Consider the following 144,179-nt stretch of genomic DNA (forward strand, 5'->3'; position numbering starts at 1 on the left):
ATTTAAAAATTTTCTAGTGACCGATCACATCTAAATTTTTCAATTTGGCCAACTAAAAAATGTAGATGTGATCAGTCACTAGAAAATTTAGAATTGGAGAAATGTTTTACAGTGAAACTGTGTGGTTGGTCCAATTAAATATTTTAAATTGTAGTAACAATTGTTTATTTCTCACTGTCCCAAAAGACAAAAATGACTAAAAACATAAATATATTAAGCAAAATACAGAAACAGACAACAGGGTTGACATTTTATCACATTACTTTATTAACAAGTAAATTCCAACACAGGATATTTGGGTGAAAATACCTTATTTTCAATAAGGAAAAACTCTGAATACATTCAAGAAATCTTCTGCATAACAGGATGTCTTGTTGTGGTGAAGAAAACGCGGCACTGCAAGCTAAAAACCTGCAAATAAAAATAAAAACTAACATTAATGACAAAGCTCCCCTGCATCAAATCTGGCAAGAGACAGAACAGAAGTTTCTTCATTATATAATGAGGATGAGACGAATGAATGGACATCAGAAAATCACGAGCTTGACGTGTTTGATATTAAAAGGCAATAACTTAAGCCCTGAAAGAGGCCGACGCCAAACGCACCGTGTTCAACAGTCGCATGCCGCACATATCACACAAATGACTTTATTTCCTTATTACCTATTGTTTTAGACATATAAGACATGAGGAAAATAAAACTATTGGCTACAGGCTACCATTGGATAATTATGTGGTAAACGAGAACACACTCATGAAACCAATGAATGCATGAACTCGTGATTTTACAAAATGTCTTTTCAAACTTCATACCCGGTCATAAAGCAGAACTCTGGAGAATAATTTCAGTGCTAAATACTCACCAACGTCTTTGTGAGATGAATATCTCTCTATTCTCTTGGGAATGTCTTTTTCGGTCTTCAGCACCTGCTGGCTCCCGCGTCTCCGCATTTGAAATCTCCACAGGAACGGTTTTCTTCAAGTGCATTTTGCGCATGCGTATACCGTTTTTCGGACGTAGGACTTGTTCAGCCAACATGGATTTTTCACTTCAACTTCATAGATTGACTGAGCAGAATTAAATATGTTCGGTGAATATACAATTTTAATTTTGAGTGAAGACCTTAAGCTATGATTAGTACAATGCATCTTTTTGCATGGCGATAATTATTTGGAAGTCATTTATTGGGCCAATATGTAATGATCAATTTACACAATTTTTCCCCCCAATTTTTTTTTACAGTGCTGGGAGGACACTAACAAACTAAATAACTTACTAACTAACTAAATTAATTAATAAATAACTACAAATCTCATCCCAACTGTAAAATATGTTTGGAAGTCCATTATGGTTTGGGGAGAATAAGCCATTTTCTAGGAGGCCATCTTGACCTCCAATTGAAGCTCAACAGATTCTGGGTGATGTGATAGGACAACAATCCAAAGAAAAAGAGTAAATTGCCAACAACATAATGGCTTCATCAAAAGAAAATATGCCTTTTGGGGTGGTCCAGTCATGACCTCTACCTGACTGAGATGCTTTGGCATGACCTCTGTGGTGAGGGGGGCGTGGTTTAGCGAGGTCTGTGACGGGAGAGAGAGTCAGAGGACAAGCGGCACGTAAGTGAATCAAGTGCAAATGATTGACACCTGTCTCTTGTTGCAGTAATTGGCGTGGAGAGACAGGTTAAAAGCCACGCAGGAAATGAGGACTGGGGAGAGAGAGGCTGGAGACGGACACACACACACACACACACACACACACACACACACGCTGGGAGCTCGGACAGGGAAGGAGGACGTGCAGAGAGGAACTGCCAAAGTGAAACCGTTGATACATGAGAAATCCAAGTTTGTTTTGAGTTGTGCGATGTGCACCTTGTTCTGTGACCTGAGTTAAAGAGAATAAAACCTGTTCCGAGTTTCCAGTCAGCCGACCCCTTGTCTTCTTCCTTCCCCATTCTACGAACTTTGCTACATTGGTGCCGAAACCCGGGAGGGAAGAAGACCAGAGCCGGCGCCATGCCAACACCGTCAGCAACGCCATTTGCGGACATCATCCAGGGGGACTGCACAAGGAACAACATCCGTCGATCCGGGAGGAGCAGGAGCGACGCTTCCAGGCGCTCTTCCTGGCCCAGCAGCAGGACCGCGAGCTGTTCCGGAGCTGTCTCGACCGGGAGGTTCCAGCCGGGGATTCAACATCCGCCCCGGCCAAAGCCACCCACATGCAGCTCACGAAGATGGGGCCACAAGACGAGCCGGAAGCCTTCCTCGATTTGTTCGAGTGGTCCGCGGAGGCATGTGGGTGGCCGCGACTGGACTGGCCGGAACGCCTCATCCCGCTGCTTTCCAGTGAGGTGCAGAGAGCGGCCCAACAACTTCCAGTCCAGAACCTCCTGGTCTATGATGACCTGCGACAGGCCACCCTCCAACGGGTCGTCGTGCTCTCCCCCGAGCATCATCGTCAGCGGTTTTGGTCGCTGACGCTAGGGGAGAATACCCGGCCCTTCGTGATGGCCCAGCAGCTCCGGGACGCCTGCCGCCGATGGCTGATGGCTGACTAGTCGACTGTCGACCAGATCGTGTATCGGGTGGCACTGGAGCAGTTTATTGCGCGGTTGCCAAGGAAAACCGCGCAATGGGTCCAGTGCCACAGGCCGGCGTCGCTGGACAAAGCCATCAAGCTGGCGGAGGACCAAATAGTGGCGTGTCCAGGGGTCGGCGAACCCCTGCCGGCAGCTTCTCTCTCACTCCCCTGTCCCTCTTCTTCTCCCTCTCCCCATAGGCCTGTTCCGGCTCCCCGTACGAGGAGAGGGTTCCAGTCCCGTGGTCCGGCTCGAGGAAGGTCCGGGGGATTCCCGGACGGAGCCTCAGGCTCTCGAGTGCCATCTAGGGGCGCGTAGCCCCTCGAGTTCCCTCCAGCCTCCGGTCCCATTTCCCCTCTCTCTCCACGCCAATTCCTTGGTTCACTTCCTGCCACTGGGGCGGCGGGGAAGTCTGGGCCGGCCTGTTGGCGCTGCGGGGATCCGGGTCACTTTATAGATCGTGTCCCGTGATGGAGGTGGGGACGCTGATCCGGGTCCCCGACGCGCCCCAGGCTGCCCCCGATCGAGCCGGGCTGTACCAAATACCAGTGAGTATTCAGGAGGGTACCTATCCGGCTTTGGTGGATTCAGGTTGTAACCAGAGCTCTATCCATCAAAGCCTGATACAATCGTTGGCATTGGATAAGAGCCGCATGGTTAAGGTACGGTGTGTGCACGGGGATGTGGTGAATTATCCGCTAGTGACGGTTATAATTCAATTCCGGGGACAAAAGCATAGAGTGGAGGTGGCACCTCCAACATCCGCTGATTTTGGGGACCAATTGGCCAGCATTTGGTAGTTTATTGGGGTATTTATGTGCGGATGTCTCTTGGGACAAAAGAGGGTGGGGAGAGAGAGTGGCTGTGCAGGTGGGAGAATCTGAGCCGGGACCATCAGGTACTGTTGCAGAGGAACGGAGTGGTGTGGAGAGGCTGATCCTCACTGACCGCAATGATTTTCCTCTGGAACAGTCCCAGGATGAGTCGCTCAAAAATGCATTTGCACAGGTCCGGTCGATCGACGGACAGGTTCTCCACCCTGATCAGCCGCTCTCATATCCTTATTTTGCCATATTAAAAGACAGGTTGTATCGAGAGACCCAGGACACTCAGTCAAAGCAGGATACAACCCAGTTGTTAGTTCCGAAAAGCCGTCGGGAAATGCTTTTCCAGGCGGCTCATTCCAATCCTATGGCCGGTCATTTGGGTCAGGCGGCCACACTGAATCGCCTAATGGTCCAGTTCTTTTGGCCGTGCATTCACGAGAACTTGCGCAGGTGGTGCGCGGCTTGTCATAAATGTCAGCTGGAAAACCCGCGTCCTTCCCAAAAGTGCCATCGCGCCCTCTACCGCTGATGCAGGTCCCCTTCGAGAGAATTGGCATGGACCTCATTGGACCATTAGAGCGATCTGCACAAGGGCATCATTTTGCATTGTTCCTGGTCGACTATGCAACACGATACCCCGAAGCAATTGCCCTCCGTAGCATTTCAGCAAAGAGTGTTGCGGAGGCATTGTTTCGTTTAATCTCCCGAGTGGGGATCCCAAAAGAGATCCTCACTGATCAAGGCACCGTGTTTATGTCACGCACGTTACACAAACTTTACGAATGATTGGGCATTAAATCGGTCCGCACCAGCGTCTATCACCCACAGACGGATTGATTGGTGGAACGATTTAATCGCACGTTGAAAACAATGATCCGAAAGTTCGTGCAGGAAGACGCCAAAAATTGGGATAAATGGTTAGAACCCCTATTGTTCGCTGTACGTGAGGTCCCGCAAGCCTCCACCGGGTTTTCCCCGTTCGAGCTTCTCTATGGACATCAGCTCCTGAGGGTGTTGGACGTTCTCAGAGAAGCTTGGGAGGACGGACATTTGCAAGCCAAAAATGAAATTCAGTATGTCATGGACCTGAGAACAAAACTCCACACATTGGGGCGGCTATCCATGGAGAATTTGTTACAGGCTGTTTGACCTGTAGACCTGAAACTGTGAATTTAAACCGGGAGATAAAGTGCTTGTATTACTCCCAACGTCTAGCTCGAAATTGCTCGCCAAGTGGCAAGGGCCCTTTGTGGTCACACTGTGAATAGGGGATCTCGATTATGAGGTGATTCGATCGGATAGGAGCGGGACACATCAGATATACCACCTTAACCTACTTAAAAAATGGAGTCTCGGCGGAGTCAGTGATGCTGGCAACGGCAGTGAGCGGGGGGGAGGATCTCGGGCCAGAGGTGAACACAAAACGTACATCTCTCGCTCTGGCACCAGGGGGAGACCATCTCTCGCCATTGCAGCTCACTGACATAGCCCAGTTGCAGGAAGTTTTTGCGGATGTGTTTTCGCCCGTACCCGGTCGAACGAACCTCATTCCGCACCATATCGAGACGGAGCCTGGTGTGGTAGTTCGCAATCGGCCATATAGATTACCGGAACACAAGAGAAAAGTGGTTCAGGAAGAATTAGACGCAATGCTAGAGATGGGAGTGATAGAAGAATCCTACAGTGACTGGGCCAGCCCAATAGTTTTAGTTCCTAAAACGGAGGGCTCGGTCCGATTCTGTGTGGATTATCGCAAGGTGAACGCCGTGTCGAAATTCAACTCATATCCAATGCCAAGGGTTAATGAGTTGCTCGATCGGCTAGGCACGGCTCGTTTTTATTCAACGCTGGATTTAACGAAGGGATATTGGCAGATCCACTTAACGCCTTTATCCAAAGAAAAAACAGCCTTTACGATGCCGTTTGGATTACACCAATTTGTTACACTTCCCTTCGGGTTGTTTGGGGCTCCGGCCACGTTTCAGCGTCTCATGGACAAAATTCTTCGGCCGCTTGCTGCATATGCCGCTGCATACTTGGATGACATCATCATCTATAGTATAGTTCTGAGATCGCTGAGACTGGCCGGGCTGACGGCCAACCCGAAGAAGTGTGTGCTTGGGCGTGTGGAGGTCAGGTATCTGGGTTTCCACTTGGGTTATGGGCAGGTGCGTCCTCAAATTGACAAAACAGCAGCAGTTGCAACCTGCCCGAGACCCAAGACCAAAAAGGAGGTGAGGCAGTTCCTTGGGCTAGCGGGATATTACAGAAGGTTTGTTCCTAATTATTCGGACCTCACTAGCCCACTGACTGACCTCACTAAAAAGGAAGCGCCAGACCCGGTCCAGTGGTCAGAGCTGTGCCAGCAGGCTTTTACTCAGGTGAAGGCTACTCTATGTGGCGGGCCGCTCTTACAATCACCTGATTTTTCTCTCCCTTTTATGTTGCAGACTGACGCGTCGGACAGGGGGCTGGGGGCGGTCCTGACCCAGGAGAGGGAGAGGGAAGAGTGGCCGGTGCTGTACATCAGTCGTAAGCTCTCTAAGAGAGAGAGACGATGTACAGCACCATTGAAAATGAGTGTTTGGCAATCCGGTGGGCCGTTCTTGCTCTCCGTTACTATCTCCTGGGGAGGGAGTTTACCCTCTATTCGGACCACGCCCTCTGCAGTGGCTTCACCGCATGAAGGATACCAACGCGCGTATCACCCGTTGGTATCTAGCATTACAGCCATTTAAGTTCAAGGTGGTCCACAGGCCGGGGGCGCAGATGGTTGTGGCTGACTTCCTTTCCAGAAATGGGGGGGGGGGGGGGGGGGGGGGCTGCAGGCCGGATGGCTCCACGGCCTGAGTGGGTCGGTGGGGGTATGTGGCGAGGGGGGCGTGGTTTAGCGAGGTCTGTGACGGGAGAGAGAGTCAGAGGACGAGCGGCACGTAAGTGAATCAAGTGCAAATGATTGACACCTGGCTCTTGTTACAGTAATTGGCGTGGAAAGACAGGTTAAAGCCACGCAGGAAATGAGGACTGGGGGGAGAGAGGCTGGAGACGCACACACACACACACACACACACGCTGGGAGCTCGGACAGGGAAGGAGGACGTGCAGAGAGGAACTGCCAAAGTGAAACCGTTGATACATGAGAAATCCAAGTTTGTTTTGAGTTGTGCGATGTGCACCTTGTTCTGTGACCTGAGTTAAAGAGAATAAAACCTGTTCCGAGTTTCCAGTCAGCCGACCCCTTGTCTTCTTCCTTCCCCATTCTACGAACTTTGCTACAACCTCAACTAGACATCCCAAGAATCAGCAGAAATGCCCAGAACATTTGGTCAACTTATAAATGAGAGGAGTATTAATTGTTTTGAAGGGATATTTCACCCAAAAATGAAAATTCTATCATCATTTGATCTCATGTTGTTACAAACCTTGTTCTACTGCGGAATACAAAAAAATATCCCTTCAACTGCTAGAGGTTTGTAAAATAATAATAACAAAAAAATAAATAAACAAAATTTGTATATCAGTAATATGGTGGACATTCACTTATAATAATGCCAGGTCACTCAATGGTAAAAATTAAGCAAAGTTTTGTTCCAAACCGAGAGCTTTAATCTCTGCAGAGACCAAAGTGAGCTCTAAAACACAGAGTATTTATTCAGTAAAAACATACACTTATCACTGAACAAAGACTTTCAAAATTGATTGGATAAACAATTAACATATTATCATATGGCCTCCTACTTTCGTTTACCATACATCTTCATGCTTCCAGCTCATCTTCAGCCACCTTGGTCTTCCTCAACATACCATATTATGATGGTCGTAAATCTTTTTTAATTGGAAACATTGTATCTGACTCCCTAGGCTCTTCAAAGGAATACTGACCTTGACTACAGAAAGTATTGTTCAATAGTTATTTTTCATAGAATTTGGCTACAGAAAGTGGATTACACTTGAAACATGCAAGAGGCAGAGAAAGAAAACAACATACAATAATTTTCTCAAAATATTGATCAATGTATAGATGTAAAAACAAAAAGTATATAAAATATACAAAAAGCTAGAGCTTGAACATGAACAACATACTGTAAATGATTAACACATCCTTCCTCATTTCTAAACATCCTTCCTTCAGGGACAAACTGCAGACTGTTCTCAGAACTGAGTTCTCATTCAAAACCAAAACCGAATGTATCATTTAGTCAAAAGGTTTATATAGGTAACCTCAGAACCTCATGCAAAATGAACAACATTAATCATGTATAAGAAGTGGTAGTGATTGAATAATACACATAAGAAAATAATATCTCCCTTACTGTATCAGTGGCTGATTTGATTGCATTTTACTTTGTGATTTCACTGGAATGATGCACGTTTGGATAACAGATGACAAATGCAGGGCCAGATTAACCATATTGGCATTTGGGAACCATGGGCCGTATGAAGATTTTCAAACACGGGTGAGCTGACCATTGTGTTCAGGGGAATTGTAATAGCTGTTGGAGTGTGCTATATCTGACTGTCCATAACCAGCCAACCTTGTCCTCTTGAGCTGGACTGAGTTCCAAGGAAAGTGAACATGTTGGTTAATTAAAGGGATAGTTCACCCCAAAATGAAAATTACCTCTTGATTTACTCTCCCTCAAGCCATCCTATGACATTCTTCTTTCAGACGAATACAATCGGAGTTATATAAAAAAAAAATGTCCAGGCTCTTCCAAGCATTATAATGGCAGCCCAAAAGTTGAAGCCCAAAAAAGTGCATCCATCCATTATAAAAGTAATCAACATGGCTGCAGGGGGTTAGTAAAGGCTTTCTGAAGCGAATCGATGGGTTTTTGTATGAAAAATATCCATATTTAATACGTTATCATGTAAAATATCTAGCTTCCGGCGGATCGCCTTCCGTATTCAACTTACGGAAAAAAAAAACATAACTGCAGTTACGATGACGTCTGGCTACTTAAGCGTTCTGAACTGCGTGAGGCATTACACTTTCTGCGTAAGTTGAATACGGAAGGCGGTCCACCGGAAGCTAGATGTTTTACTTTATAAAGTGCATGTTAAATATGGATATTTTTCTTATAAAAACCCATCAATTCACTTCAGAAGGCCTTTATTTAGCCCCCCGGAGCTGTGAGGATTATAATGGATGGATGCACTCTTTTGGGCTTCAAATTTTGGGCAGCCATTATAAAGCCAGGACATTTTAAAAAATATATATAACTCTGATTGTATTCGTCTGAAAGAATAATGTCATACACCTATGGCTTAAGGGTGAGTAAATCATGGGTTAATTACAATTTTTGGGTGAACTATCCCTTTAAGTGTTCATCCCCATTCATCCTAATGATCACTCAAGCTGTTTTAAAATACTTTCTATACAAATAAATGAGACAAATAATTATCTTATTTTATATTTGACTTTCACCTCATATTCAGCTCCTCCACAAATCAATGCTCATCTTTTTATTTAATTTTTCTTAACTCTGTGTTGTCTTATTATTTTCCCTCTCTCTCCTTTGCTTAGTTCAGAATCTCAAGCAGAATGTAGGTCAGCAGTCGGTGCCAAGTTACCAATTAGAAACAGCTGTGTTTTTTTTTTTTTGAGGAGTGAGCGGAGGTCAGCGATTTCTGCTTTCTGTCTCATTCTTCTTGTTGTTTCTCTCAGGCTTCTTTTCCCTTTCTCATTTCCCAGTCTAAAAAATAAGGTGTTACCCTTTTCACTGATCAATGATAAAGATGATAACACCTCAGCTCAATATTTATATTCTTTCTTCCCTAAAGGAATATGTTGTTAAAAGGAATTGGCCAGTTCAGCCTAAATTGAATAATCTGTCATTAGGCTCTTATGTTCAACCTCATGACATTTCAAAACTGTATGATTTTATTTTATTTATTTTTTTCCCTGAGGAACACAAAAGACTAAATTTAATGAGGTACTGGTAGCTCTTTTAATCTCTTTATTCACTAAAACCATATAGCTCGCCTTGGCAGAAATTCAACCATTATTGTGAGATTGATCTTTGTAATGAAGCAGTTGATATGGTTCACAAAACCATAACCATGATTATTTCATAAAAAAAAACATGAGAGTGAGCAAATAATGACAATTTTCAGTTTTCGGTGAACTGTTTATTTAATAATTAATGAATAAATAATTCAGTTAACTTGTATTCCTCCTGTTGACTCATTTTAAAAGCCTTACACATTTTAAGTAAATTAATTAAATATATTTAATGACTTGCCAATTTAACCATTTGCTTTGATAACGGTTGTTTTGCAAACGTTCATAAAGTGTCATGTTCCTGCAAAAACAAAACAAACAAAAAAACCTTGTGATAGCCATAATTTTAAAGCAAAGGTTTTTGTGATATTTAGCTGTCATGGAATTACATTATAGCTGTTACTATTGTTTTGTTGCTATTATTGCAAATAATTAAAAACAAAATATTTGTTCTAAAATTTTTTGTAAGATTACATGTTAAATATACACAAAATATAAATATTTTTTCTAACACTTACAAAATCCTATGTTATAGCCTGCTTTGAACCTCAGGAAAGTAGCCACTTTGAAAGAAAAAGTACACTGATGACCATTTCACAGTCGACCGCACCCTTGGCGTCATTATCAGCCAACTTTGATGGTTTCATTTAATGAAAAATATAAGCTAATTTACATCTTATTTTTAAACCTGAATCAGCGAGTTGCACTAACACTTTAATGTGATAGTGCCTCAGTAAACGACCAGAAACTTGAATTTCAAAAACATTTCCTTTCGCCGAGTTCTTCCAGAGACAACTTTGTCACTGCCAGCATAGTTCAGTAAACGAGGTTCTAAGAAAACACGCCCAGTATTTCCTTTGGCCATTCAGCAACTAGAATAGGGTACGTCAGACCAATGAGAGGTTTAGGGGTTGAGTCACACGTACTGTTGCTAGGGCATGGCTTCAACCTTGTTACTATCACTGACTAACCAATCATATGACATTTCGCAATGTGTCAACATCTTTGCTGTGAACTTCTCTCTTTGAAGTCTTTGATTGGATACAAATGTTTTTAAGTTCCGCCTTTCCTACTTTTCTTATATCTGATTGGTCGAAGAAGCCATCAATCGATCTCCAGATTTTAGTTTACGTGCAGTCTGCATTAATTTTTGTCGAGAGTCTCTACGACTCGGAATTGAACTGTTCATATCGAGCGTCATCACTTTTTTTTGTTTATTTGTTTTGTTTTTGTTTCCTCCATTTGTTTTAAATTAGTTGTTAAACAGTGTTAATACGTTTTTTTGTTTTTATTTCTGTAAATACACCAGGATGGAACTTAATTCTCTTCTACTTCTTCTTGAGGCAGCAGAGTATTTGGAAAGAAGAGACAGAGGTAACGTAACGTTATATATTGATGTCTGTGTGGTCAAATAAAAACATTCTTCGTATTTGCAATATTTCGTTGTTGGGGTCTAATGCCACTTATTAACCTGCCGGTTGATCAAGTGTAGATAATTCAAGCTCAAAAGGACGATGGCATCTTGGTACTGTGAGTTACTAAAGTCTATAAATATTCAGTTAGAGTTACCGTGATGAGATGACTTAAATGTGTCATTCATCCCAGCCTCTTAAAATGTTGATTCGTTTTCATTTTCCGTCAAATATAACCTGGGGATGGGGTGTTTGCTTTACAGTAAGTTGATAGAAGCACAATTCGTTATTTTTTACGGCTTGACATGAAAACATATTAAATGTCTAACTTCCTAACCGTCTCATTTTTGTTCACTGAATCACACAAGTCTGTATTTAATGCTGGTTTTGTTTACTTTCTCACTAGAAGCTGAACACGGTTATGCGTCTGTTTTGCCGTACGATAGCGACTTTTCCAGAAAGAAAACTAAATCTTCCCCCATTTCAAGAAAAAACCACAACAATAGGTAAATAAAATACAAGTACAGTGCTATATTGATGGATGGATATATTGTTTATTCTACATGTAATCGCCATTTTTGTTGATGGGCTTGGCTGTGTATAAACATTGCCACGCGTACAGCGTCAACTTTCTGCTGCTGCTGCTGCTGCTTTCCCTTTTCCACCGCTGTCATCTCCCTTCTGCTCAATATATTTCATTAACAAAAACTTTTTGTTGTTTAAACTCGACTGCCAATGCACATGTGTTTGTCAGCTTAAAACTTGTACATTCTTAAAATTGTAATACATGTTTCAACACTAAAGTTTGCACGCTTTAAATTGGTCAACCGTTTTTTGATCATACATTCTTGCACACTGAAAACAAACAGTAACTTCAGAAGTAATGTTTTGCTCACAAGTTGCTATTTTATTTACTTTATCAAATATGAGCATTAATGTGACGCATGCATATGTCATAGACAGTGTGCTTATAGTAGTGTAGTTTAGGTGTGGTTAAACTCTCACTGTTGGGTGTGGTGTGAATAGACTCGAGTCAGCTGCTGGAGAGCTTTGACCCCTGGATCTGTTTTGCTGCATTAGCCCCCTTTCCTTGCAAAGTCAAAGCAAAACAGCAGGAGCCTAGTGTGCTGCCCTTCCCCCACATATGCATAGAAAGCACTGAAATGGGGGAAATCTATGAAATTTGGGATTTCCAGGGAATTTAAGATTTTTATTTTTTAAACTTTTTACCAAAACTTACTTATACTTTTCTAATTGATTCCCAATTCCCCATATTACAAAAACATCTGATGAAAGTGTGGACTTTCAGTAGTATAATATTAAAGCCCACCCCCAACACCATGTATTCTGCACTAGCCTTGTGCCTGTATTATTAGTCACACGGATGTTTTTATAAAGAACATAGCTTATAGCATCTTTTGCTTTGCTGCTAGATACTTGTCATTTGCATTAATTTCCTTATGCATACTCAGGGACACCTCCATAATAAGGGAGAGGTGAAATCGTTATTTTTGCAGTGACAGTCCCACATGATGATGCTAGTGGTGCAGAGAGTGCACACTGCAGCTTCGACATGCAACACACAACTGATGCCATGACCCATATACTGTATTTTGTTTCTATCTTGCATTCGGTATAATCTCTGTCTGGTTTGTTTTGTTTGGAGAAAATGTAATTGTCCTATGGTACACCCCAGCATTCATACCCTGGACTAAAATAGCAATGCGTTGTAGTGTGCTGAATTTCCTCTGCGTCATTGAGTGCATGCTTGTTTTGACGCTTTACTTACAGTGATATTGGCCTAATAGACACAGTAAGGAAATGCAAAATGATAGTGTTTTGTCTATAATATAGAATTCAGAGCATAAGGGCATGCCGTTTGTGAAGGGGCCAGGAAGCATCAAGAGCATAACTCATTCATTCATTTCATAGATTCATTTAAACTCAAAATGTGTTGCATTACCTTTTTTTGGGTGCAATGGTAATTTATTGAATATTTATACAAGGGCATTTTTGTTCTTTCACAATAAACAAAATCTTGACCAACTGACAAACGAGTGAAAATGTGTGCTAAGACAGACACCGACAAATGCAGCTCTTTGATGCTCTTTTGGACCAACATTACATAAAGAACATCAGCACTTTTCCATGCCACTTTATTTTGCCACAGTAGATCGTAACATCATTACTCTATCATTAGAAAAGCATCCTATGGCAGTTGTTCAGAGCTACAGAGTTCTCAATTTCTGCCCCTTTTTTATATGCTTTGGTAAAGAGTCAGTGTACTGTTTTTTGTGGTTGTAAAAAGTCATTGTTTTTATTACTAATTTAATAATTTATTCCTTTATTACTATCAATAGTCAATAAAATACTATCAATAATATACAGTTAAACCGAAAATTATTCAGACACCAGACTTCATTTACAGTTTATGTATGTAAGTGAGGATGGCAAAATAAAGTAAACTGTGACATATTAACCCCAAAAGAATTTCATACAGTGGACTACCATTAACCAATTGATAAAAAACTATAGCGAATATATGGTGATAATGCGAGAAAATGTTGAAGGTGACTGAATACATTTTGGTTTTGACTGTATATATATAATATATTAATCCGAAATCAATTATGTTTCTATTTATTTCCTGATCAGGTCATCACACAATGAGCTGGAAAAACACAGGTAAGATTATATCCGATATCCTACAATTCATATGAACTGTTATTTAAGAAATGCCTTTAAAGAGGGCTTTAAGAGTTTTTATATAAAGGAAAATATGTGTGGGTTATAATTGTGGATATAATAATGGTTTTACATCTTAAAAGCCAGTGTCTTGTAGTGATGAGCAGGGTTTTAAATTAACATTCACTTATTCACCAAATGTCATTGATAATCAACCATGATCAACTTAATATCCAATTTGGCAGGTTATAGTTCATGAATTATGTTTGTTTCATTACGTAGGAGCCAACCTTTAGCATTTTTATTGAGATGCTGCTGCTGCTGCTGCTGCTGCTGCTGCTAAACCCACTGCATTCAGTGTGAAATATTTGCTGTCAATATACTGACTCAAAGGGCATGGGAACAGTATCATCATAAAATTATATGGGTATAATTTTGTTATCACATGATATTTTGGGCCATGATTTTCACTATCATTATCGAACGCCTTGGGAATAAGAACGGGATGGCTTTTTTGAATGTAAGTTAGTGGAATAGAGGCTTTTCTACTTTTTTGAGGAAACAACTGATCACTTTATAAATTGACATCCTGTCTACTAATCTTCAGCGTGTTTGCCATTAAACATTCATTTTGGAGTGATCTGTACTTGAGTTTAAAACACGTTTTCCTGCATTGCCCTTCAAGGGTGCAAAAACGCTGTTTAAAATTTCACCCCACAATTCGATGATTCAGATTTCGATTTTATAATAAATATATTTAAATCTAAGCTGTGACTTTGAAAGTCTACTTTCTTTGTTTTAGTTAATTCTAGTAAGTATTTTTGTTTTGGGTAAAAGAAGTTCTGACCGGTTGGTAAAAAAAAAGTTGATTTCAAACCCTGAAGATGAGGTGATAGGGTTTGCTAAATAAGAGTTAAAATAAACGAATTGCAATGTGACACAATTTTGTGCTGTTTGTGTTCGTGCCAGTGATCGGGTGTGTTTGTGTGAGAATTGTGTCCCTTGTGCTGATGGCTTGGAGTTTGCCAGTCACATGCTTAAGTTTGAGGAATTGATTACTGCTGCTCAGTGAGAAATATGTTCAGTCATGTCCTTCCTCAGAATAGAGCTTCTGAACCTTTTGACAACACTGGTAGAGTTCTAGTAGGCTAGAGAGAGAAAAAACAGGAAAACCATATAGACAGGTTTATGACATTTTTAAAGGGACTTATATAGAAATACAAAGGAGAATAACATTCCAATGTCATGCAACTTCCTGTTACTGTATCTCTGTGTAGGGGGATCAAATTTTGAGTTTACGCTGTAAAAGGTAATGATTAAGCAAAAAGGTGCCAGAGGCCATGATATATTGTGAATATAGTCATGGCTAGAGATTGTTGTTCGATTTATAATGTGCAGCCTTATTGATTTAATAATACGATTATTTGGGAACACTTTATTTGACAGTGTGTCCTTAAATCAAAATGTGATTTTTGTATATGTATACTGTATGTGTCTGTATCATGACATATGTCATTTTAGCACAGCTGAATTGGCTGACACTTTATCTATTTAATTGTATTGGCTAAATTGAGGTTCCTTTCTGTGATGTGCTCGGTTTGATTTGCAAGCATTTGAAACTTCAATGGCAACAGTGGCATTTGCCCTTTCACTTGCTGTTTGAACGCACCTTTGTGCACAATAGAAATGCTTGTTATATTTTTGAGCATCTTGAACCTTTTAATTTGACAGACTTTTCTACTTATAAGTTAACTTAACCTTCCACAACACTTTTAAGTTACACATTAGTAATTTGAAAATGTATTAGTAACAAAATAGTTAACATTATTAAAGGGATAGTTCACCCAAAAATTAAAATTACCCCATGATTTACTCACCCTTAAGCCATAGGTGTATATTCTTCTTTCTGATGAATACAGCAGAGTTATATTAATGCATATCCTGGCTCTTCAAAGCATTTTAATGGCAGTGAATGGCAACCCAAAATTTTAAGCCCAAAAAAGTGCATCCATCCATTATAAAATTATATGTGGATTTTTTTCTTGCACAAATGCATCGATTCGCTTCAGAATGCCCCCGGAGCCATATGGATTTTTTTTTATAATGGATGGATGCACTTTTTTTGGGCTTCAAATTTTGGGCTGCCATTCACTGCTATTATAAAGCTTGGAAGAGCCAGGACATATTTTAATATAACTCAGATTGTATTCGTCTGAAAGAAGAATCATATACACCTAGGATGGCTTGAAGGTGAATTAATTATGGGAACATTTTAAATTTTGGGGTGAACTATCCGTTTAATGATTTTGTTTTCCTACACTTTAAGACAACTTGCCCAGTCTCCAGTCTTATCTTTAGTCCTCGCCTCGGTACCCATCTCCCAGAATGTCTTAGATGTCTCCTTAGCACATAAAAAAAGGGTGATGAGTAGGGGTGTAACGATTCATCTACTACATCGATGTATCGATTTATTTTCCTACGATCTAACTACATCGATCTGTGCTCGGCAAGTTGGCCTTCCGGACGACATATATCGATCTAACATCGTTTTAAAAGGTAATCAATCGATTGTATCGATCATAGGAAATAACGCATTGGATTTAAGCACGTCAGACTTTAAATGGATGTTTTTTCTTAGCACTTTTAATGATAAAGGCGTTAAACGTTACTCGATTCAGTCTGCCTATCTGTGACATCATCGCAACGCACCAGCAGCAGCGCTAAGAAAACAAAACATAGCATGGCGTATGGCAGAGGAGAAGCCAACCAGCGAGAAATTATCAAGCCACCAGGAGAAAGAGCTAAGTTAGTAACGTGTTACCTGTACTTTCAACCCTTGCTAAATGTTACCTGTGCATTCCTGGGACCAGTGTGCCAGCAGAGCGAGTTTTTAGTACTGCTGGCAACATAGTGAACGCACAGAGAAGTGTTCTGCGGTCAGATCATGTTGATATTTTTGAAAAAGAAATATGTAGAGTCATTGAAGAGTAGTTGGTTACATTTTATCTTTTGTTAAATATTGTTTGTTTATTAAACTGAGAGTAGTAGCAGGTTCAGCCAGTTTATTCAAACTGAAGAAATGTTGGTTGCACTTTATTTTTGATATTAATATTGTATTTGTATTATTTTAATGTTGAAAAACAACAGCAAAAGTAACAGGTACACCTACTATTAATTAAACCTGAAGAGAAGTTAGTTGCACTTTATTTTCGATATTAATATTGTAATATTATTATGTTGGATAACAAAAGCAGAAGTAGCAGGTTAACCTACTGTTGAAATGTTGGTTGCACTTACTGTGCTTTTATTGAAAATGTATTGAATATTGAAAATGAGAGCAGAAAAGGTTAACTTCCTGTTAATTCAACCTAAACTGTTGGTTGCACTTTATTCAAATAAAATTTGAATGCATTTGCCATTAATTGTTGTTTACTTGTTTGTTTATATCCATAATTAATTGATACCTGATTCCCTTACAAGAAACAACAGGAATCTAGGAAACTTCACCTGCACTGACCAGTATCCAGATATTTATTTCAGTCACACAATTTTTGGTTAAAAAGTTACTGAATCGATTTCAGGTCACTGAATCGTTTCGGATCGTATCGTTCTAAATGAACCAAAATCGTCCTTGAATCGTATCGACAACCTCAAATCGTGATACGAATCGAATCGTTGTTAAAACGAATCGTTACACCCCTAGTGATGAGTTGAATCAGGTGTTTTCATTAGTGAGGCATCTAAAACATTCTGTAGGTTTGTCTCCAGGACTGGAGTTGAGAAACACTGCCTTTAGAGTTATTATTATCCTCGATTATATCATCTCTCAGAATATCTGAAGGCAAACAAGGTCAGGGTTTTCGCTAATATCCGAGCCACTATTAGTAATAAACATAAACCAGACTTCCTCCTTTCAGTTTGAACAGTTTTTTCATGACAGAAATTGTTGAGGCTGTTTAGCTGTGATATCTACCTTATTAACATTTTAAAGTAAAAAAAAAAAATCTGTATAATACATATAGGCCACAAAACCTGTGTGGCCTTCGCTGTGTTTTTCCAGTGACTTATCCAGTTGATCCACTCTTCAATATACAATTTTCAAATTCTAGCCTCTGGAGAAAGCTGTAGTGTGCACGTATCGTCTCTCTATGGTGACTTATGTGAAACTCGTCCAAAACTATAAGCAGGCTTTGACCAGGATTCAGTGCTGCACAGATAATTAGTTGATGCTTCACATTTCAGATGGGAAATGCATCTAGTGCTTGTTATTAAAGGTGTCATGAACTGGCTTTTAAAAAAAATGTTTTACTGTTGTCTGAGGTCAACTTATGACGTTTGTGTGGTTTTTACATTCAAAAACATCATAATGAATAAGTAATAGGCTATTTTCTGCCTTGGTTTTGAGGCTTTCTGAAAAACACTTGGATTTGATGGGCGTGCCGCACTGAACACTTGGAAGTAAACGCCCACGGCTAGGATTGGATAAGATTTGCATATTTAATGAGCTTCAGCTACCGTCTGTCCCAGGAATCGTCTGGGGGAAATGCTCAGAGGACTTGCAAAATATCAAACAAACACAATTAAATCACACACACGCGGACACACACACACTCACTCACGCGGACACACACACACACACACACACACACACACACACACACACACACACACACACTCACTCACACGGACACACACACACTCACTCACTCACGTGGACACACACACACACACTCACTCACGCGGACACACACACACACACACTCACTCACGCGGACACACACACACACACACACTCACACATTCGCGCGGACACACACACACACTCACTCGCGCGGACACACACACACACTCACACATTCGCGAGGACACACACACACACACTCACTCACTCGCACGGACACACACACACACTCACTCGCGTGGACACACACTCACTCACTCGGGTCGCGTGGACACACACTCGCGCGGACGCGGAGACACACACACACACACTCGCGCCTGGCCCATAACGCTACAAGTCTGATCACGCTTTCAAGTCCCGTAATCAATAGATTTCAAACATTCTGTAATGTTATGCAAAACTAATACGTATAAAAAGAAAACATGTTTTAGCCGACTCACATAAGTGTGTTCAGAAGGAAGCTTATGCAGGGACGATCCTTAGCTCACGAGTCGGTGGGAGGGGCTACAGAAGCGTATTTATCTGTAGAGGCGGCGTCTAGGTCCTATTACGTAAGAGATCCACATATTCTGAGAGCTCTTGTTTTCTGGGCCTGGTGTCATAAAAGCTTTTCTTTGACTAACAAGGAAGTTTTCAGCTCTGAAACTTACAGGATATTCTTATAATACCATGACCTTTTATATATCAAAAGCTCAAGGGAAAGTTTATTTCTCAGTTCATCACCCCATTAAAGCTAGAGATGCACTGGTCGACCGGCCATGAAGCGGAACCAGGCAGTTTTTGCTCCAAACACACAATCAACAAGCGGTCGATTTTGTTTTGTGCAGGTCTGTCTTATGTAGCATAATTTCACAAATCTAAAGTTCTGTTTTTTTCTTTAAATATTGAAATTATACAATCTAATTTAAATAAAAAACAACTGCTCATACTAAATGTGTGTAGCATCTTTGTTTTGATTATGATGATCTAATTCAGTAGGTGCCTCTAATTTCAAATGCCACTAATATTTTTGTTTAAAGGGATAGTTCACCCAAAATTTTTAATTCTGTCATAATTTACTCACCCTTATGTTGTTCTAAACCTGTATGAGTTTCTTCCTCCTGTTGAACACAAAATAATATATTTTGAAGAGTGTTCTCAACCACATAGTTGACGGTAACCATTGACTTCCTAGTATTTTTTTTTCCTCCTATGGAAGTCAATGGCTATCTTCAACTGTGGGGATGTATTTTATAATATACTACATGTATTAATTTATCACTTGTTTTTATTAACATGTTTAGATTTTATAAAATTACTCTGCACCATATATTTTTTCAATAATTACTTTTTGCTGCTGAATTATATCTCCATTTAGTTTTTTTTGTTTTTTTGTCATAGCTTATGATTATATAGTTTTATTAATTTGTTGTTTTTCTGTATAGTGTGTATTTAGTGGATTCTAGTGGATTTCAGTTAACAAATAAAAAAAAGTGACCATTAGTTCATACTGTATATGAATGATGCATGTTATGGCCTTTTTTGTCATTGGCCAGTCTGTTGTGATTTATTTCAGTTACTTACTGAGTTGATTAAATTACTTTAATATTTAAAGGTGGTAACTGTAATCTTACATCAAAAAATTATCACTTACAAAGGATTAAATTCATCACAATTAATGAATGAAGCACACAAAAAAATGCATGATAAAGCCCTAAAACAGACAATTAATCGTCAAAGCCCTTAAAACTAACAATTAATCAGCATAACTGCCATAGGTTAAAAACCTTCAAAAAAATATAAAAAATAACATTAATGACCTGCATCACATATGCAAATGACAGAACAGAAGTCACGTTACAATTATATAAATGACGACGAGACTTGTGCCAGTCAATGTAGATTTAGCTTTATCTTTTATTTCACGTTATGTAAATATATACAGCTTTCCAGGACCGCTTAAAGTTACTGACACGAGCAGTAAAAATGTGAATGGATGAATAAGAAAATCTGGACGTGTTTGATATTAAAAGGCAATACGCCCCGAAAGAGGCTGACACCAACTGCAATCTAACAGCATGTGTTCAGCGGTCGCATGGCGGTCAAATATTGCGCTGCAAACATCAATAACAGCTTTAAGTTGTCAATGTTTTGTCAGTTTTCAAGAGGTCTGACCTCTTGTAAAGGTCCCTTTTTAGGTACTAAATCGTCATCGGAGGCTGACATGCTGCTCTTACTCTCAGACAAGTGTTGTTGTTGTGCGTGCCAGGGAGCGTAAATGCGGCATACGTCATTGTGGTATATCGGTATAACTTCAGAGTCTGGGATTCTTTATTACGGCATGTCACGCTTTCATGTCGGAAACATGAAAGTAGCCTAAACAAAAAAATGGGTTTATTGTTCACAAAATAATTAATTAATTAATCTGAATTCAAAATTATGAAAAATTTAAATTTTCTATACATGGTATCAAAACCAAATGTTTGTTACATAAAGCAAACCATGAAAATCAATTGATTAACTTTACACTTGTGTATCAGCTGTTCCGTACATCACACCTTTAAATGATTGAATGTAAAGCGTGTCAAGGTAAAATAACTGCAAAATCATTCATTATACACTAAAGACTTGCTTTCTGCTCATTGATCTCTGTAGGTTTATAGATATATGATATTATCTGTATTATAGATCAGTGTATTTGCAGTGTTTCCATGAGAAATGCCAACATCACAATTCAGCAACTCGTGTATTATCTATAGTTCAGAGTTTCTCACACGTAAATATGACTTTGTTCCATCTTTCATGTGCTTGAAACTCCTAATTGACCTATCGTTAAGCCCCTCCCCTCGAACGCAGATGAGCCAATGGCAGTTGAGTATAAGTTGCATTGGGGACCGGAACTCGGACATCTTTAAGTTTCAGCGCCATAGAGAAACATTGGAAAATCCGAAGCTCTCATCGGTTTGATGGTGTTTATGCTACAAAAATGGTAAAACGATGTGTCTGGGGTACTGTTTTTGTATATATTTTTGATATTTCAGTTTAGATATGTTTAATGCCAACATTATCTGTCTTACTAAGGAGGTACTCCTATTTTGATGGGTATTATAGTCTACGGGTAGTGAAAGGGAGAGCTCGCAGTTTATCAGAGTTGTTTTCAGATAACGTTACAAAGTTTGCAGTTTATTAGCTCCCCCGAAAAGGCATAAGGTCTGTATATGTTTGTTTACTGTTAGTTGTATGAGTGTTTTTGTATAATTTGCTTTGTATGTTAATGATAATGCAACGGAGAGAGAGTTTGTGAACGAGACATTAATGCGCACTTCTTATGCTTTGTTTGTTCAGCTCTTATAGTGATTTTTTTTGGACGCCATAAACCATCAGTAAAGTTTGGCCATCATTCGGGCGGGGTACGCTTGCGCTACATTCTGTGTCCAAAAACATCTTGGGATAAGGTTTTCACACTGACAGCTGTCATAGTAAGACAGTTACTGTATCAACTGTATGTACTGTTTGTTTGTCCGAGTTAGCAACAGTAACTAAGGGGGGCGGGGCTTACCGATAGGTCAATTACGAGAAATCCAACTTTAGGGGCACTTTAGTGCAGACCACTTGTAAGTGAATAAGGGCTGGCCGTTATGGCAAAAGATATGATCATGATATTTTTTCCACATTGATCGATACCGATATTTATCACAATATATAATTTGATAATGCTGCCAGCTTGAAGAGTATCCTGACAATGACTGAAGCCTAGAGAAACCAGAGGGTTCAGTAATTAAAAATAGAATAACATATTTCATATTGTAACTTTTAACTGTGCAAACATGCCTTTTCTGCTTTAAAACAATAGAAGTTAGGTTGCCTTGCAAACATCTCAAATATTTTAAGAGGTATAACCTATACAAAAATAAAGCATTGTAAAGCAGTCATTATGCTACATACATATACATTATGCTCTGTGTTGTTGCTGGGATGGTATCTTTTCATGTGATGGAAAAAGGTGTGTTGTGTTTCCCGTCTTGGTTGCAACCAACCAACCACATATTTTGCAGACCGTCTGGGCCAGTTCACACCGAATGCGTTTTTTGCATTCCACTATTTCCATTGTTTCTGTATGTAAACATGCTCTAGATAGATGTGTTTGACGATTGTGCTCACGTCTTTTGTACTGTCTTGTGCATGACACTGTGTTTTAAAAGCAGTTCATCTTTTAAAAAATGTATCTCAAGAGCTTGCATTATTTTTTAACGCAAAAAAACCCCAAACATAGTCTGTGCTTTGTCACTTCTAAGAAACCCAAACCACTTTTTTTTCAACAATTTCCTCAACGCAAGTTCACTTTTGCATTTGTTCTCTCGCCCGCAGTTAGTGCAAACCAAGCCTGTAGTGCTCCAGTCAGAAATTGAAGCTTTCGCGCCTCGATCGCCCCCCGGTGGCCGGTCCCAGTATAGCTCCTAAACCCCGCCTCTCCATGTATTTGAATGGGCGCGAGACACACTAAACAATTTAATTACACTTCAAATAATTGTTTCCTAAAGATAGTTTCTGTCATTTTAGGCAGTTTTTATTACAATAATTTCATTTAAAGTGTTCATTTTTTAAATAAGTTTAGTTTTAGTGAGTTATTTGATGATAAAAACGGGGGGTGTGATGTCATGATTGACAGCTGAGATTGACGGCTTCTCTGAGTGAACTAACGGACTTTTTTCTGGATTTTTGGGAGGAGATTGGAGCTTTAGCTTTAATTTCTACACTTCCATAACTGTTTATTTCACACCAACATAATTAATTGTTCTGCATCTGTGAGAGTGTGGGCGGGCTTTTGATAATCGCGCCTCTACTTCCTGTTCTCTACTGCGCAACTCCAGTCCCGAGATCGCTACTGCGCAGACTCGGTCCCAAGATGTCAGCGCTGTGAGCGGGCCTATGAAAGCTTCAACTTTGGTCAGCGGAAGTCAATGAAGTCGCGTCGTCCATATTTTTTTACGGTCTATGGTGCAAACTAACTGGCTGTTGTCGTGTTTATTTCTGTTAAGTGATAGACTGGTAGGGTAATCAATATTAAGTAAAAATGTTCAAAGCTTGTCATTGTTATCAGCATACATTTTATCGCAATCTCGATATGATAGTACTTCTCCCAGCCCTAGAGTGAATAGCCAAAAACATCTTAACTTTCCATAATTTATGGGACAACGCTTCCCACCATTGATGGAATTTTCCGGCTTTCGGTGTTTTTGCTGTTAAAGGAACACGCCGACTATTCTCTCATTCCTGCGTATTAATCATGGAACTTTGCTGCCGTACCATGGGTGCAGCGGCGCAATAATATTACTTACTTCCGTCAACATAACCAACGTGCAACCTGCTTGCACAGAGAGCGTGATGGGGACTATTTTCAGGCGCTGTGTAATATCATTGCGCCGCTGCACCCTTGGTACGGCAGCAAAGTTCCATGATTACTACGCCGGAATAACGAGAATAGTTCCTAGCCATATCGGTCTAGAAAATCGTAACTTTTAATTTTCCATCTGTCTTAGTACATGACATAACTATACACAATTACGCATCAAAACATGCCAATAGGAAAATCCTGGCGTTATTTTGTCACTTATTGAACAGTAGTCTAGCAGGAGCTGTTTACCTCCGGTCTTTGTGCTAAGCAAGGCTAGCGGTGGGTGCGTCAGACAGAGTTGTGGCACGCACGGAGGTGAGAATGGTATGTATGGACTTATCTAACTCTGGGGGATATGGTGAATAAGCTAAAGTCCCAAAAAGTCAGCGTGTTCCTTTAAGGTCCTTTCACACTGGACGCAATGTTGGTGCTCAAATAATTAGCGCGATTGTTTTATTTTATGATCAGCTGTTTGTGTAATGAGTGCATCCGCACCGAACGTTAATGTGCTGTGGCGAAGAAAAACGACGTTTGTTTTTTTTCCGCTTCTATGTCGTTTTTTTATTTTTTATTTACACATACAAGGAAACAAAGGTCACGAAATGTCCAGTTGATTTCACTAGCTATTCAATCAACATTAAACTTTTCCAGGTATCGCATTTCTCACGAGATTACAGCTATAGTTGTAGTTACAGATGCAGCTGTGTTTGCCCACTGTAGGCTACAGACAACGATAACATAACCTTTTGAGTTAAAACTCGTAGATTTTTTTCTAAACCTTGTGTCCACGACTATGGAAAGTGAATGTGTTTCCGTCAGTACATCTGTGGCACTTAAATGTTTACATTGTGATTCAACTGGAAACATAGCTGGAAACATAGCTGCTCCAAATTGACTAGTTCCTGAAGTTTGTGGTTTGTCTTGTCAGATGCGGTGCTACTGTCTCTGGAGGAGCTCCTCAAATTGTCCCACGGACATTCGAAAGTAAGTGCGGAACCGGCCATGATAAAGTTTTAGCTCCTGTACAAGATTATCATACTCCCTTTCAGACTCTCTGTTCTTTAAGACTGGGGGTACCCAAAACCTTCTTTTGGGTCTTTTAAAGAAAATGAATAGCTCGTCTTCACTGGATGATGAAATGTCCATATTTTCTCAGCTGTTTTCGTGAATGTTTTGGAATGTTGGAGCTCTGAAACATCACATATGTCGCAAATTTGCTATGCGGCTGATGTGAATGGTTTTGACGCAAACTATTCGCACGCAAAATATTAGCTTTTTCGCTTCGCTTTTTTGTTACGCGTCCGGTGTGAAAGGGCCTTTTTACGGTAGGGGGCACTATTATGAAACATCTGAAAGAGTACAGAATCTTTGGATCAAAACACAGGAGCAGAAACGAGCAATAAAAGCATTGCACATTGCAATAAAAGCATTGCACATTGTAGCACATTGTAGTGTGTGTGTGGGGGGCTTTTTGTTTAAAAAGTTGCCTTTTTATGAAACTTATAATGAAATTCTTTCATGAAACTCTGGCTATCACCAAGCTCAGTCTTTTAAGATTGAACATTAGTCTGGGGAGTCTGCTCTGTATTTTCTACTGCACAAGAGGCGTGATCAACGGGCATAGTTCAAATGACTCTGTACGCAATTGAATATTCCTTCAACCAATCAGACCAACGATCCGGGTGACGGACTTTGCAGAGCGGTCGGTAGTAAGGCAAACACATCCTTCTTTTGTAGGAATTGTTCCAGGGCAAATTTCTGTTCCGTTTTTCAAAGAAAACTTGCCTTTTGAAATCTTTTAAAACACCAGCGACAGCTGCATCAACGGGTTGCTGCGCTTCTGTGGCCGCCATGTTGAATGTAAACAAAAAGCTGCTTGCCGTCACTTCTCTGTCGTGATCGTGTTAAACCCGCCAAGTGGACAAGCCAGTTTGTGATTGGTCCCCGCAGATTTGTAACAGAAGCAGGATATAAAAATGTACAGGTTTCCAGCCTGAGCTGCAGGGCGAAATCAAATCGCCGGCAGATCGGGCTGGGTTTACCCAGTCTAAAACTTACCCACATTCAAGTGTTGATAAAACAAAGAATGCATGAAGCTAGAATAAAACGTTATCAAAAATGCTGGCGTTGGCTAGCAACTTTTTTTTTAAAATGTTGGCGGGGAGGAGTTAATACCAGACTGTTCATTTGATGTGTATAATAATAGATAGGAAGTAACATGAGGGGAGAGAGGGTAGTACGTTTGGAAAAAGACCCAAACTCGAACTCAAGTTGCCCGAATATCTGCCCACAAGGCTATGGTTCAGACGGCAGTACCTTTCATATGTGAATTACCCCAAATATATGTCAGTATTAACAAAGAGATGGTGGGACAAACACAAAATATGTGGTTTGAAATCATATTGGTTTAAATTGAAGTAGGGATGCACCGATACCATTTTTTCAGAACCGATCCGATCTTTAAAATTCTGAGTATCGGCCGATACCAATCCGTTACCAATGCAGTTTTGTTTAAAGCTACACTGTGTGATATTTTCCCCCATCTAGCGGTTAAAAGGTATATGACCATCCAGTGAATTTAGTTTCTCTTCCTCTCAATTCCGATTTCGTTTTAACTCCTATTTAGTCCAAGATTAATATGGCTTCCAGTTCGACCTCGTCCACATTCGACACGGTGCCACCGAGTGTTAAAACGCGAAAGGTGAAGCTGGAATTCACGGGTATGTCCCTCTTTCTAGAAATAGGGCCTATACTAAGAAATTAAAATACATTTATTTTAAATGTATAACGCAGCTTTTAGTCGCAGCACGCCGCTTCCTCCGCATTGAAAAGTTCAACTTGAAAACACAAAGGGAAGATATATCGATGCGTAGGGTATCTATCTATGCAATGTTTTATTGAGGCGTTTCTTTTAAGCATTTAACACTTCAGTTACCGTGTGTGAAGAACAACACAATCTCTAGTCCAGTGTTGTGATCTAACAGACACCCGTTAGAAAGTAATGTTAACACGATTTACAGCATTAAACTCCAGCAAGATAAAGTCAAGTTATGCGAAACCATAGAGCATTTTCTACAGATCAAGCATAATAACAGGAGCATTGAATCATCTTGGAGAGAGTTTCATCGTGTTGACTGTCGTAACCGAACGCGATCGCTCACAGGAGGGAAGCATTCACGTGAACTTGAATTTAAAGGGGTGGTAAACCACGATTTCACTTCTCTAACTTTAGCTAGTGTGTAATGTTGCTGTCTGAGCATAAACAACATCTGCAAAGTTACAACGTTCAAAGTTTAAAGCAAAGGGAGATATTTGCTTTTAAAGAAATCAATTTCTAAGGACTACAGCAAACGGCCAGTAGGGACTACAGACATTCCTCCAGGGTTGCTGACATCACCAGCCCCAATATTTACATAAACCCCTCCTCCGAGAATATTAAATAAGGGGGGGGCAAGGCCATTTTGTATCGCTGCTTCCCCGCAGCTCCGTTGTTGTGGTATAGTTGGTAGGCTGGATTGTTGTTGCCGCAATGCCGACGACACGCTGTTATTTTCATCCGGGTTGCAGGTCCACTTTGTTCAGCCTTCCTAGGGACGGGGGTGCGTTGCAGTGCGTTTAACATACAACATGTTATATGCATGTGTGTATGAGACAGAGGGGAACATGGTCGCATTTGCAGCAGATATATGCTGCCCATCATAAATCAAAGCACGAGACAGACAGGGGTCGGAGGAGAAGACCGGAAAATGTGACACAATATTCGTCTGTATTTGCAATACACGAGCGCGGCTCCCGCTACACATTTCATGGAGAAAAGCTTCCACAATCTTCACGAGTTCAATGCAGGATTCGCACACGGGCTTGTCCTGAAAGACGGATTTAAAAACAGAAGCTGTTTACGGGCCACAACCTGTAAGTATGATTTATTTTTCGTCAATGTGTTTTCCTGTAATGGTTCGTATTGTTAATTGTACGTTGTAGCAAGGAAGTACACAGATGACAACGCTCATTCATACTTAACGTTATCCGACAAACACCTAATGTTACAAACTTTTTTTAAAAATCTCAACAGCGAACTTGGCATTAGTGTAAATTATTCTTTGATTAGAGCTTTTATGTATTATTTATCTACGGGAATGCTAAACATGGTTCTGTGTTTTATTTGGCTACTATAGTAAAGCCAATGTTTAGTGTTCGTTTTGTGTTAATAGTTTGTGCGACAGATATTTGGCTATAATCGTTCTAAAAATACAAAAGTAACGGTGCCATTCAGTAGCGATCACTATAGATCCGCAGTCTTTACTCTTGAGGACTGAACAGGTTCTGCTCGATCATCTTCACAAAAATTGTCTGGGTCTGATTCGGGCTCAGATTGGTATGGTTTTATTGACGCCATTGTTTCTAATACTACCCAAAGCACAGTCTACCGGTAAAGGTAAGGGGCGTGACGTTTCCGACAAACGTGCACTAGGCGGTTAGCGAATCACAACACACTGGGCCAGCTAACCAATCAGAGCCCATCGCGTATTTTTGAGGGACTGGCTTCATACAACACGGAAACCATCAGACCGTTTTTACAAGGAGGGACAGAGCAGTGTAGAATAAAGATAAAATATATGAAAAATAAGGCAATTTTTTTAAAACGAAGCATGAACACATGTTACAGTGCACCCCACAAACACAATCAAGCCTTCAAAAGAATGTGTTTTACCACCCCTTTAATGATTAAATATTCATCTGTACCTCACATTAAACTATGGAATGGCTTCAGAACACTTAATATAGTACACGAAGCGTTGATGATGCTTTATAATGTTTTGTGTGCATTTTGTGGGGCACTGGGGCTTAACAATAAGACAGAATATTATATGCACAGTATCGGATTTGGATCGGTCCTTTCTGATCGATACCCGATCCGGCAAATAATGGCGGATCGGAGCCGATACCGATACTAAGTGCATCCCTAAATTGAAGAGGACCGTCTATTAGAGCACACTAAAACTATCAAGGGTCTTGGTGTGTCTGAGGAACCTGGTTTCAGATCTGCTTAAATTATTTCTTAGATCTTTGATTTATCCAGCCACATTTGTGTTTATTTCTGAAATAATGTGTAAGACATCACCTGTGCAGAGCAATCAATTTAATATGTGATTTGAAGAGTGTTGCTTGCTTAATCAGTAACTTAGGGGTGCCAATGGAGTGAATGCTAGCCTAGAAATCTAGACGCACCCTAGCGGCAGAAAATTTATTTTGCCGCGAGTGTAGTCTAGCAACTCTCGGTAGACCTCAGAGCTGGAAAAACCAAACTCTGGTCAGGCCAATCACAGCGTGTGTAGAGTCGGTGGGCGGGCTTAACATGATGACGGAGCGGAGTTGCGGAGATTCTGCGTGCTACAGGTAAACAAAGAAGCTGACGACCAGCGTCTTTCAAAATGGTTTTGGCCGCTACTCTGGAAGACTTGGAGTTAAGCTTTTCTTTGAGCAAAGAACGGCACTTAAGTCATTCGTAAGAAAGGAAGATGTATTCAGAGTTTAATCTGTCAACTAACGTTAGCTCTGCCTCGGTTGGTTGTGGCGCTATCCAATTGCGTGCAGAGGGCATTTGACAGACAACTGTTTATCCCGCTCCTCGGATTGAGCCCTGTCAATGGTGAGTTTCCAGACCAAACATCTTGATGTGGGTCTGGCTTGTCAGGCTAAGTGAATGCATGATAATTTTCTAATTTTAGTTTTTTTTAGTTGCGTTTGCTAAGGCAACATCACTGCTTGGCTGGCACAGTAAAAGGGGACCATAGATGCTAAAATATATTTTTAGTAAGCATTTGATTTTGTTATGTGTTTGTGGTTGAAAAATCGAGTTTTCAGTTTGGACGTGTTTTTTCTTGCTTTGGAAAACTCCACTGATGCTGTGCTGCTGATGTCATGAGTGAAGACACATGTACACATGACACAAGACACATTCTTGCTCTGTCTGTTACACAGAGCAGAGATGGAAGGCACCCTCCACACTATTACTTCATGTCTGCTCCTTCCTTTTTTTCTGCCTCCTTCATTTTTAGAGTTGCTTCACTCTTCTGACTCATCAGGAGCTTTAGGTATAAAAGGAGGTACAATGGCTTGGTCTGAAATGTTATTAGTTTAGTAAAAGTCATTAGTTTAGCGACAATTTGTCAGTGGAAGTTAGTGTTAGTGTATCAAAAATATATTGATATGTATTGATACTGAAATATCTGAAACGATTCCAATACTCCTTTTCTGCAGTATCGATACACCGATACCAGCTGCTCATTCTCACTCTCTTCTCTCTGACGGCAAATTGTCATTTTGACACACACCCCTCTCACTCGTCTCATTAGCTCTTGTTGAATAGTGTTGGTGTTACAGGTCCTGAATTTTGGCATGGGGGTTGCGGGTATTGTGCATAATTTACTCATTCCTGCATGTTAAGTGCTCACACCAAAATCACCCCACAGTGGTTCCTCTCAAACAGCTCGCAAGTACCGAATATAATTAGTGTTCCTGGCTTATTGCGCTTAAACAGTCACGCACACAAAAGTATGTCAAAATGCCCGGTTTGGCAAGTATTCGGATAAACAGTCAGTTTTGGAATGTAAATAGTTAAGAAAGAAACACATGTTGTGTAACTGTAACAGTATATTGGATCCATGCATAAGCTCTTAAAGTGACAGCAGCCTAATAAACCTGCTGCTGTCTGTCATGTTAGTCAGAGAACAAAATACAAAGAGAAAGTCATTTTTTGCTCTTGACTAAATAACTTTTGTAACTTTAATTGTAAGCTTTAATGAGTATTTAATTTTACAATTAAAACTATCCAGTGTTATTTTACTTGATTACTTTAATTTCTGTAGTATTTCTTACACAAATACTACTATTAAACCCTCCTTAATGTCTTTTTATTCTATTGTATTTATTTGTGCTATTGTTTGCTTTTTTATTCTTATTTTACTAATGTTTGTTTACTTGTCTTTTTTGTAAATTCAAAGTTTCAAATAAAGCCTTCCTATTGCAACAAAATTACCCATATTATCAAAAAAATAAATAAATAGATAATACAAAAATCTATAGCAGAATATATGGCAGTTTTCTCTGTGGTATCTAATATAGATATTTTTCAAGCTATCATATCAAAGTTAGAAATTCCAGTAATCGTGGCAACTCTAGTGGAAGTCTCATTTAAATATATAGTGACATATAAAATATAATATCAAAAAGGGAATTACCATTTAAGTTTCATTACCATTCCATGATTTCAAATTAGTATTTATATAGATCTGCTTCAACGAGAGATCATAGTATTGTGCTACAGATCACATTCTATCAGTTGGAGTTCCCCCGTCCCAACATACTGGACAATGTGACATACATTCACATCATGTTAAGCACCGTAGTGGTAGGGTTGGGCGTATTTTAAATCTAAGCCTAAATCTAAACTATTCAATCTTTTAAAATAAATTGCTGGATGGTGGAACATCCTGGCCCATCCCTAGTCAGTAGCCTGCATTTAAAGAGTATCTCTATGCTGGAATGGTCAGCAAAGATCTGTGTTGACACAATAATCCAGTTCACTGAAGATGTGCCTGAACCTGCAAATTTACTGTAGGCATTTGAAATGGAATTCGTGCTGTGCCTGTACTTCATGGGTGGTTACCCAGCATCATTTTCAGATCTGCAGGTGGAACTTTTCTGAGCAGCTCACTTTGTACGGTTGTACAGTAATTGCAATTGATTTGTATTTGTCTATTTTCAGTCATGTAAAAGTGCCTTCATTTGTTATTGTTTTGAAGGAATTTAACCTGACATTCAACAACGACCTGAATGACTGCACATCTTCACGCACATGTAATCATGCGCATGGCTGGAAGGCAGTGAGACAAACCAGGCTGCTCTGTGAACACTGAAATACAGTTCATGAACACTGAAATACAGCTCACATATGCTACAGTTTACAGTGTCAAAGTCAGCAAAGGTGGAGGTTGTTTGTGGTGAATGCTGAGAGAAGGATGTAAAAGCCAGCCACAATTGTAAATTCTAATGGACAGATACACCAAAAGCAAAGCATTTATGTCCAGTTTTAGCAATACTAATCAATGTAATTTCATAAATGGCATCTATTTTACACATTTTCTTTTGGATTGTACACAATAACATCAAGTTGTGACAAAATATTTAAGAATTGTAAATAATATTACAAAATATATGAAAAATATTTAATGATTACAAATATATAATATTTATTCCTTACCTTGTCCCTTACTACAAATTACACTGTCTTCACTGTGGGCTTTAAATCTCCATGTTCTGGAAAGCTACTTTGGGACATTATGTATTGTGAAAGGTGCAATACGAATAAAACTGACTTGACTTGTGCTGTTTAACCCAGAAATCGGATCACTGCACTTTCAGTGAGATCAAGCTTTCAAACCGTATTGGATATCAGGGTTGAAACCTTATCGGATATTTCAGTTAGAAAGGTACATGTATTTGCATGCAAAGTCGCACCATTATTAATTGAAATTATATATGTGCACTATTGCTGTGAAAAACAAAAAAGCTCAAGATACAGTGCCCTGTTAGTTTAGCTCATGCTCCTCATTCACAGAGTATGCAAATAGCCTCTGTGTTAGCAGGCACACTATATTTTATAGTTTACTCCCCGGGCTTTCTTTAACTGCTGTTGAGATGTTGTTCTGATCAGTACAGCAGTGTGATTGCAAAAGAGACTTGACTTCGTAGCAGTTCGTGCAGAAAACAAGAAGTCTTATAAATAAATATTATTTTGTTACATTTTACATTTTAGCTTTCACATACACACATTTATTGTGGACTTGATTGCTTTTTATTCCACAAACATTGTAAGGCTTCAGCTCTTTGTTATAAGCCCACTTTAATGAAGATAATGAAGAGGAGCAGCAAAGTAAAAAATAAGTATAAGTGGAACTTTATTACGTGTGCATTTGTCAAGTAAATTGTAGAGTCATTCATCACGTTTCTCCGGTTGGGTTATGTAAAGCCACAGAAATACATTTCCATCCACTTCCATTTCACATCACTCACATTTGTAAACAAGTAATGCTTTAGTAATGTTTCTCTCTCTCTCTCTCTCTCTCTCTCTCTCTCTCTCTCTCTCTCTCTCGCTCTCTCTCTCTTCCTTTTGAGAGGTGTAAAAGGGCTGGCCTTGCTGAACACATTGCAGTCAATAGCCTCTTTCTCCAAAGAGGGTCACTTCCTCCAGATTAGAGCCCCAGTCTGCCTCTGTCAACTCATTCTGCTGGGCTCTATCAAAGTCTATTTGAGGCAATTCAGTTTATTCAGCAATCATCTTGATAACTCCTTCTACAGCTATATTTTATATACTTTAAGTGGAAAAGACACAAGTATGTGAGTAATGTCAAAATCATAGATAAATTAAAGACAGAGAACAGTATTTCCTTTTTCTTTGCACACAAAAAGGCAATGTCTTAATTGAGAATTCTGATATAGAGTACAACACCACTAAGACTTCTCACTGTTTGTACATTTATCTTGATATGGCATGAATTTACTTTTCATGTATCCCAACAAATATTAGTTTCAACCATTGGTCTGCTTTATTACATTTTTTGGTTTGGTGTGAATAGACCTTTAAAGGTGAACTATGTAAGATTTTTGCAGTAAAATATCCAAAAACCACTAGGCCAGTGTTATATATTTTGTTCAGTTGAGTACTTAGAATATCCCAAATGTTTCCAACTATTTGTAAATCGTGAGAAATTGCTATTTTAACCAAGGAACCTGGACGTGTGAGCTATGCGTTTGAGGGAGTCGCCTGTCGATTGCGTCATATCTGTGTTACTCTCGGTTTCCGGTTTTATTTAGCAGAAACGCTGGACTCTCACTGCAGTGTGAACAAGTGTCATAGCAGCCGCTGAGCGAACGTCATAACTTCCTTTTCAACACACTCAGATATATCTAATACGATAAACAGAGTTGCGTTACCTCATACTCATGACAGGAAAAGAGAAAGTGGCGCCGTAATATGCCATAATAACAGTCCCGTTCTTCAATCGCTCCTGCGGCCTTGCTCAGCTCCACAACACTCGGTCCTGCTCTGCTTCATAGTACAGTAATGTTAATAATCGCATCCATGACCATGGTTTCTGCCCGAGTCCTATCCTGACTCTTTTCCACCGGCTGTGAGGTGAAGACCACATGTCCCAAGATTCTGCGCTCAAACATGGCGTCATCAAACTACGCCTTTGTTTTGAACAGGCGACCTCTAGTGGATGGAAAAGTTACATAGTGTAGCTTTAAGGCCCTGAAATGCTAATGGCAAAGTTCTTTTTCTTTCTCATATCTGAGTCATACGTGAGCAGCCGTATATTGTTATCGAACATCCAACACCACCCACACTGCTGAGAGCGACAGTTAGATGTAAATATGTGCTGCACGCTTTCCTCTCAATAACAAAATAAAGCATTATTTAAAGCATAGGAAAAGCATCTCATAGCAATGTGGATATGTTTGTTTACTCAAGCTCTACAATTTGGCACTCTAATAGTGTCATGTCAGATTTCTTTATATAGCACTTTATACAATAGATTGATTAAAATCGAGCAACTTTACCGTATTAAACATGAAAAACACTGTCCGTGTCTCATTTCATCAGAAGTACAACTTCATTTTCTACTACAAAGCTGCTCTCCAGTGTGTTCATGTTATCACTCTCGGATGTCTGATCTCCACGGATTGAACAGAAGACATGAAGTGGAAAAGATGAAAGAAGGCAGAGCCTCAGCGCACACATACCTATATTAAGTAATCGCCACGGATGGTAGTACAAAGGTGTTTACCAGCCAGAGCAAATTTTTCCTGAAAGTTCGCTTTGGCAAGCTGTTTCAAACTCCCAAAATGAACTCGAAATGATGTCACATCAGTTCGTTCTTCGATTTAGCTTGAAGTATATCGGGCCTTTAGACTGAACATTTTGTCCCACTCAATACTGACAGGTCTTCTGTCAACATAAATCCACACATAGGTTAAACAATACATTTCAGTGGTATTACATGACATGTCTTAGTATCTGTGGAGCCCCGTGGAGTCTTTTTGCAGAGTCTTGGTTAATTTATATTTAAATTAATTACAGAAACAGTCCACTTGTATAAAGTTGCAATTTCAATCTAGTTCCTCGGTCATCCCTGCATGCATTCAAACCTGCAACCTTTGTGTTAGCAGCCCAAAGCAGCATCCTGAATCAGTCTCTAAGTTCTAAATTTATCTCTAATTTATCGCTAATACTCCTATTCAACCTGTTCTTTATTTGTTGCAGACGTGCCAAACTGCGATTGTACCTGGAGCAGTTGAAACAGCTTGTGCCTTTGGGTCCTGATAGCACCCGTCACACCACACTGAGCCTGCTCAAACGTGCCAGAATGCACATCAAGGTACAAACAAATCAGCATCTTTCTGACAATATCTTTGTTTACACAACAGTTAAGAGGTTAGAGCAGCTTAAAGCAGTGACAGTCAGAGGGGAAGTTAATCAGGAACTGTCTACAGGAAGTTCATGTCACTCTCCATGTTGTAACTCAGATGACCCACAGTTCCTAACACGGTTAAAATTATTCTTAAAATCATAGTCTTAGTCATAGTCAAATTAAATCCCCAAATCAGAGCATTTCTCTTGAATGGATACATTTTTTGCCTGGTTTTACCTGGTGGAAATCTGCCCAATCTGGCTGCAGCAGCCTCCCTAAGGTCCTAGTGCCTGCCCAGGAAGTTGTATTTATTCATAGGGGAGCTGTAGGTCTACTTGTTAGGCTAATCAAATTAAATGTAAAATACACAAACAAGATATAGTTACTTCTGTTAGTCAATAAAGCAAACAGTAATTGTGTAAATGTCATAAATGTCATAAAATCATGAATCTGATTTGATTTAATGGTCAGAAGCTATAGCCTACATGATAAATAAAACATTTATAAATACAGTTTATTAATCTGTAATATATTTTTCTCAAACAGATGATGAAAATAACTTGAATCCAAGGAGCTCTAAAAGAATTGTAGAATTTTTATCTGAGGCTAAAGGCGGCATCCTTCAACTGAAGTCACGCCACCTGCGCTTCATGTGTTGATGACTCCATTGCTGTAGACCATCTACATTTAGGTTACAACTGTATCTGTCTGAAAAAAGATTTTATTGTTGTTATTTTCAAAGCTTTCAATGTACTCGATTTTTTGCTCATATGCGACTCGGATCTGTTTTTTTTTATAACGGGCCACTTCCATGTATGGTTCTAAATCAGAGACAGGTCTGATGTTGTGCAATGCAACCTCAGTCTGAACCGTCATATCGGAATTCAACTTTTACGCCACTCTAGATCAACATTCGTCACAATTCAGCGCTGATGGGAGTCAATCCAAAGATTGTGAATATGGTAGACAGCAGTGAAGTTAGTCAGTGGAGGGATGGTGAGCTTTTATACTTAAGTATTGTGGTGACAGCTCTATACAAGCAAAACGTAACAAAACTTTTTTGCTTTCCTCATCCTTATCCTTGTCTGTGTACTCCTTATCGGCTGTGCACAGATTTGCTGGCTTCCGCGGCACATCACTTGTAAATGTAGATTTCAGTGAGCTCCGTGTTTACTTCCATATAATTCCGTGCTGAGTGCTGTTTTTATTACTGTTATTTTGCTCATGCGGGCCAGTTCAGGATCATGAGCTGTTCAGACTCGAATCTGGTAATGGCCACATTTAAAAATAATGTGAACAGCCAAATAAAAAAATACAAACAAATCGGATCTGAGCAATAAATCAAAATTGAGCACTAAGGCTTGCATTGTGAGCATAGCCTAACTGAAATAAAATAAATATTCATTCATAATACCTACACAGGAAAGACTTGGTGTTATTTCCATACAAAGAAAAAAATGATATGTGTATATGTATATTGGCTATCAGCCAGAATTTTTTTTGAAAAATATTGGCAAAAATTCAATAATGTGCATCCATATCTTTGTGGTAATACATAATGTTTTTTGTTGTTGTTTTTATAGAAAAACTTGAACACAAATTGTAATTATTGGAATTACTATTAGGAAATGCACTGTTTTAGCTTGAGAGATGTTTTTGAGTTTTACCAGTTTTCATAATGTAGAGAGTGTGTTAATGTATATGAAAATATTTTAAATCAGGAAAATAGATGAGTAATTGAGTAGAATAAACCGTGCATGTTAGTTGACCGTGTCTTGATTTGTGCTTATAGGTGAACGTGCAATAATTATAATGAAATGTAAAAAGAAATTTCTCAAATAAAATCATGATCAGTTTTGAGACTTTTACTCAGCTAAAACTTGACCAAACAAAAAACAGGATACTGTAGGTTGACTAAATATATGTATAAAAAAAAAAATACAAAAAACATTGATAGGACTAAGACATGTATCATGTATATACATGCAGGGGGAAAATGATGCATTCGTGAATGAATAACCTTTTTTTTTTTTTTTTACTTTAAATATACTCAAATATTTAAAAAAATAATTATTAGGTCGTCTACAGGCACATGTTTTCTAGGTGTAAGAAAACTTGTGACATATTTAGTGTCAATTGAAATGTTTTTACATTTTCTAAGATTTCGATTTTATCATATGTCACTAACTCATTTAAATTTGCCTCATGAAAAAGGGTGTAAGCCTCAGTGGAATAAAATGTGTTCAACAATCTGTCACTGTGGAACAGAGACAAGACTAAGACAGTGTCTCTGTTAACCTTTTGTTTCTTTCCTGTTTGTTACAGTATTTCAGCTTACGCCTTCTGGTTTCCTGTTAGCACCATAGACCTGTCTTTCTGTTAATGTGATTGCTTCGCTTTATTAGCTCACAAAAATGGTGGATTTCTTGCACTGTGAATGCTCAAGCTGACTGTAGATGATACATGTCATGTCATGCAGTGTGGTGTTTCTGTGCTCTGTGGTTTGATCAGTGGAAACATATGCTCTGCAGAAGCTGGAGGAACAGGACAGGAAGGCTCTAAACATGAAGGAGCAACTGCAGAGAGAACATCGCTACCTCAAACGGCGTCTGGAGCAGCTCTCTGTACAGGGCTTAGAGCGCATTCGCACTGACAGCATGGGCTCCACCATCTCCACTGACTCTGAGCAAGGTACAGCACAGTTGAAATATCCTGATGTATGCTGAAATACATGATGTATGTGGAAATACATCCAATGAAACCTTTAAAAACAAAATTAAGTTCTACACTTGCAGCAATTACACATACTGTTACACATGCTACACATATTGTGTATGTCCTATGTACTACACAGGCTGTTTGACCATAGTTGATTCCAGAAAATGTTACCTATATTAATCTACATACAGTAAAGTCCAGACTTTTTATTTTAATTTTAACATTTTCATTACAAATTATACTATTAGCATTACAATTTAAGTGCAAAGCTGAATGAAAAAAAAAAATCAGAAAGCCTTTGAATATTTTAATGTTCTTGCGCTAATATATATATATATATATATATATATATATATATATATATATATATATATATATATATATATATATATATATATATATATATATATATATATATATATATATATATATATATATATATATATATATATATATATATATATATTAGGGGTGTAACGGTACACAAAACGGTTCGGTACGTACCTCGGTTTTGAAGTCACTGTTCGGTACAGCAGTTTTACAAAATTGCTTTTTATTTATTTTTATTAAACAGTGGTTTAGTAGAAAAAAAGTGTCTGTCCTTAAATGAATTAAATTATAACTAAAAGTTTATTGAAGATATTGCTGTAAACTATATAGGGAGCCCTTACTTGCACATTAATATTACACAGAGCCCAAACTATTAGCCTAAATTCAGTTGCTATTTATTTTTAGGTATAATAATCAACACCCAAATAACATTGTACGCAAACATGTAAACTTCACATAAGGCAGTTTTTGCAATAACTTAATCGTTTTTTCTCCAATTCGTTGTTGAAATATAATCATTTATAGGCTACACAGTGTCTGTCATTTTCATGACAGGTTTATTTCATACATTAAATAATCAAGACATCCCTAACAGGTTATGTAGAATATAATGAATATATATAGACTAATATAGTGCATATATTTAGGGAAAGAGTTGATTTCTCTAGTCAATACATTTTGTGGACACTGAATGACTGCCTGAGGTAAATGGGATGCTATGACATTGTTTAGTTTACAAGCAGTTATATTGAGGTCTTTCCGCCGTTGAAACACTGATTGAGCGATTATACCACATATGATACCTGACAGTAAGTTGTAATGTATCCTCAACATACCTTCAGATGTTCATTCATGTTTACTCTTTAGGAAGAGATGATCGATCGCGTTCACAGATGATCGCGCTCACGCGCGGTCGCTTGAATTGTGATCAGTGATCACGCACGCCACTTTAAAGAGCGTCAAAACGGCAGTTTTATTTTGTGATAAAATAAGCTGAATACTTAATATGTTCGTGTGGGAACTCGGATTGAAGTGTGTTCCGCGCTTAAAACAAGCCGACTGTTAACTGTTAAAGATTGTATTCGGAAACCGTTCGGTACATGCATGCACCAAACCGAAAGCCCTGTAACGAAACAGTTGGATACGAATACGTGTACCGTTACACCCCTAATATATATATATAATATATATATATATATATTATTGTCTGTGGTAATCGACAGAATCTTATATTTGCCACCCAAAGACATTAGGTTTAATATAACACAGAATATTCCTTTATTCTTGGGATCATTGATTCATGTGTAAAAATCACTGTTAATGAGATTATATTTTTATGTGTTCACAGAAGTGGACATTGACATAGAGGGAATGGAGTTCATGCCAGGTGAGGGTGATAGTGTGGACAGTGTTAGCGATGGTGAGGACCACTACAGCCTGCAGAGCAGCTCCAGTGATGGAGGCCACCATTCACATTCCCACAGATTACAGGCTCACATCTGTTAGACCGTGTCAGACTACAACAGTGTGTCACCTCCATACCCATCAGCCACTCCCGGCTGGCAGGAAACACCTGGCTGATTTCCATTCCTCAGAAAACTTTCTCCCCTCTCAACCCTTGCAACACTTTATATACCCCCTCCCCCGAACCCCACAAATATACACAGACAAGCAATATGTGGTTTTAGTAAGAACTTGTGGTGTGGTAATGCAGTTTTAACTTGTCTGTTCTGCTGCTGTGTGAAACTGTGGCTCTGTTTCAAAACCTAGTAACTGTCTTGCTGTCTATCATCTACATAGGCAGTCCTGTCATCTAAGGCAGTATCCTACCTAAAAGTGATCACAATTATAAAGGCTCGCTTATGTGCATCACTTAAATAGCACGTCTCAAATAGTCGTGTAGTGTATTCCAGCCTTACAAATTAAATTTCACAAGACAGTATGATTTTGCGTTATACATTTTGGCTGTTTTAAGTCACATGACACAGATCAGATATTGTTGCAAACGTGTAAACACAATAATCCACGCAAGATCCATTTTTTGTATCGGTTCTTAGCCCCTTCCAAATGTGGTTTTAATCATATATGTCCGATTCCCATTGGAATTCCAAGCCCGCTCACACAAAAACTTGCAACTTCTTTTATTGAGTGAAAAACTCAAATAAATGAGAGATTGTACATACACAGGAACACCGAATCTTGTTTTGATCCGCTGCCCTGTGAATTTTATCAATAAAACATCTTCACTACTGAAAGCTACGTTATATTTTTCAGCAACAAGGTGATAACATTGCTGTTTTTGAAGCAATTAAACTCGCAGCTTCATTGTGTAAACAAGACGCAAGTAAATCACATGTACAATCTCTTTATCTAATTCATTCAAATAACCTACCGCACTACTTTCTTTATAACGATCTGTAGATATAAGTTACAAGTCGTTACAAGTCCTGTCTTAAGTGATTGTAAACAAGATGGACTAAAAATTGGAAATTATCAAAAGATCACATCTGTGCATTAAGCATTGCAATGTAAATGCAGCTGTTCCAAAAAGTTGGAAGTTTGACTAAAATACCTACAAATGTTGTCTAGCTAGGCAGCTTGCTAGTTTTAGGAATAGAGCTTGCTTGTGTGCCAGTTAATTTTGCATAATGGGCTTGAAAATCATTCTTGTGTTTCTTGAAACTGCAAGTCATAGCATTAGACACATTAATAGGAAAAAAAACATGCAGTTAAATTGACGATGAAGTTCATTAATTGGTTACTTTTTTGTGAAATAAGAAAGAATTTTAATATCTGATTAAATATGATTATTTATGTAATTAATTTAAGCACTCAGTTACGATAGGAACAAAGAAATGGGGCTGTCCAAATGCATCACTAGTAGTCTTGCTAATACTTTAAATAGTAAATGATGTAGCAATAAACTTGAAAAGCTACAGCTTTCTAATGCAGTGAAATGATTCTGGACCAAGCCTGAAAGACTTGAGAAGATGAGTCGTTTTATTCAACATTTCACCCGTTTTGTTTAGAGTGTGTTTGCGTGTGTGTACCTGTACGTACCTGTACATCTATCTTTGGGAGGACCAGTTTAAGACCTGCGGAGTGAGGACAAAGAGAGTAAAGTGAGAACATTTTGTCCGGTCCTCACTTTCTGAGACCCTTTTAAATGCCTGTTTGAGGGTCAAGACCTGGTTTTAGGGATAAGGTTATAATAAGGTTAAGAGTTAGGTTAGGCACTTAGTTATGATAGGTAGGGTTAGGACAAAGAGATAGAGATTGCATTGGGCCAATGAATGTCCTCATAAAGATAGATGTACAAGAATGTGTGTGTGTGTGTGTGTGTGTGTGTGTGTGTGTGTGTGTGTGGCCGTGGCCAGCAATCAAACTGACAAGTCAAAACTGCATGACTGTACATGTGAAGGTGTAGGGATGGGAAAAGCTCTTTGCCGAGGTGTTGGTACTATCAGAAAATTAGATTGATGCTTTTAGTCCCATGTCTTTCCCTTTAATTTACTTGCAATAATTTTTGATGCCTTTATTCTTCAGCAGTATACAGTATATGCAGTGCAGTGTGCAATATTCCATATAAAAAAGAAAGTTCTCTGTGCTGGGAATTTCAACTCTTCAGACAGTCCCAGTCTTATAACTGGCTAGACCAAAATAAATGGGAAAAATAAGCAAATGTACATTTGAAAAAAGAAGCCAAAAAAAAAAAAAAAAGATTTCTGGTGACAAGTATAGTTTATATTTTCTGTAGTAGCTTTTGTATCATATTTCCCTAAATAGTCCTTGATTAAAAGACAAATAGAAGAGTGTGTATATATATATATATATATATATATATATATATATATATATATATATATATATATATATATATATATATATATATATATATATATATATATATATATATATATATATATATATATATATGACAGAACATGAGGCCAGGATAATGTTTGTCCCTTATCTCCAATTGTCATGCTGTGCCTTAACTGGTCGTATCCCTTTTCCTCCTCTCCCCCGTCTCCTTGACACATCCCTCCAGCCCTGCCCAGAACCACAACTTTCCAGCCACCCCGCAGCTTCCATCCTCAGAATAGACTCTTCTTTGGCCTTTGGCACAAAGTGACGAGGAACATTGGTTAGTCACCTCTGACCTCCATTTTTTAATTCTCCAAAAACATGCTATCCATTCTGCCGTGCAACATCCATATCAGCGACACTGGTCAGCTCCTCTGTGGCAGCTCGTCTAACCCCATTGAAAAGCATTTTCTAGTCAACTCTGCCCTTGAGGCTCTTTTAATTTTTTAATTGTTTTATTTTTTCATTTTATAATAGCTGTCCTTTATTGTCCTTATGCCTAAGGTGTGTTTTGTTTATTTCAAACAATGAAGTGGAAGACCTTGGGAGAAGAGCATTGGAATCAATCCTTAATGGCAGCTCGAGTCCTCCACAACCTCTCCCAATGGTAGTTCCTGTTTTAGTGTTAAAGTGTGCTGAAAGTGATTGTAGTATTTGATCCTCTGCCCATAAGAGCAAAGATACAGCAATTTTATTATTTTGTTTGTAAAGGGGTGGAGACTGGGTGTATTGGTAAGCAGCACTGTTTCAATACTATGGTGCATATTGTGACCAACCCATTGAGTTTTTTTTTTTTAATTCTTAATATTATTTTTATTTTATCTCTCCATTCTCTTGCAAACACTGAAAGGAGGGAGTATGTTTTTATTTTATTTCATTTAATTTGTATCCTCTTTTTTAATCTTTTTTTTTCATTGAAGAGTTTACATTTATGTCATGGATATGCCTGACTGTTGTAGCAAAACTATTCTTTTTTTCAATGTGTTCCAGTATGTTGATCAAGTGAATTGTTTAAAAAAAAACTCTTGCACAGAACCTCCCATTAACATGATGTGATCGAGAGTTCAGAGAATTGTGCATGAGATTTTTTCAAATCTTTGAGATTGTAGCTTTCATTGGCATTATCTAAGAATCACGTCACATGCCAAATATGTGAAATCAAGCTAAAGTCAGCTTCCAATGTGGTGGAAGAAATACTTGTGACAGAAACAGGGCTATTCAGGGGCTGCAGGGTTTTTGAAAGCTTTAAAACACTAAAATGAGTGTATGTCAGTAGACAGGTACACTTATAATTGTGAAAGGAGCCAGGTGTCTAAGGATCTTATGATCTGGTGTTCTATCAAAAAAAACAAGGCACAAATTATGGCAGGTTGTGATGATACTTTGTGTTTGTTAGGCCTTGCAGATTGAGCTTTCTGCAGAGCTTACTTAAAGTCTGTGTGGCAGGAAAGCTAGATGGCATGGAGACATGAGTCTGGGAGTCAAGGCTAAGAACTGACCAGAATGACCAAGAAGAAAACATATAGCTATATAAAATTCCTTTTACCTTTGTTATACACATAAAAGCACTAGAAGAAAGAAAAACCTTCCTTAAAAAAAAGATTCCTGCCATATAGATTCTATTAGACATAGACTTATTTTTCTAACCCCTCCCTATTTTGGGAGGCATCAGGTGTAATATCAGATTTATATCTTTATATGACTATAGGGTTGTGACCCATATTTTCTGCTCACTTTTCCTCTCCCCTGCTTTTATTTGTTTTGTGTTCATGGAGCGGTTTGTTGACAGGTCAGCATTGTGGCGTAGATCGCAGAACGCTTGCGTTTTAGCATGAGAAAAACTTGCAGAAAGACTGCAAAGGGAGGGTTCTGTGCCAGAGACCTGTGAACAGAATCCTTTTAGAAAACAAGTAATATGCAGTCAGATATTGTATAATATTGTAAAGGTGATTTTTTTTCTCTTTGTGTGTGTGTCTGTGTGTATGTACACATATTTACCTGGTGCTGGCTATGTTTGAGCCCACACTCTTAAGGTATTATGTATTCTTGTATTGTAATATAAATAATTAAAATTTTTTATACATAGTGGGTCTACATTATTTGCAACAGTCGTGAAAATATAGGTTTGTAGTGTAGATCATAGTTTTTAGTCCTCATGCTCTGTGGGGATTGACTGTAGCTACTGTCTTTTTTTGTATTTGGGTTAACGACATTTTAGGAACTAAACATAGGGGGGGAAATGGTACAGGGGAGTGGGATATATATATATATATATACACACTCACCTAAAGGATTATTAGGAACACCATGCTAATACTGTGTTTGACCCCCTTTCGCCTTCAGGACTGCCTTAATTCTACGTGGCATTGATTCAACAAGGTGCTGAAAGCATTCTTTAGAAGTGTTGGCCCATAATGACAGGATAGCATCTTGCAGTTGATGGAGATTTGTGGGATGCACATCCATGGCACGAAGCTCCCGTTCCACCACAATCCCAAAGATGCTCTATTGGGTTGAGATCTGGTGACTGTGGGGGCCATTTTAGTGCAGTGAACTCATTGTCATGTTCAAGAAACCAATTTGAAATGATTCGAGCTTTGTGACATGGTGCATTATCCTGCTGGAAGTAGCCATCAGAGGATGGGTTTATGGTGGTCATAAAGGGATGGACATGGTCAAAAACAATGCTCAGGTAGGCCGTGGCATTTAAACGATGCCCAATTGGTACTAAGGGGCCTAAAGTGTGCCAAGAAAACATCCCCCACACCATTACACCACCACCACCAGCATGCACAGTGGTAACAAGTTATGATGGATCCATGTTCTCATTCTGTTTACGCCAAATACTGACTCTACCATCTGAATGTCTCAACAGAAATCGAGACTCATCAGACCAGGCAACATTTTTCCAGTCTTAAACTGTCCAATTTTGGTGAGCTTGTGCAAATTGTAGCCTCTTTTTCCTATTTGTAGTGGAGATGAGTGGTACCCGGTGGGGTCTTCTGCTGTTGTAGCCCATCCGCCTCAAGGTTGTGCGTGTTGTGGCTTCACAAATGCTTTGCTGCATACCTCAGTTGTAACGAGTGGTTATTTCAGTCAAAGTTGCTCTTCTATCAGCTTGAATCAGTCGGCCCATTCTCCTCTGACCTCTAGCATCAACAAGGCATTTTCGCCCACAGGACTGCCGCATACTGGATGTTTTCCCCTTTTCACACCATTCTTTGTAAACCCTAGAAATGGTTGGGCGTGAAAATCCCAGTAACTGAGCAGATTGTGAAATACTCAGACCGGCCCGTCTGGCACCAACAACCATGCCACGCTCAAAATTGCTTAAATCACCTTTCTTTCCCATTCTGACATTCAGTTTGGAGTTCAGGAGATTGTCTTGACTCTTGACCAGGACCACACCCCTAAATGCATTGAAGCAACTGCAATGTGATTGGTTGATTAGATAATTGCATTAATGAGAAATTGAACAGGTGCTCCTAATAATCCTTTAGGTGAGTGTATGTGTGTGTGTGTGTGTGTGTGTGTGTATATATATATATATATATATATATATATATATATATATATATATATATATATATATATATATATATATATATATATATATATATATATATATATATATATATATATATATATATAATGTTTTACCACTAAAAAGTTTTTTTTTACTCAAGTTATCCTCTTGGCATGAAGAAATTAGAAGTAGAAATGTATGAGTATGAGTCATGTGTCAAAATAAAGGCAAAACAGCCCATAGATATAAGATAATAAGTGAAGTGATACAGCTGCTCAGGGGTAAGCAGTAACGTGTCCATTTGCATTTTAAATAGAGAAAATTATGTAAATTACTTGTTTCATATGTAATCAAATTTATTAATGTCTTGCTGTGCAGCAAATTTTTTCACAGTTTTTTAAGATATAAACCAGCCATGATGAGGTTTAATATTCAGAATGTTAATGAGTAAAATAATTTGATTAGTTTTGTTTTATTGAAGAAAATCAAAGTTTACAAAATGTATCCTTATGCAGTACAATTTCTGAGTTGTCTATAGAGCATAGCATTGCTATTTTCCTGAGGTGTGATCAGAAAGGCAGCAGCCTTAACTGACTACAGTATTACAAATGTGAGAAGGATAAAACATGTATTTTAAATTTAGACTTTAAATTTGTATGTTAATTGCACTATTGTATTATATTATACAGGCCTACATCAGAAATAACTGTAATTAAATTACAGAAAAAAATCAGAGTAATCCCTTACTTTTCTTTTTCAAGGGAAAAGTAATTAAATTACAGTAACGAATTACCTAAGTAGCTAGTTACACCCAACACTGTATCCAACAAAAGCTTGCCCTCTTGTCGCAGGCAGTGAAAAAGCATTTATTTGGGTAGCGCACGACCTCGTGTGGTAATTGTGTTTATCATTAACGTTACAGTGGTTATTTGACTCCAGCTCAATAGGTGTCGCAGTGTAAAAGGCCGTTTTATGCCGAGCGTTCTTGAGTTCGCTTTGCACTCTGGGAGGTTTGTCCTCTTTAGATGTCATTGTAAATCCTACTTTATTTGAAAAGTAATAAAACATCAGTATGGCTGGATATACAGCGGATGAAAAACTCCGCTTTGAGCAGTTAACAAAGCTTCGCCGGCAATGGCTCAAAGATCAAGAGCTCAGTCCTCGAGAGCCCGTCATTGCACCCAAAACACTCGGCCGCATCGAGCGATTCTGGGCTGGATTCCTGGAGCCCAAGACACTCTGGAGACTTTACGTGAGTTTATGGCATATACGATCTGTTTATTCAGATTAAACCCATCTAGAGTGAAAAAATATATGCTGTGTGTATAATTAACATGTGTTGAACTTTAACTGAGCATTTTAACGACAGAATATTATTATAACATGCAATTTTTTCTCTTCTTGTTATGCGGACGAAACAGACATTTAAAGCCTATAATGCCAGTGTTTTTGCCATTACACGGATTCTGATCCCAGCCTGGGTCGTGCATTACTATATGAAGTACCATGTCGCTGTAAGTGTGTTTTTTTATGGTCTCACTGCTTTATTTGAACAATTATAAATTGTGTGTGTGTGTGTGTGTGTGTGTGTGTGTGTGTGTGTGTGTGTGTGTGTGTGTGTGTGTGTGATGTACATTTATTTTATGAAAAGTAATTAAATTACTTAAAAAATAGGGGTATAACACTCATGTCACTTTTTTCTGCTCGATAAACTATAACGTTACGGATCTCCCATTCACACAATACTTTTTAAACATTATTGTTTGTAACTTTACTGTACGGTCTCAAATTTTTAAATTATTACTTCTAGGACATATGATAAACAGTTAATTTATTAATGCCAGGTGTGGAATTGAATAGTGTTAAACTTGCGCTCAGCCATGGACAGGGCAACAATTACACCAGAATAGAAATATTCATGATTCTCCTTGGCTAAAAATAAAAAATTATGTTAGACTCACATGCTGGCACTCTGTCCCTGACTACAAACATTTAAAGTCTTAAATAATGTATTGTGTATTTAATTTATTAATCATAATTAATAAACATGAAAGCTCAAATGTGCAGGGTGTTTCCAGAGTTTGATCATCACAGGGCCCCCTTTCTTCACTGAGAAGATTTTTTTGTGTGTGTGCAAAAACAGCACCAAAACATTCTTATTTATTTATTTATTTGTTTGTTTTCTTTATTCATAGTATGTATAAAACATTATTGTGTGCTGCAGATCATTTCATTAGTTCAAAAGTACATTTTAATTTACTGTACTTGCCTAAATTGCCTTGATAATTTTTTTCCTAGGTATCAAAACTAGTTACTGTTTCAGTGATGACATTGGCAAACTCCATAATTGTATACATTGGACCTCTTTTACCATGGCAATATTAAACAATTACTAAAAACATTAATTTAATCTATTCATGTTTGTTTTATTTGACACTTGACAATACCTAATTTCTATTAAAATCCCTAAAATATAACCTAAAATAAAAATGCTTTTGAAATGCAAAACCGGCACCTGAAGTCCCATCCCAATAATACAGAAGTGACTTTTGAAAAAGTAACTACAATATTTTGTTGTAAATTTAAAAGTAATGCATTACTTTATTAGTTACTTGAAAATAGTAATCTAATTACGGAACTCAAGTTACCGCCAAAGTGACTTTTGAAATAACTTGTAAATGAAACAACAACTATATAAAAAATGTAATTACATTTAAAATGTACCCTTTCCAGTCGTATTCTATCAGAGCCCCATTAAAACCAAATGCATTGTGTTGTTTACACAAATACCATGCAATAAGATTGAGATGTGAATACAAACAACAAATTGCATGAAATCCATCCAAAAATCCCCAACAGACTTTTAATCGTCTTTTAAAACAAGATTTAATCAAGAGGTTTTCACTAGATGTCACACAAGATTGACTCGTGCATTTTTGCTTAAAGGGGTAGTTCAGACTTTGGCACCCATGAAATTTGTCATCATTTACTCACCCTCAAATTGTTATAAACCTTTATAAGTTTCTCTCTTTTGTGGAACACAAAATAATATATTTAGAAGAATATGGGTAACCAAACAGTTGATGGGAAGTTGGGAACCCATTGACTTCCATAGTATGGACGGGGAAAAAATACTATAAAAATCAATGGGATCCCATCAACTGTTTGGTTACTGACATTCTTCAAAATATCCTCTTTTGTGTTCAGCAGAAGGAAGTAGGCCAGCACGATTCTGGGAAAAATATGAATCACGATTTTATAGCTTAGAATTGATATCACGATCCTCTGCAACAATTTTTTTTCTAATGAAGTGTAATGTTTTATTGCACACATGAACCATGACAAAACAAATTGGCAGTACCAAAAATATTTGTTTTGGCACATAGAAGATTGCACATCACCACAAGCTTGTAAACATAGAGGCTTCAATTAATAAAGAAGAAACGCTCTTTAACTGCTTGCCTTTTGTACAATTAGCATTCAACTGACCATTCAAGTAGGTTGTCAAAAATAGAAATTTAACGCACTGCACTGAATATGGCCTGAACATGGCTCTAAATAGGCTAATTGAAACGTCATACAACATTCAAAATAGTTGCAGCATGGTATTGAGTAGCGTTTGTCCAATGTATGGATCATCTTTTGAAATCCGTCACGTTCTACATTGTATATTGGAACCATATCTTTTGCTAGATGGTAAGCAATGGCTTCTGTTATTTCCTTGCTCCTACTGGAGTAATGTGGGTATGGCATATTTTCTCTTTGCCTTTTGTTTGATTCCCATTAATGGCTCAATCGTCAGCAGGTTTATTAAACGCTGCCCCTTTAAGACCGAATGCAGATCTATCTAATAATATCATATTCTCCCATTTCTCCATTTAATTTACGCCCATTTAAGACATAAACTGTGTTTAAGTGACTGCTCTCCAATCCGGTAATTTTAACATAGTCTAAGTGTTGTGTATTTGATGGTTTAGACGCGCACATGAAGCCTAATGTATAATGTGCAAGTCGGTCCGTTTCTCACACAGCACGCGCACACACACACACAAGCCACCTTGAAGTTGGAAACAGCGTCTCTTCTGTGGATTATTGTGCATTTAATAGCTCGTTTTATCACCAAACACATCCTGCATTTTAGCAACAGTAGACACTGCCTTTTACAACAATCACTGATTCTGAACTTAAGTTTAGGTTTAGGGAGAAATGACAGCGCTGGGGCTGTGAAGGGAAGGAAGTTACACTCGACGGAACACGGCTAGTTTATAATCGTTTTACCGCATATCTTTTTACAATCCTTGGAATTATATTAACTGAGGGTGAAACCCTGGGGCCAGTTGCATAAACTAAGCCATTATGTTAAGACAGTGTCTTAACATCTAGTATGAGCCACTAGCAGTTAGGCAAGTGGCATTCAAGTCTTACTTTTCGTATCAAATTAGGCCAGTCTATGTTTTTATGTAACTAATTTTAAAAAATTATGAACAGTCTTAAAGAAAAAAATGTATGTCTAACTTGTAAGACTAGTCTTAACGGTTTATGCAACCGGCCCCTGAACTGACGAGTGAAACACGTGACTAAAAGGAGCTTTGTCATTGGCTGAGGGTGAAGCCCTGAACTTTGTGAGAGCGGTCCTTAAAGGGCAATTTTTTTGTTTTTGTTTTTTAATTCGAAGTCATTCAAAAATTAAATTGTGAACAGGGTGAAATCGAGATTGCGATTTTATAACGATTTATCGTGCAGGCCTAGAAGAAAGAAAGAAATTCATGTTAAAATGTAAAGCTCAAATAGACTAATATTTCTTGTTTCCACAGAAAAAGCCATATGGAATTGTTGAGCTAAAACCCAGACTGTTTCCTGTAAGTATATTTGGTCCAAGCAGTATTATCACACTAATAATCATTTACGTTTACATTTTTACATTTATTCAGATAGCAGACGCTTCTATCCAAAGTGACTAGTAATTAAGTGAGAGCATAGACAAAGGAATATAGTAAAATAATCAGTAAGGTTTTTTAAAAATGAACACTCAAATAATCATTAATTTGGATATTTCTAAATGTTCTTTGTGCATGTGTGTTTTTCAGGGAGACACAATTTTGGAAACAGGAGAAGTTGTCCCAGATCTTCCTGAAGCAGAGAGTCATGGTCATCATTGATGATGCCAGTTTATATTCAGTATAAACATCCTGTCTGCACTGGTTGTAAAATTAACAAGTTTGAGTGTATACTATGTCAATAAAATTTATTATACAGATTCTGTATGCTTTTCCTGTGGTTTTGAATGACAGTAACGCACCCCTTTGGGTATATATATAATATATTTATTATGATTTTTTTTTCTGGAACTGATTACAAGTTACCATACATAAAGATTTTGATCATTAAAATTAAGGTTATTTATTCTGGTCTTGATACAAAAAGACAAAACAAAAAAAAAACTTGCATGCAAGAATAGTCTTGTACTATTTTGATAAAGACAATAAACAGTCAAGAGCAAAATTCTTTAACAACACAGAGTTAGACATTTGTTATTGCATGATTATGGGGAAAAAACCCTGTCCGTTTAGAAATTATAGTATAATACACTCTGTCATTGCTATTTAGTCAGCAATTCTCTGATGTTTTTGTGAGTCTTTTATTATTTTGAAATTATGAAATGAAAATAAACCACATCTAGAACGTACCACGTTTTTACATCATTAACGTGTCAAATTTTGCTCACTTTGGACGCATGTCTTGCTTTACAAATGACATAATTTTGAAAAGTAAGGTTGTTTATTCTGGGTATTTTTGTACTTTTTTTAAACATAAAAAATAGTCTTGTAGGCTACTATTTTGACCAATGAAAAATCAATGAACTGTCAAGAGCAACATTCTTTAACTGAATGCATTAAATGTCAAATACAATTTTTTTCCCCCCAAACAGTAGGGAACTATAAATGCCTGTTTAGAAATTATAATATAATACACTCTATCGTTGCTATATAGTCAACAACTCTCCAATGTTTTAGCATGTTGAAATTATAAAAATGTAAATAAACCACAGCTAGAAAGTAATTTCTACATCATTAAAGCGTAAAATTTTGCTCAAATGTTGCACACTTGGCTTTGGACGTATGCCTTGCATATGGTTGACGTGCTTTTATTTTGAAGTGAAAAACAGGAAGTTCTGAAAGTTTGACTGCATTTCACTTCCGATATGTTCTTGTTTTTTTTTTTTTTACGTCATTCTCATTTCTTGTGTTGACCCGACTGAGAGAAGTTGGATCATTTTTGGTTGTTATTAGGCGCTTTTTATATTTGCAGTGAATTGTAAAGGTATAGCCATATAATCCGTAAGATATAATGTATTTTATACTTTTTGAATATCGCGTTGTGATCTTTTAACCGGCACTGGTTTATCAGGCAGTAAGTTACGTTACATTATTTCCAGGTCACGTCTTTGTGTGTGGATTCTGTAATATAATATAATATAATATTACAATTATTAAACAGTACAAGTCACAATTATCTTTTTTTTTGTTTCTGATACTTAAGCGAGGTGCTTCCAGTGGAATCCAGAGGATCGAAGTAAGTTACTCCGAGAGTTTCAACAGAAACAAGGAAGAGTAAGTTTAAAACATCATTTTAATGGGATATATTAATTCTACAATATTCAATTCTACATAGATTTATTATAGAAATGTATTTATTGTGATTAATACAAAAGCAAGTATGGCACGGCATAGTTTTGTTTATATTGTGTAAGGCATTTTGTAACGAAGCAAAATTCCAATATTTTGTTGTTTCTATCAAAATGTAGTGTATTACTAATAAGAAACATTACTAATATGAGTTAATGATCACATAAATACTAATATATTAGGATAGTATGTATTTACTCATACAGTATATTGTAATGATTTAATGTACAAAAAGTATATATATATATATATATATTTTTTTTTTTTTTAAATCTGAGAAATAATAGAACATTATGATATACTACATAAAAAGGTTTTCTTTTCTGGAATTTTAGGACAGTATCACTATGCCATGGCTTAAAAACGTCAAAATGAGTTCCAATTCATTGTTTTTCTTGTCATTTATGTTTTTTTTTTTTTTTTACTTTCTAAACAGTCACATTTAGACACAAATGTAGCAAATGCTGAGAACAGTACAAGTAGCCTAATAATTCAAATGTTTTTTCCATCAGATTATGGCATCACCACAAATGAAGGAGCGCCCATCAGGTGTTGTGTTAAACACCATATCAAAAGCAGCATCTCCAGAATCAAAGTGCCCAATATGCCTGGATCACTTTAAAAACATATCATATCTTGATGTGTGTCTTCATAAGTTTTGCTTCTGCTGCATCCATGAATGGTCAAAGAACAAAGCAGAATGCCCCTTATGCAAGCAGCCATTTAATTCAATTTATCACACCATTAAATCTGAAGATAACTACAAGAGGTTTGACCTGCAACCCACTGAAAATGGCTCATTTGGCAACATGGCAGGGCAAAGATTCAGGTATCGCACCACACTTACAGGCGACCGCAGACCAGCACCGCGGAGAACGTCTCCTCCACCTGACCATGGTGTCATATTTGAGGGCCTGAGAGGATCTATTCCACAGCGGCACAGCAGAGATCTCCATAGCATGATAAGGAGGTTGGCAGTAAGGCAAAGAAGAGAGAGTGAGGGCAGGTCTGTGCAAAGTCTTCATGAACAAGAAGTGATTAAATTCAGACGAGCCTTGTACAGAAGAGGTGTGCGAGTCCAAAGCGTGCAGGATGGAGGTCGTTCCAGGGAGACCTCCGCAGAGTTCTTTAAAAGAAATCCTGCTTGTCTCCACAGGCTTGTACCTTGGTTGAGACGAGAGTTGACTGTTCTGTACGGTACCCATGGTTCCCTTGTCAATATAGTGCAGCACATCATTATGACTCTGATCACTCGACATAACTTGGACGACCAGGTTGTTCTGCATGAGCTTCGGCCCTTCTTGCTGTCCCACACAGAGCACTTCCTGCATGAGTTTCTCAGCTTTGCTCAATCCCCGTTCAACATGGAGGCATATGACCAGCGTGCTGTTTATGACTTGCCTCGGCCCTCTGGAGAGAGTAGCAGTTCAGAAACATCTGTGATTGCCATCTCTGAGGATGAGAGTGATTCTTTAGTGTCAGGAGCCCAGGGTTTTGCCACTCCTAGAGTGACTTTAAACCAAACAGCATGGGATGATGAGACCCCAGGGCCATCCTACTCTTCAGAGCTATCTCGGGTATTACCTTTCCATGTGAGGGACTCAGACTCTGATAGTAGTGTAGGGGAAGCAGTAGTGTCTGTTGCTGCTGTTCCACATCATGACCGTCCAACAAATACTGCCACTATTGCAGTGGAAGAGGAGGATTCCTCTGGCAGTGTTGAAGACTGTGTTATTATCAGCTATGTTAAGCCAGTGGCAGAAAGGACACCAGAATTGGTCCAGCTTTCTTCTGACTCTGAACATTCTGAGCAGCATGCAGAGCCGCAAAGCCCTCGAGCACCTCAGCACATTCGTTTTACTTCAGAGTTTGATTTGTCACCCACTGTCACTCAGAGACCCTCGAGGAGGCCAACAGGCTGCTCTCGCTCACCTGATGACACATCTACTCACCTTAGACAAAAAGATAAATATGGTAAAAGGCATCATGAAGGGGAGTTGTCGGGATCTAGAGAAGGATCCTCACACAGCAACAGGACACACTCTTCCTCTTGTAGCAGGAAGCACCCATTGTCTAAAGAGAGCAAGCATAAGCGTAACCGAGGAAAGGACACAAGTCGCCACACCTCTTCTTATTGGCATTCATCTAGCCATTATAGTCAGCAAGGCAGCAGCAGGAGATGTTATACAGAGACACACTTATCCTACACCAGCTACTACAGAAGTGGATATGATCGCTCTCATTCTCTATCACACAGCAGAAGGCGAAGCAGGGATCGTGAGGACAGAAGTAGCTCAAGGAGCACTTCTAGGATCAAGTCCAGCTCCTCCAGTTGTCAGGAAAGAAGACGCTCAAGGAGCAATTCTAAAATAAACTCTTCGAATAGTCAGCACAGAAGTCACTCTGAGAGCCATTCTAGAATCAAGTCTTTCAATCATAAGGACAGAAGTCACTCAAGGAGCAGTTCTAGAATCAAGTCCAGCTCCTCCAACTGTCAGGACAGAAGTCACTCAAGGATTAGTTCTAGATACAACTTCTCCAATCGTGAGATCAAAAGTCGCTCAAGGAGCAATTCTAGAATCAACTCTTCCAAACGTCAGGATAGAAGTCGCTCAAGGAGCAATTCTAGAATCCACTCTTCCAAACGTCAGGATAGAAGTCGCTCAAGGAGCAATTCTAGAATCCACTCTTCCAAACGTCAGGATAGAAGTCGCTCAAGGAGCAATTCTAGAATCCACTCTTCCAAACGTCAGGATAGAAGTCGCTCAAGGAGCAATTCTAGAATCAACTCCAACTCCTCACATCAGTCATCAATGCATGATGAATATGGCAGGAAAAAGAAGGACAAAACAAAGCATTATGAGGAACCCTCAAGGAAGAGTCCAAGTAAATTGTTCACCGATTCTGCTGAAGATGGTGCAAAAAAGAAAAACAAGAAGCATCACAAAAGGTGCAAGAGGAAAAGTAGGAGTCCAAGTGTAGATGACAAATCTGAGGGTCACAGTAGGAAACATCACAAGAAGAAGAAAAAGAAACACAAGAGAAAGAGCAAGAGACATAATAGTGAGGGGAGGGTGGGAAAGCACAGCCCTGTTCTCATTACAATTACTAGTGACAGTGACAATGCCGACCCCAGTGAACCCTCAACCAGTAATATCTGTGCAGCTAGCTCCACTTCTACAATAGCAAACAGTGCTGTAGAAACTCAACTCAAGTCCAGTTTCCTAGACATGGAGCAACAGTCAACTGCTGGAACTGAATATAGTTCAGCTGATGCAGGGAATCACTTCCAGGCTGATTAATGCCAATGCCTTTGTGATTTTGTATGTTCAGTTTAACTGTTATTGAACTCCTCAGTTTGTGGCAAATAAAGATTGACAAAGGACTATTGTTGTAATGCCCAAATGTATTTTCAGTGTTGCAAAATCCATTTTGTTTGCTGAGACAGACAATTAATTTTGTATCGTCTTCACATCACATTATTTTATAAACGCATGGCCGTAGAATAAGCAGAGGAAGGCAAAGGGGGGAGGGGGGATGTGACGTGTCACCCAGACTTTTTTTCGAAGCCATCCAAAACAAGCTGATCTGAACATTATGATGCGCTAAACACTCTAATGTAATGTGTTTCATTCACACTCAAAGCCGGAGGGTGCTCTCTCACAAAAAGTCCAGTATATATGTACCGTGTATATATATATATATATATATATATATATATATATATATATATATATATATATATATATATATAAAGCTCTGGAAAAAATTAAGAGACCACTTCACATTGATTTAATTTTTTCCAGAGCTGTATATATGTGTGTGTATGTATATGTGTGTATAGTCAAACCAAGAACTATTCAGACAAAACTGTGACGTTATACCCAAAAATTCTTCATAGTGGACTTCACTTAGTGCTTAAGTGTTTTTTCTATAATTGCTAATGCGACCTTTTACACCACAGACTGAACAAAAATAAGCATTGCTTGGTAATTGGTTGACCTAAATTGGTTTGATCTGATTGTATACCTAAATTTAACAGCTGATTGGTTGATTGTAATCTATTACATACCTTTCTATCAAAGTTATCTGACATTATCAAGACAAATTTGTTCTGATACCGTTTAACTCTTATTTTCTAAACCATAGCAAATAAACTGATAATGTGAGAAAATGTTGAAGGTGTCTGAATAAATGTATATATATATATATATATATATATATATATATATATATATATATATATATATATATATATATATATATATATATATACTTGTGTGTGTGTTTTTCAGGACTTAATGTACAAGTTTTTAAAGTACAAACCAATCATAAAATTGTCAAAGAAAATAGGGGATAAAATACTACAGATAACAGTTTTTGTTCAGCAGAGTATTTGATTTCTTAGCGAGTTAAAAGCAAGAGACGAGATAAAAAAGAAAACCTGTCAGTTAGACAAAGGCCAGGTAAAACTGGCATTACACCTGACACAATTCTGTCCCCCTCACTTCTAAAATGATGGCAATGTGCTTGCATAAACGTTTATATAGGCTACAGCGATAGCCTACACTATGGTGTAGTTTATTTTTTAGACCATGCTAATAATTTTTTTTTTGCTAAATCATGCACCATATTCTTTGAGACATTTGGATATGGATATTGATTCTCAATCTATTGAAGTCTCAATGCTTAAATTGCAACGCATTTCCTGTTTACCGTGGCGTCGACGTCATTACTTTGCCACTAACCAATAAGAAGAGTTGTGGGCGGGGCGATAGGTGCAGCCCCGTCTCTCCTATCTCTCTCGATCAGCCAAGGCTGCGTTCCACTCCACTTTGCACTTGCGAACTTCCCTAAGCACTTCCCCTCGAGGGAATCCCCGCCGCCATTTTGAAGTGCGTTCTACTCGTCCCACTTCGTGAAGTGGACGAGGGAAGTTTATATGGACAGACCCTTGTTCCCTCGATTTTTACCGAGGGAAGCGAGTCTACTTCCTATGTACACCTCAGTCAGCTTCATATGGCCTCTACCACAATGCAATACGACTGTGACGTCACCGCATATCGCGTTTAAGTTACCCCACCACAAACAACTCTATGATATATTAATTATTTTTTTAAATATTTAAAAGAACCCACAACTCTTATCCCTCCATCCCATTAGACGTCCAGAGAGGTGGAGCTAGACTATCCCCAGAGAGGTGGAAGTGGAGTGGACGTCATTTTACTCTGCAGTGAGCACCACTTGGGTGTACAGGAACCAGTTAACTTACCCGCCTATGGAAGGAACTAGTAGGAAGTTGTTGTTATAGCCTAGCTACACGTGGACGCATAGAAGGAGATGGCATCGGACATTCACGTTAAGGTAACCCAGTTCTTGCGCTTCTTGAATTTCAGACACCTGGATTCAAGGACTGGAAAGTATGTGAAAACAGACATAGGTCATTGAAAGTGCTTGCTTTAAACATGAGCTACATTTTGTTGAATAACATGGTGCTATTACAAAACATCCTGGATGTGCTTTATGTGCCAAACGCCAGAACATAACAGTGTTACTCATTGGGCAAACGGAGTCATGAAGTCCTGCTTGAAAAACCTCTGAGAAAGAATTCGCGTGGAGATGTGAGACCATTTTGACAGACTGTGACGCGTTTCACCATTAACGTTAACGGCCAACGTTATCGTAAATCCTGCAAAGTTTTTTGTATTTTCATTTGTAAAAAAAAATAAAAAATGTACATTTATAACACTAATACTTTGTATTATATTACTGTTGCATCAAATTACAAAAAACAAGTTACCTCTGCTGTGAGGGTGTTTGCGTCTATGGGAGTGATGGATAAAATTAACATCTTTCTCTCTTTTCATTGCCGTTATCAATCTCACTCTATTTTTATAATAGTGAAATCACTATTGTGGAGTTTTTCTTTAGCTATTTGAGCAAATGGGGACAAAATAAATATATATATATATATATTTATTTATATTTATTCACCCCTAAAATGTAACCCAACTATGCCGACTTCCGCTCTGAGAAACCCGGAAATGTGAAAAGGGTAGTTCATTGCCAGGCTGGGGCCTATGGGCAGGGACAATTCTAGAATATTTTTTTTTTAACTGGGGGGCACAAGAGGGGCCACAATGAATACATACTATGTTATGTTGTGTATTTATGTGTATAACTGTAGATATCCAAATTATGTAAAGTTCAGTAAGCTTTAAAATCAACAATAAACATTAATACCTTATTATAAATGTGATTACGTTTTCCCCATAGGATTTAATGAAATTGTGGTGGATGGACATCTGCCCCTTTAGGGGGGTCTGGGGGCATGCGTAGTAAAAAATGTTTACATTTTAATGTTAAATTCATCAATCTGGTGCACTTTGAGAGTTCACAATAAAGAGCTCCCAACCCATATTCAGTCAGTGTGCAAATTGAACAAAGAAAAGGTCTGCATATAGATATGAATCATTATATTAATCATTAATTTAATATATAATCAGTAAATAATGTAATCAATCATTCAATTAATGAATTAATATAACTGTATAAATTAAACACATTAATAATAAAAAAAAATATTTTCGTTTTATCCACATCATGTTCAATTTGCATAGCTGCTGTTGCAGTAAATTTGCATTGATGAATGGACAAAATCTAAATATGCCAAGGCTAATTAGTATTGTGCACGTTGATTGTAAAATATCATATATCCAGGTCTTTATGTTAGAAATGCTTTAGTTAAACTACATATGTATATCTTATAGAAACAGTTTAGAATAGCTTAGTCCAGTATAATTTTAGTAGTTATTATTTAGGCTATTTATTCTTTTAGTATATTATTTAATTGTTTTCCTAAATGCATTTATTTATGATTATTTTTTTATTTGAGAACGTTTCTGGATGTCATCAAAGGACGTTTTGTCACAAACTTGTATGAATTCTATCTTTTGAGAATTTGAGACTCGTTTTCGTTCACTTTGCTTGACCTGCTGGAATATTCTAAACTAAATGCATGTGAAAGGTTTAAAGCACTAAGTTTCTAAACGAAAAAATGTCAGTTAAATTAAATTTTGATATTGGTCACATTATTGAAACTACAAAAGGTGATATTAATGGTTATTAAACAAGGTTAATCATTAATGTGGATCTAAAGACAAGCATCCCAGCAGGCACACAACGTCATAAGACGTTGATATTTGGTTACATTTTGGTTGCGACGTCATTTGACCAAAATTCAACCTCAGCTCAACGTCTAATGCCAACGTTAATTTGACGTCCAATACCAACGTCAGCTGATGTTGATATTTAGTTGGTTTTAGGTTGTCGTATTAACTAACCAAAATCTAACGTTGAACCAATGTCTCAAGCCAACATATTGACGTCAGATTCTAATATCATTAGATGTTGATCCTTTGTTGTTTTTAGGTTGCGGTATTAACGAACCAAGATCTAACGTTGTACCAACGTCTCAAGCCAACATATTGACGTCAGATTCTAACATCATTAGACGTTGATCCTTTGTTGGTTTTAGGTTGTGGTATTAACTAACCAAAATCTAACGTTGTACTAACGTGTCAAGCCAACATCATATTGACGTCAGATTCTAACATCATTAGACGTTGATCCTTTGTTGGTTTTAGGTTGTGGTATTAACTAACCAAAATCTAACGTTGTACCAACGTCTCAAGCCAACATATTGACGTCAGATTCTAACATCATTAGATGTTGATCCTTTGTTGTTTTTAGGTTGTGGTATTAACGAACCAAAATCTAACGTTGTACCAACGTCTCAAGCCAACATATTGATGTCAGATTCTAACATCATTAGATGTTGATCCTTTGTTGTTTTTAGGTTGTGGTATTAACGAACCAAAATCTAACGTTGTACCAACGTCTCAAGCCAACATCATATTGACGTCAGATTCTGACATAATTAGACGCTGATCCTTTGTTGGTTTTAGGTTGTGGTATTAACTAACCAAAATCTAATGTTGAACCAACGTCTCAAGCCAACATCATATTGACGTCAGATTCTGACATCATTAGACGTTGATCCTTTGTTGGTTTTAGGTTGTGGTATTAACGAACCAAAATCTAACGTTGTACCAACGTCTCAAGCCAACATCATATTGACGTCAGATTCTGACATCATTAGACGTTGATCCTTTGTTGGTTTTAGGTTGTGGTATTAACGAACCAAAATCTAACGTTGTACCAACGTCTCAAGCCAACATCATATTGACGTCAGATTCTGACATAATTAGACGTTGATCCTTTGTTGGTTTTAGGTTGTCATATTAACTAACCAAAATCTAACGTTGAACCAACGTCTCAAGCCAACATCATATTGACGTCAGATTCTGACATCATTAGACGTTGATCCTTTGTTGGTTTTAGGTTGTGGTATTAACTAACCAAAATCTGATGTTGTACCAACGTCTCAAGCCAACATCATATTGACGTCAGATTCTGACATCATTAGACGTTGAGTTGATCCTTTGTTGGTTTTAGGTTGTCGTATTAACGAACCAAAATCTAACGTTGAACCAACGTCTCAAGCCAACATCATATTGACGTCAGATTCTGACATCATTAGACGTTGAGTTGATCCTTTGTTGGTTTTAGGTTGTCATATTAACTAACCAAAATCTAACGTTGTACCAACGTCTCAAGCCAACATCATATTGACGTCAGATTCTGACATTATTAGACGTTGATCCTTTGTTGGTTTTAGGTTGTCGTATTAACTAACCAAAATCTAACGTTGAACCAACGTCTCAAGCCAACATCATATTGACGTCAGATTCTGACATCATTAGACGTTGATCCTTTGTTGGTTTTAGGTTGTGGTATTAACTAACCAAAATCTAACGTTGTACCAACGTCTCAAGCCAACATCATATTGACGTCAGATTCTGACATCATTAGACGTTGATCCTTTGTTGGTTTTAGGTTGTGGTATTAACTAACCAAAATCTAACGTTGTACCAACATCTCAAGCCAACATCATATTGACGTCAGATTCTGACATCATTAGACGTTGAGTTGATCCTTTGTTGGTTTTAGGTTGTCGTATTAACTAACCAAAATCTGATGTTGTACCAACGTCTCAAGCCAACATCATATTGACGTCAGATTCTGACATCATTAGACGTTGATCCTTTGTTGGTTTTAGGTTGTGGTATTAACTAATCAAAATCAAACGTTGAACCAACGTCTCAAGCCAACATCATATTGACGTCAGATTCTGACATCATTAGACGTTGATCCTTTGTTGGTTTTAGGTTGTGGTATTAACGAACCAAAATCTAACGTTGTACTAACGTCTCAAGCCAACATCATATTGACGTCAGATTCTGACATCATTAGACGTTGAGTTGATCCTTTGTTGGTTTTAGGTTGTGGTATTAACTAACCAAAATCTGATGTTGTACCAACGTCTCAAGCCAACATCATATTGACGTCAGATTCTGACATCATTAGACGTTGATCCTTTGTTGGTTTTAGGTTGTGGTATTAACTAATCAAAATCAAACGTTGAACCAACGTCTCAAGCCAACATCATATTGACGTCAGATTCTGACATCATTAGACGTTGATCCTTTGTTGGTTTTAGGTTGTGGTATTAACGAACCAAAATCTAACGTTGTACTAACGTCTCAAGCCAACATCATATTGACGTCAGATTCTAACATCATTAGACGTTAATCCTTTTTTTGGTTTTAGGTTGTGGTATTAACTAACCAAAATCTAACTTTGAACCAACGTCTCAAGCCAACATATTGACATCAGATTCTAACATCATTAGACGTTGATATTTTATTAGTTTTAGGTTGTGAAACTCTAACATGAAACAGGAAACTCTAACATCATAAGACGCTGATATTTTGTTGGTTTTAACACATTTGTAGTGGAATAGACCTCCCGAAACTACTAGTGCTGTCGTGGAGCGGGCGTGTTACGGATACGTGGTGTTGTCAGACGCGGCACGCAGTAGGCGGATGTTTGTATTGGTGCATTTCTACAGTGAGCTGAAATGACAAGAGTGCACATTTGGTAAATAAATATAAAACAACATTTATTCATCACACAACTTTAAAACACAACCAAGGAGGCTTTGCTTGAGTTGTTTCTCCGGATTTTATTGTTTTTAGGAAAAGGATTTTTTAGTATTGTCACCTTTTCCGTTCTACATGGAGCTCACGCGTCCGTTGTTGTTTTTTTTATAAGGACTCATTTTTTATATAAGGATTTTTTTTCTACTTGCCCTGCCAAAATTTTCACTGGCCCCACCACAAAAAAAAGTAATAATAAAAAAAAAATTATAAGCCCAGTACTGTTTTTGTTGTTTTTTATCAATGTAACCTTAATAAATAAGTTTATGACTCCAAAAACTACTAGCCTAACTAATATATATTGTAAATATTGTTAAAGACATTCAGTAATAAAATAAGAACAAATAATCAAATTACGAGCAACAGCACAGCAGAACAAACATATACATTATGTTGGTTAATAAAGGTCTAAACTAGATTTTCAGGTACACAAATAGTAATCAAATGTAAAATATTACTGCATAGTCTGCATTAAATTATATATCACTGCATATAAATATAGATTAACCCTTGTTAAAAGTTATTCCGTCAAGAGTCGTGAGTGATTTTTTTTTTTTCTGTCTTTTGTTATCTCTACAATATTTTCCACTTTCCATGTTATACGTTAGGGGGCGCAATTACACATCTCCTGAACGAGTACAGCATCTCTTGATTAAAGGTCCTGTTCTTCGTGATCCCATTTTTCAAACTTTAGTTAGTGTGTAATGTTGCTGTTAGAGCATTTATAATACCTGTAAAATTATAAAGCTCAAAGTTCAATGCCAAGCGAGATATTTTATTTAACAGAAGTTTCCTTTCAAAGCCTACAGCGAACGGCCGGTTTGGACTACATCCCTTTACATCCTGCTTTAATGACGTCAGTAGAACAGTTTGTTGACTAACCTCCGCCCACAAGAATACGCAAAAAAGGGGGCGTGGTCTTGTTGCTCCCGCGTGGAGAAGAGGAAGTGTTGCGTTTGTATAGTGTGTTTGTTGCCATGTCGTCGAGACGCTGTTATTTTCATCCCGGAGTCAAATCACCTTTGTTTGGCTTTCCCAGGGACGCTGTACTTAGAGATCATTGAGCGCATGCATCTCCGTTATGGTAAGAGGCGTGACCTTTCCGGGCAACGTGCGCTAAGCTGCTGTCGAATTACAACACGGGAACCGCTGGCACAATCAGAACTCGTTACGTATTTCTGAAGGAGGGACTTCATAGAACGAGGAAATTCTCAGGCCGTTTTGAGGACAGTGAAAACAGCGGTATACAGATAAGTAAATTGTGTGAAAAATACTGTTTTTTTTTTTACACGTGAAACATGAACACATGTTATATTGCACACTGTAAACACAATCAAAGCTTAAAAAAAACACGAAAAACGGGACCTTTAAAACAAGCGAAGAAGAAGAAGCAGCAACGACAACGATTACAGACTGGTGATTATCACTGAATTCATAGTGTGAAATATCCTAAACCATTGCTTTTGGATCCATCTAATAATTGCTCAGTCAGTTGTTTGTTGTTTCTTCTCTTTTTTTGTGTACATATTCACAACAGACCTAAGTAAATGTTTAAAGATTTTTAGGTTTTAGATTTTGTAAAAAAAAAAAAACCTGGCATGGGTGAGCCCATGACCTTCCATCTAGCACCAGAGTAGAACCAGTGTGACATCTGCATTAGATATGACGAACCTGACAAAAACTATGACAACCGGTTCATAATGTGTTACGTATTATTAATTATTTGGACATTTAAATCTTTTTCTTTTTATATCCACAGGCTGATGACAAAAGAGATAATGGCCAGTTTCAATATGAATGTAATGTCTGTCCAACGTTGGAGGTTGATGTCAATCTGGTGTTGTGTTTAGAACCCAACGTCAGATTGACGTCAACGTCCAACGTTGGACGGACGTTGCATTTTGGTTGAAAATGAAAATCGGGTTGACGTCAGAACCCAACATCAGATTGACATCAACGTCCAACGTTGGAGGGACATTGCATTTTGGTTGAAAATGAAAATCGGGTTGACGTCAGAACCCAACGTCAGATTGACGTCAACGTCCAACGTTGGACAGACGTTGCATTTTGGTTGAAAATGAAAATCGGGTTGACTTTAGAACCCAACGTTAGATTGACGTCAGAACCCAACGTTAGATTGACGTCAGAACCCAACGTCAGATTGACGTCAACGTCCAACGTTGGAGGGACGTTGCATTTTGTTTGAAAATGAAAATCGGGTTGACGTCAGAACCCAACGTCAGATTGACGTCAACGTCCAACGTTGGACGGACGTTGCATTTTGGTTGAAAATGAAAATCGGGTTGACTTTAGAACCCAACGTTAGATTGACGTCAGAACCCAACATCAGATTGACATCAACGTCCAACGTTGGAGGGACGTTGCATTTTGTTTGAAAATGAAAATCGGGTTGACGTCAGAACCCAACGTCAGATTGACGTCAACGTCCAACGTTGGACGGACGTTGCATTTTGGTTGAAAATGAAAATTGGGTTGAACCCAACGTCAATCTGATGTTGTGTTCTGACGTCAACCCGATTTTCATTTTCAACCAAAATGCAACGTCTGTCCGACGTTGGGGTCCAACGTCAATCTGACGTCATATTGACGTCCGGTGCCTGCTGGGATAAAACACAAGCAACATACACAAAATATCTACACAATCTCTAAATATTAGTTCAATTATCCATAAGAAACAGGTAGCCTATACCCATGCCATTTTACATGTGGATGAATGAAGTTCGAGGTTGTGGCGGTCATGTTTGGGTTGCAAATTGTGCGTATATTGTTCTGTGCGCAGCTGCGTAGACTCTGATCAGAGGTGCCGGCGACGCTGTTCATAATGTCAAATGATTTTTTTTTAACGTTTAATATTACAATTCATATAGGGTCATTAACGAGTCATGCGGTTTGCTTATTTAATTTACAGTATTCATTCTCAAGTCAAAGTCAAGTTATTTTCTTCATCTTATCTTCTTAAAATCTTTAAATTCGCAAGTGCATCACATAACTCAAGATCTCCACCACTGATATTTACAGCTTTTAATGTGTGGAACGTGAAATAAACATCATACGACTTTTTCTGCATCTCGCTTGCAATACCACCGGCCGGGGAAAAAAATCACAATGCAGGAAGATCCTGATTGTGTTTTTATGCTTTACATTCAGCAACAGAGCATTGTAATGATTAGCATTATTAGGTCTAGGAGTTAACATCAAAACTGGCCTATTCTTAAAGGGTTAGTTCACCCAAAAATGAAAATTCTGTCATTAATTACTTACCCTCATGTCGTTCACACCCGTAAGACCTCCGTTTAGGTTTTTTTTGTGCACAAAAACGAATTCTCGCCGCTTTATAAAGTTATTGTAGAACCTGCACTGTAGTGAGATGGATTGTAATGACGTCTTTAGTACCTTTTATGGGTCTTGAGAGTGTAAAGTGCATTGTGCCAATGGAGGCCTTTCCGAGCCATCGCATTTCAGCTAAAATATCTTCATTTGTGTTCCGAAGATGAACGAAGGTCTTACGGGTGTCGAACGACATGAGGGTGAGTAATTAATGACAGAATTTATTTTTGGGTGAACTAACCCTTTAAAGATGGTACCAATATCTAGCGCTGCAACTCGCTAATTGAAAAAAAAAACCCCGCTACCATAACTTACCATATGCTTTTTATTCAATTATTCAAATGCAAGTCAAAACATATTATTTTAATTTGAGTGACAGTAATGTTAGAAGGGTGGGGGCACACTGAGGGGCCAATCAGTTTTCAAGGGGGGCAAGTGCCCCAATGGCCCCTCCCCTGTCTACGCCACTGTTGCCAGGGAAGTGCAAATACAGTGATGGCTCAGAGCTACGTACAAATTGGTTTATCAAAGTTCCAACACATAATGCTTAATGTGGTTTTTATAAGTTCAGTTCTGCATTTTTTACAGAGGTTACCGGGGGACCAATATATTACTCCACTTTCCATTCGTACGCATGTGAATGCGACCACTCGTGTGAAAAAGATAATTTTGCTGCGTTCCAAAGTTCAAGCTTGGATAACTCTGAGCAGGGTTGCCAGGTCTATGCAACAAAAGTATCCCAAAAATGTGATTTATTTTCCACTTGGCGCCGAGTTCTCCACTGAATTTGTTTTGGGGATGTGAATCATATGCACACATTTTATGTGTATTGTCAATCTCAGGTAACCTGAGCATTTTTTTACAAGGTTTCGAAGCAGAAGATAGATGCAGGTTTTCTCTGTCCTAATACCAAAACTCATGTGCCATGTCAATTATGTCCTTTGTTTCCCCCCAAGAAAGTGTTTTATTTAAAGAAATGGTTGATTTATATTCTAATAATTGATATTTGTGACTAATCCCTATAAAAAAATCACTTTACACTGACGTTCAAAAGTTTTAAATTTATGTTTTTAGAAGAAGTCTCTTATGCTCAGCAAAGCTGCATTTATTTGATTAAAATACAAAATAAAATCTGGTAGTGGATCTGGTCATTTGTGAAAAAGCAAAATTTTCATCAGTGGATAGTAGTGGTTGAGGGTTTAGGGGGGATTTCGGATTCAGCCAGAGACTTTTGAAAATGACGGTGTGTCTGCCCACATTCACTCCCTGATTGGGTCTTCTGGATCATTGCGTATTCTTCCCTGATTTGTCAAGCCCCTATAATAAGACCATTACGCTACCGGAAGACTACAATAACAGACTAGAGCCGTCTTTCTCTGTAACAGACCAGCCTCGACGACCATGTAAACAATAACATGTAGATGGAACTGCAAGCTTTGCTGACTTTGTTGTCTTTTTTAGCAGCCATTGTGGAGTTAAACTCTGCATTTTTATAGTACTGCTGCTGTCTACATGTGCAAGAGGCAAGCTATTATTAGAGCAATCGACAACTGTTTACACTTGTACGCACATGCCCAGTGTGCATGAATCGTCATGTGACATGCATTTTCGGTCATGTAGTGTAGACAGAGATTGTTTCTTAATGATGCCAGTATGGACAAGGAAGGATAGTTTTCATTTAAAACAAAAACGCACTAGTAGTGGAGGACAGTGGAGCAGCGGAGGACTATTATTGTGTTGCACGGAACTGTGCAATAACTGAAAGTGGCACGGGTTGATCTTTGGTTGACCTATCAGAGGAAAGGGGCGTCTCATGCCTGCCAACATGTGGAAATCAAATATTCAAGTTTATCCATTTTCTACTTCTGCTCTGAACCGTAAAACATAAACTAGACATTTACTAGACGGTTAGCGAATCACAACACACTGAGCCAGCTAACCAATCTGAGCCCACTGCGTATTTTTGAGGGACCGGCTTCATAGAACCCGGAAACCATCAGACCGTTTTTACAAGGAGGGACAGAGCAGTGTAGAATAAAGGTAAAATATATGAAAAATAAGGATTTTTTTTTTAAACGAAGCATGAACACATTTTACAGTGCACCCCACAAACACAATCAAGCCTTCGAAAGAATGTGTTTTACCACCCCTTTAAGCAAAAGCTTTGCCACCCCAACTGCCACCACAGTAATATCCAACTATAAAATAAAAATGTAAGCAGTGCTTCCTGTACCACTTTTCAGCAGCGGCGCTTCAATTCAAGCGTGCCGTAAATAATGTAAAAAGCGCGTTTTTATATAAATTGTCCTATAGCGGGTAATGCTTGCTCCACTATGATCATGGATATAGGCCATCTGAAGAAAGAAAAAAAAAAACGTACGGAAAAAGTGTAAGATGGCGTAGGATGTAGTTGGCACATTTGTTTGAAGGACAGCATTTGGCAGAATGTGGAATAGTGTGTTTTGTCAACAACAAAAAAGTAAAACCCAAAAAAACAGCCAGATTAATCGAAGAAATAATTGGCCAACTAATCGATTTAAAAAAATTATAATCGTTAGTTGCAGGCTTGCTAATGCTCACTGAGGAAAGGTAGCGTGTTCAGGTGCTTTATGCACTTTGGTAAGGAGCGGTCCCTTAGCTGGCATGGGGCACGTGCTCCTGTCTGTCATGCCAGACTTGGTGCAATCGAATGCAGAGGTCAGGTATGGATGCACTTCCCATAGGTGAATCTCCATGTTTCAGAGAACCGGGGTTACGAACAGTAACCTATTGTTATCTATCCATTTAATATTAGGTAGCTATAGCATTTTTCCCCTATAAATATATTATAGCACTAATTTAATTTCAATTAATTTAAATGTTACCTCATAAAGCATTTTAGATTAAATTTTATTTTGTAGATCCATAAAGTAAGATTTCTGTTAAGCCAATGTTTATTTCTTCTGTACCCTTTTCAGTTTCTAACACTAGTCGGTAATATAAATTCATGCTTTCATTGCATATGACCTATTTAATATCATTCCAGCATTCAACACCTCATTAAACATTAACAAATGCAATTCATAACCCCTTTAATTGAAGCAAACAACTGCAGACACCTTTCCACCTTCAGATATGTCTATAATACAGTATGTCATGTTCTTATAGATAGGAATAATTGGTGGATCTGGTCTTGATGATCCAGATATCTTGGAGGGAAGAACAGAACGACATGTAATCACACCATTTGGAAAGGTGAGTGTCTCTGCATTATATCTGCTGTGCTTTCTAACATGCGTGTTTATAGTAGAGCACATTTGGAAATTAATATATGCATTTGCTTTCATTGAACTGAGAATTTGAAAAACAAATCAGTAATTATTAGGATTTTGCTTTTAAATCATGTGGTCACCATAGTTTATATCATAAATGGGCAGAGCCAGAAGTTTATTTATTTACACTAATTTCCTTCTCTCTTTTGACAGCCATCTGATGCTCTAATTTTGGGCAAAATAAAGAATGTTGAATGTGTGCTTCTTGCAAGGTGATTACACTGGCATGTGTATATATAATGCAATACATTTCCTTTGACTTCTACTTAAAATGTCTGGTTTTTGCCCACCACCCCCCAAGGCATGGAAGAAAACACACCATTATGCCCACCAATGTCAATTACCAGGCCAATATTTGGGCATTGAAGGAGGAGGGCTGCACTCACCTGTTAGTCACGACAGCATGCGGTTCTCTCAGAGAGGACATCCAGCCTGGGGACATTGTTTTGATTGACCAGTTTATTGATAGGTAAGTGTTCATTTGTCTATTATCATTTAACATTACACTTTTAATTTCACCCTCACTTAAAATAATATTTTAAAGACAAAAGAGGTGGACCATCAAGTGTAGGAAATACAGGTAGTAAACAACATTTGGTAATACTTTATAGTAAGGTTCATTAGTTAACATTAGTTATTAACATGAACTAATAATAAAGCATTTATTTGTTAATGTTAATTTCAACATTTACTAATACCGTATTAAAATCTTGTTAACATTAGTTAATGCACAGTGAACTAACATGAACAAACCATGAACAGCTGTATTTTTATTAACTAACGTTAACAAAAATGAACAAATACAGTAACAAATTAATGTACTGCTCATGGTTAATTCATGTTAGTTAATACATTAGTGTAAAGTGTTACCCAATATTTTATGAAGCAAAAAAAGACATCCTTTGTTCTAGAGTCGACTCCCACACTAGAGTTATTCTGAGTCAAGGAACCGATGACTCAAGACACAATATCAAAACTGATATCGCTAAGCAAACCAGAAACCTTTTTTCTTGTATTTTTTCCCGTTGGAATAATTAATAAGAATGCTTCTTGTTTGCTAATTGGCTGCTGTTTGTAATAAGCTACTTAACTCTTTCCCCATCAGTGTTTAAAAAAAAAAGAAAAGTTGCCAGCCACTGCCAGCATTTTTGGTCATTTTCACAAAAAATTCAAGGCCCCCCAGATGTTGTTTTAACGACATAAGATCTTGTTATTATGACATAATTGCAGTTGGAAAAAATATGTAGGCCCTATGTGTTTCCATTGCAGTTTTGTGAAAATGTCCTTTTTCGAATTGCCTGGAAAACCACCTCATGCAAGCCTAAAAACCTTTTTGCGATATATGGGAGTTTTTTGCGAACTTTCCATTGGGTGTATTTTCAATTCGCAATTTCAATTTGCGCAATTTGAAGCGTAATGAAAATGCAGCTAATGACACCTTAAAATAAAGTGTAACCTTTTTTTCTTGTTATATTGTTTATAATTAATTGATTGAGGAACACTTATAAGGTTGATGTCAAACTTTAAAAAATTAATGAGGAGGAGGGTAGTGAATGATGTTCCGGGTCACTAAAGACCGGAGGTTTGCATTTAAGGGTTAAAGACACTATTTTTGACACACTCTACACAATACATTTTGGTAAGGGTCATGGAAGTCATGGACACTTCTTATCTGGGATGCTAGTGAACTCTCTTGGAGACTATTCCTTTGGCATGGTCACATGTGTCTCATAATAATAATAATAATAATAATAATAATAATTAAAAAAAAACAACCCCTGCAAACACAATTGGATAAAAAATAGGCGGTATCTTTTCCCTTCAAGGCTGAGTTTTGTCAGGAACGGAACAAGTCAAGTCACCTTTATTTATATAGCGCTTTTTACAATGCAGATTGTTTCAAAGCAGTTTCACAGTGTAAACAGGAAAATAATGGAACCAAATTTGATTCGGCTGTACAGCCGCTCTGGAGAAAACAGTGATGTCATCCAGCTCAGTTAAATTATCATATCATATAGTCTCAATGCGGGCAGATCAGTAAAATAGTTGAATATTTAGTGTCCCCAACTAAGCAAGCCAAAGCTAAAGGCAAAAGAAGTGACGGTGGCAAGGAACCCACACTCCATCAGGTGACAGAATGGAGAAAAAAATCTAGGGAGGAGTTTGAGGGGCCAGTTCTCCTCTGGCCAACAAACAATCAGTGTATGATTTATGATTCTGGCAAACATTACAAGTCAGAAATCAGATTAGATTGGAAACATTTGTCCAGTTACTTCTGGTTGAAGATCAGAGTCATCGCGCCGGAGACTGGCTGCCGTGTTGATGTGGCCTGGCCTTCACGGGGGAGTGTCTAGTTGACACGATCTCTGCTGACACTTCAGGGCTGCGTTGTGGTCATGTCTGGGCGCAGGTCCACCGTCTAATCTGGATGCGGCCAGGATCCGGCTGACTACAGTAAACCTTGGGATAAAAAGAGAGACTAATATTAGCGTAGATGTCATTCTTCTCATGATGTAACGAGTACATCAGGTGTTATGGGAAGGGTTCCCGATTCCGGCAGACCTAGTTAATGCAGCCTAAAACAATAATTTAACTGATTTGAATAATAGGTATTGGTAATGTGTATGTGTATGCCATAGTAAAGAGATGTGTTTTAGTCAGACAGACAGTGTGTGTGCTTCCCGAACAATGCTAGGAAGACTGTTCCAGAGTTTAGGTGCTAAATAGGAAAAGGATCTACCGCCTGCAGTTGATTTTGATATTCTAGGTATTATCAACTGGCCAGAATTTTGAGACCGCAATAGACGTGATGGAGCATAATGCGTTAAGAGCTTGCTCAAGTACTGGGGAGTAATTAGCAAGATTTTAAAATGTATACAATGTTTAATAGGGAGCTAATGCAGTTGACAGAACCGGGCTAATATGGTCATACTTCCTGGTTCTAGTAAGAACTATACCTGCTGCGTTTTAGACCAGTAAAATAAGAAGTTCAAACTGACAATTCTCTTGATTTGGTTGTATGAGCAATTTCATTTATTACAAACAAGTACATATTTATTCTCTGGAAGCGGGGCTAAATAAGTAAACACTTACTGCATTCCTGACATGGGTCAGACTCTCAGTCACCTCTTGGATATCAAATACATACATTGTCTGTAACATAAATACCAGAATAGATACACTGATTGCCTTGTTTCCTATAACATATTTTATTAATCATTATAAATTAGGCCGTAAATAAAAGCCTACACCCTCAGTTTTCATCCTGTGGTCAGTGTCATGTTTCATATAACACATTTACTGCACTATTTTATAATCAAAACTTTTTCTAATCTTAACAAAACACATCTGAGACTTAAGGTTCCATATTTGGTGATTTGTGACAGGAGAACACATCAAACAAAATCTCGCCTAAACTATCTCATGCTAACTTCAATTTTTGGTATATCAACTAGAATACAATTTGGTTAGACATATGGCTTTGATTTTATAGCCTTTTTTAGATTAAACATTTAGTTATTTTATTTTATATAAAATATTTAACAAAATAACTAAAGTAGAGTATATTTGCTTTACTGTAAATTTAAACTTTTTTACTTTTACTTTTCAAGAGACCAACCTTAGGTCTGTATAGTATTCATGAATTACAATCATTTAAGTTTGGATAGAGCATTTCACATCTATGCTCAAAGGGTTAAGGACAGTTAAGGAGTTAAGAAAACTATGATTTCCAATTCATTTTATAATACAAGAGGAATCCACTCCCTTCAGTGCTCCCTGGGGAAACTAATCCAGTTCAGTCAAATAAAATATTTTATTGAACATTAATATTCAGGGACAACAGTTAGACAATATTTTTTCTGCTTTTGAGTGATCTGGCCTAAAGACATCTTTTTGTCTTTTAAAAAGTGTTTACATTCATTGGGTCATGTGTAGTGAAAAAAGTCAAAAGTAGGCCAAACTGCTTTAACTCTTTTGGCCATGCCAAAACCTTTTCTTTTCTTTTTTTAACTGCCAGGATAGTGGTCACTGGCAATGTTTGTGTTTTGAGCTTGATATGGGACGACACACAAATCATGCATTTTTAATGTGAATCATTCCGGAGCAGTTTAGCTATGTAGCATAATTTACCATTGCAATAAACACCAGTAAAAACCAAGTATGAAAGTATGAGACCGAAAGTATGATGAAACAGTGCATTTTATATTTTAACTGATTGTCACACAATCTTTGAGAGAAAACAAACATTGCCTTTTTCATAAGAATTACATTATTTTGAACAACACATGCAGGATTCATACTCTGGATACGTCTGGCAAACAACACACCCCGTTTTACAGCTTGGCTTAAAATCCTGCCGTTGGTGGTGTTGGACCGTTTTGTCATGCATCAAACTTTAAACTCATTGATGCCACTTTGTTCATTGTTGAAGTGTACATTCGCCTGTATGGTGATTTAGAACTGCCTTGAACTTGAGGACGTAAGTACAGAATGATGTGTCCAATGTACAATACTTGCTTTTCATCTTTTGTGCAACTGCTTTATTGTTCCTCACAATGCATCAGTTTGATGCATATTTTTTTTAATATTCTTTTCTTAATTTCCACGCCAAAATGTCCCACACCACCCTGAATTCAAGGACAACAAAACGTGTTCAGACATTCTATGACGGGCAACCCACCAGCCCCCCAGGTGTGCTTCACATCCCTATGGCTGAACCTTTCTGCTGCAAGACTAGAGAGGTTAGTGACATTTCCCAGCTCTCTGTCTTTATTGGTATCTTATGTTATTCTCTTCACCTTTTTCTTACCTCCTCTTGTAGGTTCTCCTGGAGGTTGCCCAGGCACTCGGTGTGAAGTGTCATACTCGAGGGACAATGTTGACCATAGAGGGTCCTCGTTTCTCCTCTAAGGCAGAGAGCATTATGTTCAGACAGTGGGGTGCTGATGTCATCAACATGACCACAGTACCAGAAGTGGTTCTTGCCAAGGAGGCCGGGCTATGCTATGCTAGTATTGCAATGGCAACTGATTATGACTGCTGGAATGACCACGAAGAGACGGTGAGCAGATAGGTGTGTGTGTGTGTGTGTGTGTGTGTGTGTGTGTGTGTGTGTGTGTGTGTGTGTGTGTGTGTGTGTGTGTGTGTGTGTGTGTGTGTGTGTGTGTGTGTGTGTGTGTGTGTGTGTGTGTGTGTGTGTGTGTGTGTGTGTGTGTGTGTGTGTGTGTGTGTGTGTGTGTGTGTGTGTGTGTGTGTGTGTGTGTGTGTGTGTGTGTGTGTGTGTCTTTGTGGGACATCCAGGGGTTGGACTGTTTTTATTTTTTATATATATATATATATATATATATATATATATATATATATTGTTTGTAAAAATCAGTCAAGTAAATGTATGGGGTTTTTTTATTGTAAAAATGCTTTACGTTTTCTGTCAGCACACTTCAAGTTTGAAAACCCCTGGGTCATAGCATTTATAATAATTAGCTGTAAATTAAATAACGTAAAAGTCGTTAGAATGTCCCCTTTTAGATAAGTAAACGTGTAAACGCATCTGTTAAAAGGTTTAGTAGCGTACTAGCGTTACAAGTAATCTAACATTAGTCCTTTCGTTATCCAATCCATTTTGTTTTTGTGTTCTTCAGTTGAGTCATTTGAGTCCACGCCATTATTCCTAGTCTGTGTGAATGGACAGTCCATTCTGTTTTCAGTATGGAACTGAAACTTAACTGAGCAATCCTGTGCCAAAATACACATTCAAAAGGTTACAAATTTCAAGTGCAAAGTGTTACCAAACACTGCTTGATTAATAAACAATCAGTTGTTTTTTTTTCTCCAAAAAGTTTTTTTAGGCTACACTATGTAATATTGGAGTAATTTAGTAATATACTTTGGGTCAAAGGGAGATTTCATAAATATCTACAACCTTGGACCCATATAAACCCTGGTATTCCATTGGTCCTTATGTTTGTGGCACAACTCACTCTAGAAACGTTGAGTTGGTATTTGGTCTGCTGTTTCTATACAATGTAATTAGTGCCATAAATGGAAGCATTTGTCTCTTGGTTACGAATGCCACATAAAAGCCCTTTGTTATTAAAAACGTTTTTATGGTTAATTTTCATTGTAACTAGACGATATGAGTTTTAACAGCGACACTGTATATAATATTTTGATTCCCTGTCAGAGAAAGGGCAAATGTGCTGCTCTTGTGTTCATTCAAAGTTGTTTGTGTCCTATTGGCTTAGAAGGATTGAAGGATATTCCTTTTTAAGTCAATAAACTCTCTACAGATTATGGTTTCCGATAGCCGGACAACCGGTTAGGCTGGCAGTTTGAAGCATTTTTTACTTCCCCTCGCAGTTCAGAGTCCTCCTTCCGAGTTCCTGCTGCTGACCTCTAGTTTTCACGCCCTACTTCACCACATCCTTCCGTCCCTGTCCTGTATTCTCATTCTCTCTCTGACTCATGCACAGACAATCATACATATTTTGTTGCCGGCCAATTAGTCAGTTCCTCTAAAGGAAAATTGTCTGCAGTTAAGTTTTCTCTGATTTTTCTTGTTGCTGTCTTAATTCAGTAGGGTAAATATAGATCCTGTCATTGTCCCCTGTACAATTTGAACGCACAATGTAGCTGTAGACAACTCTTACTCACAAAGTCAGGCATTAGAGACAATAGTCCATTTGTTGTTTGAGCATAAAATGTCTTCCAATTTCAGTTTTAACTTGTGACAGGTTATACATGACTCATGGCACCTTATCTGAATTATCTGAGTGGCCACAGGCAAATGTGAGACTCATAGAGGTTTAACAGTCTGATATCCGTTATGTGGATTTTTTTTGTACTTGTTTGTAGAGGTAACATACAGTTTTACGAATAAATTTGATCATTTTAAGATCATAATGTATTGCTCCTCCATATTTTATTGGTTTATAATTCTCTGGCTTGCTGGTCCATTTATTGCCATTCCTTTAATGTACCATTGTTTTTGTTTTATATATATATATATATATATATATATATATATATATATATATATATATATATATATATATATATATATATATATATATATATATATATATATAATATATATAATATATATTATATATATATATATATATATATATATATATATATATATATATATATATATATATATATATATATAATATATATAATATATATTTATTTGTTTGTTTGTTATTCTAGGTGTGTGTGGACAATGTTCTGAAAACCATGAAAGAGAACGCAGACAAAGCTAGCAGCATCCTTCTCACAGCAATCCCAGAGATCGGCCAGATGGACTGGGAGAGCACAATAAATGCACATAAAGTGAGTAAAAATATATAATTATATAATCGTGTACATTTCATATTTAGAAAAAAATATATATGTTGAAACTTTCCATGTCATAATTTTTGTTTCCCTTTTTGTTGTGGTCCAGTTGATGTCACAGTCTTCATTAATGTTGCCCAAACATTAAAGTCCTCTGCAAGCAAGGAGCCATGAAGATGTGGTGTCCACAACTGCAATCATGTATCTGTAAACAAGTGTGACATTCTTACCCACTATATAGTAATAAATAAAAAAAAGAAAAGTGGTTTGTTTGTTTGTCAGCCACACTGACATGAATGTGCAGTTACCACTCTTCAAGCATTGTTAGAGGAAATGGACAGGATCTTTTTTCAAATAGTTTTTTCCGGTGCTTTTTAAATGTTGTAGAGGTGTATTTGGTTGTATATAAAGCTAAATTAATTTCTCTCATAACCACAAACAATTTTAGGCTGTTTTCCTTATGCAATTTCTGAGGGATATTATTGATTTTGCCACATTTGAGCAATGAGCAATGCTGAAACTTCTCATTTTGAGTCAGCAGCACATTTGTTTTTTCCCCCCAGACTTTTGTGAAGAACAGATGCCTATTTATTACAAAAATTGGTACATTTTGTGGTTGCTTGTCAGGAAAAAAACACCTCTGGATTTTTCTGCAAGTGTTTTCCTCTCAAGCAATCTTTCATCAAAAAATTAAGATTTGCTGTTAATTTACTCACCCTCAGGCCACCCAAGATGTAGGTGACCCTTCCTTCCTTCCTTCCTTCCTTCCTTCCTTCCTTCCTTCCTTCCTTCCTTCCTTCCTTCCTTCCTTCCTTCCTTCCTTCCTTCCTTCCTTTCTTCCTTTCTTCCTTTCTTTCTTTCTTTCTTTCTTTCTTTCTTTCTTTCTTTCAGTTGAACAGTAAAGATTTTTAGCCAAAACTGTGGTCCTCTGTGATTCATATAATGGAAGTCAATTGGTGCCATCACTTTGAGATTCAAAAAGACATATAGACAAAACAAAATTAATTCCTGCGGCTCCTGACAATACATTGAGGTCTTAAAATGCGAAACGATCGGTCTATGCAAGAAACGGAACATTATTTACAACATGTTTACCTCTAATACACTGCCTTGGCAAAGCGCCCTGATGACGTATACCCGGGGAGCGTCTTCACACGTAAGCTGGCACTGTTTGTTTACTACAGAGAGGGAGGCTCTGCACGTGTTCACCAGCAGTACGAAAAGCTGTTTAAAAGTACCGGTCATCACAATGGCTGATGATTTCTATGTAACAGACAACGTGTGGCCTCCAACTTATACATGGCAAGCTAAAAAATAATGTGCAATATGCTAGGGCTCAAAATGGAAAAAAGCCGGCATCTTCAGGCAAGCTGGACCACTTTCGGCAGCTGCCTCACTGATTTATTCGAGTTGTGGCATTGCAATGTTCAATATGTGACAACAGAAGCTCTCCACCTCTGTTGTCATCGCATGACACTTAGAACAAGAAAACCACCACATTTCAAGAGACCTCCGTCTCCCCGAGGCTTGATGACCGGCTGTTGCTGCTGCTTCCTCCATCTCCCAGTTCTTGATCAATGTATTCTGGTTCAAACAAAAAATACATTGAATTTAGTGTTACATCGAAATCCGTTGTGATGACTGGTACTTTTAAAAAGCTTTAGGTGTTCGTACTGCTGGTTATCATGCCCCCTTCCTCTCTGTAGTAAACAAACAGCATCAGCTCACATGTGAGGTCACTCCGGACCCGAGGATACGTCATTATGCAACAGGAAGCTCGCGCTGCAGACTATTGTGAACGCGCTCAGGACCATTTGCCAAGGCTGTGGATTAGAGGTAAAATTTTTGTAAATGTTCAGTTTCATATATAGACTGATCAATGTATGGTAAGGAGCTACAGGTATACATTTTTTGTCTGCTTATGTTTTTTAGAATTTCAAAGTGATGGCACCCATTGTATAAATCACTAAGGACCATGGTTTCACCAAAAATATCTAACTGTTCTACTGAAGAAAAAAAAGTTACCTACATCTTGGATGGCCTGAGGTTTTTTTTATCCCTTTAAAATAAGTATGTTTATCATTTTTAAAATAATATTTCTGCTTTCAAAATGGAGGCCTTCCCAATCTGACTTTGATCTTCAGTAGTTTCTGACCTAATTCTGTTTTTCCTCATCTTTCCATGAGATTAGATCAGCTGCGTGTTGCCAACCATACTGTCCTCTTTTGTATTCAGAGTAATCCATCCATCTTCCTAGCATTATTCAAGCTCATTTGCAGGGTCCGCTTCACACACATTTGATTTGCACAGATGAGAGTGCTGCATTCACACACACTCCTAGAGACTATTTGGCATAGCCAATCCACCTAACCTGCATGTCTTTGGACTGTGGGGGAAACCGGAGCACCTGGAGGAAACCCACTCTTGACACAGGGAGAACATACAAACTCCACACAGAAAGGACTCGTTGGACCTTATTGTATTCTGACTAATAAATTGCAAAAATTATTTTACACAATCTCTTAAGAGATAAATTCCCAAGTTAATAGGTAATTCTACAAATAACCAGACATTTTTGGCACTTTAACAGTAAACTGTCTTTATGCAAAATTAAGCTTTAAATGTAAATTTTTTCATATAGGTTATTTATTTATTTACTTCTCTAGCGCTTCACACAGGTTATTTGCAGCGGCCAGGAGATAAAATGATGTAGGGAAATCAGTAATGTAGCCTGTGCAATCAAAATTATATCAATAATAACAAACATTCCTTTCCACACAAGCTAAATGTTTCTTTGGACTCTTACTGGCTTGGTTATAGGCTACTCTATAAAACCCAGTGAAATATTTCTCCTTTACAAAGAACAAAATAAAGAATGCAAGCTTTCATGTTGGAGGCATAGAGTTAAAACAACATAAACCTAACGAAAATATCTTTACAAAAGAAAAAAGATAGAGAGATAGAACTGAAGAAACAGCTCCCCAAAATGTAGCCTACATCCTCATGCCATTATTGCATTGTGAGCATAGGATAGGCTACTCATAAAACGGACGACTTGATTTCGTTAAATATAATTTCATCGATTATAGCATCATTCACCATGCCTAAGTTAAGAACAATTATTTTGTTTATATTAAATCATTTGTATCATTACGCCGTGTCTACAGTTTTTAGTAGGTTAACATTATCGTTAATGGTTCAGACTGAAGTTCGGGTTTCTGTATGTTTTTAGCAAACATAGGCTAATGCGGAGATGCTGTGTGTAGGCTATGCAGCCTATTAAAAAATGAAGAAAAAAAACAAATATATATATATATATATTGAAGAACAAAAAATTCTCAAAGGAAACCAAAATATACTTTAAAATATAGCCACAAACAATATAAATCGTAGCTACACAATGAAAGTGCATTAACTAACTGCGCTTATTCCTTACCTCTTAAAATACAGTAGGCTATATAGGCCTGCCAATTGTGATAAATAGGCAATGTGTTAAGAAAAGAAGAAGAAAAAACTTAAGCGTTTAAAAACGACTAAGAAATTCAACAACGTCCGCATGGCCATTCTGCCGTGCCACATCCACAGGTCGTAAATTGTTGTTATCTGTTGCATTGGGATCAGCGTTAAAGCGGATTAAAATCCGCACAGTGTCAATGAATCCGGTTCTGGCAGCATCGTGCAGAGGTGTGCTTCCTGTCCCGGGATCAGGCAGATGAGGATCCGCTCCATATTTCAGCAGCAGGTGAGCCAATGTTGTGTTACCCATCATCATCACCTGCGAAAAACGTGAAATGTTTTCCCTCAGAAATAAAAGTGTGGCGGGTCTTTACTCTTTGGTATAAAGAATTGTTCCATATAAAAAGAACATGTCGGCTGCGATTTCTACTCTTGCATTATTTTAATAATTAAAGAAGAGATTCTTTCGTTCAGTAAGAGGCCTATTGTTGTTTGCTAATTTGTACAGCAATGATAAAAATAATTAACGGGCAGTGCTATTAATTCAATGACTAGTATTATAACATTTCTCTTATGTTTTTATTAGCCTAGTTAATATTGTCTATCAATTAAGTGCATATCATATGAGTAGCCATGCGCACTTGTGATAATATTAAACATCTTTCGTTAAAAGATAAAAAAAAAAAAAAAAAAACATTTCACTGGACAATAAATCCATGGCAAAATATTAAACGTCCAGGTTTTTTTTATTTTTATTTTTTTTATTAGATTTACAGCCCATCCTGATAGTATATAGGCTTATAACAACAATTTGTTTTTACACAGTTTAGGAATAGGATTTTATTATATATATATTAAAGTAGAGGCTAAGTTTTAGAAAACGTTAGCTACTAAAATGTGACGTTGAGACACGTTATTTGAAGCACATGATTTTCTCCGTCTTAAAAATAAAAAGGCTACTGTGATAAAAATCGCAATTTCCTTAACTATTCAAGACAAATAAAACAGCAAAGATTTTTTATTTTACTATTTTTTTTCTACAAATTAAAAAATAAAGGTTTTTGGTTTCCCACAATAACTAGCCTATAATAGGTACACCACACCACAATTCTACACTATTGAGTATTATGCTTATTCTTTAGACTACATTTTCAATGAGATTATTAAAAGTAATGAGAATGCCAATAAACAAGTCCATATAGGTTAGGCCTATATGCTATGTTGAAATTGTTTCCACTTAGTCTCACGTCTTAAAATAACTTATAATAGATATAATATAATAGATAACTTAAAATAGGCATATTCAATCCAAGTTAAATAAATAGGCTAAATAAGTAAATAAATGAAAATTAAATAGCCTACTGTATTAAACCAACTTTAAGAAAAAATTAAGCACAATCCTAAAGGGATATTACCATCATTTTGTGAAATAATTTGACCTTTCGTACAACAGTTAAATGCCTTTCTATTGTATTATAATAATTAATGTTGTGCAGTCCGTCTTTTTTTATTTATTTTTTTTATTCTTAGGACACGTCTGAAAACGTACCTGTATAGGCGTTCTTCCGAATTTGTTAACACTGTTGACATTCACTCCTTTAGAAAGTAAAAGCTGAACAGTGCAAGTGTTCCCAGTGGCGGCTGCTTTGGTCAGTTCATCCTCGACATGCATCCTCTTCATCATAAGTCCACTGAAGAATTTCACTTTGACAGGTAAAAGCAATGAGGATAATATGCGATAATAATCACAGTTCACAATGCATTTCAATCTTTCCTGTCACAGGCATAACATGTTCCCCTGCGCTGCGTAAATGAGTCGAATCAGCTCCTTCATAAGGTTCTTTGCCTAATAATTTATACACGTCGGGAGATATTTGTTCGGACTTGCCTCTTATAATATGAACGTCACGGCAAACCGTGCTGCAGTACTGTATGTACTGCGCATGCGCACTCAAACAGCTGATCCAGGAAGACTTGGAGCTACAGTGACGCGATAAAGCAGTAAGGAGAGGCTGTTAATGTTTTTAAAAAACTGGTATTAAAGAAATTGAAAAAGAACAATCGCGTTTTCTTTGTCAGTGTCTACAATCGTAATTAAAAACCTATTCAAGCAAATCAGGCAGTTACAGCTTATGGTGACATTTTGGAAGTCAAAGCGGGACGAATGTTTAGCCTACCCAAGAATTTTTTTTCCAAAATGTTCGAAAACATTACTTTAACTGAACTAGATTTAGCAATGGATTGTCACAGTAGCCTACTGATTAGCTACACTGCTATTTACTTATAGCTTATTTAATTTAGGCCATGTAGGCTAGTCATTATTTTGTCAGTAGCCTACAGTAAGCTATATGGGAAGCAAACACGCATCTGATGTTTGAGACACGATCAATAATAAAGTATAGCCCAGGCCTACATTTACGTTACACTTTTCTAAAAAAAAATTTTTACAGCTGCACACAATTCCAACTTAGGAGGACGGGAAATTCCTGTGATGTAGCCTACTGCAATTATCCTGCTACTTTTCGTTTTATAGTGCTATTTCCTTCATTGCATTATTGTACAGTGTACACTATGCAAAAACAAAATCTTTTTGGTTTTAGCATTATTTTCTTTGAGCTCATCTAATATGTTTGGGTGTGTTATGAGTATTGCTGATTAAGATCTATTGTTCTTTTTTTTTTTTTTTCAGTGAGAGTAGTAAAATTAGTAGAACATTAATTACATAAACTGTCATTTTTTATCCAATGGTCTAGGAAGAGATCATGTTCAAACCTAAAATAAAAGCTTTACATTCTGAACTGCGAGGGTTTACCTTAAGATGGAAGATGATTCATTTTAAACTGTAACATTTAGTATATGCAGGATGATGATGCATCAGCCAATGTTTTATTAAAGGAAATAAATAGAATAATTTGCTAATTTAGTTCTCAGCATAAAAAGTAAAGTTATTCAAAAAGAGTGCAAGAAGCCCTATAGCTAGAATGTAAAGATTACTTTTAATATAATTTTTAATCTTCTGTGCCAACATTTTACTCCACAGATCTAAAAGCATGAATTTGTCCACAAATCCCTCATTAACAAATATATACAAATAACTTTAATATTCAACATAATACGTCACAGATTAGTATTTCCCAAAGACACAAAATTAGATCAGTTAACCTCTAAACTGTTTTAACTGACTAAATCTTATAAATGTTCATATTTAGATGAACATTTGTTATTAAGAAGAGCATCGCCATTCATTAAATGTGTTGAGACTAAATTGTGTGCCATATGGTCAAGAGAAAAAAAAAGGTTTGTGGGCATCTTGCCCCGTTAGGCATCGTACCCATTGCATTATAGGGGAGCATGCATATTTTTTTCAATAATAAATAATGTATATTCACTATGTTTTGTTCCCAATTATGTTTTTTCTGACATTACAGTTAAGGTGAGACATAGCCTACTTATTTTGCATGGTTCATAAAAAAATCTGAGCTGTCTGAATTACTTTTTTCCTCAAATACAATAAAATGGAAATATCACTCTCCTCTTAACTGCTGTATGATTTCCTTCTTGGTAAACATAGTATAAATGTTATATAAAATTATATTAAAGGTTCACTCAGTAATTTGTTTTCATTAATTTCACACAGATATATATTATTACATGATTACATTTTAGGTTATTGAACACTTGTGGAATAGATGGTACCTGTAAATGAGAACCTTGTTTTTGTTGCTGTTATTTATTTATTTGGTTACACTTTATTTTAAGGCATCCCTGTTACAGTGTAATTATACATTTAGGTACTGAGTAATATTAATTAAAACATACATACGCTCTCAGAAAAAAAGTGCAAAAATGTTTCTTTAGGGGTACAACAGCTTGTCACTGGGGCAGTACCTTTAAAAGAACATCTTTATTCTTTATTTACGCCTTAAAGGTACATAGTTGTGTGAGATGGTGGTCCAGTGTGTTAAACCATGGAACTGATACACAGAAGGTTGCTGGTTTGATCCCAGCAGTCACCACCAGTGTGTCCTTGAGCAAGGCACTTTACTCCATGTTGCTCCAGGGAGATTGTCCCTGTACGAAGGGCACTGTAAGTCGCTTTGGATAAAAGCGTCTGCCAAATGCATAAATGTAAATGTAGTACTTTAAGGTATATATAGCTACTCTAAGGTACTAATATACACTTTTTAGGGATTAAAAAAAGTACAAAGATGTCCTTTTAGGGGTACTGCCTCAGTGACAAGCTGTTGTACCCCTACAGGTAACATTTTTGCCATATTTTTTCTGAGAGCATGTTAATTTATATTACTTTTAAAGGTACAATTTAGGGTTAAAGGGGTTTTAGGGTTAGTTTCATGTAATAATGCACTTTACTGTTATTACTGAAGTAAGTACATGTAGCATGTTACAAGGACACTGCAAAATAAAGTGTTACTTCTTTTTTCTTTTCTTTTTTTGTTGTTGTTGCTGCTGCTGTGTGATTGCGCATCTGTACTGCTTGGTGTCCATGTCAGTGTCCAAGTCTAAGACCACTGGCCCATGGAACAGGAGGTCCAAGAGGTCAAAGATTTGCTTGTCTCCAATAATCCTTGTTGATGGATGTGATAACTCCATCTGGCAGCAAAATACATATTTCTACATTAAGAAATATTGGTTTTCTGACAAAACACTTTTTTCAAGCAACATTTAAACATTTACATGCCTGATTCTTATTTTGAAGGGCTTTTAAAAGTTGAATTAATATTAAATTAATAAAGAAAAATGTATTGATATTTCCCCTTTCAGCTGATTTTTACTGACGGACTTTCTTGTGAAGTGCTGGAGGATGTGCACGTTCTTGGGTGTGACGTATAGCTTTCTTGGCTGGTGTTTGACCCAATGCTCAGGCACAGTCAGGCCTCTTTCGACACTGGCCATTCTTTGAAACAGCCATGTACTGCCTTGTTCTGACACACACACATACACATTAACCCACAAATAAACATGATGTTGCTTCAGAACAATGGGGTATTTGTGAGCATTTGAGAAGCAGCACTAGGCCATATGCAGTGAATTTTGAGAAAGACAGAAAGTGATTCAGTCACATGCACACTGCCTAATGGTCTGTGAACAAAGCATTCAGACACAGCCCTCTGTCTTACCCATCTGCTAAAGAATACAATACAGGGAATAGTCATGAAACTAAAAAAAAAAACACATCTGACATACATCAGCATCATGGCAGAATTAGTTTGTATTGATATATGAGTTGATAATCAGGTTTTGTGTGTATATTTTTGCTGTCTTTATTTTTTATTTTATTTGACCTATATATGGCATAACTTTTCATGACATTTAAGTTCTAATTCTGCGAGGCCGCACAAGTCCGTACCCTGGTTTGACATCCCTTGTCTCCAAACTCAAGCAAATTCAGTGTCCTGTGGAGTGGTGTCCACGTCATAATATTTTATTTATTTATGCAATAGTAATTGCAGTCTAAATGCATTAATTACACTTTTCAACTGCATTAAACAATACATTAAACAATTTACAATACAACTCTTTTATTAAATTACGTATAAGGAATCAGGTTTCTTAAATCTATTCTGGTATTAACGTAACAAGCAATGTATGTATTTGGTATCTAAGACTGAGGGTCTGACTCTGAAGGCTTCCAGAGAGTAAATATGCACTTTAATCATGCAGTCAAAATAAATAGTTGTTTGATGCTTTTTTCTTATTAATTTTTACTTTGCTGTTTTCATGATAGCGGTTTGAATCATGCAAAGACAACTGTGCCTAGTGTCATGAAGGTCGACAACGCACCACATGTATCCACTTACACATAATCCAATGCATATTTGCCATTTGCAACTCTTTAGGTTTTACAGCTCACTATATGTTTAGTAGAAGTTCATATAATTCAGTGTTGGGAAAGTTACTTTGAAAAGTAATGCATCACAATATTGCGTTACTCTCTTAAAAAGTAACTAAATGAGTTATTTAGTTACTTTTTAAGAAAAGTAATGCGTTACATTACTTTTGCGTTACTTTTTCTAACCTGGGCTTGCTTTTAGTTTTTTTATAACAAAAAAGTTCGATTTTTGTGCAAATGTAAAGACCTTTTCATACCAAAATTGAAATAATAAGCCTCAGGCTGAGACAAAAATGCAAATTTACACATGAACAGTACAGCCGTGCTGTGCTGCCATTCTGGATAATGGAAGAATAGGACGCAGGAGAAAAAGGTTTTACCAATAAAAAACAAAAATCTAGTAATTTTTGCTCATGGTTTAACTGAATCATCAAAGGTCAGCAGAAAGGCATTGGTCAATAAAGTTAGATTAAATGCATACAAATATTTTTTATTTAACATTTCATTATCGGATGTTTGCATAGTACTCTGATTTAGCATTTTACTGATTTTATTAATTTTGAAGAGTACTGAATCTTTATTGTGCAAATGAGATGAATAAATGCTCACATTTAGTCTAAAACTACAATAACCATCATGTTCTCACACAACCTCTGCACTTACTCTCGATTTTTCTCAACATGGGGACAGGAGAGCTGTCAGTCAAATAAATGTGAAAAAGTAACTTGTGTTACTTTTTTGAAAAAGTAACTCGGATATTTTGTTGTAAATTTGACAAGTAATGCGTTACTTTACTAGTTACTTGAAAAAGTAATCTGATTACGTAACTCAAGTTACTTGTGTAACCCAGTAGAATACAGTTTTACAGTTAATGGGTTTATTTCAGATTTATTCGTTTTGTTTGGTTCTAATCTAGAACTTTAATGTGAGTGCATTTCACGTTGATATATTGTGTGTATGTATGCCTTTAAGGATACGTTGATCATATAGCAAGTTTGATTGTTATGCACATGTGTAAAACGTGGTTTTAACCAACAAGTTAGGTATTCCTTTGTTTTATTGGTTTATGAGAAGTTTTAAGTCCCGCCTCGTATGCTGCGTGAGACTGCGTGGGGTGGTGAGCGGGAGAGTCGAAGAGAGACAGGGACAAGTGCAGTCGATCGGAGAGTGACGCTGAGAGATTGCGGTGAATAAAAGTGTTTATAGTCGATAAATCATCGACATATATATATAAATTGTGTATAGTGACCTGTGTAAGACACACAAGTGTTGAAGTGGAAGCGTTGTGTTTTGTTACTCAGTTCTGTGTATGTTCGTTTAACATCGCGGTCTGTAATCCAGTCTATCGCGGCCATTTTATATGTTGTTTAGTGTTGCCGAACGCTGACGGCGCTGTTATAAATATAGTCATCGGGTCTATCAGCCGTTAAAGACTGTTCACACTGAGACATTGAGGACCAGATAGCGCCCCAAATACCCGCGTTATTTGGGGTTCCTCTGGCTACGAGGGAGGTGCGTGTTGTCGGCTGAAGAGGACGAGCGCGCGAAGCGGCGAGAGAGAGAGAGAGAGAGAGAGAGAGAGAGCGAGCGAGGAACGGCGCGAGACCAGGAGAGCGAGAGCGCGCGCAGAGTTGCGCGAGGACGCCTACAGGATTCCGGATTCGCTGTATGGGTGCCTGTGTAAAGTGAGGTATCTTTATTGATTTTGTTTGTGCTCAGGAGAGTGAAGAGGCCATTTTCAGTTTCCCGGCCACCACGAACACAAGCTACGATTCAGGCCTGCAACGGGGTGGGTTGTGAATGACTGGTGTGAGTGTGTGGGCCCACAACATTTAATATCAATATTGGTATACCAATTGGTTCATTTTACTAACATTCAGTGCACTGAAAATAGGTAATATTCAGAGTGACGTTTTATACTCTCTGTGAGTCATCTTTAATACATTAATTCCAGTGTATTAACCTTGTTCATGTCATTTTGAGTGAGTTTGTGACAAATTGACTACTTACGTCATTTATATTACCTGATATATTGTTTTATCAGTGTGATAGTGTTATTTTGGGGATTTATAAATGTGAAAGAGTGTGAATTACTTAACATTCTGATATTCATCTATATTTTATCTATTTTTTTATCTTTTTCTAATTAAATCATTTACATTTTGTTATTCTTACCAGAGTTGTATTCTTTCTATAGTTTTTATAAGTACCAGTTTATCTTGGGGGCATATAGAGTTTAATTCTAAATAACTTTCTAAAAGAACAGTATTTCATTGTGACTTCAGAGGGGCCTAACTTCAACATCTGTAGGCATTTAGCTAATGAATCTGGAGCGCTGTACTACTTAATTACAGTAAAGACAGGTAGGGGGCGCTACATAAAGTGGGGGCTCGTCCGGGATCTCCCTCTTGCAAGTCATTAATGAGTTTCTAAAAGAAGAAAGAGAAAAGTTAAGCTCAAGCATATCCTGTCATTCCATTATACGTGACTGAGAACTGCAGGAAGTGTTAGCATGGCTCTAACGAAAGACCCCTGTCTCCAAGCCGAGCTAACCAGCTGGTGCAAAGATGCTGCCATTGATGTGGCTCATGCTCTAATGCTGCTAAATGTACCTGTTCACACAGAAGTGACCGAAATTGAAGAGGTGATGGAAGGAGTAAAAGCGTTAGGACGAGTTCGTGTACGAGACACAAGAGAAGGACCTACCTCACGTTCTCTGCTGGTGTTGTGTGAGTGCAGACACGCCATTGACTCTAAGAGCACACCTCCTGAAGTGTCATGGGGAGACATGAAAGAGCCATGGTCAGTCATCGTTATCCAGACACCGGAATCAGCATCTGAAACAGATTCTGGAGGTTTCACTGCGAAGTTGACAAAGTTCCTGATGGAAGAAGGAAAGTCTCTCAATGATGTTCAAGCTCTGCTTTCTTCACACAGTGCCACGGACAGTTCCCCTGAATCAATTATACGTGCCATGGGAGAAGTACTGGAAAAAACGGTAAAGATCCCGAGTGATAGCAACGCATACCGACGCCTTCGCACTTTTTCAGCTGTAGTTCCAACCCCCATCGGAGAGGAGAACCTGGAAAACTGGATTGACCAAGCCAGGCTGATGATAACTGAGTGTGACTGCTCCGAGAAAGAAAAGCGCCGTAGAATTGTGGAAAGCCTCAAGGGTCCTGCATTGGACATTGTAAGAGCTGTCCGATTCTCCAATCCTGAAGCGAGTGCCTTGCAGTGCTTGGAAGCGTTGGAGAGCACCTTTGGATCATCTGAGTCTGGTGAGGATTTATACTTCAAGTTTCGTCTTATGCGCCAGGGCACGGGGGAGGTGCTGTCTGAATTTCTGAGAAGGATGGAGAAGACCCTCAGCAAAGTAGTGGAAAGAGATGGACTGTCCCTCAGACTGGTAGATAAAGTGCGAGTGGAACAGCTGATCAGAGGAGCTGTGAATTCCGACATGATGTTGCTCCAACTGAGGCTGAGAGAAAGAACAAGTCACCCACCGTCTTTCCTGAGTCTGTTAAAGGAAATACGTGAGGCAGAGGAGAGTGAAGCAGCCCGCCACAGAATGTCTGCCAAAGCAAAAGCCATACAATTCTATGGAGAGGAAGAAACCAGCACCTCTGTCATTCAGGAACTCAAGGCTGAGCTGCAAGAATTGAGGACTCAAATAAGTGGAGGTGAGCCCAAAGCTATGTCTACTTCATCATTAGTGATTAAAACTAAAGACAAACCATTCAAGAAGATTGAAAAAACGGAGAATTCGGAAGTACAAGAGTTAAAGAGACAGGTCGAACACTTACAGCAGCAGTTGGCAGTTCTGAGTGTCAGTTCCACTCGAGGCTCATCTCATGGTCCAGAGCAGCGGCAAAAACCATCACAGTCTGTTTCCACATCATTAAGACCCAAGCCAGCCAGAGCCAGAGACGACTACTTCTGCTACAGGTGTGGAGAAGATGGTCATATTGCCACAAAATGTCAAGTTCCACCAAATTCTGATCAAGTGATTCAGAAGCTGATTCGTTCTTTGCGGCAGGCAAAGAGTGGAAAGCACGAGACAGATGAAAATAGAACTGTTCCAGAACAAACCTGTTTCTCCAGAAAGAGCCAGACAAACATCCATACGCTCAACAGTGTTCCTAAGGGACTAGTAGGACCGGCATCAACTGTAGAAGTGAAGCTGAATGGCCAATTATGTCAAGCACTGTTAGACAGCGGATCACAAGTGACCATCGTGTTTGACAGTTGGTTTTCCAAGAACCTGCCTGATGTGCCCATTCACCCCTTGACTGGATTATCTATATGGGGCCTCAGTTCTTCCAGTTACCCTTATAAGGGATATATCGTGGTTGACGTCACCTTTCCTGCCTCTGTCATGGGTGTGGAGGAGCCATTTTCCATCTTGGCACTTGTATGTCCTGAACCCCAAGGTCCTTCCCAATTGCCAGTTATTATTGGTACAAATGCCAGTTTCTTCAAACGGCTTGCTGCTCTTAGCCATGATACTGACGGATCCAGTGTTGCATGTGCTTTGAGAATCCAGACTAGACACCCTGCCATCTATCTGCCGCCACAACAAGAAACTGAAACCCATTATGACAAGCCTGAAGGAAAAGTCAGATGGATAGGGCCTGGTGATTGTGTAGTTCCCTCAAAGGGAGAAGTGTGTGCCCCCTGTAAAATGGAGACTGATCTGCCCTTGCGGAAAGATATCTTTGTGATAGACACCCCAGAGGAGGATCATCTTCCAGCCGGAACATTTATAACCCCAGTAGTACTGCCATCTTCTGCAGTTAAAGATCAACGTGTCCGAGTTCTACTCCAGAATGTAACATCCAAGGACATCTCCATTCCTGCTGGCACGGTAATTGCCAATGTGTATCCCACCGACACCGTTACAGTATCTTCTGGAGAACAGACATCCCAAGAAATAGACCCAAGTTTGTTTAATTTTGGTGAGTCGTCCATTCCTGAGGCCTGGGAACAGAAACTGCGCCAGAAATTATCAAACAGAGGTGATGTGTTTTCTACCAATGAATGGGATGTGGGATTAGCTCGAGGGGTTGAGCATCCTATCAGACTGAAAGACACCAAGCCATTCAGAGAACGTTCCAGACGCATTGCGCCTGCGGACATCGAGGATGTACGACGTCATATCAAAGAGCTGTTAGCGGCTGGAATCATTAAAGAGTCGAGGAGTCCGTATGCGTCGCCCATTGTAATAGCCAGGAAGAAGAGTGGGGCAATCAGGATGTGCATCGATTACCGAACTCTAAATGCTCGTACTATCCCTGATCAGTACACCACTCCGAGGATCGATGATGCCCTGGACTGTTTGGCTGGTAGTAAATGGTTTTCTGTACTGGACCTCCGCAGTGGATATTATCAAATAGCCATGGCAGAGGAAGATAAAGAGAAGACAGCGTTTATCTGTCCCCTGGGATTCTTTCAGTTCGAACGTATGCCTCAAGGAATTACTGGAGCTCCAGCAACATTCCAGCGGCTAATGGAGAAAGCAGTTGGTGACATGCACCTCCTCCAAGTCATAGTGTACCTCGATGACATCATTGTGTTTGGGCGCACACTTGAAGAGCATGAAGAGAGGCTGTTGAAAGTCCTAGACCGTCTGAGAGAGTGTGGCCTGAAAGTATCGATCGACAAGTGCCAGTTTTGCCAGTCTCAAGTTCAGTATGTGGGTCACATTGTGTCAGCTGCTGGAGTATCCCCAGACCCAGCCAAAATTGAAGCAGTAACGCGCTGGAAAATGCCCACCGACCTAAAATCATTAAGGTCGTTCCTGGGGTTTTGTGGATTTTATCGGCGATTCATAAAGGATTACTCTGCCATCGTGAGGCCTTTGACAGAGCTCACTAAAGGTTACCCACCAACATCTGGGCAACACAAGAAAACGACAGATGGCAAGAACTACTACAAAGCATCTGAGCCATTTGGACAGCGTTGGGATGACACCTGTACAGCAGCTTTCCATAAAATCATTTACTGTCTCACACATGCACCAGTACTCGCCTTCGCTGACCCCAACAAACCATATGTACTGCATGTAGATGCCAGTCTGAGCGGACTTGGAGCTGTTCTGAATCAGGAGCATTCTGGTGGACTGAGGCCCGTGGCCTATGCAAGCAGGAAACTGAGTGCATCCGAGCAACGTTACCCCATTCATCAGCTAGAGTTCTTGGCGCTCAAATGGGCGGTTGTGGACAAGCTCCATGACTATCTATATGGTGCACAGTTTGTGGTGAAAACAGACAATAATCCACTTACCTATGTGTTGTCCAGTGCCAAGCTGAGTGCGACGGGTCATCGTTGGTTAGCTGCATTAGCTACCTATAACTTCAGCTTACAATACAAGCCAGGAAGTCACAACATCGACGCGGATGTATTGTCTCGCTATCCCTGTGAATCCCCTGCTTGCTCTAAATGGAAGGAAATACCAAAGTCAGGAGTAAGAGCCATCTGTCAGTTAGCAGTGACTACTGAAAGTGAGGAGTCATCATCCAGACTCGTGGATCACTTGGGCATTTCACCTCAGAGTATTCCAGAGGCATTCTCTTGTCCCACAGCTTTGGGTCTGGGTCACATGGAACAGCTGACTAATGCAGAGTTAAAGAAAGCTCAAGAGGAGGACCCTGTGGTTGGTGTAGTGAAGCGAGAAGTGGAGTCAGGGAAAATACTTACAGCTGCTAGGAGTTCCAATAGTACCATTGCTCTGTTACAGCGGCAGGGACCCAAGTTAAAGATCAAGAGTCAACTTCTGTACAGAGTAACCAAAAGTTCCTGTGGTAGAGAAAAAACTCAACTCGTCTTACCTGAGAGGTACTGGTCCGAAGTACTGCACTCCCTGCACGATGACTCTGGTCATTTGGGAGTAGAGAAAACTACTGAACTCCTGAAAGATCGCTTCTATTGGCCTAGAATGTCTACATACATAGAGCAGTATGTTAAGAATTGTGGCCGTTGTGTAATGAGAAAGACATTACCCAAGAAGGTGGCACCACTGAATCACATGAACAGCAGTGGGCCGTTCGACTTAGTGTGCATCGACTTCTTGTCAATCGAGCCTGACTCAAAAGGTATCGGCAATGTTCTCATCATAACCGACCATTTCACACGCTATGCCCAAGCGTTCACGGCCAAAGACCAGAAAGCTCTGACTGTGGCCAAGATACTGTGTGACAAATTCTTTGTTCACTATGGCTTACCCTCCCGCATTCACTCAGATCAGGGACGAGATTTTGAGAGTGGTCTCATAAAAGAGCTCCTAAGTATGCTGGGAATCAGAAAATCCAGAACGACTCCTTATCATCCTCAAGGGGACCCCCAGCCCGAAAGGTTCAACAGAACGCTACTTTCCATGCTTGGTACCCTGAATTCTGCAGAGAAAAACAGATGGAGCCAACACATTAACCGATTAGTACATGCCTACAACTGTACTAAGAACGAGGCGACCGGGTACTCACCGTATTATCTTCTGTTTGGAAGAGAGGCTCGTCTGCCGGTGGATGTGTGTTTTGGGACTTCGCCTGATGGAAAGGGACCTGGTAGCCATCAACAGTATGTGGAAAGAATGAAATCAGAGTTACAGAGAGCATATCAGTTAGCCACTGAAACTGCCCAGAAAAGTCAGCAGCGGAACAAACGATTGTATGACAAGCGAGTAAAACAGCAGACGTTGACTGTGGGAGACCGTGTGCTGATAAGAAATCTGGCGTTGACTGGAAAGAATAAACTGGGCGACAAGTGGAATTCTGTTCCTTACCTGGTGGTGGAAAAGCTAAAGAACTTACCTGTGTATCGCATGAAACCTGAAACCGGTATGGGAAGTGTAAGGACGTTACACCGAGACCATCTCTTACCAGTTGGGGACCATGTGAGGTTGTCTGACCCTGAAGAACCAAAGAAAGTTTCTGCCCTGCCGGAGGCCAGGACAAGATCTGTGGAGAGAAAACGGAGAAGAGGATTAGGAGAAAGGAATCTGGCCAGGACAAGTGAATTGAGGAATGATTCTGAAAGTGAAGAGGATGACCTGTGGTATTATAGCCTGGATAGGGTTGAGAGACAGCACAGGCCAGAGTGTGTTACACTGGAGGAATCGGCAGTGGAGGAGGAAACTGTTTGCCGTGGAGGTAAATTGGATAGACCCCTTGCAGAAATGGCAGAGCCTATGTTCACTGAGGAAGGCCATGGAGAACTCTCAGATCAGAGTCCAGATGAAATGGGAGATCCTGGTTTAGAAGGGGAAGAGCCTAGCAGAGCCAATGCTTCCAAAGAAGTAGTAGAGACTGTTCATTCCCGCCCCAAAAGAGACATACGACCAGTAGTCAAACTGAGCTATGATAGTCTAGGCCGGCCCACTAATCGACCCTTAACTCTGGTTCATAGAGGGATGGTCATAAATGTTGAGGGTGGGGAAGAGTCAGAAAAGAACCACTGTAACACAGTGTGGTGTCACTCTATGGCACAGTGTACTCAGTGCGCTAAAGTAAACGCTTATACTGAGCCTAAAGTCACATTTAAAGTGTTGAGAAGTAATCTCATGGGGTCATGAGATGTTTAGAAGGGGAAGCATGTAACCCAGTAGAATACAGTTTTACAGTTAATGGGTTTATTTCAGATTTATTCGTTTTGTTTGGTTCTAATCTAGAACTTTAATGTGAGTGCATTTCACGTTGATATATTGTGTGTATGTATGCCTTTAAGGATACGTTGATCATATAGCAAGTTTGATTGTTATGCACATGTGTAAAACGTGGTTTTAACCAACAAGTTAGGTATTCCTTTGTTTTATTGGTTTATGAGAAGTTTTAAGTCCCGCCTCGTATGCTGCGTGAGACTGCGTGGGGTGGTGAGCGGGAGAGTCGAAGAGAGACAGGGACAAGTGCAGTCGATCGGAGAGTGACGCTGAGAGATTGCGGTGAATAAAAGTGTTTATAGTCGATAAATCATCGACATATATATATAAATTGTGTATAGTGACCTGTGTAAGACACACAAGTGTTGAAGTGGAAGCGTTGTGTTTTGTTACTCAGTTCTGTGTATGTTCGTTTAACATCGCGGTCTGTAATCCAGTCTATCGCGGCCATTTTATATGTTGTTTAGTGTTGCCGAACGCTGACGGCGCTGTTATAAATATAGTCATCGGGTCTATCAGCCGTTAAAGACTGTTCACACTGAGACATTGAGGACCAGATAGCGCCCCAAATACCCGCGTTATTTGGGGTTCCTCTGGCTACGAGGGAGGTGCGTGTTGTCGGCTGAAGAGGACGAGCGCGCGAAGCGGCGAGAGAGAGAGAGAGAGAGAGAGAGAGAGAGCGAGCGAGGAACGGCGCGAGACCAGGAGAGCGAGAGCGCGCGCAGAGTTGCGCGAGGACGCCTACAGGATTCCGGATTCGCTGTATGGGTGCCTGTGTAAAGTGAGGTATCTTTATTGATTTTGTTTGTGCTCAGGAGAGTGAAGAGGCCATTTTCAGTTTCCCGGCCACCACGAACACAAGCTACGATTCAGGCCTGCAACGGGGTGGGTTGTGAATGACTGGTGTGAGTGTGTGGGCCCACAACATTTAATATCAATATTGGTATACCAATTGGTTCATTTTACTAACATTCAGTGCACTGAAAATAGGTAATATTCAGAGTGACGTTTTATACTCTCTGTGAGTCATCTTTAATACATTAATTCCAGTGTATTAACCTTGTTCATGTCATTTTGAGTGAGTTTGTGACAAATTGACTACTTACGTCATTTATATTACCTGATATATTGTTTTATCAGTGTGATAGTGTTATTTTGGGGATTTATAAATGTGAAAGAGTGTGAATTACTTAACATTCTGATATTCATCTATATTTTATCTATTTTTTTATCTTTTTCTAATTAAATCATTTACATTTTGTTATTCTTACCAGAGTTGTATTCTTTCTATAGTTTTTATAAGTACCAGTTTATCTTGGGGGCATATAGAGTTTAATTCTAAATAACTTTCTAAAAGAACAGTATTTCATTGTGACTTCAGAGGGGCCTAACTTCAACATCTGTAGGCATTTAGCTAATGAATCTGGAGCGCTGTACTACTTAATTACAGTAAAGACAGGTAGGGGGCGCTACACTTGTAATGCGTTACCCCCAACACTCTTCATATTAGATCATATGTGCTCTGTGTGGATGTATTGTTCTCTTCTAGTGATATGCTGTGACTTTGAAGGGAAATTATATTGTCTGTTGGTGTGTTTGCAAGGGTTGTGACAGGAACACTCTAAAAAAAAAGGCTCGTAATCATAGGGGAACCTTTTTTAGTGCTATATAGCACCAATTTTGGTGCTTCAGTGGTTCTTCAGAGGTGCTATATAGCACCTTAGTCAAAGAACCGGTGAAGAACCTCTGAAGAACCGCTGAAGAACCTCTGAAGCACCAAAATTGGTGCTATATAGCACTAAAAAAGGTTCCCCTATGATTACGAGCCAAGAACCATTTTTGGTGCAATATAGAACCTTTTTTTTTTTTTAGAGTGAATATCACCAAGAGAAAGGAATAGTCTCCAGGATGAATCAACAGCCACTAGGGGAGGGGTGTAATGGTACACAAAACTGATGGGTCGGTACGTGCCTCGGTTTTGAAGTCATGATTCGGTACAGGTTTGGTACAGCAGGGGAGAGAAAACTAAATATAAAATAGCTTTTTATTTATTTTTATTAAACTGGTTTACTGAACAAATAGTGTCTGTCCTTAATTGAATTATAACTAAAAGTTTCTTAAAGATAATGCTGCAAACTATATAGGGAGCCCTTACATTACTATAATATTAAAGGTTAACAACAGAGGCCAAACTTTTAGCCTAAATTCAGTTGCTATTTATTTGTAGATTTAATAATCAACACTCAAATAACACTGTAACAAAGCTCAAATAGCAAGGAGGAAGAAGACAAGGGTCGGCGTAACTGGAATTTGTGATTTTATTCAGAACTCTCTTTGTCCAACACAAAGTAAACATTGCGCTCACAGCGCTCTCAATAACTCAGAACTATATAACTTGTTTCCAACAATCTGTTCTCTCAGCTTTCCAGCTCCCAGTGTCGCCACGAGTTTCCAGTCAGTCTCTCTCTCCTCCATTGAAGACTTCCCTCTGGTTTTATACTGTCTCTCCACACCAATCACTGTGATCAAACACAGGTGTTCATCATTTGAACTTGACCTACTTACTCACCACCACTCTCCCGGCTCTCTCTCTCCGTGCAGACCTCGCTAAACCACGCACCCTCTGCCACATACCCCCACCGCCCAACTCAGGCCAGGGTGCCATCTGCAGTTTCTCTCTTAGAGAGCTTCCGACTAACGTACAGCACCGGCCGTTCCTCACCCACCTCCTGGGACAGGACTGCCCCGAGCCCCCTGTCCGACGCTTCAGTCTGCAACAGAAATGGGAGCGAAAAATCAGGAGAGTGCAATAACGGTCCACCACATACAGCAGCTTTCACCTGGGTAAAAGCCCGCTGGCACAGCTCCGTCCACTGGACGGTATCTGGTGCTTCTTTTTTAGTGAGGTCAGTCAGCGGGCTAGTGAGGTCTGAATAGACATGTGCCGGTATATGGTAATACGATATATCAATAATGAACATGCACAATATTGTTATCGTGGGCACTTCAAAATACAGTGAATAATTATTTATTACGAATTATTCAGATTTTCAGAATGCATTTTAAGAATACTTTACCCATCAACCGTTTAAAATTAACAACACGTCAAAGAGGAACGAGCACTGATGTAATCAAAACCAACATGCATGAGCAGCGCATGGCGGAACGAGTGAAGGAAATGTGCTGAAAAGTGCACATTCACTCTCTCTCTGACAGCAGAGGGCGCTGACGGAACAGCAGAAACGCAGCCGTTTCCCCGGTAACCCTCGTAAACAAACACTCTACTAAACACACAGCCATTCAGCTGTATTCGGTGCTCATCACATCACAAAAAACTTCATACTTAAAGACTTAAGGCTAGATATTGTTTGAATATGTTCTGATTCTTTGTTGTTCAGTCACACACTTTACAATAAGGCTCCATTATTTAACATTAGTTCATTCATTAACAAACTGACAATTACAAATACTTCTAAAGCATTTATTAATCTAAGTTAAATGTAAATTTCAGCATTAATAACACATTATTAAAATCAAAAGTTGTTACTGTATTTAATGGACCTGAGCTTACACTAACAGTTGCTTTTTTTAAACTAACGTTATCAAAGAAGAATAACTTCTGTAAAAATGTAGCTAGTCGCTCTTTGTTGATGTTAATGCATTAATTAGTGAGACCTTATTGTAAAGTGTTACCTATTGTTATTTATAATTCTTTTGCACTTTAATCTGTTTTAATATCTAAATGTGTATTGCTTTATTGTAGCAAGCAGAACAGCACAGTTGAAGGAATTCTGTGAGTTTGTGTAAGTGGAAGAATACAATCTGCTACGGCATGTTGTCACAAGGTGGTTGTCCCTGCTTTCATCTATTGACAGAATACTGATTTATTGGAAGCCCCTGACCAGCTACTTTCAGAATGAAGGTGAGGAGCAATGCTCCCAGTTTTTGTGGAAATGTTCTGGAGAGGAAAGCATTGAAGTGTCTGAGACATATTTTATTTTCCTCAGTCACATTCTAAAAGTGTTCTCTGACACCATTGAAGCACTTGAGGCCAAATCGTTCAGCATAACGTGTGTTTAAGGTAATGACTGAACTGAAACAGAAACTTGAGAGAAGGATCACGTACAGGTTCTTTGGCTTAACTGTGCACAGCAAACTCAAGCAGCTACCCCCTTTCCTGGCAAATAAATGTGTGTGGTGGATTTTCTTGGTTTCTATGAAAGAGCCAAGAAATACATAAGTGAAAGGTATGACTTCTCTGAGAACTGCTTTCATAGCAAAGTGGCAAAGCTTGACCTCACAACTGCGGTGTCATATGAAGAATACAGTGATGCTGTCCAGGCCTGCAATCTGAAAGACATTGATATGGATGGACTGTGTGAGGAATATGCCATGGTGGAAGCTTCCTTCACCTCTCCGGAAATGGAAGGTTGCCACAATGAGGAGCGATATCTGAAACTTTTTTCCAAAGCAGATGTACCACTTGTGAATCTCAGGAAGATCAGCACCTATATTTTCTCCATCCCATGCAGCAATGCACACACAGAACAAGTCTTTTCAATGATGACATCTGCATGGAGAAATGAGAGGAATCGTCTGGATGTGGACAGCATCAAGGCTGAGCTCCAAGTTTGTGTCAATTTCACCTTTCCCAGCTTTTGTGTATTGTATTTAATGAAGCAAATATATGTAGGCTACACTCATTTCCTGTAGGAAGCTCTAAAGCAAAATTGATCTCTAATGCAGCATTTTGATTTTATGAATGGGCTATATGAAATATGAATATGTATTTGTTTTAAAACAATACAGATTTTTGAAGGCTATGTTTTTATGTGTACCACTCCCTGCAGGAGATGAACAAGCCCAGGGGCAATGGGGACTTGCCTTGGTGGCCATGATGATCCTAGAGGTGCTGTTGTCGCCAGAGCTGCAGGGTTAACTTCTTTGTTAAGAACTGAAATGTGTATTTATTTATTATTCATTATTTGTTTATTTATGCATTTCTGTTATTTCCAGAAGTCCAGAAATTGTATGTTTTCAGGCACTGTGCACTTTGCCAGACAGGTTGAGCTCAGTGGTCAGTTTTTGAAACAGACATCACAATGTCTTGAATAAATACAAATACGTGAACAAACACTTTTTTTGCCTCTTCTGTTACACATAGAACTACAAAAAAAATTGTATGTACGACTACGAGTACATTGTAGTTGCGAGTACACCAGAGTCCCATGCAATTATTTTTGCCCCACTAAATGCCGCAAGTGTCCTCCTTTTTGGCATTATGGAAATGGCCACCCTAACCAATACGTGTACCATTACACCCCTAACAGCCACCCATCTGACAATTTATGACTCACCTGAGAATCTCAGGACAGTTTACATATAACCACTTTTCACAGATACAATTTTAACCAGATGCAGCTCACATGAAGGGGAACTTCACCCAAAAATAATTGAACCTTATAGGGTACAACGGGGCTAAAGGCTCCACGGGGTAAAAGGCTCCTTTGATTTGATTTTCCTCTAAACCACTAAACTTGCCTCAGCACTTTCCAAAACATCCGCTTTTCAAGATGCACCTTGAAATTTACCGATCTTTGACGCAATCACAGGCAGTATAGCACAAAGTTGATTCTGTGCAAATTTGATCTAATATTTGATGTTTTTAAAATTTTGAATATCTAAGAAGCAAATAAGAATCACTAAAATTATTTAATATATTTTGAGACAAAGGTCTTGTTAATGATTTTTTTGGTCAAGGTAATTAAAGCAACAGTTTTTCAATAGCGGAAGAAAATGTTAAAGTATGGTATTTGGGGTAAAAGGCCCCCCTGCTGTTGGGGCAAAATGCACCATATTTAACATGATAAACAGCTGGCTGACTTTTCCATTTGTTGACATGACATGGTTCGATTCAGATTGTAAATATCATATATTAAGTTGGGTGTCCACCTTAGAGATAATCACCATATTTATAATGAAACATCATATTTAAAAAATATATTTAAATTTATCATATAATAAAATATAACTTATTGCTATGACTGGAAATCTATATTAAATTATTATGGGATCTCCTTCAATGCTTTAAGAATCTTTACTTTTTTTTTAAAATTATTTTGATTTTATATTTTTAAAAGTATATTTGTATATTAACATATTTTAAATGACAGTATATTTATTTAACAAAAAATTATTATTTTATTCTTCAAAATTAACAGAAAATAGTGCAAACTTTGCTAAAGTGATTGTTTTGAACAAGTATTAACTTAGACATTATTAAAAACATTACTTTACTTTAACTAAAGTATTTGTATCAACACTGTGTGCCTTTTGCCCCATGCTGGCGAGCCTTTTACCCCGTGTGTGGGGTAATTGGCTCCCCTCGCCACCTCATACATTTATAAGACTTTTAAACAAAATAAAAAAACTTTCATGATTTATTTTCTCACAAAATCTGTTGCTCCATTTAATGCAAGCATATATTTTTTTCTGTAATCATACACTATGGGAGTAATGAAAAGCACATTTTTCTTAAGGTGTGCCTTTAGCCCCATTGTACCCTACCTCTCCTGGTTCAGTGGCAAAGGCCTGAAGTGTTTCCTTAAACTTCCTCGACCATCTCCCAAGAGTTCTCTCCCTTAATTCCACCTCCATTGAGAGTCATATAAAACAACAATCCATGGACATACCATTGTGTGATATCCCCTTCAGTGACGTTTTCTGCCCTAAACGAGCCACGTTACAACCACCTCACCGACTGCGGGACTGTGCCATTAACTTCATTCTGGGTGAGCCAGTGCCCTGTGGCAAAATTTATCCTCATCTCTCTATCCCCGAACAGAAGTGCCTTTAACCTCATCCGGATACTTGAGGGTGACGAGTGTAAGATTGTATTTGTGACACCTACAGGCCACTACGAATATTGTGTTATTCTGTATGGGATGATCAAGCCCCCCCACATTCCAGGTCTTTTGGAGGGGGCCCGACATTCCTTCACTGTACTCACGACCATCGTAATCTGGAATATCTCCGTGAGCCAAAAAGGTTAAACTCCAGACAGGACAGATGGCCCCCTTTTCTTCATACGTTTTGATTTTTCCATTTCCTACCATCTAAGGACCAATAATGTGAAAGCCAATGAACTCTCTCGGCTCCCAAAGAAGCTCCTGATAATCAGGAGCATGTAATCCCCTCCAGCCTTATAGTCAGCCCGAACCAGTGGTCCCTAGACAAAAGTTGGTCCAAAGCCAATTCCTCCAAGCCCACTCCGTCCCACTAGGTCATACCTAAATCCTTCTGATGGAATCAGTTAATTTCTCTTTGGGCACTGGCAACTCTAGGACCAATCAAACCCTTGCTGCTACGAGATCGATGTTCAATCATGCTTTTTGCAACTTTAGACTACCAGAAGACAGTCTCTGATTTACATCCTCAATTCATCTACCATTTCTGGAAAGCCTTTTTCACCCTTCTAGGTGGGTTCATAATTCTCTCCTCTGGTTACCATCCTCAAACCAATAGGCAAACGGTTCCTATGAACCTTCTGCCACAGTGGAGTACACTCACAAAACTCTCCGTCAGCCAGCAACCAGTCTCACCCCGTTTCAGTGTGTACTTGGCGTCCAGCCCCTCTGTCTCCGTGGTCCAGGGAACCATCAGATGTACCCTACCAACTCCAGTTGTCAGTGCACTGTAAGAAGGGTCATGCCGATGCCCGGCAGACCGATTCTCCCACCTACCAGCCTGGCCAGAAGGTGTGGCTCTCCACTCGCGATATAAGACTGCGCTTGCCCAGCAAAAAGCTAAGTCCCAGATACATTGATCCCTTCCCCATAACCCAGCAATTTAACCCCATCACATGGGAACAGCACCTCCCACCCCACTGATCATTTCATGTTTCAGTCCTCAAGCCTTACCACCCTCCTGTCTCTGATTTCTCCACAGAGCCTGGTTCCGCTGACGAGCCCCCTGCCTCTGATCCTGGACAAAGGAACTGTCTACACCCTTAGAGAAACCTTAGTGGATCTGGTGAAGAAGAAATATATTGATTTTGAAGATGTTGAAAATGATAGTTTTGAGAATATGTTTGAGATCGCAAGTATGAGCTAAATGGGTCATTCTTCAATTGGGGTGGCAAATTAGAGGCAGATATTGTAAAAATGCTTGTTTTCTTTTAATGAAATGTATTGCTATGCATTTAAATTAGTTTAATTTATATCCATTAAAATTGAAGCTTAACATTTTGATTTTTAAATAATTTTAATCAAACACTGGTGAAACGACCACTTATATCTATGGTGTTACCAATATTTGAAGTAAAATGTTGGTTTGTTCTAAAATGAGCAGGGATATGCAGCTAGGTAATAATAAATAAATTACTTTAATTACTCAGTTTTATTGATCCTTTAAATTTGATAAAAAAAAATAAAAAAAAAAGTTTAATTGTTCATCTTGGCCCCTATTTTTGCCAAAGAAGAATTTTTGTTTAAAAATTGTATATACACATCAAAAAAAGGCAGGAAAATGGTCTGTGCTACCTTTATAGTCTTTATTCGAAAAGATTAAAACCCCTTTACAGTCTAAAAACATTGAATGGGAAGATTAAATGGCTCTGAATGAAAGAAATTTCAGATAGGCCTACATTTTGAAGTAACACGACAAACATAATATTGCATAAAAGGTTTGTGGAGTTATTATAGAGTGTGGTGGTACCAGGAAAGACAGTAAGACCACAGACAAAATAGCCTAAATACAGACTTTTCTAAAACGGAGGCTGCCATCATGATGATTTCAAGGTCAGGGGACATTTTGGAAATATTAAGTATGCAAGTATCAAAATTGTGATTAAAATATGTGTAACATTAGTCCACTGGCGAGGCAAGTTGCTGAACCCAAGTGCAGTTTATTATAACTTAAATCTTAACATAAATCAAAACAAAGACTTGGCAAAACAAAGACTTGACTAAACATACACTTACCAACACAGCGGGTTACATATTCAATAACAGATGAAGACACATGGTAAACATGATTTAAATACAAACAGACTAATGACAAGACAAGTGACACCTGTGAACAGTGATTAAACAATGAACCAATGACAGAACACAACAAGATCACATGAGGGCATGGGAGTCACATGACAAGACCAGGAAACCTGACAAACTTAGAAACATGACAGTAAACATGACATTGACATGAACCAACACCAAAACACCCTGTGACAATATGTAAGTTATCCACAAACCCCACAAACACTAATAAAGTGCGACACATGAAATTGTCAGAAATTTAGCCAATTTTAAGAAAATGAATAAGAAAGAACACAGAAAGTAGTGAATGATGCTGGAATCTACCGCCACTTCAATATAATATGTATATATATATATATATATATATATATATACATATATATATATATATATATATATATATATATATATATATATATATATATATATATATATATATATATATATATATATATACATATATATATATATACATATATATACATATATACATATATATATATATATATATATATACATATATATATATATATATATATATATATATATATATATATATATATATATATATACATACATATATATATATATATATATATATATATATATATATATATATATATATATATATATATATATATATATATATATATATATATATATATATATATATATATATATATATATATATATATATATATTCATAATCAAAGCCTCAATCAATTTTCATCCTCTTATATAATTATTATGATTTTAATGATCCTTCCCAGTTATGATTTTGCTTAAATCAAGAGGACCAATGATTGTTTCTTCCTTTATATTTTCTAAAGTTTGTATTTGGTCTCTGAGTGGTGACTGCTTCCAGAGATGAAATATGGATTTGTCTTTCATTTTATTTTATTTTATTTTAATTTTATATTTCCTTTTACTGAAACACTAAAGAATTGTCCTATCTGTACCTCTCACTGAGAGAGAAGCACATAGTATCAGCATGGTTTGGTGAAGTTTTTGTTGATAGTTAGTTAAGACTCTCCAACCTTGGGAGAGCTGTGATTATAGGGAGCTTTTGTGTGTGTGTTGCATGATCTGTGCAGGCCCAATATTGAAGATGGACATGACACCAGACCTGAAGACGCCTTTCTGCAACCTCCGAGGTCAACAATGATCTATTTCAAGTGATGGGGCGACAACTTGTCTACCTAGTTTAGTTATATGCTCTGCTATACCCTTGTATGGAGATTGACCATGACTGTGCCTTTTCTCTGAGCCAATCAGAATTGAAGCTGGATTCTGCTGATGAAACTGCAAACTATTCTTCAGTAAATTTTTCTTTAATTAACTCCTGACACTTGGTCTTCATTTTTCACTACTGGTCCTGGGTCCTAAGCTGTTACCCCAACAGTAGTCCAAATAGATTTCCCCCTTTTCTTAAAGGGGTGACATCCATTGCTGTAACACCACAGATGTGAATTTGGGGGACAACTACTTTTTTCTTAGATATAACAAAATATGTATTTTTAAAAACTATTTAATACAACTGTACATGTTAAATAAAATCTATATTCACAATATAAACACTTTATTTGTGTTAAAAAGTTGTATTTTTGCAATTAAATTCCATGATAGCTCTCTGAGGTATGGCGTGGCCATGCATTTTTTGTTACAAATGCAATCTCTCAAACTCAATTAAATTTGTTTTTTTAAAACAAAAAAGTAACTGTTAATAGTGCACAAATTGTGTTTATCCTACAGAATAACAAACATGAAAATATTTTATAATTAATTGGTATTTAAAGTTTATTTCCACTGTTGTAAAGTAGAGGGACACCACTTGCCAGCACACATGAAGAATGACCCAGATGCTGAATGTTCTGGGAAATGAGCTCTGACGAGGTCAGTGATGATGCTATAACATCTGCTCGAACTTAACCCTTCCAAGCACCAAAAGGTAACAAAATATGATTTATTTTATTCTTTTGAAATTGTTATTCTAATTTCAGGAGAGTTTTATATTATCGTGACAGGTAGAGATCCATCCGTGTTAGATCAGCAGCCATTACTTAAGTCGTCAGTGTCACATGATCTTTCAGAAACCATTCAAATAATAAAAAAACTGCTGGACGTACAACATTTTTAACTGAAAATGATAACTTCACACTCATTTCAAATTGTCCTATGATATGAAATTCAGCTACATTTAAATTATCTCATGGATGTTGTGGTTTGTGGTCACAGTGGCATCAGCTGGCTGCAGTAAATGTGGCTTATTCAAACAACTTTGACATAGTCTTTTTACATTAATCCGCTTTCAATGCATATTATCCACCGTGCACAGTTACTCTAAAACCACCGGGGTGGCGGTGGCACCAGGGCTGGGGCCCGTCATCGCTGCTTGCAGCTATATTTCATATTATTATTCACAATGCTGTAAATATGTTCATTATCTGTAAATGTTATTCTGACTAAATCTGTATCTTTATTCTTTTTTTATATTTTTTCATTCTTAAATGTTATTGTGTCTTGTTATATTTAATATATATTTATTTATTGTTACACATATTTATATGTGTGTACTGGAAGCTTCAATACCAAGGTAAATTCCTTGTATGTGCAAGCACACTTGGCAATAAAGCTCATTCTGATTCTGATTCTGATAGTAGACACTTAGTATAAAGTAGTGTACCTTGCTATGCCAGGATCCACAACTGCCAAATAGGCTGGCTGGCTATTTTAATCGATTTTAACTGGCTTTGACCACTGGTCCAAAAGTTGATCTGCCTACCTGGAAAAAGTGGCCCACACATCATGCCCAAAGAATCTGTAAACTCTAGATCAGATTTAAATCCAGTCAATCATTATATATATATATATATATATATATATATATATATATATATATATATATATATATATATATATATATATATATATATATATATATATATATATATATATATTTCACATTCATTGTACTTCTCTTTTATTTGATCCATTCGTCTTCATACTCTTACCAGGTTGTCCAGTCAAACACTGCACTTTGCACATAATCAGCTGATTTTTAAAAATGTAAAATGCCTGTCAAATAAGCAAATCTCTCCATCCCCTGTTTAGATTGCCCAACATTGGTTATTGTTATCACAGTATGGATGCAGTGGTAGTGTGCTGGCCACTAGATGGCAGACCATCAATAAAGATGATAGATCACGTGACCTTACACTGCACCTGTCTTAATTATGCTTGTATGTCACTTGCCAGCACTAGTCTCAGGTGAATGGCTTCAGCTTTCTTCCATTCCTCTTCTCTGCATTCTGTCCAGATTCAATCAATTAGGATGCGGTGAGCTTTCATCTGTGTAAATCAAGTTTGGTGTCAGATTTAAGATTTAAAAGATAATATTTTAAAATGTTTTGAAAGAATTGATCAAAACAAATATAATTTCAATTCAAAAACCGTTTTCTATTTTAATATATATTAAAATGTAATTTATTCCTATGATGGGAAAGTTGAATTTTCAGCAGCTATTACTTCAGTGTCACATGATTCTTCAGAAATCATTCTAATATTCTGATTTGTTGATTTCTTATTATTATCAATGCTGAAAACAGTTGCACTGCTTAAATATTATATGTGAAAACCATGATACATTTTTATATAAATATATTGCTTCGCAATGCCTTGTTGTTTTAGATAGCAATTGGTTAATAGATTTAATTGATTTAATTAATCTATATTTAGAACGCATTCTTTCATATATTGAAGAGAATGAACAATACTATTTTGTGAAATTCCTTTAGAGATACTATAATTTAAAGACAGAAAAAACCCATTGAACTTTATAGTTAAACAATGCTTTGGGCGTACTTCTGTGCTTTGAGAGTACTATACTTTTCAAAGGTATTTATCTTTGTTCTGGTAAGATGTGGAGGGACGGGGGGTGGGGGGGGGGTGCATCAAGTGTTTGCACTGGGCACAGTACCCTAAGTGTTCTTCAGAAAAGCATTAAAAAATGTGTCTGACTTCACTTACTGTACCTCTAGAGGCACTGCTGGGCTTCTGTACAGGCAGTAAGGTGGTAATTAAGAAATGGGTTCACTAAAATGTCCTCAGTCTATTGAAAAGGATATGTTTAGCAGAATTTACAAACTGACATACAACGAAACAAGGAAAGTGAATGGATAGTGTAAGTTAGTTTACATGACATATTAGGGGCAGGTAAATCTGAAATTGATACTAGAAAAATAGATTGGCTCCAACAAAGAAAATACAACATTCAAATAATGGCACAATAGTTTCTGCAAGTGGATAATCTGTTAAAAAAAATCTATGAGTGTGTGTCATGTCATCTGAGGCTTAGACTAGGAGGGCTGGTGGTGATGGTGGGAATAGATTTAAGAGGTTGGTGAGTCATGGTGGGGATGTGATAAGAAGGTTGTAATGGGGAAAGATTGTAGGGGATCCTTCAGGTTTCAGGAACTGTATAGAATAATGTTTGTATCCTTAATTACTGCTCCGTGACGTCCAAGTACAAGGCTATTTTGTTAGTCTGTAAGTGAACGAACACACAGTTAGACACAGAAAAAAATAATTTTCAACAGTGGAGCTTATACTCACTTAAAAATAAAGGTTCCAAAAGGTTATATAGAATAACCATTTTGGGATGCCCAAATAACTTTTCAGTGAACAGTTCTTAAATGAACCATTTTAAAGTGCAAATAACATTTTACTATAGTCTAAAGCAGTGGTTCCCAACCACGTTCCTGGAGGACCCCCAACAGTGCACATTTTGGATGTGTCCTTTGTCTGACACACCCACATCAGGTCTTGGAGTAGCTACTAATGAGCTGATGACCTGAATCAGGTGTGTTTGATTGAGGAGACATGCAAAATGTGCACTGTTGGGGGTCCTCCAGGAACGTGGTTGGGAACCACTGGTCTAAAGAACCGTTTTCCACTATAAAGAACCTTTTGTGCAATGGAAAGTTTCTATGGATGTAAAAGGTTCTTCTCGGAAGTGTAGATGCTAATATTTTAAGAGTGTAAGCTATTGTTTTAGTTACAGACAATTTTTGATGGCTATTAAAACACCAATGCCAGTGTTCTGAAAATCTAATCTACCTGCTCAGGATGACCTACCTCTAGTTAAAACTGCTGTATTTAAAATTGGGTATGCACATGGATTGAGGCATATAAACCTGTCAAGATGTACTACCACCAAGGTAAATGTGTAAAAACGTAGGTAGCACATCTTGTCAGGTTGGAAGAAATCATGATGCGCTGATATTGTGAGGAATGACTCAACCTTACCTAGCCTACACCCTTACCTCCAACTCTGAAATGCTGAAAATATATTATGGATTGGTCATCCTGAGAGGTAGGTCAGATGTTCACAGGGGCATCTCACTCACAGTCCACCCCCCCCCCCCCCCCCCCCCCCCCCCAATGGATTTACAGTCGTAAACCTCTTTTTCCTAAGCTGATGCAAAGCCACGTATCGCAAACACTAGTTGTTGTCCATGATTATTGTGCATTTCGAGTGGATGCGGAGGAATTTTACTGGGGGAGGGTCACTGGTTAGCTACAATTTTGAGGATTTGCACCTGATGCAACCTTAACCGTGAGCTAAACCGTAACAGCTGAAGCTATGCAGAGCCAATGTCATAGGTCCAAAGCAGAGGTATAAATTAGTCTTAAGAACACTACTTTGCATGCTTTTTATTGCCTTTTTCCTCCCCCTCACATTTTTTAATTATCATTTTGAAAGTCTAAACACTCAAAATTCATGAACATTTTGAAATTGGACATTGTTACATTGCGTTGCTTTCAAATTTGTAACACAACTTAATTAGACTAGTAATTTTAGAGTCCACATTACTTTGTAAAATATGTATTTTGTATAAAATAAATGTTTACTTCAGTACATTTGTAAACTTAACAGTAACAGTAAATAACAGTAAACTTAAAGGTGTAACTGTTTTACATTTTCATTTTTTTAACATTCCTGTCACTTCTGCAAAACATAAATAATAAAACGTCTTCTTTTAAAAAAAAGAGACCAACCTTACGTCTGTATTCCAAAGAATTTGTGAATTACAAACATTTATGTCCTATACTTAAAAATGGGGGTGACAGTTAACCGATTAAATACTAATTCCAAATACTAATGAAGTTATGCTGCATTCACGCCATGACGTAATAACTGTAACAAGACAACATGTGACGTCCTACTCTGAGCTGTTCACATCCTCAACTGAGAATTATGTATTTCTATGGCAACACTATCAATGCCAAATTGAAATCACAGTGTTCAGGTGGTAGGCCTACAGTGGTCACATGGTACGAGTCAGAGCTCTCAGAAAACTGCAGTTTACAAGCTTTTTACAAGTCGTAATCTTGTAATTATGGTAATTACGAAATGGCTGCAATGCAATTTGATTATAAAGTGTTGGGCAAATTACTGAAAATTAATAATTAGTTGCAGTTACTAGTTACTTCTTTTAAAAGTAGTTTAATTACTTAACCAATTACTGTATATCAAAAGTAATTAATTACTAGGGAAAGTAACGTTTAAGTTACTTTTATGTCTGCTTTTTAAATGTAAATATGAACAGTACTGACCAGTCAATTTTTAACTGGTTTTTAGACCTATTTATTGTAATCAACAGGGCAAAAGGCCTTCAAATCCAGCAGTAGTACAGTGTTTAGTGTCCACCAGCAGCAGCGAGCATTCCTTCGGCGCAGCTGGGAGAGTATAGCCTGGGAGAGTTATGGCCTTTTTACACCTGGTCACTTCATTTGTGTTCTCTGACCAGATATCTATCCGATTGTGAAAAGACCAGACCAGTAAATGCCTTCCGAGATTCTTTCGAGATGGATTTAAATCCGTTTACTCAAACAAACCAATTCAGAAGGTGCAACACTTGTCACCGCAAATGAGTAAAGCAAGCCAACACGCAAACTGCCGCCAGTGAAACTGAAAGCAGGCTAAGTCTTAGATGCTCAAAAACACAATCATCTTCATTAAAACTAATGAGACTAAATTATCTTAGCAGTGCTTAGTTTGCTCTCTCTCACATTGCGGCCTTTGATCTTTTAACTGATACATAAAATGCAGCTCATATCTTTTGCTTTCATTGACGTGAACTCTGTTAAATGTGCATGTTGCGCGGAAATTGATGATATTAATTTTGTGGAGAGGTGTATGGTTAAACAACCTGCATGTTTTTATTTTTATTTTTTTAGATTGTAGTCCGTTTCATTTGCGAGAGCCAACGCCTAACCTCAATTTATAAAAAAAATGCCTTTTTACTGTGGTGTTGATAATAGTTTAAATTTTAATTTAACAAAGCAAAAATGCTCCAAACTATTTTCTAAATTAACTTAATAAAAAAAACGACACAATATAACTACTTTGACATTAAAAACAAAAATGAACTATATTAATGGCTGCAACAATGTGTAATAAATAAAAAAAAACCCACGGGCCAGGCTAGGGCCTAGATCTGAGCTTCTTGTCTGCAAGCGTTGTTTCACAAAAGAAAGTAACTCGACAAACTCATTTAAGTTTAAGTAATTGTAATTGTTACTTGATTTAAAAAAATATTTAGTTACTTGCGCGTTACCACTAAAAGTAGCGGAATTACAGTAACGCGTTACTTTGTAGCTCGTTACTCCCAACCCTGATCATAAATCAAATAATACATTTTTGGTATAAATTTTAAGGTAAAATATCCTACTAAACATAACTCATTAATACAGTGCTGGTAATCTCAAAAACAAGACAATCTTACTGGGTGATAAATTGTTCTTCAAAAATGCAATCTGATTGGCATTAAGTAAGTTATTTATTAAGACTTTCCAACACAATCTCATAACAATTTGTAACTTGAACGTTTTGGCAAATTGGTGGCCAATGCGTGTGAATGAATCTCATTCATACTTTTTCATACGATCTGCCCAGTTACTGTTAGGGGTGGATCTTCATGCTTACATTTTTCTAAAAATCTTACTTTTTCATGATTCACATTGTACACATTCATACGAAATAGCCAACTCATAAAATAGTTAAGTTGTTCTTTGAAATCGGGTTGGACTTTAATAGAATTAAAAGGTTAGTACACCCAAAAATGAAAATTCTGTCATTAATTACTTACCCTCATGTCGTTTGCCACCCGTAAGACCTTTGCTTTGTTCATTTTTGGAACACAAATTAAGATATATTTGTTGAAATACAATTGGCTCAGAAAGGCCTGCATTGGCAGCAACGAAATCTACACTCACAAGACCCATAAAAGGTACAAAAGAGAATTCGTTTTTGTGCGCAAAAAAATCTAAATAACGACTTTATTCAACAAGTTTCTGTCTTCCGCCTAGGCCTTTGACGTGAACTAACGAAACATCACGCCTGTAAATATGCCAGTAGCTTGTGGCTGTGTTGTCATCTCTTGTAGTACACTTTCTGTATATTCAGGTTCGAATAAGTACGGTTGGGCAAAAAAATGCAAGTCCTCCTCTTCGTCGAAATCTGCTGACATATTTATGAATGATGTTTGATGTACAGAACGATTAATGTAGAATTCAACAGCGATATAACGCGTCTTCCTCTGCTTGTAAACAAAGCGCCTCGTTTCCGGGTCATGTGTCGGAACGCCGGCTCTACGTCATATTCTTGCGCATGCGTCGTGGGGCTTCGTGAGTTCGCGAGTTCAGGCCTAGGTGGAAGACAGAAACTTGTTGAATAAAGTCGTTATTTAAATTTGTTTTTTTGCGCACAAAAACTATTCTCGTCGCGTCATAAAATGATTGTAGAACCACTGTAGTGAGATGGACTTTGTAACAACGTATTTAGTGCATTTTATGGATCTTGCGATTTTAAGATTTTGTTGCTGCCAATGGAGGCCTTTCTGAGCCAAAAATATCTTAATTTGTGTTCCGAAGATGAACAAAGGTGTCAACCAGTCTTACGGGTGTCGAACGACATGAGGGTAAGTTATTAATGACAGAATTTTCATTTTTGGGTGAACTTAACCTTTATGTTCACACTTTTTAGTGTAAGGTATAATGATAGATGTAAAGAGACGTGTAGATGCATTCATATCTCTGTGGGTTTTTGGTTTCATATGAAGCATTTTGCTCAAGCATGACAGTGTCTGTTTGTTTTTGTTTGCATGAGCTTCTTCCTTTTGTATTTGTGTATGTTTGTGGCAGTAATCTTTGGTGGTAGTAAGGTTAAAGTGAAAGCAATGAAAGGTGGGGTGGGGAGGGGGTGCGGGATGTGTGTGGCTCCTGTGGAAGTGTCAGCTGCTGCGTTCATTGACAGTGTCAATGCACCCTGCGCCCCGGGAGCGCCAGCAGGCTCGCAAAGACAGACAGCATGAATTAATCCCAGGAGAGTGTGCGTGACAGTTTGACAGTGCTGTGAATTGAAAAGGAGGAGGCGCTAGGAATTGGGAGGCAACAGCATTTGTCAAATCATAATTAAATGATGAATCACTGTTATGTTCTTCAGGACCCAATCCCTCTCTGAGATGCATAATATAATAAAGAATATAAAGCAGAAAGTACATCATAAAGAATGAATGATTTTTGTGTAGAAAAGGATTATTTCTTTATTTTCCCTCATCTACTAGTTGGAAAACAGAGAAATTATACAACAAAAAATAGTCTACTGACTGTAAAGTAGTAAATAGTAAAGTAAATATCCATAGTGTCACAGCAGTTATATGAATCTCAAGTCTCAAAATCTAAATGTATTTTTCTAGTCTTTTTTCGTTTATGAAATCATTAGAAATGATCATAAATAAACAAGAAACCAGTGTGAGAAAATGAGGACAGATCAAAAGTTCAGTAACACTGTCATGGCTTTGTGAATATTTAAAAAATGAATATAAATATAATAAGACAAGATTTCTGAAATTAGGCACTGGTTTAAATCATTAAAATGCAGTCTGTTAACCCTCTGGTGCTTTTTTTCTGTTTTGAAATGTTAAAAATCACAGCTTCATCAGAATGATATGAAACTTTTCTTGATGACTTTTCTTGCATTGGGTATGTAAACACACAAAAAAATTGGGGTCATGATTCGAGCATGCTAGTTGGTCGTAAAAAAAAAAGTAGCGTTCATTGTCTTCGGTCATAAATGACCGACAATAGGAAATTAATGGGAAATCGGCAAAAACACAAAAATTCACTAAATATTTGTGTGTACAATCTACAAATCGCCCACAATGCTGAAAAAAGTACACCACAGTAAAGGGGTGACACTCTAAAACATCAACAGTGTGATATTGACACATCCACTCACACACGCACACTTATACACACGCACACCTATGAAAAACTGAGCCTATGAACCACATTTTGAATTTTTTAAAATCACAGCTTCATCTGAAAAATATGAAACTTGGTGACTTTTCTAGCATGAGGGCATGATTTGAGCATGCTAAGTGGTCGTAAAAAAAAAATTCCCACTTGTGCTCTTCAAATTCACAGAAAAAATCTATATATCTAACAAACAAAAAAATATCTAAAACTTTATAATAAATAGTCTTTGAGATCTTTTAAATATATATTCAAATCCATCAACAACAAAAAAAATCATTAACTGTGTTCAAAACCGAACTAGGGAATTCTCAAGCCTCTCCATAGAGACCTCTAGTGATTACACCCATGGTTGCATGATTTCTTAAATAATTCCAAAAGAGGGCGCTAATCTAGGGCCTAGTCTCTATTTTAACCTGAAATACTGCAATAATAATTTTTTTCTTCTTCTTTAAATTACAAAAAAAAGTATAATTTTCAATGGCAAAAATAGACCATAATTATTGCATAAATATTAATAAATACCATCAAATCATCTCAAAATACAAAATCAAAAAGAAAAAATATTATTGAAGAAAAATAAATTGCATTGGTTTTACTGGGGTGGAGGAAGTTTAATTTTTAGGTGTCTGGTCACTTATGACCGGGAAGACAACCAATGCAACCCCTAAACGAAGAGCACCAGAGGGTTAAACAAAACTATTATCAGATGTCACACTATGATATGTTTTGCAGTGCACTGAGGTGAGTGAGCACTTTGAATATCTGTGAGAAAATACCTCCAATTATGACAAGTCTTGCCAAATAATGGGATAAAACTGTATCCTAATGACGTGCATTGAACAAAAATTAAAGAAATCACATACCCAAACCTCAATGGTTATAGTTCCTGAACTATTTGGACAGTTGGACTTTCATAAAAATCATTAGAAAAACACTTTCCAAATTTTTGTATAAAATATTTGCATAAAAATATAAGCCCTAAAAAACATAGCCTCTTACAGGTTATAATCTAAGTATGATAACTGTAAAACTCCTTTTACATTTGAGATGAAATGGTTTAACAACATTTATTTTATTTAATATAGTTAAAACATTTGACCAGTTTGTTAAACGTTAATTTCATGTAGCCATGATGGAGACTTGGCAGGTGGAACCAGGGTGACAACAGAGCGGATTGGTGGAGGTGGTGACCCGGAAGGAGCCGAAGAGCAGATGACACTGTAGGTCCTGGAGGCCAAGTCGAAGCCACAGTGACGAGCGGTCAAGGCGGGAATCAACAGAGGACCATCAAAGACGCAGAAGGCTTGAAACTGGCCAGGACCAGTGGCTTTAGGGAATCATCCCACCAATCCATCATTTAATAATGTATAAACCTGGCACAGCTCACCCTCAATGCCCTCATACTCCACTAATATGGCCACCTCGTCAGACATTGGTGCCGGCTCACGCACATGGTTAAACCCTCTGTGGGACATGGGCTCCGGGACGAAGATGGCCTCAGTAGTCTCTGGTTCTGTTCTCATGGCAGAATCGGTCTCACAGTCTGCAGTGGGCTCTAGCTCTTGGTCTATGGAGAACGTGGTTGAAATCTGGCTGAGCTCTGGGTTTGGAGTGGGGCTGGCGTTGGCCTCATCCGCGAGGCCGATTGTGAATGGAGAGTTAATATTTGACAGCAGCCTTTCCACGAGAGCGACAAAATCCCCCTGTGGACCATTCATGGGCAGGCATGCCTTGGACTGCTTCCTGAGGCTAGTGTGGAAAAATACGCAGAGCAAGCGGTCCGGATAGTGCGTGAGGTATGTCAGATCTAAAAAGTCCCTTGTGTGGTCCTCGAGGGAGTTCTCCTTGCTCCAGCAGGAGGCGGCGCACAACAGGTAAATTCATAATTTATAGCCTAATCTAATCTAATCTAGGTCAAGTGTTCTTTTATCTGTTAGCTGTAGTAATCCAAGGGAGAACACAAGAAGACAATCAAACTGACTTTTAATTAACATCATGGAAAACAAAGCACAACACACTAATGTTAACACTAGACAAGGGACTAAGAAAAACTCAGGGCTTAAATACACAAGGAGGTTAATCAAGAGAACTAGAGACATAATCATAATCAGTAAACATATATATATATATATATATATATATATATATATATATATATATATATATATATATATATATATATATATATATATATATATATATATATATCCTCTTCAATTTGCCTACAGAGCAAACAGGTCTGTGGATGATGCAGTCATCATGGGACTGCATTATATCCTGCAACATCTCGACAGACCTGGGACTTATGCAAGGATCTTATGGCTCGTTTCCACTGAGCGGTACGGTTCGGTACGGTACGCATTTACTTGCGTTTCCACTGTCAAAAGTTGTGACTGGTACCAAAATGCCGAACCGTCCCGTACCACTTTTTTCGGTACCCTTCCGTTGGGGTACCTAGCACAGTGGTACGGTACTAAAGGGTGGAGCTAGACTTACTGCAGAATTCTGATTGGTTGACAGAGAATCGTCACTTGCGCGTGCAACAGGGGGATCGACAACGCAAGAGGCGCCATTTTTAAAACACAAGATTGCAAAACAATGTCGGTGCGCAGCTTAACGTTACCGCGGTCGACCCAGGAGGTGCAGACCTTGCTGGGTATCCTCGGTGAAGAAAGGGTACAAAGGGAACTCGATGGCATGGTGAGAAACGAAAAGGTTTTTCAGCATGTTTCTGAGAGGATGGCTACCGTGGGGTTCCAGCGGACGTCCGAGCAGTGCCACATTAACAGTAAAAAACTGCGGAGTGACTACCGTAAGGTGAAACACCACAACAGCCGGAGTGGTGTTCACAGAAAGAAATGGAAGTGGTTCGATGTGATGGACGCCATCTACGGACACAGACCGGCGAGTTTGGGAAGAGAAGGAGGCATCGATACGGCCACCTCGTTGCTGGAGTCGATGATGGAGTCTGTCGGTAAGTTCGTATAACTAGTTGTGAAATAAAGTATACAACGATCACGGTAAAGCTTATTTTCAATGCACAACTTTTGAGCAAGCCTTTTGTTTGTTTGTTTGTTTGTTTGCTTGCAAGCCAGTGAGGTATCAACCAAGATTTGCAAGCTAGCAAGACACTAGTTTATTAGCCAGTGGTGGACGGAGTACAAATCTAGAAACGTACTTAGTACAGATACCCTAATATATATTACTATTTACTATTACTAGGGTCTAATGATAGAGCTTAATATAAGAGCTCAGTCTGAAATCATTATGCAATATCAGAGAGATGTGAAAATATGCCCACATTCAATGGGCTTAAACAGTACAGCAATGTTGCGGGGTAAAATGACAATATTGTGCTTTGGAATGTAGTGAAGTAAAATTTTCTCAAAATAGAAGTACTCTGATAAAATATAAAACTTGAAAAAAAATTCTTATGTACAGTAACAAAGTAAAAATGCTTTTTTACTGTCCACCGCTGTAATTGGCTACCCACTCACTCCTACTATGTTGTATGTTCTGTATTTGTTATCTTAAACTGTATTTTTGCAGTTTGTGTAATTAACATGACTTGTGTAACTTTTCAGTTGAGGATCCTAGCTGTCAGGAGGAAACAGAGGGACTTGATGAGATGTTGTCCACCCCTGAGAGCTCAAGTGCGCCTGCCAGTGTCAGGACATAGACACAGACACCACCAGAAACCACTGCTCCATCTACTTCGAGTGAACCCCGGCGTATAACCATCGGTAAGACGTGAATACCAGAGTGAAAAGTCACTCACTGAACATAAATATTAATATTATTATAGTATTATACAGATTTTATACAGTATAATCTGGACATTGCGTTGTAGTACTCTAGATGCCTCCCCCTTATATTGGTTGGCAAAAAGCAAAGGATAAAAATGTTTCGCTAACCAGCCAACATTCCTGTCTGTTTTGAATTTCTAGGCAAGAGGAAAAGGGGGCAACAGGATGATGTTGCGGCCCTGGTCGAGATGCAGGCAGCTGATGAGAGGCAGCAGGAGTGGCTGGAGAGGATGGAGGACCGTCGTGACCGACGCTTTGAAATGATGCTGGAGGATGCTCGTGTGGCAAGGCGGCATGAGGCTGAAATAACTCAGCAACACATGGAGCAGTCTGCAAGCTTTAATCAGGCTTTCCTAGGCACACTCAGTCAGCTGGTGCAGGTGTTGAGTAGTTGCCGTGACCCTGTTCCACCATCCAGCCACTAGTGCTTTTACACATTTTTTTTTTTTTGCACTTTTTGTTTACACATATTTTTTCTGTTGTTGCACAGCACTTTGTATTTAATCATTTGTTTGACTTTCTAAATTAAAGTACTTTTTATTATCTTGTGTGTTGTCATGTGTTCAATTGCCGTCTCACAGGTTTCCTATCTTATGTCATTTGATTAACATTCCTGCCATCTGGTGTCAACGATGCCAGAGTGAATGGACATTTTGTTTACTACCTTGATAAAATGGCCATTTGGGAGATTATGCTTAACTTTAACATACAAAATAGTTGTTAATGTGTTATTTACTCAGTACTCAAATATGATTTTTAAAGTAACCAATTGCAAGTAAAATCTAAATTTCTTTCTACATGGTATTGCAGAGAGTAAAAAGTCCTCTCTTTTACAAAATATGAAGAGGCAGGGTAAAATAAAAAAGGATTTATTTGTGTCCATAATATAAATCAAAACGGGTAAACAAAACAACCTAGCATTTACACTAGTGTGCCTTTGCTAAATGTACAACAGATTTAACTGTTCAAATGCCGCATCAGACCCTCACGTACGTCCCTGCCCTCCTCTTCTGCACCCTGTGCCAGTGGCACCACAGGCTCTGCAGTAACAGGTGTGTCCCATTCGTGCTGGTAATCCTCTCCATGACTTTCACAAAGATTGTGCAGAGCACAAGTCAACACCATGGATTTTACCAGTTCAATGTCGCTCTCATTCCTCTTAATAAGGCCTCGCCACCTCCCTTTGAGTCTCCCAAAAGTATTTTCTACCACCACCCGAGCCCTGCACACTTTCTTGTTGTAGGTCAGTTGTTCTGCTGTCAGCCGGCCATTGTCAGGGAATGGTTTTAGGAGCCAATTCTGCAAAGGATAGGCAGAGTCTCCCAGCACATAATAGCCAGCATTAACCCCACTGATGTTCCTGGTGCAAGCTGGGTAAAGGCTTCCATGCTCAACTAGCTCCCACAATGAGGACAGTCTCAGAACCCGAGCATCATGCAAACTCCCAGCCATTGCTGCATATACACTCCAAAATAGTCCTTTTCCGTAGACTACTCCCTGCAGGATGATGGAATGCCAGCCTTTTCTGTTGAAGCAATCACAGTGGTACTCCTTTGGGGCTATTATGGGTATGTGTGACCCATCAATGGCACCAACACACTGTGGAAGTCCCCATCGGTTCTCAAAGTAGGCTGCCATCTCTAAGCTTCTGCCGGTCAGAAAAACAAATCTGTTCTGGAACGAACAATATGCATGTGGCCTCGCAGAATTCCTGGACGCACCGACACACTGTTGTTTTGCTGACTCCAAAAAGATGGCCAATACTTCTGTAGTCGCTGTTGGTTGCCAGCTACTATAGTGCGATGGCAACTCTTTTCTTTAGGGGAACACACACTCTGAAGTTTGTGTCCTGCTTTTCCATTGCTGGATGCAGCATGGCAGAAAGGAACAGAAATTTTTCTTCAGACATCCGGAAGTCACCCACTGTGTGCTTGTGAATCCTGGAACGATCACATCCCACCACTCATTTGAGCGTCTGAAAGTCCAAATGGTTGGTCTGCAGCGCCGATTTTGCACCAGATTGTTTATCTAAAAAAACACATAAAGAAAACAATGTTAAAACAATGTAGCAGTGATGGACGGTGTGTTAAGGTCCTTTAATTAAAAGTTAAACTATCATAGACCGGCTGAAACAATACATAGTCAAAGGGAAATTACAGCATTGAAAGTGTTACTCCACCAGAGAGGGCACTTTCATTGAAGCACAAAGAAACACTAGCCAACATATAAAGACTAACTATTTTCACAAAATTACAGGCAGTACAGATAATCAGTCATTACCCACAACTAGTATTCCGCTTGTAATAATATAGGCAATATACAGATTCATGTGAGTGATTGATGATCTCAAAATGTAACCTTCACAGTTTTTATTAATATAATTAATAGACTGTAGTTTACAGTTATCACAGTTGTATGATTTTTTACAGATAAAGGCCTGGTTTCACTGGCAGGGCTTATTGTACTTATTTATTCTTACTGTAGGGTTATTTAATTTATAAGAATATTCGTTAGTTAGCACATGACAGTACATGAGACGGAATACTTTGTAATATACGACAAAAAAAGTTAGCTAGATTAAGCTTACCCTCCTGCGCCGTCGTTTTTGTCCGTCTCGTCCCAGCTCCTTAACATTTCCCGAATTTCCCTGTATTTTTCGGCTGTGTTTTTCCTTGCAGACTGCAGCCTTTTGTCTGCTGCAAGGTCTCCATCGCTCTTCTTCGCGTGCACGAATGACGTCAACCGATGCTTTCCTTCATACACAACGCCTATCAAGTGACGTTGATTACTACTTTCTGGCATACACCACGCCTATCAAAAAGGGTACTGTTGGCAGTGGAAACGCTCACCGAATTCATGGTTTACCGATCCGAACCGTACCGTACCGTACTGAACTGAACCGTACCGCTCAGTGGAAACGAGCCATTATTTGTGGACTTCAGTTCGGCCTTCAATACCATCATGCCTGATCTTCTCTCAGCTAAACTGACCCAGCTCTCCATGCCATCCTCAATCTGTCAGTGGATCTCCAGCTTCCTGACAGACCAAAAACAGCTCGTGAGACTGGGGAAACTCACATCCAGGACTCTCACTACCAGCACTGGCGCCCCCCAGGGGTGTGTTCTCTCCCCACTGCTCTTCTCCCTGTACACCAATGACTGCACTTCTAAAGACCCCTCTGTGAAGCTCCTGAAATTTGCAGACGACACCACTGTCATCGGCCTCATCCAAAATGGGGATGAGTCTGCTTACAGACTGGAGGTTGAACAGCTGGCTGTCTGGTGCAATTATAACAACCTTGAGCTCAACACGCTCAAAACGGTGGAGATGATAGTGGACATCAGGAGGAACAGCCCAGCTCTCCCCCACTCACCATCATGAACAGCACTGTGGAAGCAGTGGAGTCATTCAGGTTCCTGGGCACTACCATCTCTCAGGACCTGAAGTGGGACAATCACATTGACTCCATTGTGAAAAAGGCCCAGCAGAGACTGTACTTCCTTCGTCAGCTGAGGAAGTTCAACCTCCCACAGGAATTGCTGATTCAGTTCTACTCGGCTGTCATTGAGTCTGTTTTATGCTCTTCCATCACTGTCTGGTTTGGTTCAGCTACCAAATCTGACATCAGGAGACTACAACGCACAATCCGGACTGCAGAAAGGATTATTGGTGCCCCCCTGCCAACCCTCCAGGACCTGTACTCTTCCAGAGTGAGGAAGAGAGGCGGGGAAAACATCACAGACTCCGCTCACCCTGGACACCGCCTGTTTGAACTGTTACCATCAGGACGGTGACTCCGATCACTGGCCACTAGAACATCTAGGCACAGGAACAGTTTCTTCCCACAGGCCATTTCCCTCTTGAACAGTTAAAATACACCCCCCCCCCTCCCCCAAGGCATATGCCTGTAAGTGCAATACTCCCACTGTTTAGTGCAATATCTTCTAAATATTTATATTTATATTTATTAATACTATTCACATACTGTAAATATGTTTATAATCTGTAAATGTTTATTCTGACTAAACGTAACTGTGACCTAATATATATATATATATATATATATATATATATATATATATATATATATATATATATATATATATATATATATATATATATATATATATATGTATATATATATTTTTTTTTAATGCTATTTTCATATTTTTATTCTTAGAATTTGTATTAATATGTTCTTGTTGTGTTTGTATTGTATATGTGCACTGGAAGCTTCAGCACCAAGAAAAATTCCTTGTGTGTGCAAGCACACTTGGCAATAAAGCTCTTTCTGATTCTGATTTCTGATATATGTATGTGTATATATATATACTCACCTAAAGGATTATTAGGAACACCTGTTCAATTTCTCATTAATGCAATTATCTAATCAACCAATCACATGGCAGTTGATTCAATGCATTTAGGGGTGTGGTCCTGGTCAAGACAATCTCCTGAACTCCAAACTGAATGTCAGAATGGGAAAGAAAGGTGATTTAAGCAATTTTGAGCGTGGCATGGTTGTTGGTGCCAGACAGGCTGGTCTGAGTATTTCACAATCTGCTCAGTTACTGGGATTTTCACGCACAACCATTTCTAGGGTTTACAAAGAATGGTGTGAAAAGGGAAAAACATCCAGTATGCAGCAGTCCTGTGGGCGAAAATGCCTTGTTGATGCTAGAGGTCAGAGGAGAATGGGCCAACTGATTCAAGCTGATAGAAGAGCAACTTTGACTGAAATAACCACTCGTTACAACCGAGGTATGCAGCAAAGCATTTGTGAAGCCACAACACGCACAACCTTGAGGCGGATGGGCTACAACAGCAGAAGACCCCACCGGGTACCACTCATCTCCACTACAAATAGGAGAAAGAGGCTACAATTTGCACGAGCTCACCAAAATTGGACAGTTTAAGACTGGAAAAATGTTGCCTGGTCTGATGAGTCTCGATTTCTGTTGAGACATTCAGATGAGAATCAGAATTTGGCGTAAACAGAATGAGAACATGGATCCATCATGCCTTGTTACCACTGTGCAGGCTGGTGGTGGTGGTGTAATGTTGTGGGGATGTTTTCTTGGCACACTTTAGGCCCCTTAGTGCCAATTGGGCATCGTTTAAATGCCACGGCCTAACTGAGCATTGTTTCTGACCATGTCCATCCCTTTATGACCACCATGTACCCATCCTCTGATGGCTATTTCCAGCAGGATAGTGCACCATGTCACAAAGCATGTCACAAAGAATCATTTCAAATTGGTTTCTTGAACATGACAATGAGTTCACTGTACTAAAATGGCCCCCACAGTCACCAGATCTCAACCCAATAGAGCATCTTTGGGATGTGGTGGAACGGAAGCTTCGTGCCCTGGATGTGCATCCCACAAATCTCCATCAACTGCAAGATGCTATCCTATCAATATGGGCCAACATTTCTAAAGAATGCTTTCAGCACCTTGTTGAATCAATGCCACGTAGAATTAAGGCAGTTTTGAAGGCGAAAGGGGGTTAAACACAGTATTAGCATGGTGTTCCTAATAATCCTTTAGGTGATTGTATATATATGTATATATATATATATATATATATATATATATATATATATATATATATATATATATATATATATATATATATATATATATATACAGTGAGGAAAATAAGTATTTGAACACCCTGCTATTTTGCAAATTCTCCCACTAAGAAATCATGGAGTGGTCTGAAATTGTCATCGTAGGTGCATGTCCACTGTGAGAGACATAATCTAAAAAAAAAAAAATCCAGAAATCACAATGTATGATTTTTTAAACTATTTATTTGTATGATACAGCTGCAAATAAGTATTTGAACACCTGAGAAAATCAATGTTAATATTTGGAACAGTAGCCTTTGTTTGCAATTACAGAGGTCAAACGTTTCCTGTAGTTTTTCACCAGGTTTGCACACACTGCAGGAGGGATTTTGGCCCACTCCTCCACACAGATCTTCTCTAGATCAGTCAAGTTTCTGGCCTGTCGCTGAGAAACACGGAGTTTGAGCTCCCTCCAAAGATTCTCTATTGGGTTTAGGTCTGGAGACTAGCTAGGCCACGCCAGAACCTTGATATGCTTCTTACAGAGCCACTCCTTGGTTTATCCTGGCTGTGTGCTTCGGGTCATTGTCATGTTGGAAGACCCAGCCTCGACCCATCTTCAATGCTCTAACTGAGGGAAGGAGGTTGTTCCCCAAAATCTTGCAATACATGGCCCCGGTCATCCTCTCCTTAATACAGTGCACCCCCAAAGCATGATTCTAGCACCCCCATGCTTCACAGTAGGGATGGTGTTCTTGGGATGGTACTCATTATTCTTCTTCCTCCAAACACGTTTAGTGGAATTATGACCAAAAAGTTCTATTTTGGTCTCATCTGACTACATGACTTTCATCCATGACTCCTCTGGATCATCCAAATGGTCATTGGCAAACTTAAGACGGGCCTGGACATGTGCTGGTTTAAGCAGGGGAACCTTCCGTGCCATGCATGATTTCAAACCATGACGTCTTAGTCTATTACCAACAGTAACCTTGGAAACGGTGGTCCCAGCTCTTTTCAGGTCATTGACCAGCTCCTCCCGTGTAGTTCTGGGCTGATTTCTCACCTTTCTTAGGATCATTGAGACCCCACGAGGTGAGATCTTGCATGGAGCCCCAGTCCGAGGGATATTGACAGTCATGTTTAGCTTCTTCCATTTTCCAATGATTGCTCCAACAGTGGACATTTTTTCACCAAGCTGCTTGGCAATTTCCCCGTAGCCCTTTCCAGCCTTGTGGAGGTGTACAATTTTGTCTATAGTGTCTTTGGACAGCTCTTTGGTCTTGGCCATGTTAGTAGTTGGATTCTTACTGATTGTATGGGGTTGACAGGTGTCTTAATGCAGCTCACGACCTCAAAAAGGTGCATCTAATTTAGGATAATAAATGGAGTGGAGGTGGACATTAAAGCCAGACTAACAGGTCTTTGAGGGTCAGAATTCTAGCTGATAGACAGGTGTTCAAATACTTATTTGCAGCTTTATCATACAAATAAATAGTTAAAAAATCATACATTGTGATTTTTCTGGATTTTTTTTTTTTTAGATTATGTCTCTCACAGTGGACATGCACCTACGATGACAATTTCAGACCCCTCCATGATTTCTAAGTGGGAGAACTTGCAAAATAGCAGGGTGTTCAAATACTTATTTTCCTCACTGTATATATATATTACAGTACCTGTGCCAGTAGTTCATCGAATACCCAAAAAGTTCTGTCAGCCAATAGAATCACTTTTGAGGTCCTTGAGGGGTAAGATTCTGGCGAGGGATAGGATTTAACAAAACACCACCAGCATCGTGGTGCTTTATTATTTCACTCTGACAGTAGCACCTGCCTTCCACTCCACAGCGTTCTTGCTGACGAATCCCTCAAGAATAGGCAGGGTGTAGCCTCAGATGAATGTAATTGCAGGCTGCTAATGTTAATTCACCAGAACACTTGATAGAAGCTGAAAGATTATTTTATTGTATACTGAAATAAAGCCTCATGTGTTGAAATTTTCATCAAAAGCAAAACACTGCGTTCTGACCATTTTAAGTTTTATCAGGTTTGTCCTCTAGTGTGTTATATTATTAAAATAATTAATTCATAATTCATCAACTATTTTTAAAGCTACACTATGTAACTTTTCCGTCCACTAGAGGTCGCCTGTTCAAAACAAAGGCGTAGTTTGATGACGCCACGTTTGAGCGCAGATTCTCGGGACATGTGGTCTTCACCTCACAGCCGGTGGAAAACAGTCAGGATAGGACTCGGGCAGAAATCATGTTCATGAATGCGATTATTAACATTACTGTAGTCTGAAGCAGAGCAGGACCGAGTGTTGTGGAGCTGAGCAAGGCCGCAGGAGCAATTGAAGAGCGGGACTGTTATTATGGCATAGTCGCTGGCGGGACTTTTATTATGACACGGTTGCCGGCGCCACTTCCTCTTTTCCAGTCATGAGTATATGAGGTAACGCAACTCTGTTTATCGTATTAGATATATCTGAGTGTGTTGAAAAGGAAGTTATGACGTTCGCTCGGCGGCTGCTATGACACTTGTTCACAATGCAGGGAGAGTAAAGTGTTTCACTGAATAAAACCGCAAACCGAGGGTGACGCAGATATGACGCAATCGACAGGCGACTCCCTCACACGCATAGCTCACACGTCCCGGTTCCTTGGTTAAAATAGCAATTTTCTCACGATTTACAAATAGTTGAAAACATTTGGGATATTCTAAGTACTCAACTGAACAAAATATATAACACTGGCCTAGTGGTTTCTGGATATTTTACTGCAAAAATCCTACATAGTTCACCTTTAAGTTTATCACATTTTAAGTTTATCACATAGATTTGAATATGAATGTTTTGTATCAAAAATACATTCCATTCTTTTGCTATCAACAACACAAAGTGCAATGTCATGTAACCATCTGTAACATTGGTTTTGTGTTTTGTTCATGTGTTCATGCCTTTTAATTTGTATTTATACTCACAGTCTTAGTTCCTGGTTTGTCATGTAATTCCCTGGTCTCCTCATGTGATCATGTAATGTGCTTCCCTTGTCTAAAGGTGCGGTCATGGCATGTTGTAATAACAGTAACAATTGTAAAACTGTAAAAAGCCTTTGCCCGCTTGTAGCACTTATAATTACAATGTGTAGACTACTACTTGTACCATGTGGTTGCTGTACCACCAGACCACTGCAGATGTAATGTGTTCGGCTTCAAGCGTTGCTGTGCAGACCAATCGGCGTATGACATCAAAGTACCGCAAGAACGATTCGAAAGCATACAGAGCTTTCATGTGTTTTGTTTCCATCGGTTTATCTTGTCATGCTGTACTGATTTTTATTTGTCACTGGTTTATTGTCTTGATCATGCTTGGGTGTATTTTATTAGTCATAGTCTTTGTGTATATACTTTGTGTATATAGCCCTCATGTTTTCATTGTTTCTTGTCTAGCTTTGTTTTGTGTAACCACTGTTTAGTTTCATGTTATCAAGTCAAGCCAAGTCACTCTTTGTCAAGTCTTTTTTTGTTCGTTCAATGGATTATGTAAATAAAACTGCACATGGGTTCAACTTCAACTCGCCCTCAGTGAATGTTACACCATAGTGTTAATTTTGTCACCTATTTTTAATTTAGTCTTAGTCTTGTGCCAAATGTCCTTGTTTTAGTCATATTTAGTCATTCACATATTTTTTTTTGTTAGTCAAGTTTTAGTTGACTAAAAGTCTTATCATTTTAGTCTAGTTTTAGTCAAAAGACAACCGAAGGTATCTTAGTCAAGTTTTAGTCGACTAAAAGTCGTCATTTTAGTCGAGTTTTAGTCAAAGGAAAACTCAATATATTGTGTGGCAAAATAAATTACATAAAATATATGTAACCTGCATAATGTATGTGCAATAATGTAGTATTTGCTTGTGGGTGTTCTCAGGGCTTAAATCCTAAAGTAACTGGTAATTATGAAAATAAAACCCACGGACACGGACGAGCTCTTTTCTCAACCTCTCGCTCCCTTTTATTTCACCCTCTCCCCTCTCACTTCCTTCCGCCCTTCCTTACCGTCCACACGTCATAATAAAAGTCTTCACAACATCATCCACTTTAACATGTAGATACTGTTGAATTAACATTCAAATATAACTTTAACTCTTACACTACTTCCCCCTTATGAAAAGAAACGTCCTCGTTTCCTGAAATACAAACAGAAAAAATACATCTGTAACAAAAATATGCATTCCAGACATTAGAAAAACAAATTGTCAGGTACAAAACACAATTCAAAATGTGAACATGAATCTTTCACAAAATACCAATAGCACAAATGTCAGGTTTTTTTTTTTTTTTAACTCATTTGACATTACCGTTTTCAACAATACATTACACAATCCCATACTCAGGAATTAAATTGCATATGAACAAAAAAAATATATATATATGTGTGAAGATGGATACTAAGACATTATACGTCCCTAAACCGTAATGGGGGACGCACAGAACGTCCTGACCTTGTTCTCGTGCCATTTACTGGCTGTACCGTAGGGGGTTCTACATAGGCTTCAGCTCTTGGACCCCCAGAAATTTCAACCTGAGCCTGAAAAGGAGGTAATGTACCACCTCCCTCTTGAATCTATTGAGGTGGCCTTACAGACTTGGGTACCGCAGATTCATGAAAAACGTAAGGCCTGGAGCCTGATAGTGCTGTAAGTGGAGGGCGTCCTCTTCGAGGGGATGTCAGAACTGGATGTGGATCAGGTGACCACACAGAGCGGTAAGGTTTCAGCCGATTATAATGAATCACTTTAGGCTTTGATCTAGAGTCAAGCAAATCTTTCACTTCATATGTCACTCCAATGTCACCTGCCGGTGAGTCCAATCTGCTCAAGACCTTGTATGGACCAGTCCATTTTGGAGAGAGTTTGTGTCTCGACATAGCTGGAAGATCAACCCATACGAGATCATCAGGTTGATAAGCAACATGACGGATATGACGGTCGTAGTAACGCTTTTGCTGTTCTCCAGCTGTCTGGATGTTCTCTGCAACGGTGGTAAAAGCAGAGCGTAGTCGTCCCAGCATAGATTGTGCATATTCGTTTGGGGTTCCGGATGTAGCCCTGGAAATTGCTGGGGGTACACCAAGGAGAAAATCAGCAGGTAGGCGCGCTTCTCTGCCATGTGCCAAGAAGAAAGGTGTATGTTTGGTTGAGGAATGAACACTTGTATTGTAGGCAAATTCAACTTGCTTTAGGTGGTCATCCCATTCCCCACCTTTGGCATACAGATATTTGGCAAGCTGATCTTTAATGGACCTATTGGCACGTTCAACCATACCGTCTGACATGGCATGATATGGGGATGTCCGTGTTTTACGAATTCCAAGCTGGGAACACAGTTCTTTCACCAAATCAGAATCAAACTGTCGGCCTTGGTCAGTGTGCAAACTCTGGGGCACACCATGTTGGCTCACATAGTCTTCAAACAAGCACTTGGCGACAGTCGTTGCACGTTGATCAGTAACTGCATAGAGATTGAGGTATTTGGTAAAGTAGTCCATTACTACAAGAACATACCGATTCCCTTTCTGTGTAATGGGCAACTCCGTTAGATCAGCAGCAACTTTTTCAAAAGGCATGGCCGTGACTATGTTTTGCATTGGAGCCTGCTGATGAGGTGTTTGTGATCTCCTTGATTCACAAGCTTGACATTGGGCACACCATAGCGTAATGTCCCTAGACATTTGGGGCCAGTAGCATCTCACTAGAGCACGTTGCAAGGTCTTTTGGGCGCTGAAATGTCCAGAGAGTGAATGACCGTGCAAAGTCTCAAACACAATACGCTGTAGCGCCGGAGGAACTACAACCTGCAGAATCTGTTCACCTGGTGGAGGTCTGACTGTACGACAAAGGACTGAATCTACAAAGGTAAGCCTTGGGAATTCTTTCCACAAATGCCTAAATCCGTTAGCAGTACCTTTGAGGGTTGCATATGGGGGTCTCTTTTTAGTTAACACCCATTCAGAGACAATACTCAAAACGGGGTCACCTTTCTGAGCCTGTAGTATATCTTCATTATCTATACTCAGACATGCAACATCGGAAAAGGTAGAGAGAGCAGAGTTTGAAGGCTCAAATCCAAAAACTGTACCAGAAGAAACAGGCTGTGCAGAAGCAGGGTGTGATTCGGCTACCTCAGTCTGCGTCGAAGCAGTAATGAAATGGACAGGCTTGATCTCCAAGGCATTGGAAATGTTTCTCTCACTGTCAGGTCGACGAGACATGGCATCAGCATTGGCGTGCTTGTGACCATGTCGGTACTCAATGGTCCAGTCATAAAGATCAATCTCTAGAGCCCATCTTGCTCTGCGACCCGTTGGATCACCATCCAAAACCATTCGTCTCAGACTAAGCAAGGGCTTGTGATCAGTGATGATTCGAAACGAATGACCCATTAGATACTGACGGAAATGACGAATGGACCAAACAATAGCCCACAACTCTCTGTCGTATGTTGACCATCGTTTTTCAGTAGGTGTCAGGATGTGACTACCATAAGCGATGACACTCTCTTTATCGTCAACATTCATCTGGGACAGAACACATCCGATAGCTGTGTTGGAAGCATCAGTGAAGAGCAAAAACTCCTTCGAAAAGTTTGGATAGGAAAGAATTGGAGCATTGGTAAGTGCATACCGCAAAGAATTGAAAGCTTCCTGTTCTACTTCGGTCCACACAAACAATTTCCCTTTCTGTGTTAGAGCATGCAGTGGCTGTGACATTTGAGCAAAGCAATGAATGAAACGCCTGTAATAAGAGCACAAGCCTAAGAAGGCTCGAACTTCCGTAGGATTTCCAGGAGTAGGCCATTCCTTAACCTTCTGAATGTTTTTCTCATCAGGCTGAAGACCGGCAGAAGATACAACATGGCCCAGAAATGTCACTTGCTGTTGGGCAAAAGAACATTTAGCTGGTTTCAGCTTCAAGTTTGCTGCTCTCAAACGCTGGAAGACCTCTCTCAAGTGTTGAATGTGGTCGGCAAAACTCTTGCTGTAGACCAGCGTTTCTCAAACTGTGGGGCGCGCCCCACTGGTGGGGAATAGAGACGTGACAGGTGGGGCGCGCCAAACGGGAGGAAATTTTCCTTTTTTTGCCTTATATGGTAACGTGAGATCAAATCTTCCGGAATCTGGAGCAAGACCGCGCACTGTGACTGCGCGGTGTGTGTGTGTGTTCAACACGTCATCTCAGTTTCATTTTTGTATTAATGGTTACAAATGAAATGTTTAACCTTTTGAGCGGTATCCGGTTTGGTCCCATATATAGGATTTTTATTTCTGTGCCCCTGAGAGTACGGTCCCACATTATGGGATTTAGAATGTTCAGTGACGTGACATCACTGCCAGATTAAATTTGTGCTTTTGCGCGTTGGTTGGCGCTGAGCCAGAGACGGACGCGCTCAGCGCTGTCATATAGGCTATCACAACTATGCAGTGTTTTCAACCTCATAATGTTTATTTTAGTTTTCAGCCATTTTAATACACATAAGCACTAGTGAAACAATACATTTGGAGTTTGTAATACACACTGATGTCTGTGGAAGCAATAACAATCTATTCAAATATAATTTGCCGACGTGTGTTATTCACATCAGACAAACATAGTGGAAGTAACTATAAAGTGTACTCTATTCTTCTCGGAGTTCACCGGCCACTTTCTTGCATGTATTTCGGGAGAAACTGATGGCAGACAGGATTCTCTGAACTGCGTCGCAAAGAAACATTGCAGCGCCCATCTCACGTTATCATGATTATTTATAAAGGTTTTTAAACGACCAAACACACTCACTTACAATTTTTTGAGAATCGGAATATCAGATAGTTGATGACATGGTAAGCAAGTTTGTGAATATTTTGAAATAAAAAAGGAAAAAGGAAATTAAGGCGATCTGTTATTGTGGCTGCGGTGTGTCACGTGACAAATGACGCGTTGCCATGGAAAAATTAAGCGGGAATGTTCTAAAAAAAACAGTACTTAGCCTTGAAAAAAACAATAACAAAACTAAAATAACAGTCGCCTTGAAAAAAAACTATAACAAAACATGGATAAATTTGTGACACGGACCTCAAAAGTTGTCGAGCCAGCGCCAGCAGAGAGACACAAGCCAGACGGACCTAATCAACCAAAAAGCCAACCGAAAAGAAGATATGATGATGGGTATCTTGCTCTTGGATTCACGGCAGCGGTGGTGGGGGCAGAGGAGAGACCGATGTGTGTTCTGTGTCTTAAACCGCTAGCAGCAGATAGTATGAGACCCAACAAATTAAGACGACACCTAGAGACCACACACCCCAGTCACGTCAATAAGCCACTTGATTTCTTTCAAAGAAAACTTGAAGAATACCGTCAACAGGAGACTCGCATGGTAAAAGCTGCCTCAGTAAACAGTAAAGCACAGATGGCATCATATAGAGTGGCATACAGAATTGCACAATCCAAAAAACCACACACAATTGCAGAGCAGCTCATTCTCCCCGCTGCGCTAGACATGGTGTCAATTATGCTCGACGAGACAAGCGCAGCAAAATTAAAAGCTATTCCCCTGTCAAACGACACAGTTGCAAGACGTATATGCAACATTTCAAGTGATCTTGAGGAACAACTCGTAGAAAAATTAAAAGACAGTCGTTTTGCATTACAAGTGGACGAAGCTACTGACAGCAATAAAGACTGCTTGTTCATCTCGTACGTCCGCTTTGTGAATGGCGAGTCACTGTGCGAGGATTTGCTGTTTTGCAAATACATAAAAAATAGAGCCACCGCTGATGAGCTGTTTAAGATCATGGACAGTTACCTCAAAGAACACGGCCTTAAATGGGAAAACTGTGTGGGCTTTTGCTCTGATGGCGCACAGACCATGGCAGGGTCAAGAAACGGGCTGCAGGCACTAATAAAGAGGGTTGCGCCAGATGCGCACTGGACGCACTGTGTCATTCACAGGGAAGCGCTCGCGTCAAGGCAGCTCAGCCCTGAATTAAATGAGGTTTTGACAGAAGTAGTGAGCGTGGTAAATTTTATCAAAACCCGACCCCTGAAAGCGCGACTGTTCTCCGCACTTTGTGAGGAAATGGGAGCTGATCACACATCTGTGCTGTTTCACAGTGAAGCAAGGTGGCTGTCCCGCGGCAAAGTGCTGTCGCGCGTCTTTGAGCTCAGGGCAGAGATTCGGATGTTCTTGGAGGAGGAGCGCATGTATGAGGCTGCAAGCAAGTTCAGTGATGAAGAATTTCTGTTTAAACTGGCCTACCTCAGCGATATGTTTGGCAAGCTGAATGAATTAAATCTTCAGCTTCAAGGCAAAGACAAGCATATACCTCACCTGGCAGATAAGATCAATGCATTCAGCCGAAAGCTAGAGGTATGGGGCAGGCGCCTCGATCAGCAAAACATAGATGTCTTTGAGAACCTGAGTGAAGTGGCTGAAAACACTGATTCTGGAGCCACCACTGTTATCCCTTGTATTAAGCAGCACATCTCTTCCCTCAAAGAATTGTTTCAAAAATACTTCCCGAACAACAGTGCTCAGTATGCCTGGGTTATGGATCCATTCAATGCAGCAGGTTGGTATTTTGACATTTTATTGAATATTATACTCATATATTATACATGCATTTTATTTATGGTATGCTACTTACTAACTGGAATAGACTGTTGTCAAACATATTTCTTTGTCTTTATTATGCAATGACAAATAAAGTAAGCCTATTTATTTATATTCTGTCTGCAGCACCTGCTGAATTTGGGTCTGCTGAGGAGGACCAGTTTATTGATCTGACATCTGACTCCACCCTGAGGCTCAGGTTTAAAGCTCAGAATCTTAGTGAATTCTGGTTTGGAGTGGAGAGGGAGTATCCACTCATCGGGCAGAGAGCTGTGTGCATTCTTCTTCCCTTTGCCACATCATATCTCTGTGAGATGGGGTTTTCAGCTGTTGCTTCACTGAAAACGAAGTTCAGATCTCAGCTGAACATTGAGCATGACTTGAGAGTGGCAGTATCAAGCCTGCAACCCCGCTTTGAGAAATTGTGCAATGCAAAACAGGCCCATTGCAGCCACTAATGCAGTGATAACCTGCCGAATGGATTTCTCTTCTTTTCTTTTCTTTTCTTTTCTTTTTTTTTACAGATTGCAAAGTGGCACTTTTATATCTTATCTATTTTTGAAATTAGTAAAAAATTTGACACAGCTGCACTTTTATTTTCTCTATTTTTTTTTAAATTTCATGCAAGTTATGACACAGCTGCACTTTTATTTTCTCCATTTTTTTTTAATTTCATGCAAGTTATGATGACACAGCTGCACTTTTATTTTCTTTATTTTTGAACATTCTGTTATTTTATGTATATAGTTTGTATTTTAGATACAACTTGTTACTCTGATAATACTTGTTAGTTCAATAAATTGGAACATGTTAAGCTTGTTGCGCATTTCATTAGCATTGTGTTGGGGCTATGGGGGTAGGTGGGGCTTTAAAATTTCCCCTTGTCTAAAGTGGGGAATGACCAAAAAAGTTTGAGAACCACTGCTGTAGACGATGATGTCGTCTAAATACACAAGACATGTCTTCCAAGACAAACCCTGCAGTACTAACTGCATCAAATGTTGAAAGGTGGGCGGAGCATTGACAAGACCCATTGCCATCACTGTAAACTGATATAAAGAACGGCCAGTAGTGAAAGCTGTTTTTGGTTTGTCTGCCTCATGAAGCTGCACTTGCCAATAACCAGATGAGAGATCCATGGTACTGAATATAGAGGAACCTCCAAGTGCGTCCAAGGTGTCATCTGTTCTGGGTAAAGGATGGGCGTCCTTAGTGGTAACAGAATTAAGGCCTCTATAATCTACGCAAAAGCGCCAGGTGCCATCTTTTTTTCGTACCATGACGACAGGTGCAGCCCAAGGGCTATGACTGACTTCCACAATACCTTTTGCCAACATGTCGTCCACCTGTGACTGAATCACCTCTTGCATCTGAGGAGAAGAACGATAGGCCCGTTTTCTAATGGGAATTGCATTGTCAGTCTTGATTCTGTGTTCGACTATGTTCGTTCTACCAAAATCTGTAGGGCTCTTACTAAACACATCACAATACTCATGCAACAATGAGTGTAGTTCATTCACCTGGGGGTCAGACAGATTCCCTCTTTGAACCTCAAATGGAACAGGTGGCACCTGTGTAGAAGGGGTGGAAATATTACATACAGAATCTGAATGCTGAATGACATCATCTTGGTGTATTGGAGTGAACTCCCCCAACTGCATACCTGGTTGCAGTACAAAAGGGCTGTTTGTTGGATTCATGACACGCACTACAGTTTGACCATTTTCAGCTACTGTAAGGGTGCGTGCAATTACGATACCATCCATTTTAGATGGGTATGGCTCGAGCAACCCACTGTAACCATCTGCTAAACCTGCATTAACTGCAAACGGGATAAGTTGAGCCGTACAGTGCATCTCACATTGGGGAGGAATGGTAGTGGCCACAGTAATTTGAGCTGTGCACAGTACAGGGGCAAGTTGAGATGTGCTTAACAATGGTAAAGTCTGATCATAAAGGCAGCACAGTCCCTTACCCATATTCAAGATTACCTCATGCTTCTGGAGAAAATCCCACCCAAGAATGATACCCTGACTCACATTTCTGATGACCTGCATGTCATGTTGTATTGTCAGTGCACCTAATCTCAGGTTAACATTCACAGTTCCCAGAGTATCTAGATTTTGACCAGTTACAGACTTTGACAGAATGAAATTACTTTTCAATGGTCTTTTGCACAATGAAGGAATTGCCATACGGGTAGTTTCATTAATGAATGAAATGCTAGAACCAGTGTCTATCATGATGTGCATGTCAGTACCTTCAACAATACCACCGATGTGTGCTGTGCAACTGTCTGTAGCAGGAAAGTGTTCAGTCTCTGGATGGCCAGTGTCTGTGGTTGTCATCCGTACGGTGTCGTTTGGGGCTGGGGGTGAAACAGCTGATGTGCGCCCCGCCGCATCAGCTAGTGGAAGTTTCCCTGATGACGGGTGTGATGGTCTGGGTAGGCGCCACCAGGACCACTCTGACGATCCAGGCTGTGCTGCTGAGGTCTGTAATGGTAGTCTTTGTGTTCCTCAAAGGTGACATGCTTGTGATGAGGGCTTGGACTGCGTCGTTGAAAAGACGAGCTGTTGTAAGACATGGTGTCATTCCGTTGTCCACGTCTGTCATCCTCGTAGTAGTCAGTGCAGCCTGCAGTGGAGTATTTTGGAGAATAGCGATCCTTGAACCTCTCCCTGCGATGAGGCGAAAAATCCACTCTGTCATTATGCTGGTATGTGTTGTCGCGCCGTCTGCGAAGGTCTCTGCGATGGCTGGGAGATATGCTGTAGCTGTCAGGTGAAGGAGAACGAGCATCTGAATGTCTGGTTGGTGAATGTCCATACGGTGCACTCCATGCCATGGCATATCTCGTTGGGCTGCGCCGATGTGGTGATGGAGTCTGCCGAGATTGACTGCGTTGATCACGTAATTGCAGTTTCAATGCTGACACATCCTTACTTAAGTCTTTAACTGTGTTAGTTAAATCAACAACTGCTTGTTTCAGATAAAAAGTGTCAGTGTCAGAAATAACATTCACTGTCTGTGCTGCCGAATTGTCTCTCACCACAGACGAAACCGGCTGTATCAGTCTGGCGGCCTGTCGTGCCCGTTCAGCTTGAGTAGCGACTTGGAAGGCATCTTTGAATGTTTTCACACCCCTCTCATGGCACTTAATCTGGAGTTCTTGATCTAAACCAGCCAGAAATCTCGACAGTTTCATGTATTCTGACGCGTTCTGTTCAAAATCTGGAAAAGCTTCTTTGACCAGTCTACATATGTCTGCTGCATACACTTCCATTGGTTCATTAGGCAATTTGTGGCGTGAATTAGGAAATGTTTGAAAAGACGCAATTACATCCTTCTGGCCAAAAGCATCTTGTAAGTGTTTTTTCGCTGAAGTAAAAGAGTGCCGAATTTCGGATGGAAAATTGTCCCAAACAATAAACAGTTCAGGTGGCAATCTAGTGGGCAACTCTGCTGCTAACACTGCATCCAAATCAACACCGCTATCTTTATAGCGAGCCTCCTGAATTACCTCATAACGACGGGCCCACAGCTGAAAAGACTCGGAAACATCGTTGCGAAATGGCGGCGGTAAAGGAATGTCCTTTGGGGTAGTTTGTGCGCGGCGCCCCCGCGAGGAATGAGCACTGACCTCCCGCGGCGCTTGTGCTTCCTCCCGCGGCGCTTGTGCTTCCTCCCGCGGCACTTGTGCTTCCTCATCGGACATCGTTGAAGTTTATTCAGAACGCACCAACCTTCAGTGCGTCGTGCTAAAATCAGAGTCACGTACAGACTGTGTTCGCTCGAGGCGTCAGCGAGAGAAAAAAAACATGTATAAGAAAAGAAACTCGAATATCCGACGAAAAACACCGCTGCCACCAGTGTAGTATTTGCTTGTGGGTGTTCTCAGGGCTTAAATCCTAAAGTAACTGGTAATTATGAAAATAAAACCCACGGACACGGACGAGCTCTTTTCTCAACCTCTCGCTCCCTTTTATTTCACCCTCTCCCCTCTCACTTCCTTCCGCCCTTCCTTACCGTCCACACGTCATAATAAAAGTCTTCACAACATCATCCACTTTAACATGTAGATACTGTTGAATTAACATTCAAATATAACTTTAACTCTTACAATAACACCATAGCTAACTGGTTGATTTACAGATGCCTAAAATCAGCATTGGCTTATGAGAAGATGGGCACAAATATCGATTTCGATCTTGATTCAGTATGAATTCATATGTATATAGCCGACTGTACAAATAAGGAAACATAAGTTTGCATTTTAGCTCTATTTTAAACTTTTTGGGGGTTAAATTATATTTACTTGCATTCATTACTATTCACTATTATTAACATTTTAACAATTCACAAATAAGTAAGCAGTTATGATCTTCAATACGTTTTTGAGCAACTAGATACATGTATATTTATTAAAGAGCCATACAGGCACAGTGGGAAATGGCATTACAAATTACAATTATTATTTTTCCAGCCACAATCTAATAACTCTAATTTGCCTCTTTGGATTGGGATTCTCTATTTTAACCTTAATTACTACACTAATTGTAATATAAATAATACAAATATTTGAAGATTTTTTTTTTAAGTGGTCATTAATGGACCATAATTATTGCACAAATAGTATTTAGTACCAAAATATCTCCTCAAAATATTCAATAAATATTATTGAACTAAAATATAGGCTATTTATTTAAAAAATAGTTAAGGTGTATGGTCACATTTGACCACCAATGAGTATAAGTGTGACTAATTAGTAAGGAATACCTGAGGGCTAAATACAAGAAAAACATTAACATTAATGTTAACAAATTGCATCTCCATCACTCTCCGTAATATAATGATACTGTAAATGTGGTTGACGCAATAATCAATGCAAACTATGCTGTACTGTTTACCAAAAATTGCTGCAAACACCTGTATAGTGTCGTGAAGCTGTTGTGTATCCGCGGCTTAAGCGTCTATGGGCTTAAACCATTCAAATGTATTGACACAGCGCTAGAAGTATTGAGTGCTCCGTGAACCATGTGACCGTGCGCGACGCCAGGCTGGCACAACAGGAGTCTGAGACCTACATGAGCAACAGCGCGAACTCTTTCGGAATATTTTGAACAGCTGAATATTCATCTTATGATGAAAAAGTAGAGACGATTGTAGTCGAAAATGATGAGAGATTTTATCTTAGTTTTTATTTTATGCAAAACATTTTAGACTCTTCCTTTTTCGTCAACAATAATGCATGTTAATTTAGTCTTAGTCTGCGTTTTTGGACATTGGTGCAGTCTCGTCATCGTCTCGTCTTCGTCATGGAAAAAAAGGTCGTTGACGAACATATTTAGTCTCGTCTCGTCTGACGAAATTAACACTACACCATCAGAGAACCGTGAACATAAGAATGTGTTGTTACAAGGGATCTATGCCCCTTTTTACAAGATGTAATATAAGTCTCAGGTGTCCCCTGAATGTGTCTGTGAAGTTTCAGCTCAAAATAACCCACATATCAATTTATTTGACCATGTTGTAAATGTACATTATCTTTAAATGCAAATGAGCTGCTGCTCCCCACCCGCTTTCCAGAGGGCGGAGCCTTTACAGCTTGTGCATTTGCCTCGGATACTCTGCCAAAAAACGGAAACATCTGTTTGGTTTTGATTATCATCTCTAACGCAGTCATGCTCATGTGACATAGGCTTGTTCGACTCATACAGACTGAAGTCATGCACAGACCAATCGATTGCTGACTTGAAGCAGTGCATGGTGGTTTGAAATTTTGTCCAACTTTAGACAGTGTCGACGCGTCGTCACTGTGACGTATGGCAAAGTACTGCAAAAACGATTCGAGAGCAGATGGCTGACACCACTGGCACAGTTTCTCCAGAGCTGCACAAGCTCTAATGACGACACAGCTGTTCCACGATTGGCCAGATTCACCGATTGGCCGTTCACGTGTGTTTCGTGTCACCCGTAGTTCCACTAATACTCACAAATCTATATTTGTATTACAGCAAACCCACTTTTTATGTAGTCGCGATTTTCATGTTTATCAATATAAAACTGATAAACTTATGTTGAACTTTTATTCTTATACAAACAAACGCTGTATTAAGCAGAACATTAAGTATTGAATGGAAATGAAACGTATGTCTATTTGACAAATATTGTAAAAACTGTGCAAGCGTCACTACATCCAGCCACAGCTGAAGTGAAACGCACCTTTCGCAGTTCTTCATCATCATGTTCTTCTCTTACTCTGCAAATGTTTTAAAGCCATGTCAGTCAATATCAGTCTATAAACTTCTGATATATGGTTTTCTGAGCGCACACATCCGAAGCATGCGCACAGGAAGCTGTATGTTATGTTATTATGTTGCCTAGCAATGAGGATGCAATGAGGATGCTGGCGTTGTCTGTTCGCTGCTTCTCCACCTGATTTAAGTTTTAATTGTAATGTTTTTATTTTTAATTATATATTTTTTTAATGCCCGTAACCAGTAAGATCAGTCAGAGCTATAATTGGGACTGTTGCATGGATCTTACCGTCTCAGATGACCCTACTCGGCTGTTAACAGTTGGTAGCAAGTGTCTGTGTAGCTAGCCGGCCAACGGCTTTTCTAGCTGTCTACATCACCAGTGCTCATAGCTCCTTCTGGCGTTTACCCTGATCCACCTCTCCTGGTCTTGATCTCCCTAGTCATGTCACGGATTATTGTTTGATGCCGAGTTCTTCTCTTACTCTGCATATTACCTCTGTGGCTGGCGGTTAACAACATACATGGAGTCGTGTGGCTGGTATAATGAACTACTCAGCCACTCAACTGATGGAATATAACAACTTCAATGCTCCATCATGTTTATCAGTCATCCAAGAACTTGGACTCCTACGACGGCCTCGTTACATCCACAGAAGTGCTCGGCGAAAGTTTGTTTACTCCCGGTCTGGTGAAACCATCCCTTCCACTTCTCAACTGCTGAGTCTCAGCTGCATCACTGCTCCACCTTGCATTACAACCATAAGACAACTTTGACTTCGGCGCCGACACCGGTATTGCCACAGAAGTGCCCGGAAAAACTTTATTTAGCTCCTGCATGGTACATGGTACCACTCAGTGCTCAATGAAGCCTGCCCCCAGGGCTATGGCTACATGGAAAAAGCATGCAGCTCCGGACGTGGGAGTGGTTTGGCCGTCATTCATCGGGATGAACTGAAACTTTCTCCCCTGCCACTGCCTGATCTTACCTCAATGGAATGTTTAGCCTTCAAATGTAAATCCCCATACTCCATGACAGTGCTTCTCATATACCGTCCCCCCAAACCACACTCCTCATTTCTCCCTGAAATACATGATCTACGCGCATCACTCTGTTCCATGTCAACCAGAATTGTTATACTTGGTGATTTTAATATCCATATTGACAAACCCTACTGTCATCTTGCAACAGAGTTCCTGAGTCTGATTGATTGTCTTGGTTTCCAGCAACATGTGAAGGCTCCCACACACACCAAGGGCCACACCCTAGATCTGGTCATCACTGACGCGGCCCCCATAAACAGCCTGGAGGTAAAAGATCTGGGTGTGTTTTACCACAAGTTGGTCTCTATGGCCTTTACATTTTGCTGCCTATCATCAGACCCAAGCGTCAAATATCTTTCCGGAACTGGAAACAACTTGACCCAACCTCCGTCACTGTAGACCTTCAACACAATATCAACTGCCCAGTCTCTGCAACAGTGGACGGACTGGTGGATCAATATAATACATCTCTGAGCAGTGTTTTTGACCTCCATGCCCCTATAAGGACACAGGAAGTCAACTTTGAGCGCTCTGCCCCCTGGTTCACACAGGAACTGCGGCAAATGAAAACTGAGGGCCGGATCCTGGAACGCCGCTGTAAACAGTCTGGTCTAACAAGCTTGCCTTCCGCGACCATCAAAAAGCTTATCTTAAGTCCTTGAAGGGTTTAATCGCTCTAAATTTTATTCCAACCTCATCAATAAAAATACTGGAAATTCTAAGCAGCTTTTCTACAGTAAATAATCTCCTGAAGCCGAAGTTATCTTCATCCACTGAAACCACAGTGGAGCGATGCAACAGCTTCATTGACTTTTTTAGATCTAAAGTCAATAACATCCGCTCTTCAATATCTGGCTTTTCCTCCCTGTCCTCCAACCCCCCGCCCGGGAGATTTCCATTCCTTTCACACTTCACTGAGGTTCAGCAGAGCCACGTTGAGGAAACCATCAAAAAAAAGGAAGCTGTCCACCTGCACCTTGGATCCCATCCCGACTGTTCTGCTCAAGTCATTCTATCCCATTGTCAGCCCAATCATCACCCAGTTTGTTAATCTCTCTCTCAAAACTGGTTTCGTCCCTCTTGCCCTTAAAGCTGCTGTCATATGTCCAATACTCAAGAAACCAACCCTAGACCCGGAGGTCCTGGCAAATTAGAGGCCGATCTCCAACCTCACCTTTCTGTCAAAGGTTCTTGAGAAGGAAGCCGCCTCTCAGCTTCACAACCATCTAAAACACAACAACCTATTTGAGATATTTCAATCAGGCTTTTTGCTCGGCCCACAGCACCAAAACAGCTCTGCTCAGGGTGACAAATGACCTTCTTATGACAGCTGATTCAGGATCACCATCACTGCTCATTCTCCTCTACCTAACAGCGGGATTCGACACAGTGGACCATCCTCCTGGACAGCCTCCAGAACACAGTTGGACTGTCGGGAGCAACACTGCAGGGTTAGGGGTTTCATTCCTACCTTTCTGGCAGGACTGAGCGTGTTAAATTGGGAGAATGTGAGTCCAGGCTGCTCCCTGTTACATGTGGTGTTCCGCAGGGGTCGGTTATTCATTCTTTACATGCTTCCCCTCGGTCCTGTCATCAGCAGACATGGACTATCCTTTCATTGTTATGCTGATGACACGCAACTTTATATCAAAACTGCCCCAAGCCCCTTCACAGCCCTGTCACAACTCACCTGTCTTGAGGAGATAAAGGCATGGATGAAAAGCAACTTCCTCCAGCTGAACTCCAGTAAAACTGAGGCACTATTTGTTGGAACCCCTCATCAGATCCACTCCTCTCCCATATCCCAGCTCAACTTTGATGGCCAGGTCATCACTTTCTCCTCCTAGAACCAAGGGGTTCGGTTTGACCCACAGCTGACCTTCAATGACCACATTAAACACATTTGCAAAACCTCCTTCCACCACCTTCGAAACATCTACAAACTCCGTCCCCTTCTAAAGGCCCGGGTATACTTCGACAGTCCGCGTGCAACAGCGCATGCGCCAGCAGCACAGGAGATCTCTTCTTTGGGATTTCTGGCAGAAATATCCAAAAGCTATAATACATCCAGAACAGCGCTGCCAGAGTCCTAATGAGAGTCCGTAAATATGATCACATAACACCCATCCTACACTCACACATAACAATCCTCCACCTGCACCCTCAGATCATCAGGCCACTTGCTTCTTGAGGTCCCCACCACCAGGCTTCGTACCATGGGGGACCGAGCATTCTGCTCGGCTGCACTGTGGCTTTGGAACCACCTCCCGAGTGAGCTGAGAGCAGTACAGAGCCTAGACACTTTTAAAGCAGAACTGAAGACTTTTCTATTCAGAAAGGCTTTTATGTGTTGATTGTTTTTTTATTATTTTGTAGTTTACTAGTCTTTTTTCCGTGTAGCACGTTGAGATTCTTCAGAATGAAAAGTGCGTTATAAATAAAATCTATTATTATTATTATTATTTCAGGCGGTGTGTTCAGTGAGTGTTAAGCCTTGTTTATACTCGACGCGTCCGCAAGAGCGCGAGGGTGCATGCGGCAAAAATGACGTCAACCCGGAGTGGGCGGTCGTGCACATTGGGTGACCCCATTTCGCCTGGCGGTGTGTAGCGCAATTTTTTTTTTGTAACAACGCGTGCAACTCCGCACCCGAAGATGAACGAGTTCTAGGCGAATCTAGCCGAGCATGACATCTCATCAAACTGGCACCCTGTATCTGTAGATTCCTCCCAGCAATGTTTTCCCTGTGTCTCTGCTGGTTCCAGTATGCCCTCCCAGTCTCCCTCTCCCAGTCTCCCTCTCTGGCCCCCGCTGTCCCCCGTCCAGGCCTGTGGTGTGGATCCACCTCAGGCCAGCCGTTTACCAGCGCTGCAGAATTACCAGAATGCACGGATCCCTTGGCTCCGACTCCAGCCACTGTCCCTGCCGCTCTACCTCGGCCCATCGTCCAGGCTCCTCCGCCTTTGCTCCTCCCTTGGCTGCACCTTGGTTGGACGTCGCTATATCTACGCCATGGACATACAAGCCATCCGCGATGCTCTGTCTCTCCACCCTCTCAATTCTTTTGTTTTCATTGTCACGCCATGGACATACAAGCCATCCGCGATGCTCTGTCTCTCCACCCTCTCAATTCTTTTGTTTTCATTGTAGCCAATAAATTATGAATAATTTATAGCCATTGAATAATATGTAATCAATAAAAAAGTAACTGTTAATTAGTATTTTAAACTGATAAAATTAAAAGTTCTTGAAAAGAAATGGCAACATTACAAAGTGGTAAATGCTTTACTGTCCCAACTTTTTTTGAAATGTGTTGCAGGTCTGAATGACAGGAAAGGATGCATATTTACAAATGACATGAAGTTGACCAGACAAAACATGAAATATTTTGTGTTCATATTGTCTGCAATGAAATACAAGTCAAAGTAAATTTAGAAATCACTTCTTTTTCTTTTTTTTTGCGTTTTCCATACTGTCCCAACTTTTTCTGATTTGGGGATTGTATATATATATATAATATATAATCATCAAAAAAATTAAAGGAACACTTAATCATCAGAGTATAACACTTAATCATCACAGTTAGCATACATGATTGTGGATCAGTTTCACCTGCTTTGGTGCAAATGAAAGTGACCAACCCTGGCTGGTTATGTACTTGCTCAAAAATTTATTTTGGATAATTTTTAACCCAAAAAAGTTACGGACTGCAGCTTTAAGTAAGTTCAGTGTTGATTAATTTTGGTTGTAAAAATGTAATAATTTATCTATACAGCAGTTCTGGCGAAAAACAGTGATGTCATCACCCAGCTCAGTTCAATTCTCAATGCTGTCAATGCAGGCAAGATCAATAATATTGTTGAATATTAAGTGAATATTCTGAGCACATGTGACAGACGTGAAAGAGTCTGGAGATACCGTGGGGAAAGTTATGCTGTGTGCAACATCATCCAGCATGACCAGTTTGGTGGTGGATCTGGGAGGAATATCCTAGGAGGGTAGCACACTGTTGTTAGGCCCCGGGATGAAATTCTCAGAGCCATTGTTCGACCTTATGCTGGTGGGCCCTGGGTTCATCCTGGGTGCATGATAATGGCTTCATGTGGCTAGAGTGTGTAGGCAGTTTTTAGGCATTGATGCCATTGACTGACCCTCACGTTCCCCCGACCTGAATCCAATTGAGAACCTCTGGGACATTATGTATAAGAGCATTCAAAGCCGCCAGGTAGCACCACAAACTGTCCA

The 144,179-nt window shown here is 39.0% G+C and overlaps 6 protein-coding genes across 9 annotated transcripts; 5 read left to right on the top strand and 1 right to left on the bottom strand.

Moving 5' to 3' along the window:
- Window positions 1–10,525: 10,525 nt before the first annotated feature.
- On the top strand, window positions 10,526–44,045 carry mxd4 (MAX dimerization protein 4). 3 transcript variants are annotated; one of them, XM_079812942.1, is made up of 7 exons: window positions 10,530–10,793; window positions 11,238–11,337; window positions 13,487–13,516; window positions 34,898–35,012; window positions 37,577–37,736; window positions 39,442–39,480; window positions 42,145–44,045. In XM_079812942.1, exons 1-7 carry the CDS (start codon window positions 10,730–10,732, stop codon window positions 42,243–42,245), a joined length of 609 nt encoding a protein of 202 aa, XP_079669068.1. In that variant the 5' UTR covers window positions 10,530–10,729; the 3' UTR covers window positions 42,246–44,045. The 3 variants fall into 3 exon arrangements, with proteins under 3 accessions (XP_079669066.1, XP_079669068.1, XP_079669067.1); XM_079812940.1 differs by lacking the exon at window positions 42,145–44,045 and having other exon boundaries at window positions 10,526–10,793; window positions 39,442–41,791; XM_079812941.1 differs by lacking the exon at window positions 42,145–44,045 and having other exon boundaries at window positions 10,595–10,793; window positions 11,241–11,337; window positions 39,442–41,791.
- Window positions 44,046–46,468: 2,423 nt separating this feature from the next.
- Window positions 46,469–50,748, top strand: ndufb6 (NADH:ubiquinone oxidoreductase subunit B). Its single transcript, XM_079812044.1, has 4 exons — window positions 46,469–46,738; window positions 46,908–47,000; window positions 50,301–50,345; window positions 50,574–50,748. The coding sequence occupies exons 1-4, from the start codon at window positions 46,559–46,561 to the stop codon at window positions 50,643–50,645; spliced, it is 390 nt and encodes a 129-aa protein (XP_079668170.1). The 5' UTR covers window positions 46,469–46,558; the 3' UTR covers window positions 50,646–50,748.
- A 937-nt stretch (window positions 50,749–51,685) lies between these two features.
- Window positions 51,686–55,558, top strand: toporsa (topoisomerase I binding, arginine/serine-rich a). 2 transcript variants are annotated; one of them, XM_079811806.1, is made up of 4 exons: window positions 51,686–51,897; window positions 52,027–52,097; window positions 52,685–54,779; window positions 54,829–55,558. In XM_079811806.1, exons 3-4 carry the CDS (start codon window positions 52,688–52,690, stop codon window positions 55,152–55,154), a joined length of 2,418 nt encoding a protein of 805 aa, XP_079667932.1. In that variant the 5' UTR covers window positions 51,686–51,897; window positions 52,027–52,097; window positions 52,685–52,687; the 3' UTR covers window positions 55,155–55,558. The 2 variants fall into 2 exon arrangements, with proteins under 2 accessions (XP_079667932.1, XP_079667931.1); XM_079811805.1 differs by having other exon boundaries at window positions 52,685–55,558.
- Window positions 55,559–57,208: 1,650 nt separating this feature from the next.
- mtap (methylthioadenosine phosphorylase) lies at window positions 57,209–77,204 on the top strand. The gene is made up of 8 exons (XM_079811808.1): window positions 57,209–57,536; window positions 68,789–68,875; window positions 69,106–69,164; window positions 69,254–69,421; window positions 73,592–73,694; window positions 73,775–74,014; window positions 76,165–76,287; window positions 76,400–77,204. Exons 1-8 carry the CDS (start codon window positions 57,513–57,515, stop codon window positions 76,436–76,438), a joined length of 843 nt encoding a protein of 280 aa, XP_079667934.1. The 5' UTR covers window positions 57,209–57,512; the 3' UTR covers window positions 76,439–77,204.
- A 2,609-nt stretch (window positions 77,205–79,813) lies between these two features.
- cdkn2a/b (cyclin-dependent kinase inhibitor 2A/B (p15, inhibits CDK4)) lies at window positions 79,814–81,418 on the bottom strand (the record flags this gene model as incomplete). Its single annotated transcript, XM_079811661.1, has 2 exons — window positions 79,814–80,065; window positions 81,296–81,418. The coding sequence occupies 2 exons, from the start codon at window positions 81,416–81,418 to the stop codon at window positions 79,814–79,816; spliced, it is 375 nt and encodes a 124-aa protein (XP_079667787.1).
- A 49,652-nt stretch (window positions 81,419–131,070) lies between these two features.
- On the top strand, window positions 131,071–133,088 carry LOC307124137 (zinc finger BED domain-containing protein 5-like; the record flags this gene model as incomplete). The annotated part of the gene is made up of 2 exons (XM_079813176.1): window positions 131,071–132,589; window positions 132,757–133,088. The coding sequence occupies 2 exons, from the start codon at window positions 131,071–131,073 to the stop codon at window positions 133,086–133,088; spliced, it is 1,851 nt and encodes a 616-aa protein (XP_079669302.1).
- Window positions 133,089–144,179: the final 11,091 nt, after the last annotated feature.

The sequence above is a fragment of the Gobio gobio genome (assembly GCF_949357685.1).
Source record: "Gobio gobio genome assembly, chromosome: 3".
Lineage (NCBI taxonomy): Eukaryota > Metazoa > Chordata > Actinopteri > Cypriniformes > Gobionidae > Gobio > Gobio gobio.

Excerpts from the sequence above, each read along its gene's own strand:
- mxd4 (XM_079812940.1), top strand. The coding sequence starts at position 10,730 with ATGGAACTTAATTCTCTTCTACTTCTTCTTGAGGCAGCAGAGTATTTG. Across the intron at positions 13,517-34,897 it reads AATGAGCTGGAAAAACACAG|ACGTGCCAAACTGCGATTGT; the intron begins GTAAGATTATAT and ends TATTTGTTGCAG. Across the intron at positions 37,737-39,441 it reads CTCCACTGACTCTGAGCAAG|AAGTGGACATTGACATAGAG; the intron begins GTACAGCACAGT and ends ATGTGTTCACAG.
- toporsa (XM_079811805.1), top strand. The coding sequence starts at position 52,688 with ATGGCATCACCACAAATGAAGGAGCGCCCATCAGGTGTTGTGTTAAAC.
- mtap (XM_079811808.1), top strand. The coding sequence starts at position 57,513 with ATGGCATCGGACATTCACGTTAAG. Across the intron at positions 68,876-69,105 it reads TAATCACACCATTTGGAAAG|CCATCTGATGCTCTAATTTT; the intron begins GTGAGTGTCTCT and ends CTCTTTTGACAG. Across the intron at positions 69,422-73,591 it reads ATTGACCAGTTTATTGATAG|GACAACAAAACGTGTTCAGA; the intron begins GTAAGTGTTCAT and ends CCTGAATTCAAG.
- ndufb6 (XM_079812044.1), top strand. The coding sequence starts at position 46,559 with ATGGCTGGATATACAGCGGATGAAAAACTCCGCTTTGAGCAGTTAACA. Across the intron at positions 46,739-46,907 it reads AGACACTCTGGAGACTTTAC|ACATTTAAAGCCTATAATGC; the intron begins GTGAGTTTATGG and ends CGGACGAAACAG. Across the intron at positions 50,346-50,573 it reads TAAAACCCAGACTGTTTCCT|GGAGACACAATTTTGGAAAC; the intron begins GTAAGTATATTT and ends TGTGTTTTTCAG.